This window comes from Xenopus tropicalis, chromosome 6 (genome assembly GCF_000004195.4).
Source record: "Xenopus tropicalis strain Nigerian chromosome 6, UCB_Xtro_10.0, whole genome shotgun sequence".
In the NCBI taxonomy this organism is placed as follows: domain Eukaryota; kingdom Metazoa; phylum Chordata; class Amphibia; order Anura; family Pipidae; genus Xenopus; species Xenopus tropicalis.
Genome location: NC_030682.2, coordinates 963,913 through 1,083,696, shown reverse-complemented (window position 1 = coordinate 1,083,696; position 119,784 = coordinate 963,913). Strand labels below are relative to the sequence as shown.

Sequence of the window (119,784 nt, the reverse complement as noted above, 5' to 3'; positions counted from 1 at the left end):
TCCCCCAATGGGCATCTCTCTCCCATGTTGTGTATCTATCCCCCCCATGGGCCCATGCTTCTCTCCCATGTTTTATCTACTCCCCCCATGGGCCATCTCTCTCCGCTCATGTTGTATCTGCTCCCCCATGGGCCCATCTCTCTCCCCATGTTGTATCTACTCCCCCCATGGGCCCATCTCTCTCCCCAATGTTGTATCTAAGCTCCCCCCCATGGTGCACCATCTCTCTCCCATGTTGTATCTACTCCCCCATGGGCCCATCTCTCTCCCATGTTGTATCTCTCCCCCATGGGCCATCTCTCTCCCATAGCTTGTAATCTACTCCAGCCCCCCATGGGCCCATCTTCTCCCCCATGGTTGTATCTACTCCCCCTGGGCCCATCTTCTCCCCATGTTGTATTACTCCCCCATGGGCCATCTCTCTCCCATTGTTGTATCTACTCCCCCCCATGGGCCCATCTTTCCCATTGTTGTATCTGCTACCGGGCCCATCTCTCTCCCCATGTTGTATCTACTCCCCCCATGCCCATCTCTCTCCCCATGTTGTATCTAGCTCCCACCACTGGGCCATCTTCTCCCATGTTGTATCTATTCCCCCCCACATGGGCCCATCTCTCTCCCATGTTGTATCTGACTCCCCCCATGGGACTCGGAATGTATTTCCATGTGCTACCTATCTTTCCCATTGGAAGTCCCCTCCTTGGCCATTCTCTCTAATGTTGTATCTGACCCCACCTCCCTGGCCCATCTCTCTCCCCATGATTTGTATCTGACTCCCCCCCCATGGGACATTCTCTCCCCATGTTTATGGCCCCCCTTGGATCTCTCTCCCATTTGTATCTACTCCCCCCCCCATGGGCCATCTCTCTCCCCATGTTGTATCTACTCCCCCATGGGCCCATCTCTCCCCATGTTGTATCTGTCCGCCTCCATGGGCCCATTCTCTCCCATGTTTGTATTACTCCCCCCAGGGCCATCTTCTCCCTGTTGTATCTACTGCCCCCCCCATGGGCCCATCTCTCTCCCCATGTTGTATCTACTCCCCCCATGGGCCCATCTCTCTCCCATGTGTATTGCTGCCCCCCATGGCCCATCTTCTCCATGTTGTATCTACTGCCCCCCATGGGCCCATCTCTCTCCCCATGTTGTATCTCCCCCGCCCATGGCATCTTCTCCCCATGTTGTATTACTCCCCCCATGGGCCCATCTCTCTCCCCATGTTGTATCTGCTCCCCCCATGGGCCATATCTCTCCCCATGTTGTTACCCCCTCATGGGCATCTCCAGTTCGTATCTACTCCCCCCATGGGCCATCTCTTCTCCATGTTGTATCTGCTCCCCCCACCCCATGGGCCATCTCTCTCCCCATGTTGTATCTAATCCCCCATGGGCCAATCTTCTCAATGTTTGTATGGCTCCCCCCATGGGCCCATCTCTCTCCCCATGTGTTTCTACTCCCCCCCACTGGGCCCATCTCTCTCCCATGGTATCTCTCCCCCCATGGGCCATCTCTCTCCCATGTTGTATTTGCTCCCCCCCCATGGGCCCATCTCTCTCCCATGTTGTATCTCTGTCCCCCCTTGGCCATCTCTCTCCCCATGTTGTATCTACTCCCCTGGCCCACTCTCTCTCCCCATGTTGTATCTTCCCCCCTTGGCCCACTCTCTCTCCCCATGTTGTATCTACTCCCCTGGCCCATCCTTCTCCCATGTTGTATCTACTCCCCGCTTGGCCATCTCTCTCCCCATTGTTGTATCTACTCCCCCCCATGGGCCATACTCTCTCTCCCATGTTGTAATCTGCTCCCCCCCCATGGGCCCATCTCTCTCCCCATGTTGTATCTACTCCCCCATGGGCCATTCTTCTCCCATGTTGGTATCTGCTCCCCCCCCATGGGCCATTCTCTCCCATGTTGTGTATCTACTCCCCCCACCCATGGGCCCATCTCTCTCCCCATGTTGTCTCTCTCCCCCCATGGGCCCATCTTCTCCCCATGTTGTATCTGCTCCCCCCCCATGGCCCATCTCTCTCCCATGTTGTATCTGCTCCCCCCTGGCCATCTCTCTCCCCATGTTGTATCTACTCCCCCCCACCATGGGCCCATCTCTCTCCCCATGTTGTATTACTCTCCCCCATGGGCCCATCTCTCTCCCCATGTTGTATCTACTCCCCCCCCATGGGCCATCTCTGTCCACAATGTTGTACTTTCCCCCTGGGCCCTTCATCCCCATGTTGTATCTCTCCCCCATGGGCCCATCTCTCTCCCATGTTTGTATCTACTCCCCCCCCATGGGCCCATCTCTCTCCCCATGTTGTTATCTATCCCCCCACCCCATGGGCCCATCTCTCTCCCCATGTTGTATCTATTCCTCCCCCATGGGCCATCTCTCTCCATGTTGTATCTGCTCCCCTGGGAGAGTAATGTTCCATGTTTCTTAACTTGTGCCCATATGGGTCCCTCTTGCATTTCTCCTATGTGTACTGCCCCTGGCCCATCTCTCTGCCCATGTTGTATATACTCCCCCCCATGGGCACTCTCTCTCCCATGTTGTATCTGGCCCCCCCATGGGCTCCATCTCTCTCCCCATGTTGTATTCTATCCCCCCCATGGCCATGCCCCATTTGGTATTACTCTCCCCATGGGCCCATCTCTCTCCCATGTTGTATCTACTCCCCCCCATGGGTCCCATCTCTTCTCCCCATGTTTGTATCTCTCCCCCCTTGGCCCATCTCTCTCCCCATGTTGTAAATTGTGCTCCCCCCCATGGGCCATCTCTCTCCCATGTTGTATCTACTCCCCCCCATGGGGCCCATCTCTCTCCCCATGTTGTATCTATCCCCCCACCATGGGCTCATCTTCTCTCCATGTTGTATCTGTCTCCCCCCATGGGCCCATTCTCTCCCCATTGTTGTCTATCTACCCCCCCCCATGGGCCCATGTCTTTTCCCATGTTTGTATCTACTCCCCCATGGCCCATCTCTCTCCCCATGTGTATCTACTCCCCCCCATGGCGCCATCTCTCTCCCCTGTTGTATCTACTCCCCCATGGGCCCATCTCTCTCCCATGTTGTATCTGCTCCCCCCATGGGCCATATCTCTCCCACCATGTTGTAATCTGCTCCCCCCCCATGGGCCCATCTTCTCCCGATGTTGTTACTCTTCCCCCCCATGGGCCCAGCTCTCTCCCCATGTTGTATACTTCCCCATGGGCCATCTCCTCCATGTTGTATCTACTCCCCATGGCCCATCTCTCTCCCCATGTTGTATCTACTCCCCCATGGGCCCATCTCTCTCTCAGTGTTGTATCTGCTCCCCCCCCATGAGCCCATCTCTCTCCCCATGTTGTATCTGCTCCCCCCCCATGGGCCCATCTCTCTCCCCATGATGTATCTGCTCCCCCCATGGGCCCATCTCTCTCTCCATGTTTGTATTGCTCCCCCCACATTGGCCCATCTCTCTCCCCATGTTGTATCTATCTCGCCCCCACCTGGGCCCATCTCTCTCCCATGTTGTATCTGCTCCCCCCATGGGCCATTCTCTCTCCCCATGTTGGTATTACTGCCCCCATTGGGCCATCTCTTCTCCCATGTTGTATCTGCTCCCCGCCCATGGGGTCCCCCATCTCTCTCTCCCATGTTGGTATCTGCTCCCCCCATGGGCCCATCTCTCTCCCCATGTTGTATCTGCTCCCCCCATGGGCCATTCTCTCCCCATGTTGTATCTGCTCCCCCCATGGGCCCATCTCTCTCCCATGTTGTATCTACTCCCCCCCCTGGGCCATCTCTTCCTCCATGTTGTATCTACTCCCCCTTGGCCCATCTCTCTCCCATGTTGTATCTACTCCCCCCCATGGGTCCATCCTCCCCATGTTGTATACTACTTCCCATGGGCCATCTCTCTCCCATGTTGTATCTAGTCCCCCCATGGCCCATCTCTCTCCCCAGTTGTATCTGCTCCCATTGGGCCCATCTCCTCCCCATGTTGTATCTAGCTCCCCATGGGAATTCTCTCCCCATGTGTAACTGTACTCCCCCTGAAGGCCCATTCCTTCCATTGTTGTATCTACTCCCCCCATGGGCCCATCTCTCTCCCATGTTGTATCTACCCCCCATGGGCCCATCTCTCTCCCCATGTTGTATCTACTCCCCCATGGGCCCCATCTCTCTCCATAGTTGTATCTGCTCCCCCATGGGGCCCATCTCTCTCCCCATGTTGTATCTACTGACCGCTTCCATGGGCCCATCTCTCTCTCACCATGGGCCCATCTCTTCCCCATGATGTATCTGCTCCCCATGGCGATCTTTCCATGAATTTATTGCTCCCCACATTGGCATCTCTCTCCATGTTTGTATCTACTCCCCCATGGGCCCATCTTCTCCCCCATGTTGTATCTGTCCCCCCATGGGCCCATACTCTCCTCCATGTTGTATCTACTCCCCCCATTGGGCCATCTTCTCTCTCCATGTTGTATTCTGCTCCCCCACATTGGCCCATCTCTCTCCCCATGTTGTATTCTGCTCCCCCCCATGGGCCCATCTCTCTCCCCATGTTGTATCTGCTCCCCCACCCATGGGCTACCCCCCATGATGTCACTTCCCCATGTTGTATCTACTCCCCCCCTGGGCGATCTTCTCCCCATGTTTGTATCTACTCCCCATGGGCCCATCTGTCTCTCCATGTGTTATTGGGGCCCCCCACCCCCTTGGCCATGGGTTCTCTCCCATGTTGTATTGCTCCCCCCCCTGGGCCATCTTCTCATGTTGTATTCTGCTCCCCCCCCATAGGCCCATTCTCTCTCTCCATGTTTGTATTACTCCCCCCATGGGCCATCTCTCTCCATGTTGTATCTACTCCCCCCTGGGCCGCATCTTCTCCCCATGTTGTATCTGTTCCCATGGGCACTATCTCTCTCCATGTTGTATCTGCTCCCGCCCATGGGCCCATTCTTCTCCCAATGTTGTATCTGCTCCCCCCCATGGGCCCATCTTCTCTATAGTTTGTATCTGCTCCCCCCCATGGCCCATCTCTCTCGCCCATGTTGTATTACTCCGCCCCATGGGCCCATCTCTCTCCGCATGTTTGTATCTACTCCCCCCATGGGCCCATCTTCTCATCCTGTTGTATCTGCTCCCCCCCCCCATGGGCCCATCTCTCTCTCCTGATGGTTGTATCTGCTCCCCATGGGCCATCTTCTCCCATGTTTGTATCTATCCCTGGGGCCATCTCTCTCGCCCATGTTGTATCTGCTCCCATGGGCCATCTCTCTCCCATGTTGTATCTGCTCCCCCATGGGCCCATTCTCTCCCCATGTTGTATCTGCTCCCCCCATGGGCCCATCTCTCTCCCCATTTTGTATCTGCTCCCCCCATGGGCCCATCTCTCTCCCATGTTGTATCTACTCCCCCCTTGCCATCCTCTTCTCCCCATGTTGTATCTACTCCGCCTCCATGGGTCCATCCTCATGTTGTATCTGACTCCCCCTGGGCCCATCTCTCTCCCCATGTTGTATCTACTCCCCCCCATGGGCCTCTCTCTCCATGTTGTAATCGCTCCACCCATGGGCCCATCTCCTCCCCATGTTGTATCTACTCCCCATGGGCCCTCTCTCTCCCCATGTTGTATCTAGCCCCCATGGGCCATCTCTCTCCCCATGTTGTATCTATCTCCCCCAGGGCCATTTCTCTCTCCATGTTGTATCTGCTCCCCCCCCCATGGGCCCATCTCTCTCCCATGTTGTATATCTACTCCCATGGGCCATCTTCTCCCATGGGCCCATCTCTCTCCCCGAATGTTATCTGCTCCCCCCCATGGGCCCATCTCTCTCCCCATGATGTATCTGCTCCCCCATTGGCATCTTCTCTCCCATGTTGTATCTACTCCCCCCATGGGCCCATCTCTCTCCCCATGTTGTATTATCCCCATGGGCCCATTCTCTCTCCATGTTGTTCTACTCCCCCCCCCCATGGGCCCAATTCTCTTCTCATGTTGTTCTAGCTCCCATGGGCCCATTTTCTCTTCATGTTGTATCTGCTCCCCACATGGGCCATCTCTCTCCATGTTGTATTACTCCGCCCCATGGGGCCTCTTCTACTCCCCATGGGCCATCTCTCTCCCATGGGCCCACTTCTCCCTATGATGTATTGCCTCCCCCCGCATGTGGCCATCTCATCTCCCATGATTATCTGCTCCCCCCACATTGGCCCATCTCTCTCCCCATGTTGTATCTACTCCCCCCATATGGGCCAAATCTGCTTGATCCCCATGTTGTATACTGCTCCCCATGGGCCTCCTCCTCTTCCATGTTTGTAATCTACTCCCCCCCCCATGGGCGATCTCTCTCATCCATGTTGTTCTGCTCCCCCAGGCATTTTCCAAGTATGGCCCATGGGCATCTCTTCACCATGTTGTATCATGCTCACCCCCATGGGCCATCTCTCTCCCGATGTTGTAATCTCTCCCCCACCCAATGGGCCATCTTCTCCGCCATGTTGTATTTGCTCCCCCCCCATGGGCCCATCTCTTTCCATGTCGTGTTATTGCTCCCCCATGGGCCCATCTCTTCTCCCATGTTTGATAATTACTCTCCCCACCATTGGGCCCATGCCTCTCTACCACATGTTGTATTCTCTCCCCCCTGGGCCCATCTTCTCAATGTTGTAATCTGCTCCCCCGTGGGCCCATCTCTCGTCCCCAGTTGTTTGCTCCCGGCATCTCAGTACTACTCCCCCCCCCCATGGGCCCATCTCTCTCTCCCATGTTTATTGCTCCCCCCATGGGCATCTTCTACCCCATGTTTGTATCTATCCCCCCCATGGGCCATCTCTTTCCATGTTGTATGCTACTCGCCCCCCCCATGGCGCCAACTCCCTCTCCTCCATTGTTGTATCTGATCCCCCGGGCCCATCTCCTCTCCCCATGTTTGTATCTACTTCCCGCCCCCCCATGGCCCATCTTCTCTCACCCATGTTTGTATTACTTCCCTCCCTTCCCATGGGCGCCATCTTCCCCCAATGTTGTAATTGCTCACCCCGTGGGCCATTCTCTTCCCCATGTTGTATCTCTCCCCCATAGGCTCATCTCTCTCCCTGTTGTAATCTGCTCCCCCCATGGGCCCATCTCTCTCCCTGTTGTATCTACTCCCCCCCATGGCCACATCTCCTCTCCCCCATGTTGTATATCCCCCCACACGATGAGGCATCTTCTCTCGTATCTGCTCCCCCCCCATGGGCCCATCTCTCTCCCCATGTTGTATCTACTCCCCCCCCCATGGGCCCATCTCTCTCCCATGTTGTATCTACTCCCCCCCCCCCCATGGGCCCATCTCTCTCCCCATGTTGTATCTGCTCCCCCCGTGGGCCCATCTCTCTCCCCATGTTGTAATCTGCTCCCCCCGTGGGCCCATCTCTCTCCCCATGTTGTATCTACTCCCCCCCCCCATGGGCCCATCTCTCTCCCCATGTTTTATCTGCTCCCCCCATGGGCCCATCTCTCTCCCATGTTGTTCTCTACCCCCCCCCCCATGGGCCCAATCTCTCTCCCCATGTTGTATCTACTCCCCCCCCCCATGGGCCCATCTCTCTCCCCATGTTGTATCTACTCCCCCCCCCCCCATGGGCCCATCTCTCTCCCATGTTGTATCTGCTCCCCCACATTGGCCCATCTCTCTCCCCATGTTGTATATGCCCCCCCATGGGCCCCATCTCTCTCCCCATGTTGTATCTGCTCCCCCATGGGCCCATCTCTCTCCCCATGTTGTATCATACTCCCCCCATGGGCCCATCTCTCTCCCCATGTTGTATCTACTCCCCCCCCCATGGGCCCATCTCTCTCCCCATGTTGTATCTACTCCCCCCCCCCCCCATGGGCCCATCTCTCTTCCCATGTTGTATCTACCCCCCACCCCCCATGGGCCCATCTCTCTCCCCATGTTGTATCTACTCCCCCCCCCCTGGGCCATCTCTCTCCCATGTTGTATCTACTCCCCCCCCCCCATGGGCCCATCTCAGTGCCAATCACAGTCTCTTCTGCACTGAAAGAGGGGAACTATGGGAAAAAGATGGAAACACATTCCAACAGCCAATCATCTTGCCCTTTTCTAGCTCCATTAGCATCACAGGGTGCATAATGCTCGGGGGTAACAAGGGCTGATCCAATGGCAACAATAATCTGATTAGTATTGGTTCCCCAAAGAACCAATAGCCTGATGGGCATGAACAGTCTCCACAGGGGAATCTGACCTGTTATTTTACCCCTTCTTGTTGCCTCAAGCTGGTGAATTGATTGGACCCTGTTGACCATGTTGAAAGCTTGCAGCTCACAGGCTGGGCATCCTGATTGGCCAAGGGCAGCGCATCTCAAACACCCCAGTATAAACATGTGACGTCTGGTTCTTCTGCCCCATGTAGGGTTCCTTAAGTGGAATGACAGTAACTGCAAGGCAGCCAAACAATATGTGTGCAAGTTCAAGCCTTAGAGGTCCAGAAGGCTCCCAAGACCAGAACTCCTGGAGGCCCCGGAGGCCCCGACCGACACTCCTTTACCCGGGAGTCCGGGGGGGCAGCAGCGCATGAATATTATATGTACCAAAGGCTCCAATAAAGTCTCAGTATCCAATGTGTCTCCATTGTGTCTCTGTGGTGTCACCAGAACCGGCCCATAAGATTCAGAACTGAACCCACACGCAATTTACATTTGTTACTCAAAGGGTGAGGGTATTCCGGTCCCATCCTGGGTTTATTAATTACCCCACATTGCCCCAGCCTTTCAAGGGGGGGGGGGCAGCAGTGCATGCAGATTTGGGGTGCACAATCTGTGGCCCTTCCACTATTGTTAATCTTTGTAGTTGGGGGGGCAGTATGATTGCAGGGTGTTATTGTTTGGAAATGTGCATTGGGGGGGCAATAATATTGTGGGCAGTACAAACCCCAGAATGACCCCTTTTGATTGGGCATGGGGGGTAGTTTGCAGGGGCAGTTAGTGGTGTAATCCAGCTGTTATGTGATTGGCTGTGCCAGCCAGCTGGGCCCATACTGCCCAGACCCGCCCGAGGCGGTGTGGGCAGTATGGGCAGCACCGGGTCAAGAACCCAATCGAGGACTTTACTCTCTATTCTGCCTCCATCATCCCTGCAAGGGAGTGCACTCCCCCAGAATGTGAGAGACAGCGCTGGCCGGACTCTACATACAGTGTAACGGAGTGGCTGTGCCACCTGGTGGCTCCTGAGGGAATTACAGGCCTGCGCTCTATATGTAATCCCCTGTACTGTTTACACATTTTAATCCTGCATTGTTCACACCTCAGGATCAGTGCCAGCATTTTGTCACTGTATGTACTGCCTGTGTGTGCCATACTCTGCCTGCCCTATGCTGCCTGTGTGTGCCATACTCTGCCTTCCCTACCCTGCCTGTGTGTGCCATACTCTGCCTTCCCTATGCTGCCTGTGTGTGCCATACTCTGCCTGCCATACCCTGCCTGTGTGTGCCATACTCTGCCTGCCCTATGCTGCCTGTGTGTGCCATACTCTGCCTGCCCTATGCTGCCTGTGTGTGCCATACTCTGCCTGCCCTATGCTGCCTGTGTGTGCCATACTCTGCCTGTCCTATGCTGCCTGTGTGTGCCATACTCTGCCTGGCCTATGCTGCCTGTGTGTGCCATACTCTGCCTGCCCTATGCTGCCTGTGTGTGCCATACTCTGCCTGCCCTATGCTGCCTGTGTGTGCCATACTCTGCCTGGCCTATGCTGCCTGTGTGTGCCATACTCTGCCTGCCCTACGCTGCCTGTGTGTGCCATACTCTGCCTGCCCTATGCTGCCTGTGTGTGCCATACTCTGCCTGCCCTATGCTGCCTGTGGGAGGTTAACCTGGCAGGGGTGTGTTATGGGAGTTTGTTAGCATTTGGAAACAGTTATTATATGGTCCCTAAGGTGTGTAATTATGTGCTGGGCATGGTCTTAAAATCTCTTGCAATAACATGGGTGTGATTTGAAGTGGATGTGGTTTAAAAAGGGGAGTGGGCAAAACTGGCTTCCAGTATCGGCCCTCCACCACATAGGCCAGAAAAATTCCAGCCCTCGGCACCACGGTAGTTGGGCAGTACTGATGTAGAGAGTAATATTCTGTGACAGTTTGCAATTGGTCTTCATTTGTTATTATTTGTAGTTTTTTTTTATTATTTCCGTGTCAGTTCAGCAGCTATCTGGTTGCTAGGGTCCAAATTGATTTAGCAACCAGGGAATGGTTTGAATGAGCGACTGGAATATAAATAGGGGAGGGGCTTAATAGAGAGATACATTAGAAAAAGTAACAATAAAGCTGGAGCCTCACAGAGCAATAGGGTTTGGCTGCCGGGGTCAGTGACCCCCATTAGAAAGCTGCACGGAGTCAGAAGAGGAAGGGAATTAATCCAAAAACTATAAAAAAGAGAATTAATGAAGACCAATTGAAACGTCTGAGCGATAAACCCAGACTGGCGATTATACGGAGATAAAGGCAGAAACTGAACCCCAATGTAGGGAAATGGGCAAGACGACTCCATATAGAGGGGCAATATCAACACATGTGGAATCTGTTACTTCCAGACTCAGTGGATAATGGATCCCTGGATCTGATCAGTGCAGACTATGGAACAGTGGATTTACTGGACCTTATTTCAGCAAAGAATGGACCCCGGATCTCATTAGTACAAGACAGAGAACCATTGATTCCTTGTTACAGCAATGTATAAAGTAATATTCCAGAGGGATTCCTTGGATCCCATAAGAGCAAGTCATGGAACCGTGGATTCCTTGGATCCCATTAGAGCAAGTCATGGAACAATGGATTCCTTGGATTCCATAGGAGCAAGTCATGGAACAATGGATTCCTTGGGTCCCATTAGAGCAAGTCATGGAACAATGGATTCCTTGGGTCCCATTAGAGCAAGTCATGGAACCATGGATTCCTTGGGTCCCATTAGAGCAAGTCATGGAACCATGGATTCCTTGGGTCCCATTAGAGCAAGTCATGGAACCATGGATTCCTTGGGTCCCATTAGAGCAAGTCATGGAACCATGGATTCCTTGGATCCCATAAGAGCAACTCATGGAACCATGGATTCCTTGGATCCCATTACAGCAAGTCATGGAACCATGGATTCCTTGGATCCCATAAGAGCAAGTCATGGAACCATGGATTCCTTGGGTCCCATTAGAGCAAGTCATGGAACCATGGATTCCTTGGATCCCATTAGAGCAAGTCATGGAACCATGGATTCCTTGTGTCCCATAAGAGCAAGTCATGGAACAATGGATTCCTTGGATCCAATTAGAGCAAGTCATGGAACTATGGATTCCTTGGATCCCATTAGAGCAAGTCATGGAACAATGGATTCCTTGGATACCATTAGAGCAAGTCATGGAACCATGGATTCCTTGGATCGCAAAAGAGCAAGTCATGGAACCATGGATTTCTTGGATACCATTAGAGCAAGTCATGGAACAATGGATTCCTTGGATCCCATAAGAGCAAGTCATGGAACATTGGATTCATTGGATCCCATAAGAGCAAGTCGTGGAACCATGGATTTCTTGGATCCCATAAGAGCAAGTCATGGAACCATGGATTCCTTGGGTCCCATTAGAGCAAGTCATAGAACAATGGATTCCTTGGATCCCATAAGAGCAAGTCATGGAACCATGGGTTCCTTGGGTCCCATTAGAGCAAGTCATGGAACCATGGATTCCTTGGATCGCAAAAGAGCAAGTCATGGAACCATGGATTTCTTGGATACCATTAGAGCAAGTCATGGAACAATGGATTCCTTGGATCCCATAAGAGCAAGTCATGGAACATTGGATTCATTGGATCCCATAAGAGCAAGTCGTGGAACCATGGATTTCTTGGATCCCATAAGAGCAAGTCATGGAACCATGGATTCCTTGGGTCCCATTAGAGCAAGTCATAGAACAATGGATTCCTTGGATCCCATAAGAGCAAGTCATGGAACCATGGGTTCCTTGGGTCCCATTAGAGCAAGTCATGGAACCATGGATTCCTTGGGTCCCATTAGAGCAAGTCATGGAACCATGGATTCCTTGGATACCATTAGAGCAAGTCATGGAACAATGGATTCCTTGGGTCCCATTAGAGCAAGTCATGGAACAATGGATTCCTTGGATCCCATAAGAGCAAGTCATGGAACCATGGGTTCCTTGGGTCCCATTAGAGCAAGTCATGGAACCATGGATTCCTTGGATACCATTAGAGCAAGTCATGGAACAATGGATTCCTTGGATCCCATAAGAGCAAGTCATGGAACAATGGATTCCTTGGATCCCATAAGAGCAAGTCATGGAACAATGGATTCCTTGGATCCCATAAGAGCAAGTCATGGAACCATGGGTTCCTTGGATACCATTAGAGAAAGTCATGGAACAATGGATTCCTTGGATCCCATAAGAGCAAGTCATGGAACATTGGATTCCTTGGATCCCATAAGAGCAAGTCATGGAACCATGGATTCCTTGGATACCATTAGAGCAAGTCATGGAACAATGGATTCCTTGGATCCCATAAGAGCAAGTCATGGAACCATGGATTCCTTGGATCCCCTTAGAGCAAGTCATGGAACAATGGATTCCTTGGATCCTATTAGAGCAAGTCAGGGAACCATGGATTCCTTGGATCCCATAAGGATCCCATAAGAGCAAGTCATGGAACAATGGATTCCTTGGATCCCATTAGAGCAAGTCATGGAACAATGGATTCCTTGGATCCCATTAGAGCAAGTCATGGAACAATGGATTCCTTGGATCCCATAAGAGCAAGTCATGGAACAATGGATTCCTTGGATCCCATTAGAGCAAGTCATGGAACAATGGATTCCTTGGATCCCATTAGAGCAAGTCATGGAACCATGGATTCATTGGATCCCATTAGAGCAAGTCATGGAACAATGGATTCCTTGGATCCCATAAGAGCAAGTCATGGAACAATGGATTCCTTGGATCCCATTAGAGCAAGTCATGGAACAATGGATTCCTTGGATCCCATTAGAGCAAGTCATGGAACCATGGATTCATTGGATCCCATTAGAGCAAGTCATGGAACCATGGATTCCTTGGATCCCCTTAGAGCAAGTCATGGAACAATGGATTCCTTGGATCCCATTAGAGCAAGTCATGGAACAATGGATTCCTTGGATCCCATTAGAGCAAGTCATGGAACCATGGATTCATTGGATCCCATTAGAGCAAGTCATGGAACAATGGATTCCTTGGGTCCCATTAGAGCAAGTCATGGAACAATGGATTCCTTGGGTCCCATTAGACAAGTCCTGGAGCAAGAGATTCCCTGGTTGGTCCATATGTGCAAGATGGAGGTTGGCGCTTTTGGTTGCTAGGGACAGACTGCGGGAACGGTGTCTGTAGTCGGAAGTGACAGAGTAAAGGGAATGGGGTTTGAGACAAACCATAAGTAGCCGGGTCAGGTGTTAATATGTTTATACATATTTATTCTTTGGTAAATAAAATACTGCAATTTACATTAATACTAAGTACCCAAGTCATAAATAAATGCTCTGAGCCCATTGTTGCGGAGGGGTAACAAGCCTTCTCTGGAGCAGCATTAACTGTGTTGCTAGGGAAAGTCTTCCCGGGGGGGGAATGAATACACAGCGCTTACTACAGGGGGGAGTAACAGACCGCTACTATTGCTCAGGGGGCGGGGCTTACAGGAGAGAGTATCAGACACAGACATTACCTTAACCAAAAGGAGTCTAGTACTTATCATGGGGGACACGAGTCCTACGGTCTATTGAGGGGGCAGTAACATTACTCTGTCTCTCTTTGGGAAACCAACGGACCTGCACATTCTCTTCTGTCATTTCTTCCCCTGAGGAGAGGTAAAAACCCTTTGCTTTTCCTTTGTTACTGGAGTATCAGTGGCCATTACCTTCCCAGAAGCAGTAACAAACCCTCCCTTCCCATACTGGAGTATCAGTGGCCATTACCTTCCCAGAAGCAGTAACAAACCCTCCCTTCCCATACTGGAGTATCAGTGGCCATTACATTCCCAGAAGCAGTAACAAACCCTACCTTCCCATACTGGAGTATCAGTGGCCATTACATTCCCAGAAGCAGTAACAAACCCTCCCTTCCCATACTGGAGTATCAGTGGCCATTACATTCCCAGAAGCAGTAACAAACCCTACCTTCCCATACTGGAGTATCAGTGGCCATTACCTTCCCAGAAGCAGTAACAAACCCTACCTTCCCATACTGGAGTATCAGTGGCCATTACCTTCCCAGAAGCAGTAACAAACCCTACCTTCCCATACTGGAGTATCAGTGGCCATTACCCTCCCATACTGGAGTATCAGAGGGATTAACATTCCCAGAAGCAGTAACAAACCCTACCTTCCCATACTGGAGTATCAGTGGCCATTACCCTCCCATACTGGAGTATCAGAGGGATTAACATTCCCAGAAGCAGTAACAAACCCTACCTTCCCATACTGGAGTATCAGTGGCCATTACATTCCCAGAAGCAGTAACAAACCCTACCTTCCCATACTGGAGTATCAGTGGCCATTACCTTCCCAGAAGCAGTAACAAACCCTACCTTCCCATACTGGAGTATCAGTGGCCATTACCTTCCCAGAAGCAGTAACAAACCCTCCCTTCCCATACTGGAGTATCAGTGGCCATTACCTTCCCAGAAGCAGTAACAAACCCTCCCTTCCCATACTGGAGTATCAGTGGCCATTACCTTCCCAGAAGCAGTAACAAACCCTCCCTTCCCATACTGGAGTATCAGTGGCCATTACCCTCCCAGAAGCAGTAACAAACCCTACCTTCCCATACTGGAGTATCAGTGGCCATTTCCCTCCCAGAAGCAGTAACAAACCCTCCCTTCCCATACTGGAGTATCAGTGGCCATTTCCCTCCCAGAAGCAGTAACAAACCCTCCCTTCCCATACTGGAGTATCAGTGGCCATTACATTCCCAGAAGCAGTAACAAACCCTCCCTTCCCATACTGGAGTATCAGTGGCCATTTCCCTCCCAGAAGCAGTAACAAACCCTACCTTCCCATACTGGAGTATCAGTGGCCATTACCTTCCCAGAAGCAGTAACAAACCCTACCTTCCCATACTGGAGTATCAGTGGCCATTTCCCTCCCAGAAGCAGTAACAAACCCTACCTTCCCATACTGGAGTATCAGTGGCCATTTCCCTCCCAGAAGCAGTAATAAACCCTCCCTTCCCATACTGGAGTATCAGAGGCCATTACCTTCCCAGAAGCAGTAACAAACCCTCCCTTCCCATACTGGAGTATCAGTGGCCATTTCCCTCCCAGAAGCAGTAATAAACCCTCCCTTCCCATACTGGAGTATCAATGACCATTACGTTCCCTTCAGAACCAGTAGCAAACTTCTACCTTGCCTTGCTGAAGTTACAATGACCATTACCTTTTGGAGGTAGTACCAGACTGTTACCATGTCTTGCTAAGAGTCAATACTAATACTAATTAATTAATACTAATAGTCAGTATTATTCACTATAGCGGAGTAACAGATCCCCACTTTGTTTACCCAAGTACAATAGACCATAAACGTTTGGGGTGTAACAGACCTTTACTTGATGCTATCAATGCAAATGAGACCAGTACTGCCCAGCACTGAGGAGCAGCTCCATGTTACCTCTTGCAGTAACAGACCTCTGCCTCTACTTGCTAAGGATTAAAGACCTAAGACTCATCAACCTTCTTCTGTTGAGGGATAATCCTATACTTTCACCTGAGGACCCATAGCAGACGTCTAGCTTGGCCTAGTAGGTGGGGTATGAAACCCTTCCTCGTCTTTTCAGGAGCAAAGTAGCAGAAAGTGCCTTCCCTTTGCCCTGAGGTACCAGAGGAGCCTGGCAGTAATCCCTACCCCGAGCAAGGGATGAGCTTCCACCTTCTTTACATACACAAATCATCATTTCACATCCTGCTTGAGGTGTATCTTCTCCTCTGTCCAATTGGATAGGTTAGAATTCTGGTCACTCATGATTAGCAAAGCACTGGCACCTGGAATAGCAGTCATGGTTCCCTCTCTTGTTAGAGCAACAGTCGGACATTACTCAATATGGCCCCTAGCAGACAGTGTGAGTGCCCTTTGTCCCAAACCATGTGTCAAGAGGTTCTAGGGGCCTAAGATCTGGTGTTACTATAGTCCAAGCCCCCAGTTTGGACCCCCAGTCAGTTTGTACAAGCATCTAAGTCACCTGACTCCCAATTACAGGAGCATTTTATACAAGTTCAGGGCAGCAACCCCCTCCCCATCCCTTGAAATGTCATTCTGAAGATCTGCCCCCCAAAAGGATCTTCTCCAGCACAAGTTCTATATAGGACAAGAGGAATATCGGTATTAGGGCAGTTTCCATGTCCCCCAGATCTGTGTGGTCTTATCCCAAGTGGCAAAATTGGCTTTATACTGGCATTGGCATTTCATTGTACTCATCCACACCCTCCTGTTCATCAAATATTGGTTGTACCTCATCGGCATCAAGCTGCAAAGAGAGGGACACCAACACAGGTGAGCAAAGGAGAACAGAATAGAGAGGGGTTACAGTAGGAGAGAGGCTACAGATGGAGAATAGAGGGGTTACAGTAGGAGAGAGGCTACAGATGGAGAATAGAGAGGGGTTACAGTAGGAGAAAGGCTACAGATGGAGAATAGAGAGGGGTTACAGTAGGAGAGATCCTACAGATGGAGAATAGAGAGGGGTTACAGTAGGAGAGATCCTACAGATGGAGAATAGAGAGGGGTTACAGTAGGAGAGAGGCTACAGATGGAGAATAGAGAGGGGTTACAGTAGGAGAGATTCTACAGATGGAGAATAGAGAGGGGTTACAGTAGGAGAGAAGATACAGATGGAGAATAGAGAGGGGTTACAGTAGGAGAGATCCTACAGATGGAGAATAGAGAGGGGTTACAGTAGGAGAGATCCTACAGATGGAGAATAGAGAGGGGTTACAGTAGGAAAGAGGCTACAGATGGAGAATAGAGAGGGGTTACAGTAGGAGAGATTCTAAAGATGGAGAATAGAGAGGGGTTACAGTAGGAGAGATCCTACAGATGGAGAATAGAGAGGGGTTACAGTAGGAGAGAGGCTACAGATGGAGAATAGAGAGGGGTTACAGTAGGAGAGATCCTACAGATGGAGAATAGAGAGGGGTTACAGTAGGAGAGAGGCTACAGGTGGAGAATAGAGAGGAGGTTACAGTAGGAGAGATCCTACAGATGGAGAATAGAGAGGGGTTACAGTAGGAAAGAGGCTACAGATGGAGAATAGAGAGGGGTTACAGTAGGAGAGATTCTAAAGATGGAGAATAGAGAGGGGTTACAGTAGGAGAGATCCTACAGATGGAGAATAGAGAGGGGTTACAGTAGGAGAGATCCTACAGATGGAGAATAGAGAGGGGTTACAGTAGGAGAGATTGTACAGATGGAGAATAGAGAGGGGTTACAGTAGGAGAGAGGCTACAGATGGAGAATAGAGAGGAGTTACAGTAGGAGAGATTCTAAAGATGGAGAATAGAGAGAGGTTACAGTAGGAGAGATCCTACAGATGGAGAATAGAGAGGGGGTTACAGTAGGAGAGATCCTACAGATGGAGAATAGAGAGGGGTTACAGTAGGAGAGATCCTACAGATGGAGAATAGAGAGGGGTTACAGTAGGAGAGATTGTACAGATGGAGAATAGAGAGGGGTTACAGTAGGAGAGAGGCTACAGATGGAGAATAGAGAGGGGTTACAGTAGGAGAGATCCTACAGATGGAGAATAGAGAGGGGTTACAGTAGGAGAGATCCTACAGATGGAGAATAGAGAGGGGTTACAGTAGGAGAGATCCTACAGATGGAGAATAGAGAGGGGTTACAGTAGGAGAGATTGTACAGATGGAGAATAGAGAGGGGTTACAGTAGGAGAGAGGCTACAGATGGAGAATAGAGAGGGGTTACAGTAGGAGAAGAGGCTACAGATGGAGAATAGAGAGGGGTTACAGTAGGAGAGGGGCTACAGATGGAGAACAGAGAGGGGTTACAGTAGGAGAGGGGCTACAGATGGAGAATAGAGAGGGGTTACAGTAGGAGAAAAGATACAAATGGAGAATAGAGAGGGGTTTACAGTAGGAGAGATTCTACAGATGGAGAATAGAGAGGGGTTACAGTAGGAGAGATCCTACAGATGGAGAATAGAGAGGGGTTACAGTAGGAAAGAGGCTACAGATGGAGAATAGAGAGGGGTTACAGTAGGAGAGAGGCTACAGGTGGAGAATAGAGAGGAGGTTACAGTAGGAGAGATCCTACAGATGGAGAATAGAGAGGGGTTACAGTAGGAAAGAGGCTACAGATGGAGAATAGAGAGGGGTTACAGTAGGAGAGATTCTAAAGATGGAGAATAGAGAGGGGTTACAGTAGGAGAGATCCTACAGATGGAGAATAGAGAGGGGTTACAGTAGGAGAGAGGCTACAGATGGAGAATAGAGAGGGGTTACAGTAGGAGAGATCCTACAGATGGAGAATAGAGAGGGGTTACAGTAGGAGAGAGGCTACAGGTGAGAATAGAGAGGAGGTTACAGTAGGAGAGATCCTACAGATGGAGAATAGAGAGGGGTTACAGTAGGAAAGAGGCTACAGATGGAGAATAGAGAGGGGTTACAGTAGGAGAGATTCTAAAGATGGAGAATAGAGAGGGGTTACAGTAGGAGAGATCCTACAGATGGAGAATAGAGAGGGGTTACAGTAGGAGAGAGGCTACAGATGGAGAATAGAGAGGAGTTACAGTAGGAGAGATTCTAAAGATGGAGAATAGAGAGAGGTTACAGTAGGAGAGATCCTACAGATGGAGAATAGAGAGGGGTTACAGTAGGAGAGATCCTACAGATGGAGAATAGAGAGGGGTTACAGTAGGAGAGATCCTACAGATGGAGAATAGAGAGGGGTTACAGTAGGAGAGATTGTACAGATGGAGAATAGAGAGGGGTTACAGTAGGAGAGAGGCTACAGATGGAGAATAGAGAGGGGTTACAGTAGGAGAGAGGCTACAGATGGAGAATAGAGAGGGGTTACAGTAGGAGAGGGGCTACAGATGGAGAACAGAGAGGGGTTACAGTAGGAGAGGGGCTACAGATGGAGAATAGAGAGGGGTTACAGTAGGAGAAAAGATACAAATGGAGAATAGAGAGGGGTTACAGTAGGAGAGATTCTACAGATGGAGAATAGAGAGGGGTTACAGTAGGAGAGATCCTACAGATGGAGAATAGAGAGGGGTTACAGTAGGAAAGAGACTACAGATGGAGAATAGAGAGGGGTTACAGTAGGAGAGAGGCTACAGGTGGAGAATAGAGAGGAGGTTACAGTAGGAGAGATCCTACAGATGGAGAATAGAGAGGGGTTACAGTAGGAAAGAGGCTACAGATGGAGAATAGAGAGGGGTTACAGTAGGAGAGATTCTAAAGATGGAGAATAGAGAGGGGTTACAGTAGGAGAGATCCTACAGATGGAGAATAGAGAGGGGTTACAGTAGGAGAGAGGCTACAGATGGAGAATAGAGAGGGGTTACAGTAGGAGAGATCCTACAGATGGAGAATAGAGAGGGGTTACAGTAGGAGAGAGGCTACAGGTGGAGAATAGAGAGGAGGTTACAGTAGGAGAGATCCTACAGATGGAGAATAGAGAGGGGTTACAGTAGGAAAGAGGCTACAGATGGAGAATAGAGAGGGGTTACAGTAGGAGAGATTCTAAAGATGGAGAATAGAGAGGGGTTACAGTAGGAGAGATCCTACAGATGGAGAATAGAGAGGGGTTACAGTAGGAGAGAGGCTACAGATGGAGAATAGAGAGGAGTTACAGTAGGAGAGATTCTAAGATGGAGAATAGAGAGAGGTTACAGTAGGAGAGATCCTACAGATGGAGAATAGAGAGGGGTTACAGTAGGAGAGATCCTACAGATGGAGAATAGAGAGGGGTTACAGTAGGAGAGATCCTACAGATGGAGAATAGAGAGGGGTTACAGTAGGAGAGATTGTACAGATGGAGAATAGAGAGGGGTTACAGTAGGAGAGAGGCTACAGATGGAGAATAGAGAGGGGTTACAGTAGGAGAGAGGCTACAGATGGAGAATAGAGAGGGGTTACAGTAGGAGAGGGGCTACAGATGGAGAACAGAGAGGGGTTACAGTAGGAGAGGGGCTACAGATGGAGAATAGAGAGGGGTTACAGTAGGAGAAAAGATACAAATGGAGAATAGAGAGGGGTTACAGTAGGAGAGATTCTACAGATGGAGAATAGAGAGGGGTTACAGTAGGAGAGATCCTACAGATGGAGAATAGAGAGGGGTTACAGTAGGAAAGAGGCTACAGATGGAGAATAGAGAGGGGTTACAGTAGGAGAGATCCTACAGATGGAGAATAGAGAGGGGTTGCAGTAGGAGAGAGGCTAGAGATGGAGAATAGAGAGGGGTTACAGTAGGAGAGATTCTAAAGATGGAGAATAGAGAGGGGTTACAGCAGGAGAGATTCTAAAGATGGAGAATAGAGAGGGGTTACAGTAGGAGAGATCCTACAGATGGAGAATAGAGAGGGGTTACAGTAGGAGAGAGGCTACAGATGGAGAATAGAGAGGGGTTACAGTAGGAGAGATCCTACAGATGGAGAATAGAGAGGGGTTACAGTAGAAGAGATCCTACAGATGGAGAATAGAGAGGGGTTACAGTAGGAGAGATCCTACAGATGGAGAACAGAGAGGGGTTACAGTAGGAGAGATCCTACAGATGGAGAACAGAGAGGGGTTACTGTAGGAGAGATCCTACAGATGGAGAACAGAGAGGGGTTACAGTAGGAGAGAAGATACAGATGGAGAATAGAGAGGGTTACAGTAGGAGAGAAGATACAGATGGAGAATAGAGAGGGTTACAGTAGGAGAGAGGCTACAGATGGAGAATAGAGAGGGGTTACAGTAGGAGAGAAGATACAGATGGAGAATAGAGAGTGGTTACAGTAGGAGAGATCCTACAGATGGAGAATAGAGAGGGGTTACAGTAGGAGAGATTCTACAGATGGAGAATAGAGAGGGGTTACAGTAGGAGAGATTCTACAGATGGAGAATAGAGAGGGGTTACAGTAGGAGAGACGCTACAGATGGAGAATAGAGAGGGGTTACAGTAGGAGAGATTCTACAGATGGAGAATAGAGAGGGGTTACAGTAAGAGAGAGGCTACAGATGGAGAATAGAGAGGGGTTACAGTAGGAGAGACGATACAGATGGAGAATAGAGAGGGGTTACAGTAGGAGAGAGGCTACAGATGGAGAATAGAGAGGGGTTACAGTAGGAGAGATTCTACAGATGGAGAATAGAGAGGGGTTACAGTAGGAGATAGGCTACAGATGGAGAATAGAGAGGGGTTACAGTAGGAGAGAGGCTACAGATGGAGAATAGAGAGGGGTTACAGTAGGAGATAGGCTACAGATGGAGAATAGAGAGGGGTTACAGTAGGAGAGATTCTACAGATGAAGAATAGAGAGGGTTTACAGTAGGAGAGATCCTACAGATGGAGAATAGAGAGGGGTTACAGTAGGAGAGATCCTACAGATGGAGAATAGAGAGGGCTTACAGTACTAGAGATCCTACAGAAGGAGAATAGAGAGGGGTTACAGTAGGAGAGATCCTACAGATGGAGAATAGAGACGGGTTACAGTAGGAGAGATCCTACAGATGGAGAATAGAGAGGGGTTACTGTAGGAGAGATCCTACAGATGGAGAATAGAGAGGGGTTACAGTAGGAGAGATCCTACAGGTGGAGAATAGAGAGGGGTTACAGTAGGAGAGATCCTACAGATGGAGAATAGAGAGGGGTTACAGTAGGAGAGAGGCTACAGATGGAGAATAGAGAGGGGTTACAGTAGGAGAGATCCTACATATGGAGAATAGAAAGGGGTTACAGTAGGAGAGATTCTACAGATGGAGAATAGAGAGGGGTTACAGTAGGAGAGAGGCTACAGATGGAGAATAGAGAGGGGTTACAGTAGGAGAGAGGCTACAGATGGAGAATAGAGAGGGGTTACAGAAAGAGAGAGGCTACAGATGGAGAATAGAGAGGGGTTACAGTAGGAGAGATTCTACAGATGGAGAATAGAGAGGGGTTACAGTAGGAGAAAAGATACAAATGGAGAATAGAGAGGGGTTACAGTAGGAGAGATTCTACAGATGGAGAAGAGAGAGGGGTTACAGTAGGAGAGATCCTACAGATGGAGAATAGAGAGTGGTTACAGTAAGAGAGACGATACAGATGGAGAATAGAGAGGGGTTACAGAAAGAGAGAGGCTACAGATGGAGAATAGAGAGAGGTTACAGTAGGAGAGATTCTACAGATGGAGAATAGAGAGGGGTTACAGTAGGAGAGAAGATACAGATGGAGAATAGAGAGGGGGTTACAGTAGGAGAGAGGCTACAGATGGAGAATAGAGAGGGGTTACAGTAGGAGAGAAGATACCGATGGAGAATAGAGAGGGTTACAGTAGGAGAGAGGCTACAGAAGAGAATAGAGAGGGGTTAAAGTAGGAGAGATTCTACAGATGGAGAATAGAGAGGGGTTACAGTAGGAGAGAAGATACAGATGGAGAATAGAGAGGGGTTACAGTAGGAGAGAGGCTACAGATGGAGAATAGAGAGGGGTTACAGTAGGAGAGAAGATACAGATGGAGAATAGAGAGTGGTTACAGTAGGAGAGATCCTACAGATGGAGAATAGAGAGGGGTTACAGTAGGAGAGAAGATACAGATGGAGAATAGAGAGGGGTTACAGTAGGAGAGATCCTACAGATGGAGAATAGAGAGGGGTTACAGTAGGAGAGATTCTACAGATGGAGAATAGAGAGGGGTTACAGTAGGAGAGATTCTACAGATGGAGAATAGAGAGGGGTTACAGTAGGAGAGAGGCTACAGATGGAGAATAGAGAGGGGTTACAGTAGGAGAGATTCTACAGATGGAGAATAGAGAGGGGTTACAGTAGGAGAGATTCTACAGATGGAGAATAGAGAGGGGTTACAGTAGGAGAGATTCTACAGATGGAGAATAGAGAGGGGTTACAGTAGGAGAGATTCTACAGATGGAGAATAGAGAGGGGTTACAGTAGGAGAGAGGCTACAGATGGAGAATAGAGAGGGGTTACAGTAGGAGAGATCCTACAGATGGAGAATAGAGAGGGGTTACAGTAGGAGAGAGGCTACAGATGGAGAATAGAGAGGGGTTACAGTAGGAGAGATCCTACAGATGGAGAATAGAGAGGGGTTACAGTAGGAGAGAGGCTACAGATGGAGAATAGAGAGGGGTTACAGTAGGAGAGATCCTACAGATGGAGAATAGAGAGGGGTTACAGTAGGAGAGATTCTACAGATGGAGAATAGAGAGGGGTTACAGTAGGAGAGATTCTACAGATGGAGAATAGAGAGGGGTTACAGTAGGAGAGACGCTACAGATGGAGAATAGAGAGGGGTTACAGTAGGAGAGATTCTACAGATGGAGAATAGAGAGGGGTTACAGTAAGAGAGAGGCTACAGATGGAGAATAGAGAGGGGTTACAGTAGGAGAGACGATACAGATGGAGAATAGAGAGGGGTTACAGTAGGAGATAGGCTACAGATGGAGAATAGAGAGGGGTTACAGTAGGAGAGAGGCTACAGATGGAGAATAGAGAGGGGTTACAGTAGGAGAGATCCTACAGATGAAGAATAGAGAGGGTTTACAGTAGGAGAGATCCTACAGATGGAGAATAGAGAGGGGTTACAGTAGGAGAGATCCTACAGATGGAGAATAGAGAGGGGTTACAGTAGGAGAGATCCTACAGAAGGAGAATAGAGAGGGGTTACAGTAGGAGAGATCCTACAGATGGAGAATAGAGACGGGTTACAGTAGGAGAGATCCTACAGATGGAGAATAGAGAGGGGTTACTGTAGGAGAGATCCTACAGATGGAGAATAGAGAGGGGTTACAGTAGGAGAGATCCTACAGGTGGAGAATAGAGAGGGGTTACAGTAGGAGAGATCCTACAGATGGAGAATAGAGAGGGGTTACAGTAGGAGAGAGGCTACAGATGGAGAATAGAGAGGGGTTACAGTAGGAGAGATCCTACATATGGAGAATAGAAAGGGGTTACAGTAGGAGAGATTCTACAGATGGAGAATAGAGAGGGGTTACAGTAGGAGAGATTCTACAGATGGAGAATAGAAAGGGGTTACAGTAGGAGAGATTCTACAGATGGAGAATAGAAAGGGGTTACAGTAGGAGAGATTCTACAGATGGTGAATAGAGAGGGGTTACAGTAGGAGAGAGGCTACAGATGGAGAATAGAGAGGGGTTACAGTAAGAGAGAAGATACAGATGGAGAATAGAGAGGGGTTACAGTAGGAGAGAAGATACAGATGGAGAATAGAGAGGGGTTACAGTAGGAGAGAGGCTACAGATGGAGAATAGAGAGGGGTTACAGTAGGAGAGGGGCTACAGATGGAGAATAGAGAGGGGTTACAGTAGGAGAAAAGATACAGATGGAGAATAGAGAGGGGTTACAGTAGGAGAGAGGCTACAGATGGAGAATAGAGAGGGGTTACAGTAGGAGAGAGGCTACAGATGGAGAATAGAGAGGGGTTACAGAAAGAGAGAGGCTACAGATGGAGAATAGAGAGGGGTTACAGTAGGAGAGATTCTACAGATGGAGAATAGAGAGGGGTTACAGTAGGAGAAAAGATACAAATGGAGAATAGAGAGGGGTTACAGTAGGAGAGATTCTACAGATGGAGAAGAGAGAGGGGTTACAGTAGGAGAGATCCTACAGATGGAGAATAGAGAGTGGTTACAGTAAGAGAGACGATACAGATGGAGAATAGAGAGGGGTTACAGAAAGAGAGAGGCTACAGATGGAGAATAGAGAGAGGTTACAGTAGGAGAGATTCTACAGATGGAGAATAGAGAGGGGTTACAGTAGGAGAGAAGATACAGATGGAGAATAGAGAGGGGGTTACAGTAGGAGAGAGGCTACAGATGGAGAATAGAGAGGGGTTACAGTAGGAGAGAAGATACCGATGGAGAATAGAGAGGGGTTACAGTAGGAGAGAGGCTACAGAAGAGAATAGAGAGGGGTTAAAGTAGGAGAGATTCTACAGATGGAGAATAGAGAGGGGTTACAGTAGGAGAGAAGATACAGATGGAGAATAGAGAGGGGTTACAGTAGGAGAGAGGCTACAGATGGAGAATAGAGAGGGGTTACAGTAGGAGAGAAGATACAGATGGAGAATAGAGAGTGGTTACAGTAGGAGAGATCCTACAGATGGAGAATAGAGAGGGGTTACAGTAGGAGAGAAGATACAGATGGAGAATAGAGAGGGGTTACAGTAGGAGAGATCCTACAGATGGAGAATAGAGAGGGGTTACAGTAGGAGAGATTCTACAGATGGAGAATAGAGAGGGGTTACAGTAGGAGAGATTCTACAGATGGAGAATAGAGAGGGGTTACAGTAGGAGAGAGGCTACAGATGGAGAATAGAGAGGGGTTACAGTAGGAGAGATTCTACAGATGGAGAATAGAGAGGGGTTACAGTAGGAGAGATTCTACAGATGGAGAATAGAGAGGGGTTACAGTAGGAGAGATTCTACAGATGGAGAATAGAGAGGGGTTACAGTAGGAGAGATTCTACAGATGGAGAATAGAGAGGGGTTACAGTAGGAGAGAGGCTACAGATGGAGAATAGAGAGGGGTTACAGTAGGAGAGATCCTACAGATGGAGAATAGAGAGGGGTTACAGTAGGAGAGATCCTACAGATGGAGAATAGAGAGGGGTTACAGTAGGAGAGATCCTACAGATGGAGAATAGAGAGGGGTTACAGTAGGAGAGATCCTACAGATGGAGAATAGAGAGGGGTTACAGTAGGAGAGATCCTACAGATGGAGAATAGAGAGGGGTTACAGTAGGAGAGAAGATACAGATGGAGAATAGAGAGGGGTTACAGTAGGAGAGAGGCTACAGATGGAGAATAGAGAGGGGTTACAGTAGGAGAGATCCTACAGATGGAGAATACAGAGGGGTTACAGTAGGAGAGAGGCTACAGATGGAGAATAGAGAGGGGTTACAGTAGGAGAGATCCTACAGATGGAGAATAGAGAGGGGTTACAGTAGGAGAGATCCTACAGATGGAGAATAGAGAGGGGTTACAGTAGGAGAGAGGCTACAGATGGAGAATAGAGAGGGGTTACAGTAAGAGAGATCCTACAGATGGAGAATAGAGAGGGGTTACAGTAGGAGAGATTCTACAGATGGAGAATAGAGAGGGGTTACAGTAAAAGAGATTCTACAGATGGAGGAAGAAGATAATGGGAGGGGCTACAGACGGAGGAAGAAGGCAATGGGAGGGGTTAGAGGAGGAGGAAGAAGGCAATGGGAGGGGTTTGAGGAGGAGGAAGGCAATGGGAGGGGTTACAGGAGGAGGAAAAAGGCAATGGGAGGGGCTACAGGAGGAGGAAGGCGGCAATGGGAGGGGTTAGAGGAGAAGGAAGAAGGCAATGGAAGGGGTTAGAGGAGGAGGAAGGAGGCAATGGGAGGGGCTACAGGAGGAGGAAGAAGGCAATGGGAGGGGCTACAGGAGGAGGAAGGAGGCAATGGGAGGGGCTACAGGAGGAGGAAGGAGGCAATGGGAGGGGTTAGAGGAGGAAGAAGGCAATGGGAGGGGCTACAGGAGGAGGAAGGAGGCAATGGGAGGGGCTACAGGAGGAGGAAGGAGGTAATGGGAGGGGTTAGAGGAGGAGGAAGAAGGCAATGGGAGGGGCTACAGGAGGAGGAAGGAGGCAATGGGAGGGGCTACAGGAGGAGGAAGGAGGCAATGGGAGGGGCTACAGGAGGAGGAAGGAGGCAATGGGAGGGGCTAGAGGAGGATGAAGAAGGCAATGGGAGGGGCTACAGCAGGAGGAAGGAGGTAATGGGAGGGGTTAGAGGAGGAGGAAGAAGGCAATGGGAGGGGCTACAGGAGGAGGAAGGAGGCAATGGGAGGGGCTACAGGAGGAGGAAGGAGGCAATGGGAGGGGCTACAGGAGGAGGAAGGAGGCAATGGGAGGGGCTAGAGGAGGAGGAAGAAGGCAATGGGAGGGGCTAGAGGAGGAGGAAGATGATAATGGGAGGGGCTACAGGAGGAGGAAGGAGGCAATGGGAGGGGTTAGAGGAGGAGGAAGAAGGCAATGGGAGGGGCTACAGGAAGAGGAAGGAGGCAATGGGAGGGGCTACAGGAGGAGGAAGGAGGCAATGGGAGGGGCTACAGGAGGAGGAAAGAGGCAATGGGAGGGGCTAGAGGAGGATGAAGAAGGCAATGGGAGGGGCTAGAGGAGGAGGAAGATGATAATGGGAGGGGCTACAGGAGGAGGAAGGAGGCAATGGGAGGGGCTACAGCAGGAGGAAGGAGGCAATGGGAGGGGCTACAGCAGGAGGAAGGAGGCAATGGGAGGGGCTACAGCAGGAGGAAGGAGGCAGTGGGAGGGGCTACAGGAGGAGGAAGGAGGCAGTGGGAGGGGCTACAGGAGGAGGAAGGAGGCAGTGGGAGGGGCTACAGGAGGAGGAAGGAGGCAATGGGAGGGGCTACAGCAGGAGGAAGGAGGCAATGGGAGGGGCTACAGCAGGAGGAAGGAGGCAATGGGAGGGGCTACAGCAGGAGGAAGGAGGCAGTGGGAGGGGCTACAGGAGGAGGAAGGAGGCAGTGGGAGGGGCTACAGGAGGAGGAAGGAGGCAATATGGAGGACTCACGCATTTCAGTTCCCGCTCAGTGAATATCCGGCTGAGGAGGAAGAGGCGCAGGGGGACGGTGAGGATGAGGATGAAGGGGAAGGCCAGGGACGCGGCCGTAGACATGACGACCCACAGAACTGCCAGACAGACAAGTTGCAGAGCAGTGTAGAGATGCATCCGAAGGGTCCGCACCTGGGGCAAATAGGGCAATATTACTGAGTTACACCCATGTTGGACATTGCTGCACTTTGTGGCACTGCTGGGAAGATACCCCCGAGACTCCCAGGAACAGACCAGCAAGGACCTACCTTCTTCACATACATGACGTCCGGGTGGTGCTTGGGGGGTTTCAGGAGCAGTTGGAATCTCTCATAGAACTGGATCCCATTCAACGACGTGACTCCCATATACAGAAAGATTCCAAAGAGAACAGCCAATGGGATCTGTCGCAGGACGTCCCCAATCACTATGGACAGACCTGCAGGAGAATAGGGAAAATCCTTATATTGTTATTGTGGGGAAACAACATCACCAGAGAGAGACTGAGGGATGGGTACAGAGTCTGAGGGATGGGCACAGAGGTTATGGAATGGGCACAGAGGCTGAGGGTTGGGCACAGAGTCTGAGGGATGGGCACAGAGTCTGAGGGTTGGGCACAGAGGCTGAGGGTTGGGCACAGAGGTTATGGAATGGGCACAGAGGCTGAGGGTTGGGCACAGAGGCTGAGGGATGGGCACAGAGTCTGAGGGTTGGGCACAGAGGCTGAGGGTTGGGCACAGAGGTTATGGAATGGGCACAGAGGCTGAGGGTTGGGCACAGAGTCTGAGGGATGGGTACAGAGTCTGAGGGATGGGCACAGAGGTTATGGAATGGGCACAGAGGCTGAGGGTTGGGCACAGAGGCTGAGGGATGGGCACAGAGGCTGAGGGTTGGGCACAGAGGTTATGGAATGGGCACAGAGGCTGAGGGTTGGGCACAGAGGCTGAGGGATGGGCACAGAGGCTGAGGGATGGGCACAGAGGCTGAGGGTTGGGCACAGAGGCTGAGGGATGGGCATAGAGGCTGAGGGTTGGGCACAGAGGCTGAGGGTTGGGCACAGAGGCTGAGGGATGGGCACAGAGGTTATGGAATGGGCACAGAGGCTGAGGGATGGGCACAGAGGCTGAGGGATGGGCACAGAGGCTGAGGGATGGGCACAGAGGTTATGAAATGGGCACAGAGGCTGAGGGATGGGCACAGAGGCTGAGGGTTGGGCACAGAGGCTGAGGGATGGGCACAGAGGCTGAGGGATGGGCACAGAGGCTGAGGGTTGGGCACAGAGGCTGAGGGATGGGCACAGAGGCTGAGGGATGGGCACAGAGGCTGAGGGATGGGCACAGAGGCTGAGGGATGGGCACAGAGGCTGAGGGTTGGGCACAGAGGTTATGGAATGGGCACAGAGGCTGAGGGTTGGGCACAGAGGCTGAGGGATGGGCACAGAGGCTGAGGGATGGGCACAGAGGCTGAGGGATGGGCACAGAGGCTGAGGGATGGGCACAGAGGCTGAAGGTTGGGCACAGAGGCTGAGGGATGGGCACAGAGGTTATGGAATGGGCACAGAGGCTGAGGGTTGGGCACAGAGGCTGAGGGATGGGCACAGGGGCTGAGGGATGGGGGAGGCCCAGGGAGAAGGTTCTTACCCACAAGGATGGCCACCAGAAGACCAGTCACTCTCTGTTCTTTGACCTCCTGTATTTTTGGTTTGTCCCCGGGGGCCACAGCTTTGCTCATAACAGTGAGAGCGTTGGCGTGGGTCACCGAGCGCACAGTAGTGGCGGCCATCCATGGCAACCCGAAGAGAGCGCTGATCCCCCCCATAGCAACGATCAGCAGCAAATCCAGGTGGAACCCCGATCCCTTCACCAACATCCGCTCCTTCTTACTGATAATCAGCCTGGAACGGAACCAGTATCATTACCCAGTACCAGTATCCTCAGTACCAGTACAAAGACTAGTATTACTCATACGATCTGGGTTGCTATGAAGATGAACACCAGTATAACCAGTATCCTTAGTACCAGTGCAAAGACTACTATAACTCACGTGGTAATCTGGGTTTCCATGAAGATGAGGATGTAGACCAACAAGGCGGGAAGGACACTGGCAAACATCATCCAAACTGGGAATGGCTCCTCGGAGCCCAGTGGGTTTATCACCCAACCTCGTTTCTCTGGTGACGTCACCTTGAAGCCACTGGGGACACTTAACTTCTGCAAAGTGACAGCAACGAGGGAGGGTTTGTAGGTGAGTTGCCTACAGCTGGAAGGCCTAGAGTGGGCCTTGAGTAACACTTACCTGAGTATAGGTGTCAGTGATGCTGAAGTCCACAAGTACCATAATGAGAATGGCAATGGGAACCCCAAAATCTCCAATGGTCCGACGCACCTAAGAAAGGGGAGAGTATGAAGATGGTGAAATGGGGGGTGAAGCTGTATCGTCGCCTGGGAACATGGGGAGAACATGGAGCAACTCCTGTGGGTGCGGCTACTGCCCCCTATGTGCCTCTGTCTGGCAACTCCGCCCCGACAGCCAATAAAAGAGAGCTGATCTCCATTATGTACTGGGGCCCTATCCAGGCAACAGCTTGGGGGTGGCAAAATGCATTGTGGGCAAAACACATGGCACTGAGAACCTGCCTAGGAACCCTAAACCTCCCCAAGTTCTAGGTTTGCCTCTGTGTCACTGTATGTTTGTGTCCAGGTATCACACGTAACGTACAGGCGTGAGTACACGTGGCCAGACATGCTCCTGAGAACCTGCCCAGGAACCCTAAACCTCCCCAAGTTCTAGGTTTGCCTCTGTGTCACTGTATGTTTGTGTCCAGGTATCACACGTAACGTACAGGCGTGAGTACACGTGGCCAGACATGCTCCTGAGAACCTGCCCAGGAACCCTAAACCTCCCCAAGTTCTAGGTTTGCCTCTGTGTCACTGTATGTTTGTGTCCAGGTATCACACGTAACGTACAGGCGTGAGTACACGTGGCCAGACATGCTCCTGAGAACCTGCCCAGGAACCCTAAACCTCCCCAAGTTCTAGGTTTGCCTCTGTGTCACTGTATGTTTGTGTCCAGGTATCACATGTAGCGTACAGGCGTGAGTACACGTGGCCAGACATGGCCCTGAGGACCTGCCCCGGAACCCTAAACCTCCCCAAGTTCTAGGTTTGTCTACTCACTACTAACTACTCACCCTCCCTGGAAAGAAATTACTGTTCTTGAGTTTGCGCAAGAAAAAAGCAATGAAGAAGGTCCCGGCCATGAGCACCAGAGACAGGAGGGCAGTGTTTGGCTGCCCAGTCACACGAATGGGGCCAGTGGATTCCGTTCCATTCTGTAGAGGGGTCTCGGTTACATTTAGGGCCTCGTCGTCGGTGGAGTTCTGGAAGCGGCAGTTGGTCAGAGGGTGCTCCTGGAAGACCTGCAGTGAGATGGAAGCCTCTGAGATAAGGCAAATGAGGCCCCTGGTACAGACACATTGAGAGGGACCCTGGGGGCAGTAAATCCAGGGACATTGCCCCCTAGCAAGGGTATATACACAAGAGGGGTGTGGGGATATTACCTTGAAGAGTTTAAAGAAGGTTTCGTAGATGAAGATGAGGGAGATGAGAATTGAGAAGATTTCTTGGGTGAATCGAGAAACAAAGCGAACCAGGAAGCTTCCCTCACAGGCCACCATACTGACCACAATGGCTATCAGCCAGAACCCAATCCACACTCGGCCCACCAGGTACTCCATGCCATTAGCTGAGCAGAACTGGGGGCGACATTTAGTTAGTCAAGTGTCCCATGCGTATTTGGGTCTCTGCCCTCCTCCCACCCATTCTTACCGTGTAAAAGGCTTCCTCAAATACCAGCAGTGGCCCCGAAAAGCCCACAATGAGCAGCGGCTGGGCCCCCAACAGGCAAAATATGACCCCCTGCAAACAGGTGCTGATTATTAACTCGGACACTCCAATGAGACCTCCCGTCTTCTCACCTGTGGGTCAGAGAGAACATTGTGTGCGTTAGACAATACTGGAGTGTGTGGCAAGGAGGTACCAATCTAATGAGAGCGCTCACTCACCGAGGAGACCACCGAATGTGATTGCCGGAGAGAGAGCAGCAAAGTAAATGAAGATGACGGCAGCCATACACTGCGCATCCAGGGCATCCCGGAAATCACTGACATATTTGGGGTAACGTCGCTGGATATCACGAATAAGCCCCCCAAAAGGTTTGCCTGTCCTGCGCAGGGGGTCGTCGTCTCCTCCACTGTCTGGGGCAGTTTTCTTCAGAAGGGCTAGAAATGGGTGGCAGGGAGAATGAGACATAAGGTCCCAGAACAGGGGGAGGCAGACAAACCATTCAGTCAAGTGGGAGATGACCCCAATTTGTACCTTTGTCCTGGGCATCACTGGGTTCCTCCAAAGCCTTCTTCTCTTGCCCCTGACGTCTCCTCAGCATTTCCCTCTGAAACAGGGCAACGGAGCGCAGCAATTCTTCCCCCATAACCTCAGAAGGAGGCAGGACCACACTGCAGTCCAGGAACTCATTAATAGCACTGAGAAGGTCCTGGCGGTCATCAGCAAGGTAGGCAGCCTCATGGAATGGCTTTGGGGCAAAACACATGCAGAGGGTGGGTAACCAAGCCTCACAGAGAAAAGAATGAGATTATGAGAAGAACTGCTGCAGCAGGATGAGGAGGAGATCACTGAGAGTAGGATGAGGAGAAGGTCACTGACAGTAGGATGAGGAGAAGATCACTGAGAGTAGAATGAGGAGAAGGTCACTGACAGTAGGATGAGGAGAAGATCACTGAGAGTAGAATGAGGAGAAGGTCACTGACAGTAGGATGACAAGAAGATCACTGAGAGTAGAATGAGGAGAAGGTCACTGACAGTAGGATGAGGAGAAGATCACTGAGAGTAGAATGAGGAGAAGGTCACTGACAGTAGGATGACAAGAAGATCACTGAGAGTAGAATGAGGAGAAGGTCACTGACAGTAGGATGAGGAGAAGATCACTGACAGTAGGATGAGGAGGAGATCACTAGGGTAGAATGAGGAGAAGGTTACTGACAGTAGGATGAGAAGAAGATCACTAGGGTAGAATGAGGAGAATGTCACTGACAGTAGGATGAGAAGAAGATCACTAGGGTAGAATGAGGAGAATGTCACTGACAGTAGGATGACAAGAAGATCACTGAGAGTAGAATGAGGAGAAGGTCACTGACAGTAGGATGAGGAGAAGATCACTGAGAGTAGAATGAGGAGAAGGTCACTGACAGTAGGATGACAAGAAGATCACTGAGAGTAGAATGAGGAGAAGGTCACTGACAGTAGGATGAGGAGAAGATCACTGACAGTAGGGTGAGGAGGAGATCACTGACAGTAGGATGAGGAGAAGATCACTGACAGTAGGATGAGGAGGAGATCACTGACAGTAGGATGAGGAGAAGATCACTGACAGAAGGGTGAGGAGGAGATCACTGACAGTAGGATGAGGAGGAGATCACTGACAGTAGGATGAGGAGAAGATCACTGACAGTAGGATGAGGAGGAGATCACTGACAGTAGGATGAGGAGAAGATCACTGACAGTAGGATGAGGAGGAGATCACTGACAGTAGGATGAGGTGAAGATCACTGACAGAAGGGTGAGGAGGAGATCACTGACAGTAGGGTGAGGAGGAGATACCTGACAGTAGGATGAGGAGGAGATACCTGACAGTAGGGTGAGGAGGAGATCACTGACAGTAGGATGAGGAGGAGATCACTGACAGTAGGATGAGAAGAAGATCACTAGGGTAAAATGAGGAGAAGGTCACTAGGGTAGAATGAGGAGAAGGTCACTGACAGTAGGATGAGAAGAAGATCACTAGGGTAGAATGAGGAGAAGGTCACTGACAGTAGGATGAGAAGAAGATCACTAGGGTAGAATGAGGAGAAGGTCACTGACAGTAGGATGAGGAGAAGATCACTGAGAGTAGAATGAGGAGAAGATCACTGACAGTAGGATGAGGAGAAGATCACTAGGGTAGAATGAGGAGAAGGTCACTAGGGTAGAATGAGGAGGAGATCACTGACAGTAGGATGAGGAGAAGATCACTAGGGTAGAATGAGGAGGAGATCACTGACAGTAGGATGAGGAGGAGATCACTGACAGTAGGATGAGGAGGAGATCACCGACAGTAGGATGAGGAGGAGATCACTGAGAGTAGAATGAGGAGAAGGTCACTAGGGTAAAATGAGGAGGAGATCACTGACAGTAGGATGAGGAGAAGATCACTAGGGTAGAATGAGGATGAGATCACTTACAGTAGGATGAGGAGGAGATCACTGACAGTAGGATGAGGAGGAGATCACTGACAGTAGGATGAGGAGGAGATCACTGACAGTAGGATGAGGAGGAGATCACTGACAGTAGGATGAGGAGGAGATCACTGACAGTAGGATGAGGAGGAGATCACTGACAGTAGGATGAGGAGGAGATCACTGACAGTAGGATGAGGAGGAGATCACTGACAGTAGGGTTAGGAGGAGATCACTGACAGTAGGGTGAGGAGGAGATCACTGACAGTAGGATGAGGAGGAGATCACTGACAGTAGGATGAGGAGGAGATCACTGACAGTAGGTTGAGGAGGAGATCACTGACCGTAGGATGAGGAGGAGATACCTGACAGTAGGGTGAGGAGATTACTTACAGAATTATAATGACTACATTAGCAGGATGAGGAGGAGGGCACTGACAAGGAGGATGTAATTGACAGGAGGACAACAAGGAGGTTAAGAAAGAGGTCACTGACATGAGAACAAGGAGGAGGTCACTGATATGAGGACAAGGAGAAGGTCACTGACATGAGGACAAGGAGGAGATCACAGGAGGTTAAGGAGGAGGTCACTGACATAAGGACAAGGAGGAGATCACAAGAGGTTAAGGAGGAGGTCACTGACATGAGCACAAGGAGGAGATCACAGGAGGTTAAGGAGGAGGTCACTGACATAAGGACAAGGAGGAGATCACAGGAGGTTAAGGAGGAGGTCACAGGAGGTTAAGGAGGAGGTCACTGACATAAGGACAAGGAGGAGATCACAGGAGGTTAAGGAGGAGGTCACAGGAGGTTAAGGAGGAGGTCACTGACATAAGGACAAGGAGGAGATCACAGGAGGTTAAGGAGGAGGTCACTGACATAAGGACAAGGAGGAGATCATCCTCTGACAATCCAGGTGATCCTCCACAATTTTCCACAATGAGAAATGTCACAGAGACCAAAATGAGGCACAGAGTGAGAAGATGCGTATTGTCTGATCAGTATTACTCTTAGCCACACATGGGGGTCAGTATCCTTCTCACCTTGTCAGACATCAGGGTTGATATGGATCGGCCAATCTCATGGTAATCCAGATTTGACGTACTCGGCCCCAGCAGCACAAACAGGAATCGCACAGGAATAGGAACCTCCAATACAGAGTCCAGCTCCACAGCCTCCTGCAGCCGAATAAACGCCATTGTGGGTTGTTCCAGGAACTCCACGCAGCCTTGGGGGAAACAAGTGGTACATGCGAGACCCACAATACCAACAGCAAGCTTGCCTTCTATTGGGTGACTATGACCTACCAATCGTGTGGGGAGGAGCAGGGTAGGCCGAGGAGGAATAGGTACATCTACTCATGAACTTCCTTAGTAGGAGGAGATCACAAACACTGCAGTGGGGAAGGATTCCCAACAGTGTGGCCAGAAATGTCTAGCAAAGACCTTAGGGTGAGGAGGAGATCACTGACAGTAGGATGAGGAGGAGATCACTGACAGTAGGATGAGGAGGAGATCACTGACAGTAGGATGAGGAGAAGATCACTGACAGTAGGATGAGGAGGAGATCACTGACAGTAGGGTGAGGAGGAGATCACTGACAGTAGGGTGAGGAGGAGATCACTGACAGTAGGATGAGGAGGAGGTCACTGACAGTAGGATGAGGAGGAGATCACTGACAGTAGGGTGAGGAGGAGATCACTGACAGTAGGGTGAGGAGGAGATCACTGACAGTAGGGTGAGGAGGAGATCACTGACAGTAGGATGAGGAGGAGATCACTGACAGTAGGATGAGGAGGAGATCACTGACAGTAGGATGGGGAGGAGATCACTGACAGTAGGATGAGGAGGAGATCACTGACAGTAGGGTGAGGAGGAGATCACTGACAGTAGGATGAGGAGGAGATCACTGACAGTAGGATGAGGAGGAGATCACTGACAGTAGGGTGAGGAGGAGATCACTGACAGTAGGATGAGGAGGAGATCACTGACAGTAGGATGAGGAGGAGATCACTGACAGTAGGATGAGGAGGAGATCACTGACAGTAGGGTGAGGAGGAGATCACTGACAGTAGGATGAGGAGGAGATCACTGACAGTAGGATGAGGAGGAGATCACTGACAGTAGGGTGAGGAGGAGATCACTGACAGTAGGATGAGGAGGAGATCACTGACAGTAGGATGAGGAGGAGATCACCAACACTGCAGTGGGGAAGGATTCCCAACAGTGTGGCCAGAAATGTCTAGCAAAGACCTTAGGGTGAGGAGGAGATCAATGACAGTAGGATGAGGAGGAGATCACTGACAGTAGGATGAGGAGGAGATCACTGACAGTAGGATGAGGAGGAGATCACTGACAGTAGGATGAGGAGGAGATCACTGACAGTAGGATGAGGAGGAGATCACTGACAGTAGGATGAGGAGGAGATCACTGACAGTAGGATGAGGAGGAGATCACTGACAGTAGGATGAGGAGGAGATCACTGACAATGGGGTGAGGAGGAGATCACTGACAGTAGGATGAGGAGGAGATCACTGACAGTAGGATGAGGAGGAGATCACTGACAGTAGGATGAGGAGGAGATCACTGACAGTAGGATGAGGAGGAGATCACTGACAGTAGGATGAGGAGGGGATCACTGACAGTAGGATGAGGAGGAGATCACTGACAATAGGATGAGGAGGAGATCACTGACAGTAGGGTGAGGAGGAGATCACTGACAGTAGGATGAGGAGGAGATCACTGACAATGGGGTGAGGAGGGGATCACTGACAGTAGGATGAGGAGATCACTGACAGTAGGGTGAGGAGGAGATCACTGACAGTAGGGTGAGGAGGAGATCACTGACAGTAGGGTGAGGAGGAGATCACTGACAGTAGGATGAGGAGGAGATCACTGACAGTAGGATGAGGAGGAGATCACTGACAGTAGGATGAGGAGGAGATCACTGACAGTAGGATGAGGAGAAGATCACTGACAGTAGGATGAGGAGGAGATCACTTACAGTATGATGAGGAGGGGATCACTGACAGTAGTATGAGGAGGAGATCACTGAAAGTAGGATGAGAAGGAGATCACTGACAGCAGGATGAGGAGGGGATCACTGACAGTAGGATGAGGAGATCACTGACAGTAGGGTGAGGAGGAGATCACTGACAGTAGGGTGAGGAGGAGATCACTGACAGTAGGGTGAGGAGGAGATCACTGACAGTAGGATGAGGAGGAGATCACTGACAGTAGGATGAGGAGGAGATCACTGACAATAGGATGAGGAGGAGATCACTGACAGTAGGGTGAGGAGGAGATCACTGACAGTAGGGTGAGGAGGAGATCACAGACAGTAGGATGAGGAGGAGATCACTGACAGTAGGATGAGGAGAAGGTCACTGACAGTAGGATGAGTAGGAGATCACTGACAGTAGGATGAGGAGGAGATCACTGACAGTAGGACGAGGAGGAGATCACTGACAGTAGGACTAGGAGATTACTTACAGAACTATAATGAGTATATTAGTAATATGAGTAAGAAGTAGAATACCAACAGGTGGGTGCCAGGGGCAGTTCTGTGATGAAGTGGGACTCCTGCACCCAATCATGTAAGTAAAAGGCGCTGGGATTGGCTGGATACATGGGAAGGATTCCAGATTCCCCGCTTAGGGGACTTACCTACTAGTACCACACTGGCCTCGGCATTCTCTGGAATCTTCTCCAGAAGCTTCAGCTCATGCTTAGACTTTGATCGCTGGATCGAGGGGAGCGAAGGGATCGACTCTCTCTGTGTAAAACAAATGGGAGAGGCAATTGTGAGAACAGCCTGACTCCGCCCTGATACTAACCCCTCCCCCAATACCAGATGAACTGCAGTCTCATTAGATGGCCCCAAATGCAGATTTCTCACCTCTCGCTCAATGTCTATCTTGGTCTCTTGGTCACAGGGATCTCCCCCCATTAGGGGGTCAGTCAGGTTGGGCTCACTTTGCTGGGAAACGTGATTTGTACTGTGGTGTCCAAGGAGGGAGCCAAGACTGGCCGCCGAGATATTACGGGAAAAAGAAGAGTCCTTCTCATCACTGGGGTGGCTGCAAGACAAACATATGGCCTATAATCACCATAGCCACCATATCCATCATGATAAGGCTACTGAGGGCATCATGATAAGGCTACTGAGGGCATCATGATAAGGCTACTGAGGGCATCATGGTAAGGCTACTGAGGGCATCATGATAAGGCTACTGAGGGCATCATGATAAGGCTACTGAGGGCATCATGATAAGGCTACTGAGGGCATCATGGTAAGGCTACTGAGGGCATCATGATAAGGTTACTGAGGGCATCATGGTAAGGCTACTGAGGGCATCATGATAAGGCTACTGAGGGCATCATGATAAGGTTACTGAGGGCATCATGATAAGGTTACTGAGGGCATCATGATAAGGTTACTGAGGGCATCATGATAAGGCTACTGAGGGCATCATGATAAGGCTACTGAGGGCATCATGATAAGGTTACTGAGGGAATCATGATAAGGTTACTGAGGGCATCATGATAAGGCTACTGAGGGCATCCTGATAAGGCTACTGAGGGCATCATGATAAGGTTACTGAGGGCATCATGATAAGGCTACTGAGGGCATCATGATAAGGCTACTGAGGGCATCATGATAAGGTTACTGAGGGCATCATGATAAGGCTACTGAGGGCATCATGATAAGGCTACTGAGGGCATCATGATAAGGTTACTGAGGGCATCATGATAAGGTTACTGAGGGCATCATGATAAGGCTACTGAGGGCATCATGATAAGGCTACTGAGGGCATCATGATAAGGTTACTGAGGGCATCATGATAAGGCTACTGAGGGAATCATGATAAGGTTACTGAGGGCATCATGATAAGGCTACTGAGGGCATCATGATAAGGTTACTGAGGGCATCATGATAAGGCTACTGAGGGCATTATGATAAGGCTACTGAGGGCATCATGATAAGGTTACTGAGGGCATCATGATAAGGCTATTGAGGGCATCATGATAAGGCTACTGAGGGCATCATGATAAGGCTACTGAGGGCATCATGATAAGGCTACTGAGGGCACCATGATAAGGCTACTGAGGGCACCATGATAAGGGCATGATGTGATTTCCATGTTAATTATGAAATTATTGACTGTATTATGTGGCTGATAAAGGCACTGTTGCTTTATAGAGGGCATAAGGGGTAACTTGGGGCATTTATGTCGTATGACACCGCCATAGTAACCTACATGATTCCTACAGGGTGTTTTACCTGTGTTTAAGGAGAAGAGCTCTCAGTACATTGGCTCGATCCTCAGCTTTGATTTGGTCACTGATGATCATTTGTTCCACCACTTGATGGGCTATTCCTGGGAGGGTCCTCTGATCCAGGTCCAACAATACAGCACCTGAGGACAGAACATTGCTGATTGGAGACCATGTCCAGATACTGTTGGCTCCACTTACACAACCAATCCACACTAGCAACCATCTTCAGAAGGTTCCCCCACACAACCACGCTCAAGAAAACGTAGAACCGAGCAAGAACCTTCTGAAGACATCACCCTCACTAACAGCCTCCTTCTCATGACTCCCCCCAGACTGGCAACAACAACTCAAAATTCCACCAATACAAACACAACTTCTCAAAAATCCACCCACACTATCATCTTCAGGAAGGTCCCGGAGTACAACCACCAGCAACTGCCACCACCAACCACACTTTCTAAGACTCCACAGTCACACGCATCTTCACTATCCTAAGTAGCAACCGCCCAAAATTACACCCATGTAGCAACGATGTTCACTACAAGCACCTTCTTAAGGTTCTATCCACACTAGCAACCCCCTACCTAAAGACACCTCTTAAATCTCAAAACTCCATCAAATGCAACCTCTTCCCCAAGACTCCACCCATACACTACAACGAGCTGAACTGGAGAAGAAGCCACTGAGATGAGTGATAAAACATTAAACAAAATGCTACTGTACACTACAACAATCTACTCAAGACTCCACCCTGCACCCTCAGTAGCCACCTTCACTATAGTCCACCATCATGACAACCTTCTTAATACTCCACCCAGTGTTCCAACCATCTTCACAATTTCTCCTTCTCAAGACTTCACCCTGCACCCACAGTGGCCACCTTCACTAAAGTCCACCTTCACAACAACCTTCTTAATACCCCACCCAGTGTTCCAACCATCTTCACAATGTTGCCTTCTCAAGACTCCACCCTGCACCCCCAGTAGCCTCCTTCACTATAGTCCACCTTCACAACAACCTACTTAATACTCCACCCAGTGTTCCAACCATCTTCACAGTGTTGCCTTCTCAAGACTCCACCCTCACAAACACTTCTCGGTATCCAACTAAACCTTCAACCACGACTTTTCGTGGCATCTAACAGCCCCAGCCTGGTGCAGAGCCCACAATGAATGTTACTTTGTCCTTAACCCTCCCAAACAATCTGTCATCTTCCGCTGATCTCCTCCACTCACCGTGCGCTAAAGTCCGCCTGAGCTCTAACAAGCTACGGAAGCTGAGAGAGGCCACGTGGGGTTTTCCCCATTGGTCAGTTTCTGCCTCAACATCTTCCTCAAACTTGATCCAGCGAGCGGTCTCCTTCCATTGCAGCTCCTGATGTTTGTCCAAGACGAGCTCGTTCAGCTCCACAAACACCTGGGGTGGGAGGAAGGGATCTGGGGATTAGGGGGGTGCAGGATTGGGTGTTATTGGGTGGAGGAACCAGGTTAGAGTTCTACCCGGGGAGGGAGCAGTACCGTTGCCTGACGAGTGATCACATGACACGTGGTTCCTACCTCATGAGGTTGAAGAGAGACACTTTTCCGATGGGGCTGTCTCTCGTGATGCTCCTGATTCATATGGACTACTTGCCCTTTGTTTTTGCGCACAAGGTGCCTGCGGACAGCAGGAAGGTCCTCGAACCGATGACCTAAGGGGGTTGATGGGAATAAAAAGATACTGGTTGGATATAAATATTATAATAATACACCAGGAGTATTGTACTAATTCCCATGTCTCGCTACTCACTCCTCCCTCGTGTTCCCCGCATCTCCCATGTCCCCTGTATTTATATACACTCTATCCTCCCCCTACTTACTCCTACTCCTCTCTTACTCACTGTTATACTCATATATTTACTCACTAACCCTGTTTATTTATATAACTTCTCTCCCAACCTCCCACTATTCCTTTCTTACTTGCCATCTATCCCATAACTTCTCTCTTACTCGCCATCTATCCTATAACTTCTCTCTTACTCGCCATCTATCCCATAACTTCTCTTTTACTCGCCATCTATCCTATAACTTCTCTCTTACTCGCCATCTATCCTATAACTTCTCTCTTACTCGCCATCTATCCCATAACTTCTCTCTTACTCGCCATCTATCCCATAACTTCTCTCTTACTCGCCATCTATCCTATAACTTCTCTCTTACTCGCCATCTATCCTATAACTTCTCTCTTACTCGCCATCTATCCCATAACTTCTCTCTTACTCGCCATCTATCCTATAACTTCTCTCTTACTCGCCATCTATCCTATAACTTCTCTCTTACTCGCCATCTATCCCATAACTTCTCTCTTACTCGCCATCTATCCCATAACTTCTCTCTTACTCGCCATCTATCCTATAACTTCTCTCTTACTCGCCATCTATCCTATAACTTCTCTCTTACTCGCCATCTATCCCATAACTTCTCTCTTACTTGCCATCTATCCTATAACTTCTCTTACTCGCCATCTATCCTATAACTTTTCTCTTACTCGCCATCTACCCCATAACTTTTCTCTTACTCGCCATCTATCATTTAACTTTTCTCTTACTCGCCATCTATCCTATAACTTCTCTCCTACTCGCCATCTATCCCATAACTTCTCTCTTACTCGCCATCTATCCCATAACTTCTCTCTTACTCGCCATCTATCCTATAACTTCTCTTACTCGCCATCTATCCTATAACTTTTCTCTTACTCGCCATCTACCCCATAACTTTTCTCTTACTCGCCATCTATCATATAACTTTTCTCTTACTCGCCATCTATCCTATAACTTTTCTCTTACTCGCCATCTATCCTATAACTTCTCTCCTACTCGCCATCTATCCCATAACTTCTCTCTTACTCGCCATCTATCCCATAACTTCTCTCTTACTCGCTATCTATCCCATAACTTCTCTCCCAACCTCCCACCCTTCCCTCTCTGATGCACTCACTTTCATTTACTCTTACTCATCTTAGTGTTAAACCTATACCCTCTCTTATCTAGTAGAAGTAAATCTAGAGCAACTGGAAGACTCCTTATCTGAGCAGCTTCTTCAGTTCAACTGACTAGTATGGGAAGTCCCCGGCGTATAAACTCTTCCACTCACTAATCCTTCCCCTCACTTACTCATTGTGTAATTACCTACTCTCCCTACTCCTGCTTCCCCTCACTTACTCATTGTGTAATTACATTTCTCCCTACTCCTGCTTCCCCTCACTTACTCATTGTGTAATTACCTTTCTCTCTACAAATCCTTCCCCTCACTTACTCATTGTGTAATTACCTTTCTCTCTACAAATCCTTCCCCTCACTTACTCATTGTGTAATTACCTTTCTCCCTACTCCTGCTTCCCCTCTCTTTCCAGTTGAGTGTACCCTCACTTCTCCCTTCTGCCACTCACTCTTCATGTAGTCCAGGTCGGCGGATGCCAATGTCTCTGCTTCTGTTTCATCGGTTGGCACTTGGTGGTAATGGGCATCCTCAGGGTGGGTCATGCTGCCAATGCGGCGCCGCTCAGTCAGACTGTAGCTCCGGTGGGTGGGGGGCGGGCGGTGGGAGTGGCGGGTAACTCCATCCCCACAAGGGACACTGCCAGATCGCTCCTTTGTTCTACACAAAGAATACTGAGTAGATGGAGCTCGAGCAGAACTACTCTCCCCCCCCCCAGGCTCCCCAAGTCCCCCCATTTACCCAAAAGTCTCTTTCAATCTTACTCATGTTCCTCTTACCCCAACGAGTTCCACTTCCTGCCTCTTACCCAACCTTACCCAGTCCTACCCCCTGCCATTCTCCAACTCCACCCAGTATAACTCCTGTCCCTCATACCCAAACTTCAACCAATCCCTTCCCTTCCACCCATAACCAGTTCCACACCTGTCCCTCTTACCCCAACCCTACCCAGTATAACTCCTGTCCCTCATACCCAAACTTCAACCAATCCCTTCCCTTCCACCCATAACCAGTTCCACACCTGCCCCTCCTACCCCAACCCTACCCAGTATAACTCCTGTCCCTCATACCCAAACTTCAACCAATCCCTTCCCTTCCACCCATAACCAGTTCCACACCTGTCCCTCTTACCCCAACCCTACCCAGTATAACTCCTGTCCCTCATACCCAAACTTCAACCAATCCCTTCCCTTCCACCCATAACCAGTTCCACACCTGCCCCTCCTACCCCAACCCTACCCAGTATAACTCCTGTCCCTCATACCCAAACTTCAACCAATCCCTTCCCTTCCACCCATAACCAGTTCCACACCTGCCCCTCCTACCCCAACCCTACCCAGTATGACTCCAGACCCTCTTACCAAAGCTTTACCCAATCCTGTCCCTTTCTCCCATACCCCGGCTTTTCTCCATCCCATTCCAGTCCATTCTATCCCAAACTTAGTCTTAACCCTATCCCTCTTACCCCAGTCCCTGTCACCCCAATCTTACTCACCCCACTCCCCCAAACCTTACCCAGTCCTGTCCCTGTCAGTTTGCCCAACTTTACTCAGTCCCACCCTTAATCCAACCATACCACATGCCCCTTCTTACCCTGGACCATTTCCATCCTCATTCATTTTGCCCTGAGTAATTGTGGTCGGTGCCAGGGCTGCGTTACTCACAGTCTTACTCTCATCCACCAGGAAGAACTAGAACCCAGAGAGACAGTGAGTTACTGCTAGAGAGAGGCATCATGGGAGTAAAAACTGGTGCCCCCCAATATACCCTACATGCACCGGTGTGAGAACTGGAACCCCCTTGTGTACCCTACATGCACCGGTGTGAGAACTGGAACCCCCTTGTGTACCCTACATGCACCGGTGTGAGAACTGGAACCCCCTTGTGTACCCTACATGCACCGGTGTGAGAACTGGAACCCCCTTGTGTACCCTACATGCACCGGTGTGAGAACTGGAACCCCCTTGTGTACCCTACATGCACCGGTGTGAGAACTGGAACCCCCTTGTGTACCCTACATGCACTGGTGTGAGAACTGGAACCCCCTCATGTACCCTACATGCACTGGTGTGAGAACTGGAACCCCCTCGTGTACCCTACATGCACCGGTGTGAGAACTGGAACCCCCTCATGTACCCTACATGCACCGGTGTGAGAACTGGAACCCCCTCGTGTACCCTACATGCACCAGTGTGAGAACTTGAACCCCCTCATGTAGCCTACATGCACCGGTGTGAGAACTGGAACCCCCTCGTGTACCCTACATGCACCGGTGTGAGAACTGGAACCCCCTCGTGTACCCTACATGCACCAGTGTGAGAATTGGAACCCCCTCATGTACCCTACATGCACCAGTGTGAAAACTGGTACCCCCTTGTGTACCCTACATGCACCGGTGTGAGAACTGGAACCCCCTTGTGTACCCTACATGCACCAGTGTGAGAACTGGAACCCCCTCGTGTACCCTACATGCACCAGTGTGAGAATTGGAACCCCCTCATGTACCCTACATGCACCAGTGTGAAAACTGGTACCCCCTTGTGTACCCTACATGCACCGGTGTGAGAACTGGAACCCCCTTGTGTACCCTACATGCACCAGTGTGAGAACTGGAACCCCCTCATGTACCCTACATGCACCAGTGTGAGAACTGGAACCCCCTCATGTACCCTACATGCACCGGTGTGAGAACTGGAACCCCCTTGTGTACCCTACATGCATCGGTGTGAGAATTGGAACCCCCTCATGTACCCTACATGCACCAGTGTGAAAACTGGTACCCCCTTGTGTACCCTACATGCACCGGTGTGAGAACTGGAACCCCCTTGTGTACCCTACATGCACCAGTGTGAAAACTGGTACCCCCTCATGTACCCTACATGCACCAGTGTGAGAACTGGAACCCCCTCGTGTACCCTACATGCACCGGTGTGAGAACTGGAACCCCCTCGTGTACCCTACATGCACTGGTGTGAGAACTGGAACCCCCTCGTGTACCCTACATGCACCGGTGTGAGAACTGGAACCCCCTCGTGTACCCTACATGCACTGGTGTGAGAACTGGAACCCCCTTGTGTACCCTACATGCACTGGTGTGAGAACTGGAACCCCCTTGTGTACCCTACATGCACTGGTGTGAGAACTGGAACCCCCTTGTGTACCCTACATGCACCAGTGTGAGAACTGGAACCCCCTCATGTACCCTACATGCACCAGTGTGAGAACTGGAACCCCCTCATGTACCCTACATGCACCAGTGTGAGAATTGGAACCCCCTCATGTACCCTACATGCACCAGTGTGAGAACTGGAACCCCCTCGTGTACCCTACATGCACCAGTGTAAAAACTGGTACCCCCTTGTGTACCCTACATGCACCGGTGTGAGAACTGGAACCCCCTTGTGTACCCTACATGCACCAGTGTGAAAACTGGTACCCCCTCATGTACCCTACATGCACCAGTGTGAGAACTGGAACCCCCTCGTGTACCCTACATGCACTGGTGTGAGAACTGGAACCCCCTCGTGTACCCTACATGCACCGGTGTGAGAATTGGAACCCCCTCGTGTACCCTACATGCACTGGTGTGAGAACTGGAACCCCCTTGTGTACCCTACATGCACTGGTGTGAGAACTGGAACCCCCTTGTGTACCCTACATGCACTGGTGTGAGAACTGGAACCCCCTCGTGTACCCTACATGCACCGGTGTGAGAACTGGAACCCCCTCGTGTACCCTACATGCACCGGTGTGAGAACTGGAACCCCCTCGTGTACCCTACATGCACCGGTGTGACAACTGGAACCCCCTCGTGTACCCTACATGCACCGGTGTGAGAACTGGAACCCCCTCGTGTACCCTACATGCACCGGTGTGAGAACTGGAACCCCCTCGTGTACCCTACATGCACTGGTGTGAGAACTGGAACCCCCTTGTGTACCCTACATGCACCCCTGCCAAAAAAATGGCTAATGATACAAAGAAACCCATTTATTTGCCCCCCCCCCAGACGAACTGCCTTTGTTTCATATAAAAAAATTGACTAAAAATTGAAGACTAATTGCAAAAATAGGGGCTCCCCCACGCTCCCACCCCATGTCCCACCCTGGGGCCCCACTTTACCTGTATGTTCCCTGTGTCTGCAGCTTCCTCTGGGGTTTTATCCCCCTCTATGTTCTCCTCATCTTCATCTTCCTCTCCCTCCTGGATGGTTCCGGGGGTCTCTCCGGGGGCAGACGCCTGCCTCTTGCTTCTCGGGCGCTTCTTGTGTTTGCGCCCATCCCGGCCGCAGGGCTCCGAGGGAAGGTGGGAGGACAGTGGGTGGTGAATGTGATGGGATGATTGGCGGTGATCTGGAGTGGAAACTCAGTGAGTGCACTTTCCCAACCCTCACTCACACTCACTATAGTATATACTGTATACTCATATCTGTGTGACCCTCACTCATATGCATGTCTGTGCCTCACTCACACTCACACTCAGTGCTACTCACACTGGAAATCCTCCTCACTGTAGCTTCTGCCCAGCTCTGTGGGGCTCCTGGGGTGGATCTCTTGCAAAATCTCCTCAAATCTTTCAATCTCCAGTGCCTGGATTACATCCCCCTCATCCTCATAATTCTGGGGGGGCAGAGAGGCACCTTCTAATGTTGGCTGGAAGGAGAGAGGGAGGAATGAGCGAAGTCCTCACAAAGTGAGATGCTGGGGGCAGGCACAGATGAGAAGGAGGAGAAGGGGAGAGAAGTGAGAAGCAGTGAGGGACAATGTGTAGGTGATGGAGAGAGACAGAGTAGGAAGAAGTGAGTGTCTCACAGGTTGGAGAGAGAGTGGGGATGAAGAAGAGTTTGGAAAAAAGGTGGGGATGAAGAAGAGGTATAGGACTCAGTAGGACACGATGGGAAGATGCAGAAATGGTGGCCTCAATGTAAGAAGATGGGAAGACAGAGAATGAAGGAAAGGGAGAAGTGAGGAATGGTGGGGGGACTGTATGGGGAGAAGCACTGAGAGACTCAGGACTGACACACAGGAGAGGGTGGAGCAGGAAGAGAGACTCACAGGGTTGGGTGATTGTGAGACAGAGGGGAGAAGCAGTGAGTCCCATGGAGTAAAAAAGAGAGGTAGAAAGAAGTGAGTGAGGGAAGAAGTGAGTGAGGGAAGAAGTGAGTGAGGGAAGAAGTGAGTGAGGGAAGAAGTGAGAAATGATGGAGAAAGGATGGGGGAGTATAATGGAAGGAGGGCACGGGGTGAGGGCAGCCGGCTGTTATAGGGTTAAGTGGCAGTGATTTGTGGGTGTCAGGGAGGCAAGTAAAGGGGAAGGCATGGCTGCGCTGGGGGTTCCGTTACCTGAGTCATTGCACAAAAGAAGAGTGAGTGCCAGTGACGGAGAGAAAAAGGGTATCTGGGTGGCGGCCACAGGGCATTAGGGGCGGGGTTTCAGGTGACATTGGGGCTTATCAGCGAGCTGGGACCCAAGGGCACGGGGACCTTAGTACATATCAGTGTTCCACTCAAATATTGACCAACTCTCACGTGCAAGTTAAACTCATGGGCACTCCTACAGTGTACTGGTACCGGCTCTGGTGGGCCCAAGCTGGGCAGAACCGTGCTGTCTCATGTTGGGAAACCCTAAACAGCCAGAAAGTCCTACTGGTACTGGCTCTGGTGGGCCCAAGCTGGGCAGAACCATGCTGTCTCATGTTGGGAAACCCTAAACAGCCAGAAAGTCCTACTGGTACCGGCTCTGGAGAGCCCAAGCTGGAAAGAACCATGCTGTCTCATGTTGGGAAACCCTAAACAGCCAGAAAGTCCTACTGGTACTGGCTCTGGTGGGCCCAAGCTGGACAGAACAATGCTGTCTCATGTTGGGAAACCCTAAACAGCCAGAAAGTCCTACTGAAACCGGCTCTGGTGGGCCCAAGCTGGACAGAACCATGCTGCCTCATGTTGGGAAACCCTAAACAGCCAGAAAGTCCTACTGGTACCGGCTCTGGTGGGCCCAAGCTGGGCAGAACCATGCTGTCTCATGTTGGGAAACCCTAAACAGCCAGAAAGTATTACTGGTACTGGCTCTGGTGAGCCCAAGCTTGACAGAACCACGCTGTCTCCTGTTGGGAAACCCTAAACAGCCAGAAAGTCCTACTGGTACCGGCTCTGGTGGGCTCAAGCTGGACAGAACCATGCTGTCTCATGTTGGGAAACCCTAAACAGCCAGAAGGTATTACTGGTACCGGCTCTGGTGAGCCCAAGCTTGACAGAACCACGCTGTCTCCTGTTGGGAAACCCTAAACAGCCAGAAAGTCCTACTGGTACCAGCTCTGGTGGGCTCAAGCTGGACAGAACCATGCTGTCTCATGTTGGGAAACCCTGAGCAGCCAGAAAGTCCTACTGGTACCGGCTCTGGTGGGCCCAAGCTGGGCAGAACCGTGCTGTCTCATGTTGGGAAACCCTAAACAGCCAGAAAGTCCTACTGGTACTGGCTCAGGTGGGCCCAAGCTGGGCAGAACCATGCTGTCTCATGTTGGGAAACCCTAAACAGCCAGAAAGTCCTACTGGTACCGGCTCTGGTGGGCCCAAGCTGGAAAGAACCAAGCTGTCTCATGTTGGGAAACCCTAAACAGCCAAAAACTCCCACTGGTACTGGCTCTGGTGGGCCCAAGCTGGACAGAACAATGCTGTCTCATGTTGGGAAACCCTAAACAGCCAGAAAGTCCTACTGAAACCGGCTCTGGTGGGCCCAAGCTGGACAGAACCATGCTGCCTCATGTTGGGAAACCCTAAACAGCCAGAAAGTCCTACTGGTACCGGCTCTGGTGGGCTCAAGCTGGACAGAACCATGCTGTCTCATGTTGGGAAACCCTAAACAGCCAGAAAGTATTACTGGTACCGGCTCTGGTGAGCCCAAGCTTGACAGAACCGCGCTGTCTCATGTTGGGAAACCCTAAACAGCCAGAAAGTCCTACTGGTACCAGCTCTGGTGGGCTCAAGCTGGACAGAACCATGCTGTCTCATGTTGGGAAACCCTGAGCAGCCAGAAAGTCCTACTGGTACCGGCTCTGGTGGGCCCTAGCTGGGCAGAACCATGCTGTCTCATGTTGCGAAACCCTAAACAGCCAGAAAGTCCTACTGGTACCGACTCTGGTGGCCCAAGATGGACAGAACCATGCTGTCTCATGTTGGGAAACCCTAAACAGCCAGGAAGTCCTACTGGTACCGGCTCTGGTGGGCTCAAGCTGGACAGAACCATGCTGTCTCATGTTGGGAAACCCTAAAAAGCAAGAAAGTCCTACTGGTACTGGCTCTGGTGGGCCCAAGCTGGACAGAACCATGCTGTCTCATGTTGGGAAACCCTGAGCAGCCAGAAAGTCCTACTGGTACCGGCTCTCGTGGGCTCAAGCTGGACAGAACCATGCTGTCTCATGTTGGGAAACCCTGAGCAGCCAGAAAGTCCTACTGGTACTGGCTCTGGTGGGCCCAAGCTGGAAAGAACCATGCTGTCTCGTGTTGGGAAACCCTAAAAAGCCAGAAAGTCCTACTGGTACCGGCTCTGGTGGGCCCAAGCTGGGCAGAACCATGCTGTCTCATGTTGGGAAACCCAAAACAGCCAGAAAGTCCTACTGGTACCGGCTCTGGTGGGCCCAAGCTGGGCAGAACCGTGCTGTCTCATGTTGGGAAACCCTAAACAGCCAGAAAGTCCTACTGGTAGCGGCTCTGGTGGGCCCAAGCTGGACAGAACCATGCTGTCTCGTGTTGGGAAACCCTAAAAAGCCAGAAAGTCCTACTGGTACCGGCTCTGGAGGGCCCAAGCTGGACAGAACCATGCTGTCTCGTGTTGGGAAACCCTAAACAGCCAGAAAGTCCTACTGGTACCGGCTCTGGAGGGCTCAAGCTGGACAGAACCATGCTGTCTCGTGTTGGGAAACCCTAAAAAGCCAGAAAGTCCTACTGGTACCGGCTCTGGTGGGCCCAAGCTGGGCAGAACCATGCTGTCTCATGTTGGGAAACCCTAAACAGCCAGAAAGTCCTACTGGTACCGGCTCTGGTGGGCCCAAGCTGAACAGAAACGCGCTGTCTCATGTTAGGAAACCCTAAACAGCCAGAAAGTCCTACTGGTACCGGCTCTGGTGGGCTCAAGCTGGACAGAACCACAGTCTCATGTTGGGAAACCCTAAACAGCCAGAAAGTCCTACTGGTACCGGCTCTGGTGGGCCCAAGCTGGACAGAAATGCGCTGTCTCATGTTGGGAAACCCTAAACAGCCAGAAAGTCCTACTGGTACCGGCTCTGGTGGGCCCAAGCTGGACAGAACCATGCTGTCTCATGTTGGGAAACCCTAAAAAGCCAGAAAGTACTACTGGTACCGGCTCTGGTGGGCCCAAGCTGGACAGAACCATGCTGTCTCATGTTGGGAAACCCTAAACAGCCAGAAAGTCCTACTGGTACTGACTCTAGTGGGCTCAAGCTGGACAGAACCATGCTGTCTCATGTTGGGAAACCCTAAACAGCCAGAAAGTCCTACTGGTACCGGCTCTGGTGGGCTCAAGCTGGACAGAACCATGCTGTCTCATGTTGGGAAACCCTGAGCAGCCAGAAAGTCCTACTGGTACCGGCTCTGGTGGGCCCTACCTGGGCAGAACCGTGCTGTCTCATGTTGCGAAACCCTAAACAGCCAGAAAGTCCTACTGGTACCGACTCTGGTGGGCCCAAGCTGGACAGAACCATGCTGTCTCATGTTGGGAAACCCTAAACAGCAAGAAAGTCCTACTGGTACCGGCTCTGGTGGGCTCAAGCTGGACAGAACCATGCTGTCTAATGTTGGGAAACCCTAAACAGCAAGAAAGTCCTACTGGTACCGACTCTGGTGGGCCCAAGCTGGACAGAACCATGCTGTCTCATGTTGGGAAACCCTAAACAGCAAGAAAGTCCTACTGGTACCGGCTCTGGTGGGCTCAAGCTGGACAGAACCATGCTGTCTAATGTTGGGAAACCCTAAACAGCCAGAAAGTCCTACTGGTACCGACTCTGGCGGGCTCAAGCTGGACAGAACCATGCTGTCTCATGTTGGGAAACCCTAAACAGCAAGAAAGTCCTACTGGTACCGGCTCTGGTGGGCTCAAGCTGGACAGAACCATGCTGTCTAATGTTGGGAAACCCTAAACAGCAAGAAAGTCCTACTGGTACCGACTCTGGTGGCCCAAGCTGGACAGAACAATGCTGTCTAATGTTGGGAAACCCTAAACAGCAAGAAAGTCCTACTGGTACCGGCTCTGGTGGGCTCAAGCTGGACAGAACCATGCTGTCTCATGTTGGGAAACCCTGAGCAGCAAGAAAGTCCTACTGGTACCGGCTCTGGTGGGCCCAAGCTGGACAGAACCATGCTGTCTCGTGTTGGGAAACCCTGAGTAGCCAGAAAGTCCTACTGGTACCGGCTCTGGTGGGCTCAAGCTGGACAGAACCATGCTGTCTCATGTTGGGAAACCCTGAGCAGCCAGAAAGTCCTACTGGTACCGGCTCTGGTGGGCCCTAGCTGGGCAGAACCGTGCTGTCTCATGTTGGGAAACCCTAAACAGCCAGAAAGTCCTACTGGTACCGACTCTGGTGGCCCAAGCTGGACAGAACCGTACTGTCTCATGTTGGGAAACCCTAAACAGCAAGAAAGTCCTCCTGGTACCGGCTCTGGTGGGCCCAAGCTGGACAGAACCATGCTGTCTCATGTTGGGAAACCCTGAGCAGCCAAAAAGTCCTACTGGTACCGGCTCTGGTGGGCCCAAGCTGGGCAGAACCATGCTGTATTATGTTGGGAAACACTAAACAGCCAGAAAGTCCTACTGGTACCGGCTCTGGTGGGCTCAAGCTGGACAGAACCGTGCTGTCTCATGTTGGGAAACCCTAAACAGCCAGAAAGTCCTACTGGTACCGGCTCTGGTGGGCCCAAGCTGAACAGAAACGCGCTGTCTCATGTTAGGAAACCCTAAACAGCCAGAAAGTCCTACTGCTACCGGCTCTGGTGGGCCCAAGCTGGACAGAACCACAGTCTCATGTTGGGAAACCCTAAACAGCCAGAAAGTCCTACTGGTACCGGCTCTGGTGGGCCCAAGCTGGACAGAAATGCGCTGTCTCATGTTGGGAAACCCTAAACAGCCAGAAAGTCCTACTGGTACCGGCTCTGGTGGGCCCAAGCTGGACAGAACCATGCTGTCTCATGTTGGGAAACCCTAAAAAGCCAGAAAGTACTACTGGTACCGGCTCTGGTGGGCCCAAGCTGGACAGAACCATGCTGTCTCATGTTGGGAAACCCTAAACAGCCAGAAAGTCCTACTGGTTCCGGCTCTGGTGGGCTCAAGCTGGACAGAACCATGCTGTCTCATGTTGGGAAACCCTGAGCAGCCAGAAAGTCCTACTGGTACCGGCTCTGGTGGGCCCTACCTGGGCAGAACCGTGCTGTCTCATGTTGCGAAACCCTAAACAGCCAGAAAGTCCTACTGGTACCGACTCTGGTGGGCTCAAGCTGGACAGAACCATGCTGTCTCATGTTGGGAAACCCTAAACAGCAAGAAAGTCCTACTGGTACCGGCTCTGGTGGGCTCAAGCTGGACAGAACCATGCTGTCTAATGTTGGGAAACCCTAAACAGCAAGAAAGTCCTACTGGTACCGACTCTGGTGGCCCAAGCTGGACAGAACAATGCTGTCTAATGTTGGGAAACCCTAAACAGCAAGAAAGTCCTACTGGTACCGGCTCTGGTGGGCTCAAGCTGGACAGAACCATGCTGTCTCATGTTGGGAAACCCTGAGCAGCAAGAAAGTCCTACTGGTACCGGCTCTGGTGGGCCCAAGCTGGACAGAACCATGCTGTCTCGTGTTGGGAAACCCTGAGCAGCCAGAAAGTCCTACTGGTACCGGCTCTGGTGGGCTCAAGCTGGACAGAACCATGCTGTCTCATGTTGGGAAACCCTGAGCAGCCAGAAAGTCCTACTGGTACCGGCTCTGGTGGGCCCTAGCTGGGCAGAACCGTGCTGTCTCATGTTGGGAAACCCTAAACAGCCAGAAAGTCCTACTGGTACCGACTCTGGTGGCCCAAGCTGGACAGAACCGTACTGTCTCATGTTGGGAAACCCTAAACAGCAAGAAAGTCCTCCTGGTACCGGCTCTGGTGGGCCCAAGCTGGACAGAACCATGCTGTCTCATGTTGGGAAACCCTGAGCAGCCAAAAAGTCCTACTGGTACCGGCTCTGGTGGGCCCAAGCTGGGCAGAACCATGCTGTATTATGTTGGGAAACACTAAACAGCCAGAAAGTCCTACTGGTACCGGCTCTGGTGGGCTCAAGCTGGACAGAACCGTGCTGTCTCATGTTGGGAAACCCTAAACAGCCAGAAAGTCCTACTGGTACCGGCTCTGGTGGGCCCAAGCTGGACAGAACCATGCTGTCTCCTGTTGGGAAACCCTAAATAGCCAGAAAGCCCTACTGGTACCGGCTCTGGTGGGCCCAAGCTGGACAGAACAACGATGTCTCATGTTGGGAAACCCTAAACAGCCAGAAAGTCCTACTGGTACCGGCTCTGGTGGGCCCAAGCTGGACAGAACCATGCTGTCTCATGTTGGGAAACCCTGAGCAGCCAGAAAGTCCTACTGGTACTGGCTCTGGTGGGCCCAAGCAAGACAGAACCATGCTGTCTCATGTTGGGAAACCCTAAATAGCCAGAAAGCCCTACTGGTACCGGCTCTGGTGGGCGCAAGCTGGACAGAAAAACGATGTCTCATGTTGGGAAACCCTAAACAGCCAGAAAGTCCTACTGGTACCGGCTCTAGTGGGCCCAAGCTGGACAGAACCATGCTGTCTCATGTTGGGAAACCCTAAACAGCCAGAAAGTCCTACTGGTACCGGCTCTGGTGGGCTCAAGCTGGACAGAACCACAGTCTCATGTTGGGAAACCCTGAGCAGCCAGAAAGTCCTACTGGTACCGGCTCTGGTGGGCCCAAGCTGGACAGAACCACAGTCTCATGTTGGGAAACCCTGAGCAGCCAGAAAGTCCTACTGGTACCGGCTCTGGTGGGCCCAAGCTGGGCAGAACCATGCTGTCTCATGTTGGGAAACCCTAAACAGCCAGAAAGTCCTACTGGTACCGGCTCTGGTGGGCCCAAGCTGGACAGAACCATGCTGTCTCGTGTTGGGAAACCCTAAAAAGCCAGAAAGTCCTACTGGTACCGGCTCTGGTGGGCCCAAGCTGGACAGAACCATGCTGTCTCATGTTGGGAAACCCTAAACAGCCAGAAAGTCCTACTGGTACCGGCTCTGGTGGGCCCAAGCTGGGCAGAACCATGCTGTCTCATGTTGGGAAACCCTAAACAGCCAGAAAGTCCTACTGGTACCGGCTCTGGTGGGCCCAAGCTGGACAGAACCACTCTGTCTCATGTTGGGAAACCCTAAACAGCCAGAAAGTCCTACTGGTACCGGCTCTGGTGGGCCCAAGCTGGACAGAACCATGCTGTCTCGTGTTGGGAAACCCTAAAAAGCCAGAAAGTCCTACTGGTACCGGCTCTGGAGGGCTCAAGCTGGACAGAACCATGCTGTTTCATGTTGGGAAACCCTGAACAGCCAGAAAGTCCTACTGGTACCGGCTCTGGTGGGCCCAAGCTGTACAGAAACGCGCTGTCTCATGTTGGGAAACCCTAAACAGCCAGAAAGTCCTACTGGTACCGGCTCTGGTGGGCCCAAGCTGGACAGAAATGCGCTGTCTCATGTTGGGAAACCCTAAACAGCCAGAAAGTCCTACTGGTACCGGCTCTGGTGGGCTCAAGCTGGACAGAACCATGCTGTCTCATGTTGGGAAACCCTAAACAGCCAGAAAGTCCTACTGGTACCGGCTCTGGTGGGCCCAAGCTGGACAGAACCATGCTGTCTCATGTTGGGAAACCCTAAACAGCCAGAAAGTCCTACTGGTACCGGCTCTGGTGGGCTCAAGCTGGACAGAACCGTGCTGTCTCATGTTGGGAAACCCTGAGCAGCCAGAAAGTCCTACTGGTACCGGCTCTGGTGGGCCCAAGCTGGGCAGAACCATGCTGTCTCATGTTGGGAAACCCTAAACAGCCAGAAAGTCCTACTGGTACCGGCTCTGGTGGGCCCAAGCTGGACAGAACCATGCTGTCTCATGTTGGGAAACCCTAAACAGCCAGAAAGTCCTACTGGTACCGGCTCTGGTGGGCCCAAGCTGGACAGAACCATGCTGTCTCGTGTTGGGAAACCCTAAAAAGCCAGAAAGTCCTACTGGTACCGGCTCTGGAGGGCTCAAGCTGGACAGAACCATGCTGTTTCATGTTGGGAAACCCTAAACAGCCAGAAAGTCCTACTGGTACCGGCTCTGGTGGGCCCAAGCTGTACAGAAACGCGCTGTCTCATGTTGGGAAACCCTAAACAGCCAGAAAGTCCTACTGGTACCGGCTCTGGTGGGCTCAAGCTGGACAGAACCATGCTGTTTCATGTTGGGAAACCCTAAACAGCCAGAAAGTCCTACTGGTACCGGCTCTGGTGGGCCCAAGCTGGACAGAACCATGCTGTCTCATGTTGGGAAACCCTGAGCAGCCAGAAAGTCCTACTGGTACCGGCTCTGGTGGGCTCAAGCTGGACAGAACCATGCTGTCTCATGTTGGGAAACCCTGAGCAGCCAGAAAGTCCTACTGGTACCGGCTCTGGTGGGCTCAAGCTGGACAGAACCATGCTGTCTCATGTTGGGAAACCCTAAAAAGCCAGAAAGTCGTACTGGTACCGGCTCTGGTGGGCCCAAGCTGAGCAGAACCGTGCTGTCTCATGTTGGGAAACCCTAAACAGCAAGAAAGTCCTACTGGTACCGGCTCTGGTGGGCCCAAGCTGGACAGAACAATGCTGTCTCATGTTGGGAAACCCTAAAAAGCCAGAAAGTCGTACTGGTACCGGCTCTGGAGGGCCCAAGCTGGACAGAACCATGCTGTCTCGTGTTGGGAAACCCTAAAAAGCCAGAAAGTCCTACTGGTACCGGCTCTGGTGGGCCCAAGCTGGACAGAACCATGCTGTCTCGTGTTGGGAAACCCTAAACAGCCAGAAAGTCCTACTGGTACCGGCTCTGGAGGGCTCAAGCTGGACAGAACCATGCTGTCTCATGTTGGGAAACCCTAAACAGCCAGAAAGTCCTACTGGTACCGGCTCTGGTGGGCCCAAGCTGAACAGAAACGCGCTGTCTCATGTTGGGAAACCCTAAACAGCCAGAAAGTCCTACTGGTACCGGCTCTGGCGGGCCCAAGCTGGACAGAAATGCGCTGTCTCATGTTGGGAAACCCTAAACAGCCAGAAAGTCCTACTGCTACCGGCTCTGGTGGGCGCAAGCTGGACAGAACCATGCTGTCTCATGTTGGGAAACCCTAAACAGCCAGAAAGTCCTACTGGTACCGGCTCTGGTGGGCCCAAGCTGAACAGAAACGCGCTGTCTCATGTTGGGAAACCCTAAACAGCCAGAAAGTCCTACTGGTACCGGCTCTGGTGGGCCCAAGCTGGACAGAACAACGATGCCTCGTGTTGGGAAACCCCTAGCAGCCAGAAAGACTTACTGGTACCAATAACCAACATCACCTGATCCCCATCTACTGAATCTCTTCCTGCCAATATCCAACATCACCTGATCCCCATCTACTAAATCTCTTCCTGCCAATATCCAACATCACCTGATCCCCATCTACTGAATCTCTTCCTGCCAATATCCAACATCACCTGATCCCCATCTACTAAATCTCTTCCTGCCAATATCCAACATCACCTGATCCCCATCTACTGAATCTCTTCCTGCCAATATCCAACATCACCTGATCCCCATCTACTGAATCTCTTCCTGCCAATATCCAACATCACCTGATCCCCATCTACTGAATCTCTTCCTGCCAATATCCAACATCACCTGATCCCCATCTACTGAATCTCTTCCTGCCAATATCCAACATCACCTGATCCCCATCTACTGAATCTCTTCCTGCCAATAACCAACATCACCTGATCCCCATCTACTGAATCTCTTCCTGCCAATATCCAACATCACCTGATCCCCATCTACTGAATCTCTACCTGCCAATATCCAAAATCACGTGATCCCCATCTACTGAATCTCTTCCTGCCAATAACCAACATCACCTGATCCCCATCTACTGAATCTCTTCCTGCCAATATCCAACATCACCTGATCCCCATCTACTGAATCTCTTCCTGCCAATATCCAACATCACCTGATCCCCATCTACTAAATCTCTTCCTGCCAATAACCAACATCACCCGATCCCCATCTACTGAATCTCTTCCTGCCAATATCCAACATCACCTGATCCCCATCTACTAAATCTCTTCCTGCCAATAACCAACATCACCCGATCCCCATCTACTGAATCTCTTCCTGCCAATATCCAACATCACCTGATCCCCATCTACTAAATCTCTTCCTGCCAATAACCAACATCACCCGATCCCCATCTACTAAATCTCTTCCTGCCAATATCCAACATGACCTAATCCCCATCTACTGAATCTCTTCCTGCCAATATCCAACATCAACTGATCCCCATCTACTGAATCTCTTCCTGCCAATAACCAACATCACCTGATCCCCATCTACTGAATCTCTTCCTGCCAATAACCAACATCACCTGATCCCCATCTACTGAATCTCTTCCTGCCAATATCCAACATCACCTGATCCCCATCTACTGAATCTCTTCCTGCCAATATCCAACATCACCTGATCCCCATCTACTGAATCTCTTCCTGCCAATAACCAACATCACCTGATCCCCATCTACTGAATCTCTTCCTGCCAATATCCAAAATCACCTGATCCCCATCTACTGAATCTCTTCCTGCCAATAACCAACATCACCTGATCCCCATCTACTGAATCTCTTCCTGCTAATAACCAACATCAACTGATCCCCATCTACTGAATCTCTTCCTGCCAATATCCAAAATCACCTGATCCCCATCTACTGAATCTCTTCCTGCCAATAACCAACATCACCCGATCCCCATCTACTAAATCTCTTCCTGCCAATATCCAACATCACCTGATCCCCATCTACTAAATCTCTTCCTGCCAATATCCAACATCACCTGATCCCCATCTACTGAATCTCTTCCTGCCAATAACCAACATCACCTGATCCCCATCTACTGAATCTCTTCCTGCCAATATCCAACATCACCTGATCCCCATCTACTGAATCTCTTCCTGCCAATATCCAACATCACCTGATCCCCATCTACTGAATCTCTTCCTGCCAATATCCAACATCACCTGATCCCCATCTACTGAATCTCTTCCTGCCAATATCCAACATCACCTGATCCCCATCTACTGAATCTCTTCCTGCCAATAACCAACATCACCTGATCCCCATCTACTGAATCTCTTCCTGCCAATATCCAACATCACCTGATCCCCATCTACTGAATCTCTTCCTGCCAATATCCAACATCACCTGATCCCTATCTACTAAATCTCTTCCTGCCAATATCCAACATCACCTGATCCCCATCTACTGAATCTCTTCCTGCCAATAACCAACATCACCTGATCCCCATCTACTGAATCTCTTCCTGCCAATAACCAACATCACCTGATCCCCATCTACTGAATCTCTTCCTGCCAATATCCAACATCACCTGATCCCCATCTACTAAATCTCTTCCTGCCAATATCCAACATCACCTGATCCCCATCTACTGAATCTCTTCCTGCCAATATCCAACATCACCTGATCCCCATCTACTAAATCTCTTCCTGCCAATATCCAACATCACCTGATCCCCATCTACTGAATCTCTTCCTGCCAATATCCAACATCACCTGATCCCCATCTACTGAATCTCTTCCTGCCAATATCCAACATCACCTGATCCCCATCTACTGAATCTCTTCCTGCCAATATCCAACATCACCTGATCCCCATCTACTGAATCTCTTCCTGCCAATATCCAACATCACCTGATCCCCATCTACTGAATCTCTTCCTGCCAATAACCAACATCACCTGATCCCCATCTACTGAATCTCTTCCTGCCAATATCCAACATCACCTGATCCCCATCTACTGAATCTCTACCTGCCAATATCCAAAATCACGTGATCCCCATCTACTGAATCTCTTCCTGCCAATAACCAACATCACCTGATCCCCATCTACTGAATCTCTTCCTGCCAATATCCAACATCACCTGATCCCCATCTACTGAATCTCTTCCTGCCAATATCCAACATCACCTGATCCCCATCTACTAAATCTCTTCCTGCCAATAACCAACATCACCCGATCCCCATCTACTGAATCTCTTCCTGCCAATATCCAACATCACCTGATCCCCATCTACTAAATCTCTTCCTGCCAATAACCAACATCACCCGATCCCCATCTACTGAATCTCTTCCTGCCAATATCCAACATCACCTGATCCCCATCTACTAAATCTCTTCCTGCCAATAACCAACATCACCCGATCCCCATCTACTAAATCTCTTCCTGCCAATATCCAACATGACCTAATCCCCATCTACTGAATCTCTTCCTGCCAATATCCAACATCAACTGATCCCCATCTACTGAATCTCTTCCTGCCAATAACCAACATCACCTGATCCCCATCTACTGAATCTCTTCCTGCCAATAACCAACATCACCTGATCCCCATCTACTGAATCTCTTCCTGCCAATATCCAACATCACCTGATCCCCATCTACTGAATCTCTTCCTGCCAATATCCAACATCACCTGATCCCCATCTACTGAATCTCTTCCTGCCAATAACCAACATCACCTGATCCCCATCTACTGAATCTCTTCCTGCCAATATCCAAAATCACCTGATCCCCATCTACTGAATCTCTTCCTGCCAATAACCAACATCACCTGATCCCCATCTACTGAATCTCTTCCTGCTAATAACCAACATCAACTGATCCCCATCTACTGAATCTCTTCCTGCCAATATCCAAAATCACCTGATCCCCATCTACTGAATCTCTTCCTGCCAATAACCAACATCACCCGATCCCCATCTACTAAATCTCTTCCTGCCAATATCCAACATCACCTGATCCCCATCTACTAAATCTCTTCCTGCCAATATCCAACATCACCTGATCCCCATCTACTGAATCTCTTCCTGCCAATAACCAACATCACCTGATCCCCATCTACTGAATCTCTTCCTGCCAATATCCAACATCACCTGATCCCCATCTACTGAATCTCTTCCTGCCAATATCCAACATCACCTGATCCCCATCTACTGAATCTCTTCCTGCCAATATCCAACATCACCTGATCCCCATCTACTGAATCTCTTCCTGCCAATATCCAACATCACCTGATCCCCATCTACTGAATCTCTTCCTGCCAATAACCAACATCACCTGATCCCCATCTACTGAATCTCTTCCTGCCAATATCCAACATCACCTGATCCCCATCTACTGAATCTCTTCCTGCCAATATCCAACATCACCTGATCCCTATCTACTAAATCTCTTCCTGCCAATATCCAACATCACCTGATCCCCATCTACTGAATCTCTTCCTGCCAATAACCAACATCACCTGATCCCCATCTACTGAATCTCTTCCTGCCAATATCCAACATCACCTGATCCCCATCTACTGAATCTCTTCCTGCCAATATCCAACATCACCTGATCCCCATCTACTGAATCTCTTCCTGCCAATATCCAACATCACCTGATCCCCATCTACTGAATCTCTTCCTGCCAATAACCAACATCACCTGATCCCCATCTACTGAATCTCTTCCTGCCAATATCCAACATCACCTGATCCCCATCTACTGAATCTCTTCCTGCCAATAACCAACATCACCTGATCCCCATCTACTAAATCTCTTCCTGCCAATATCCAACATCAACTGATCCCCATCTACTGAATCTCTTCCTGCCAATATCCAACATCACCTGATCCCCATCTACTGAATCTCTTCCTGCCAATAACCAACATCACCTGATCCCCATCTACTAAATCTCTTCCTGCCAATAACCAACATCACCTGATCCCCATCTACTGAATCTCTTCCTGCCAATATCCAACATCACCTGATCCCCATCTACTAAATCTCTTCCTGCCAATATCCAACATCACCTGATCCCCATCTACTGAATCTCTTCCCGCCAATATCCAACATCACCTGATCCCCATCTACTGAATCTCTTCCTGCCAATATCCAACATCACCTGATCCCCATCTACTGAATCTCTTCCTGCCAATATCCAACATCACCTGATCCCCATCTACTAAATCTCTTCCTGCCAATATCCAACATCACCTGATCCCCATCTACTAAATCTCTTCCTGCCAATATCCAACATCACCTGATCCCCATCTACTAAATCTCTTCCTGCCAATATCCAACATCACCTGATCCCCATCTACTAAATCTCTTCCTGCCAATATCCAACATCACCTGATCCCCATCTACTAAATCTCTTCCTGCCAATATCCAACATCACCTGATCCCCATCTACTGAATCTCTTCCTGCCAATATCCATCATCACCTGATCCCCATCTACTGAATCTCTTCCTGCCAATATCCATCATCACCTGATCCCCATCTACTGAATCTCTTCCTGCCAATATCCAACATCACCTGATCCCCATCTACTGAATCTCTTCCTGCCAATATCCAACATCACCTGATCCCTATCTACTGAATCTCTTCCCGCCAATAACCAACATCACCTGATCCCCATCTACTGAATCTCTTCCTGCCAATATCCATCATCACCTGATCCCCACTGAGTAATCATTCTTTAGCTCATTTCAAGGTATGACACCATTAATCAGCCAATTAACAAACAAACCCAGATGACCTCTCTGTTTTACACACAGGATCCGCCTGTTCCACCCCCATCGGCCAATGAGACGAGGTCCAGCTAGAATCCAATGCATCACAAGATTCTTTCAAGCAAAAAATGAAACTATTTTCATAAGAATTCTTTTTGTGGGGAGAATGAAACGTCAGGAAACCCAGGAGCAAATCTAATTGGAACCTTCTTTCTTCCAGAAATGAATACATTTGCATAAATTAATTCTACTACATTCCTGAAGTAAATGCAACCAATCGGCTTTGAGCCAATAATACGTGGGCGAGTCGATTACATCGGAGCCAGAATATCGGGTGAATAGTAAAAACACTGGAATTAACATGAAAGCAATTTGTTTATCACTAATAGGGGCCGGCCCCCCGTACACCAATCAGTGGTGGTCTCCCAGGATTCCTCATCCATTTGCCATTTTGACAGTAAATTCCTAGTAGCCAATGCCTGAAATTCAATCAATGATTTAAACAAACTGGAATCTAATTGGATTATGTCCTTGGACTGAGCCTATGGGACGCATGCCTCTATATCCCAGCCAAACTGGGGGCAGGGAACCCCCTATATGGGCACTCACTCAGGTCCTCCCATGACCCAACCAACCGAGCCTGAATCCGCCTCAGGGGTTCATCTATTGGAGGATTAAAGCAGGATCTAAATTCATCTCCACAGACCAAGAAGAAATGTTTGACCCACTGCAGGGGTTTTATTCTGTACACTGCTCCACTGTGGGGTCCATTGCACTGTGGGGTCCATTGCCCCCAGTTCACTATATGCATTACCCCCTGGGGTGATTTTCCTGGATCCCCTAAAAATAACAATAATCTATCCACATGAATCAAGATTTTCTCCTGAAATGACCACAAACATAACCTATTTATACCAGCGGCTTCTCGTATTTTATGTGCCAAAGGCTCCATTGCCATTACTAATAATAGTGGGGAAAGGGGACAGCCTTGCCTGGTACCAAAACCCAAAGCTTTGAGATCACCAGAACCCCTGCAACTGGAGTTTTGTACAGTAATTAATCCCAAGACATAAAACTGAAAGCCAAGCGGAATGCTAAAGCATTAGTGCCCATAGGTGGGGCTGTTCCATAGCATTATATATATAACGTATAACGAGGCAATAACAACCATCACTGTTATCATGTTTGATTTGTATATTCACATACAGTATTAATCATTTATCCAGCATAAAGCCGGTCTGATCCAGACCAATCATTGGATTATTACTTTGGCAAGCCTTATGGCCCATACGTTGGCTAATAATTTAGTGTTTCCATTGAGTAGAGCTATTGGTCAATAAGAGTCACATGCTCCCCCCTGGCCCGGGGCTTCTATAAACATAATGCTTCTGAGACTCCTTCCATTGTGATTGGTCGAGTTCTTTAACCCCTTCCCGGCACAGCCATGTTCTTTACAAGCTCATCTATTTGAGAACGGGACTTTTCAACACGAGACGAATATAATGATAAATAATAAGAGACAAATTCACCCAAAATCTTCTCCAACAAATTCAACATTTTTCCTTCTCTATTTACAATTCTACTAATCAGTACTGACCCCTCGGGGGTTAAAATCGTTATCGCTGCTACAGGAACCCTACTCGCACCCCAAATTCTAAATATTTCCCTAAAACCAAATTCTGCATTTCTTTCAGTCTCAGTCCCGACAACAAATAGGGTCCCCCATATATATCAATGTTCTATTCCCAGCCTAGAGACACCCCAAAACCTCTCTCCCTTACATGGAAGTGGGGGACAAAGACCTGGGCTCCCCTCTATCACCAAGGACTGACCCCTGCGGTACCCCCTAACCACACCGGCCCAATGACTGACCCCTGCGGTACCCCCCTAACAACACTGGCCCAATGACTGACCCCTGCGGTACCCCCCTAACAACACCGGCCCAATGACTGACCCCTGCGGTACCCCCCTAACAACACCGGCCCAATGACTGACCCCTGCGGTACCCCCCTAACAACACTGGCCCAATGACTGACCCCTGCGGTACCCCCCTATCCACAATGGCCCAATGACTGACCCCTGCGGTACCCCCCTAACAACACTGGCCCAATGACTGACCCCTGCAGTACCCCCCTAACAACACTGGCCCAATGACTGACCCCTGCAGTACCCCCCTAACAACACCGGCCCAATGACTGACCCCTGCAGTACCCCCCTAACAACACTGGCCCAATGACTGACCCCTGCAGTACCCCCCTAACAACACTGGCCCAATGACTGACCCCTGCGGTACCCCCTAACAACACCGGCCCAATGACTGACCCCTGCAGTACCCCCCTAACAACACTGGCCCAATGACTGACCCCTGCAGTACCCCCCTAACAACACTGGCCCAATGACTGACCCCTGCGGTACCCCCTTAACAACACTGGGCCAATGACTGACCCCTGCGGTACCCCTTAACAACACTGGCCCAATGACTGACCCCTGCGGTACCCCCTTAACAACACTGGCCCAATGACTGACCCCTGCGGTACCCCCTTAACAACACTGTCCCAATGACTGACCCCTGCGGTACCCCCCTAACAACACTGGCCCAATGACTGACCCTGCGGTACCCCCTAACAACACTGTCCCAATGACTGACCCCTACGGTACCCCCTTAACAACACTGGGCCAATGACTGACTCCTGCGGTACCCCCCTAACAACACCGGCCCAATGACTGACCCCTGCGGTACCCCCCTAACAACACTGGCCCAATGACTGACCCCTGCGGTACCCCCCTAACCACACCGGCCCAATGACTGACCCCTGCGGTACCCCCCCTAACAACACTGGCCCAATGACTGACCCCTGCGGTACCCCCCTAACCACACCGGCCCAATGACTGACCCCTGCGGTACCCCCCTAACAACACTGGTCCAATTAGAAAATGTTCCATTTACCCCCACTCTTTGTACTCTATCCTTCAGCCAGTTCTCTATCCAATTACAAATATTATGTTCTAGGCCAATATTCCTCAATTTGATCATTAACCCTCTGTGAGGTACTGTATCAAACGCTTTAGCAAAGTCCAAGTAGATCCCATCCACTGCCATTCCAGCATCAAGGTTCCTGCTCACCTCCTCATAAAAGGCAACTAAATTAGTCTGGCAAGATCTGTTACCCATAAACCCATGCGGCACAAACTAATAGTATTGTGAACTGCAATGTATTCAACTATCCTATCCCTTATTACCCCTTCCAGAAGCTTTCCTACTACTGATGTCAGACTAACAGGCCTATAGTTTTCAGGCTGAGAACGGGAACCCTGTTTAAATAACGGCACCACATTAGCAATCCGCCAGTCTCTCGGCACCATGCCAGGCCCCAATGAATCCTGGGAAATTAAGGTTTGGCAATCACAGCGCTCAGCTCATTTAATACCCTGGGATGAATCCCATCCGGCCCTGGACCTTTGTTTACCTTTACATGTTCAAGTCTCTTTTGAATTCCCCCCCGAGTGACCCATGCGTCAGTAGCTAAATTACTAGCACTGGGCATATTACAAGGGAAGCCTCATTATCTGGCTCCTCAGATGTATAGACAGATGGGAAATACGCTCAACATTCCTGCTTTTTCCGTTCTAATCAACCAATTGACCCGCCCCTGTGATAAGGGTCCCGCCCCTGTGATAATAAGGGTCCCGCCCCCGTGATAATAAGGGTCCCGCCCCCGTGATAATAAGGGTCCCGCCCCTGTGATAATATGGGTTCCGCCCATTCTTGCTTCATTTTCTTACTATTTATATATATACTGTTAAAAATAATTATGAGTGTACGTGTGTATATGTGTGTGTGTATATGTGAGTGTGTGTATGAGTATGAGTATATGTGAGTGTGTGTGTGTGTATGTGAGTATGTGTGTGTAAGTGAGTGTGAGTGTGTGTGAGTGTATGTGAGTGTGTGTGTGTGAGTGTGTGTATGTGAGTGTGTGTATGTGAGTGTGTGTGAGTGAGTGTGTGTGTGTGTGTATGTGAGTGTGTGTGAGTGTGTGAGTGTGTGTATGTGAGTGTGAGTATGTGAGTGTGTGTATGAGTATGAGTATATGTGAGTGTGTGTGTGTGTATGTGAGTATGTGTGTGTAAGTGAGTGTGAGTGTGTGTGAGTGTATGTGAGTGTGTGTATGTGAGTGTGTGTATGTGAGTGTGTGTGAGTGAGTGTGTGTGTGTGTGTATGTGAGTGTGTGTGAGTGTGTGAGTGTGTGTATGTGAGTGTGAGTATGTGAGTGTGTGTGAGTGTGTGTGTATGTGAGTGTGAGTATGTGAGTGTGAGTATGTGTATGTGAGTGTGTATACAGTGGTGTGAAAAACTATTTGCCCCCTTCCTGATTTCTTATTCTTTTGCATGTTTGTCACACTTAAATGTTTCTGCTCATCAAACACATGTAACTATTAGTCAAAGATAACACAAGTAAACACAAAATGCAGTTTTTAAATGAAGGTTTATGTTATTAAGGGAGAAAAAAAACTCCAAATCTACATGGCCCTGTGTGAAAAAGTAATTGCCCCCCTTGTTAAAAAATAACTTAACTGTGGTTTATCAATTTCAATTTTCAATTTCAATATCAATTTGTGCAGTCACCCCCAGGCCTGATTACTGCCACACCTGTTTCAATCAAGAAATCACTTAAATAGGAGCTACCTGACACAGAGAAGTAGCCCAAAAGCACCTCAAAAGCTACACATCATGCCAAGATCCAAAGAAATTCAGGAACAAATGAGAACAAAAGTAATTGAGATCTATCAGTCTGGTAAAGGTTATAAAGCCATTTCTAAAGCTTTGGGACTCCAGCGAACCGCAGTGAGAGCCATTATCCACAAATGGCAAAAACATGGAACAGTGGTGAACCTTCCCAGGAGTGGCCGGCCGACCAAAATTACCCCAAGAGCGCAGAGACAACTCATCCGAGAGGCCACAAAAGACCCCAGGACAACATCTAAAGAACTGCAGGCCTCACTTGCCTCAATTAAGGTCAGTGTTCACGACTCCACCATAAGAAAGAGACTGGGCAAAAACGGCCTGCATGGCAGATTTCCAAGGCGCAAACCACTTTTAAGCAAAAAGAACATTAAGGCTCGTCTCAATTTTGCTAAAAAACATCTCAATGATTGCCAAGACTTTTGGGAAAATACCTTGTGGACCGACGAGACAAAAGTTGAACTTTTTGGAAGGTGCGTGTCCCGTTACATCTGGCGTAAAAGTAACACAGCATTTCAGAAAAGAACATCATACCAACAGTAAAATATGGTGGTGGTAGTGTGATGGTCTGGGGTTGTTTTGCTGCTTCAGGACCTGGAAGGCTTGCTGTGATAGATGGAACCATGAATTCTACTGTCTACCAAAAAATCCTGAAGGAGAATGTCCGGCCATCTGTTCGACAACTCAAGCTGAAGCGATCTTGGGTGCTGCAGCAGGACAATGACCCAAAACACACCAGCAAATCCACCTCTGAATGGCTGAAGAAAAACAAAATGAAGACTTTGGAGTGGCCTAGTCAAAGTCCTGACCTGAATCCTATTGAGATGTTGTGGCATGACCATAAAAAGGCGGTTCATGCTAGAAAACCCTCAAATAAAGCTGAATTACAACAATTCTGCAAAGATGAGTGGGCCAAAATTCCTCCAGAGCGCTGTAAAAGACTCGTTGCAAGTTATCGCAAACGCTTGATTGCAGTTATTGCTGCTAAGGGTGGCCCAACCAGTTATTAGGTTCAGGGGGCAATTACTTTTTCACACAGGGCCATGTAGGTTTGGAGTTTTTTTCTCCCTAAATAATAAAAACCCTCATTTAAAAACTGCATTTTGTGTTTACTTGTGTTATCTTTGACTAATAGTTACATGTGTTTGATGATCAGAAACATTTTGTGTGACAAACATGCAAAAGAATAAGAAATCAGGAAGGGGGCAAATAGTTTTTCATACCACTGTATGTGTGTGTGTGAGTGTGTGAGTGTGTGTGTGAGAGTGTGTGTGTGAGTGTGTATATGTGAGTGTGTGTGTGTATATGTGAGTGTGTATATGTGAGTGTGTGTGAGTGTGTGTGTATGTGAGTGTGAGTATGTGAGTGTGAGTATGTGTATGTGAGTGTGTATATGTGAGTGTGTGTGTGAGAGTGTGTGTGTGAGTGTGTGTGAGAGTGTGTGTGTGTGAGTGTGTATATGTGTGTGTGTGTGTGTGTGGGAGTGTGTGTGTGAGAGTGTGTGTATATGTGAGTGTGTGAGTGTGAGTGTGTGTGTGAGAGTGTGTGTGTGTATATGTGAGTGTGTGAGTGTGTGTGTGTGTGAGTGTGTGTGAGTGTGTGTGAGAGTGTGTGTGAGTGTGTGTGTGAGTGTGTGTGTGAGTGTGTGTGTGAGTGTGAGTGTGTGTGTGAGAGTGTGTGTGTGTGTGAGTGTGTGTATATGTGAGTGTGTGAGTGTGAGTGTGTGTGTGAGAGTGTGTGTGTGTATATGTGAGTGTGTGAGTGTGTGTGTGTGTGTGTGTGTGAGTGTGTGTGAGTGTGTGTGAGAGTGTGTGTGAGTGTGTGTGTGAGTGTGTGTGTGAGTGTGGAGTGTGTGTGTGAGAGTGTGTGTGAGTGTGTGTGAGTGTGTAAGTGTGTATATGTGAGTGTGTGTGAGTGAGTGTGTGAGTGTGTGTGTGTAAGTGTGTATATGTGTGTGTGTGTGTGTGTGTGTATATGTGTGTGTGTGTGTGTGTGTGAGTGTGAGTGTGTATGTGAGTGTGTATGTGAGTGTGAGTGTGTGTGAGTGAGTGTGTATGTGAGTGTGTGTGTGAGTGTGTGTGAGTGTGTATGTGAGTGTGTATGTGAGTGTGTATGTGAGTGTGAGTGTGTATGTGAGTGTGTATATGTGAGTGTGTGTGTGAGAGTGTGTGTGTGAGTGTGTGTGTGTGAGAGTGTGTGTGTGTGTGGGAGTGTGTGTGTGAGAGTGTGTGTGAGTGTGTGTATATGTGAGTGTGTGAGTGTGAGTGTGTGTGTGAGAGTGTGTGTGAGTGTGTGTATATGTGAGTGTGTGAGTGTGTGTGTGTGTGAGTGTGTGTGTGAGTGTGTGTGAGAGTGTGTGTGAGTGTGTGTGTGTGAGTGTGTGTGAGTGTGTAAGTGTGTATATGTGAGTGTGTGTGAGTGTGTGAGTGTGTGTGTGTAAGTGTGTATATGTGTGTGTGTGTGTGTGTGTATATGTGTGTGTGTGTGTGTGAGTGTGTATGTGAGTGTGTATGTGAGTGTGAGTGTGTGTGAGTGAGTGTGTATGTGAGTGTGTATGTGAGTGTGAGTGAGTGTGTATGTGAGTGTGTATGTGAGTGTGAGTGTGAGTGTGTGTGAGTGTGTATGTGAGTGTGTATGTGAGTGTGTATGTGAGTGTGAGTGTGTATGTGAGTGTGTGTGAGTGTGAGTGTGTATGTGAGTGTGAGTGTGCCTCAGTAGAACCAATACAAAGCTGGAGGCTGTGGGTTACAGTGTAACAAGGAGACTGAGAGTATCAGTAATATCTACCCCCCCCCCCCGGGGGCAGGAAGAACCTCACACTCACAGCCCTTACCCCCCCCCATTAACCCTTCCCTCCCTGGCCCCATCTCACCTGCAGGAGAAGGAAATCCATAGAGAGGGAGAGAGTGGAACAGACTGGTGCCGGTACCGGCCGGTGTGATATTAGGAACCAGCACAGCCAATCAGGGCACACCCCTTCCCTGCCAGGCCCAGATTCCCCAGTACTAGAACGGAGCTTAACTGTTTGCTGCCCAGCGGCCCCGCCCTGTATCCCGGGGAGCTGGTTACTGAGACTCAACTGGTTACTGATTAACCACTCAGCAAACAGCCCCGGCTGCTACTCACATGGGGGGGGGGGGGGGGGGTATCAGGCTGAGAGATCTGCCCTACAGCATCCCGATTGGCTCACACATCCCTGTATCAGGAACCACTCAGCAAACAGCCCCGGCTGCTACTCACATGGGGGGGGGGGTATCAGGCTGAGAGATCTGCCCTACAGCATCCCGATTGGCTCACACATCCCTGTATCAGGAACCACTTCAGCAAAACAGCCCCGGCTGCTACTGCACATGGGGGGGGGGGGGTATCAGCCTGAGAGATCTGCCCTACAGCATCCCGATTGGCTCACACATCCCTGTATCAGGAAACCACTCAGCAAACAGCCCCGGCTTGCTACTCACATGGGGGGGGGGGGGGGTATCAGGCTGAGAGATCTGCCCTACAGCATCCCGATTGGCTCACACATCCCTGTATATACAGTGGAGGAAATAATGATTTGACCCCTCACTGATTTTGTAAGTTTGTCCAATGACAAAGAAATGAAAAGTCTCAGAACAGTATCATTTCAATGGTAGGTGTAACAGTGGCAGATAGCACATCAAAAGGAAAATGGAAAAAATAACTTGAAATAAAAGATAGCAACTGATTTGCATTTCATTGAGTGAAATAAGTTTTTGAACCCCTACCAACCATTAAGAGTTCTGGCTCCCACAGAGTGGTTAGACACTTCTACTCAATTAGTCAACCTCATTAAGGACACCTGTCTTAACTAGTCACCTGTATAAAAGACACCTGTCCACAGAATCAATCAATCAAGCAGACTCCAAACTCTCCAACATGGGAAAGACCAAAGAGCTGCCCAAGGATGTCAGAGACAAAATTGTAGCCCTGCACAAGGCTGGAATGGGCTACAAAACCATTAGCAAGAAGCTGGGAGAGAAGGTGACAACTGTTGGTGCGATTGTTGGAAAATGGAAGGAGCACAAAATGACCATCAATCGACCTCGCTCTGGGGCTCCACGCAAGATCTCACCTCGTGGGGTGTCAATGATTCTGAGAAAGGTGAAAAAGCACCCTAGAACTACACGGGAGGAGTTAGTTACTGACCTCAAATTAGCAGGGACCACAGTCACCAAGAAAACCATTGGAAACACATTACACCGCAATGGATTAAAATCCTGCAGGGCTCGCAAGGTCCCCCTGCTCAAGAAGGCACATGTGCAGGCCTGAAGTTTGCCAATGAACACCTGAATGATTCTGTGAGTGACTGGGAGAAGGTGCTGTGGTCTGATGAGACCAAAATAGAGCTCTTTGGCATTAACTCAACTCGCTGTGTTTGGAGGAAGAAAAAATGCTGCCTATGACCCCCAAAACACCGTCCCCACCGTCAAGCATGGGGGTGGAAACATTTTGCTTTGGGGGTGTTTTTTCTGCTAAGGGCACAGGACAACTTATTCGCATTAACGGGAAAATGGACGGAGCCATGTATCGTGAAATCCTGAACGACAACCTCCTTCCCTCTGCCAGGAAACTGAAAATGGGTGGTGGATGGGTGTTCCAGCACGACAATGACCCAAAACATACAGCAAAGGCAACAAAGGAGTGGCTCAAGAAGAAGCACATTAAGGTCATGGAGTGGCCTAGTCAGTCTCCGGACCTTAATCCAATAGAAAACCTATGGAGGGAGCTCAAGCTCAGAGTTGCACAGAGACAGAAACCTTAGGGATTTAGAGATGATCTGCAAAGAGGAGTGGGACCAACATTCCTCCTAAAATGGGCGCAAACTTGCTCATCAATTACAAGAAACGTTTGGCCTCTGTGCTTGCAAACAAGGGCTTTTCCACTAAGTATTAAGTCTTTTTTTGTTAGAGGGTTCAAAAACTTATTTCACTCAATGAAATGCAAATCAGTTGCTATCTTTTATTTCAAGTTCTTTTTTCCATTTTCCTTTTGATGTGCTATCTGCCACTGTTACACCTACCATTGAAATGATACTGTTCTGAGACTTTTCATTTCTTTGTCATTGGGCAAACTTACAAAATCAGTGAGGGGTCAAATCATTATTTCCTCCACTGTATATACCCCATTACCCACCCCCCCAGTGCCCCCTATACACCCCATTACCCACCCCCAGTGCCCCCTATACACCCCATTACCCACCCCCAGTGCCCCCTATACACCCTATTACCCACCCCCAGTGCCCCTATACACCCTATTACCCACCCCCAGTGCCCCCTATACATCCATTACCACCCCCAGTGCCCCCTATACACCCTATTACCCACCCCCAGTGCCCCTATACACCCTATTACCCACCCCCAGTGCCCCCTATACACCCTATTACCCACCCCCAGTGCCCCCTATACATCCCATTACCCACCCCAGTGCCCCCTATACACCCTATTACCCACCCCCAGTGCCCCCTATACACCCTATTACCCACCCCCAGTGCCCCCTATACACCCTATTACCCACACCCCCAGTGCCCCCTATACATCCTATTACCCACCCCCCCCAGTGCCCCTATACATCCCATTACCCACCCCCAGTGCCCCTATACACCCTATTACCACCCCCCCCAGTGCCCCCTATACATCCCATTACCCACCCCCAGTGCCCCTTATACACCCTATTACCACCCCCAGTGCCCCCTTTATTACACCCCATTACCCCCCCCCTCAGTGCCCCCCAGAGTACAGCTTTTCCCACTAAAGAAGAGACATATTTGGCTTATTATACAAAGTTACACTATTTTGTTGTGTTTCAGCTTGACCTTTACACCACCATCTTGTTGCTAGGGTCAGCTGACATAGCAACCAGGCAGTGTTCTTTTAAACTGAATGATGAGTAGAAAGAGACCCCAGGAGAGGCAAAAAGAGACTCCCAGTTGTACAGAATGAGCGGCACGGGGGATACAGACAGAGGGGGTCTTGTATCAACCTCAGCTACGCTGTAACTCTCCCACAATGCCTCTGTCAGGGCCTCCTCCCTCCCAGCACTCGTCCCCGGGCCCCTCCTCCCTCCCAGCACTCGTCCCCGGGCCCCTCCTCCCTCCCAGCACTCGTCCCCGGCCCTCCTCCCTCCCAGCACTCGTCCCCGGCCCCTCCTCCCTCCCAGCACTCGTCCCCGGGCCCCTCCTCCCTCCCAGCACTCGTCCCCGGGCCCCTCCTCCCTCCCAGCACTCGTCCCCGGGCCCCTCCTCCCCTCCCAGCACTCGTCCCCGGCCCCTCCTCCCTCCCAGCACTCGTCCCCGGGCCCCTCCTCCCTCCAGCACTCGTCCCCGGGCCCCTCCTCCCTCCCAGCACTCGTCCCCGGGCCCCTCCTCCCTCCCAGCACTCGTCCCCGGCCCCTCCTCCCTCCCAGCACTCGTCCCGGGCCCTCCTCCCTCCCAGCACTCGTCCCCGGGCCCCTCCTCCCTCCCAGCACTCGTCCCCGGGCCCCTCCTCCCTCCCAGCACTCGTCCCCGGGCCCCTCCTCCCTCCCAGCACTCGTCCCCGGGCCCCTCCTCCCTCCCAGCACTCGTCCCCGGGCCCCGGGCTCCGAATCCCCCCTGAAAGAATCTGCCCAGCCCTGAATATCTCACATACGTGGCACATAGTTACCCCCAGCCGCCCACGTCTCAGGGAGTACATGTAACCTACCCCGGGGTCACTACATTCTGCCCCATAGCAACCAATCAGCAGTTAGCTGTTACTCACCTAGTGCAGTTAGACTAACGGGAACAGTATCCCATAGCAACCAATCAGCAGTTAGTGGCTGGGAGCAGTGAGGTTAATGAGGGCAGTAATTGGCTGAGGGTAGGGACAGCAATGAAAGCAGGAGTATGAAAGGTTGCTGAGAGTGATGATGATGTTGCTAAGTAACCCCCCAGTGTCTGGGTATCACTATGCCAGGGGGCGGGGCGGGGGCGGAGCACATACTCACACTCTGAATGGCTGATGACACAATGTCGTGTATCTCAGACGACACCTCGGACCGGTTCATTGCAAATGGAGGACAGGGCATCACCGGGCAGGAAGAGTCTCAGGGGGTCCCCAGGAGGCGGAGCCTGATATCAGCCATTCTCCTTATCAGGATGGCGCAGTGGGTGGAGCTGGAACAACATAACCTGTATATAAGGGAAAATGTATAAAATAACTAAATGGTCTCTCTCTGGGCAAATTCTATTACCCCTGGGAGGGCAAGTGAGCCCTGGGGTCTAATAACATTCGCTGATTGGTGGAGCTCTGAGCCTATCAGATCTCAGCTGGGCAGGACTTTACCTACAGATATTGACTATAAGTGTGTGCCACCCTGGTAATACCAACTCTTCTGTACCCCTAATATTCCCACGTACCCCGAATATTCCCTGTACCCTGAATATACTCTGTACCCCGAATATACTCTGTACCCCTAATATACTCTGTACCCCGAATATACTCTGTACCCTGAATATACTCTGTACCCCGAATATACTCTGTACCCCTAATATACTCTGTACCCCGAATATACTCTGTACCCCGAATATACTCTGTACCCCTAATATACTCTGTACCCTGAATATACTCTGTACCCTGAATATACTCTGTACCCCAAATATGCCCTGTACCCTGAATATACCCTGTACCCCGAATATTCCCACGTACCCCGAATATTCCCTGTACCCTGAATATACTCTGTACCCCGAATATACTCTGAACCCCGAATATACTCTGTACCCCAAATATGCCCTGTACCCTGAATATACCCTGTACCCCGAATATTCCCTGTACCCCTAATATTCCCTGTACCCCAAATATTCCCTGTACCCTGAATATACTCTGTACCCCGAATATACTCTGTACCCCGAATATGCCCTGTACCCCGAATATGCCCTGTACCCCGAATATACCCTGTACCCCGAATATTCCCTGTACCCTGAATATACTCTGTACCCCGAATATGCCCTGTACCCCGAATATGCCCTGTACCCTGAATATACCCTGTACCCCGAATATTCCCTGTACCCCTAATATTCCCTGTACCCCTAATATTCCCTGTACCCTGAATATACTCTGTACCCCGAATATTCCCTGTACCCCAAATATGCCCTGTACCCTGAATATACTCTGTACCCCGAATATTCCCTGTACCCCTAATATTCCCTGTACCCCTAATATTCCCTGTACCCTGAATATACTCTGTACCCCGAATATTCCCTGTACCCCAAAAGTACTCAGTACCCCAAATATGCCCTGTACCCCGAATATGCCCCGTACCCTGAATATGCTCTGTACCCCAAAAATACTCAGTACCCCGAATATACTCTGTACCCCCAAAATACTATTTACCCCAAAAATGCCCTGTACCCCGAATATACCCTGTACCTGCAATATACTCTGTACCCCAAATATGCTCTGTACCCCAAAAGTAGTACCCCAAATATGCCATGTACCCCGAATAAGCCCTGTACCCTGAATATGCCCTGTACCCCAAAAATACTATGTACCCCAAAAATGCCCTGTACCCCGAATATACCCTAAACCTGCAATATACTCTGTACCCCAAATATACTCTGTACCCCAAACATACTGAATATACCCTGTACCCAAAATATGCCCTATCCCCCGAAAATGCCCTGTACCCTGAATATGCCCTGTACCCCAAAAATACTCTGTACCCAGAATATACTCTGTACCCCAAAAATGCCCTGTACCCCGAATATACCCTATACCTGCAATATACTCTGTACCCCAAATATACTCTGTACCCCAAACATACTGAATATACCCTGTACCCCAAATATGCCCTTTCCCCCGAATATGCCCTGTACCCTGAATATGCCCTGTACCCAGAATATACTCTGTACCCCAAAAATGCCCTGTACCCCGAATATACCCTGTACCTGCAATATACTCTGTACCCCAAATATACTCTGTACCCCAAACATACTGAACATACCCTGTACCCCGAATATACCCTGTACCCCAAATATTTCCCTGTGCCCCAAATATTCCCTGTACCCTGAATAAGCCCTGTACCCCAAAAATACTCTGTACCCCGAATATAGTCTGTAACCCAAAAATGCCCTGTACCCGAATATACCCTGTACCCCAAATATAAGCTGTACCCCGAATATGTTCTGTACCCTGAATATGCCCTGTACCCCAAAAAATACTCTGTACCCCGAATATGCCCTGTAACCAAATATACCCTGTACCCACAACATATGCTGTACCCTGAATATACCCTGTACCTGCAATATACTCTGTACCCCAAATATACTCTGTACCCCAAATATACTCTGTACCCTGAATATACTCTGTACCCCAAATATACTCTGTACCCTGAATATACTCTGTACCCCAAATATACTCTGTACCCCAAATATGCCCTGTACCCCGAATATGCCCTGTACCCCGAATATGCCCGGTACCCCGAATATGTTCTGTACCCTGAATATGCCCTGTACCCAGAATATGCCCTGTACCCCGAATATGCCCTGTAACCGAATATACCCTGTACCAACAACATATGCTGTAATCCAAATATACTCTGTACCTGCAATATACTCTGTACCCCAAATATACCCTGTACCCCGAATATACTCTGTACCCCGAATATGCCATGTACCCCGTATATACTCTGTACCCCAAATGTACTCTGTACCCCAAATATACTCTGTACCCCAAATATACTCTGTACCCCAAATATACCCTGTACCCCGAATATACTCTGTACCCCGAATATGCCCTGTACCTCGAATATGTTCTGTACCCTGAATATGCCCTGTACCCCGAATATGCCCTGTAACCGAATATACTCTGTACCCCGAATATGCCATGTACCCCGTATATACTCTGTACCCCAAATGTACTCTGTACCCCAAATATACTCTGTACCCCGAATATGCCCTGTACCCCGAATATGCCCTGTACCCCGAATATGGGCAGGGGAGGGGCTAATGAAGGCAGGGCTGTGAGGGAGGGGCTAAGGTAGGGGACTAATTAATATGGGCAGGGGAGGGGCTAATGAAGGCAGGGCTGTGAGGGAGGGGCTAATAGAAGAGGTACAGGTAGGGAACTAATTAATATGGGCAGGGGAGGGGCTAATGAAGGCAGGGCTGTGAGGGAGGGGCTAATAGAAGAGGCACAGGTAGGGGACTAATTAATATGGGCAGGGGAGGGGCTAATGAAGGCAGGGCTGTGAGGGAGGGGCTAATAGAAGAGGTAACAAGGTAGGGAACTAATTAATATGGGCAGGGGAGGGGCTAATGAAGGCAGGGCTGTGAGGGAGGGGCTAATAGAAGAGGCACAGGTAGGGGAACTAATTAAATATGGGCGAGGGGAGGGGCTAATGAATGGAAGGGCTGTGAGGGAGGGGCTAATAGAAGAGGTACAGGTAGGGGACTAATTAAAATGGGCAGGGGAGGGGCTAATGAAGGCAGGGCTGTGAGGGAGGGGCTAATAGAAGAGGTACAGGTAGGGGACTAATTAATATGGGCAGGGGAGGGGCTAGAAGGCAGAACTGTGAGGGAGGGGCTAATAGAAGAGGTACAGGTAGGGGAAGGAAGGGCTGTGAGGGAGGGGCTAATGTAGGGGACTAATTAATATGGGCAGGGGAGGGGCTAATGAAGGAAGGGCTGTGAGGGAGGGGCTAAGGTAGGGGACTAATTAATATGGGCAGGGGAGGGGCTAATGAAGGAAGGGCTTGTGAGGGAGGGGCTAAGGTAGGGGACTAATTAATATGGGCAGGGGAGGGGCTAATGAGGAAGGGCTGTGAGGGAGGGGCTAAGGTAGGGGACTAATTAATATGGGCAGGGGAGGGGCTAATGAAGGAAGGGCTGTGAGGGAGGGGCTAAGGTTAGGGGACTAATTAATATGGGCAGGGGAGGGGCTAATAAAGGAAGGGCTGTGAGGGAGGGGCTATGGTAGAAGACTAATTAATATGGGCAGGGGAGGGGCTAATGAAGGTAGGGCTGTGAGGGAGGGGCTAAGGTAGGGGACTAATTAATATGGGCAGGGGAGGGGCTAATGAAGGAAGGGCTGTGAGGGAGGGGCTAATGTAGGGGACTAATTAATATGGGCATGGGAGGGGCTAATGAAGGAAGGGCTGTGAGGAAGGGGCTAAGGTAGGGGACTAATTAATATGGGCAGGGGAGGGGCTAATGAAGGCAGGGCTGTGAGGGAGGGGCTAATGGAGGGGACTAATTAATATGGGCAAAACTGGGGACACGGTGACGCGGGCAAGGATCGTGGGGGAGGGGCTAAAGAGGCCATAGAGGTACAGGTAGGGGCGGGGTTAATAAGGGCGGGGCTAGCGCAGGGCGCAGCGTCTCACCTCCCATCCCGGCAGCGAGTCCGGCAGAACAGTCACTCACACACGTGATTCTGCCGGCTGGTCACATGACTGGGAGACCCATGTGACTACTCTTTCCATGAGGTTCCTCCCAAGCCCCGCCCCTACCCAGAATGCACCGCTCTCTGGTATTCTACAGTCCCCGCCCCAGGGAGGGAGTCATTGCCTGTGGGGGAGGGGGGGTATTGGCCCCCGGGTCCTACTGTCCCCCCCCCCCCCCCCCCCCCCCGGGCAACTGGGGCCCAAGCAATGTCTCCGGGAGCCGCGCCCCCTACTGGCTCCGCCCCTATCCCTCCCCCCCTGCCCCACTGAGCTTACACTCTAATATCCCATTCCCTCCCCCCTGCCCCACTGAGCTTACACTCTAATATCCCATTCCATCAGCCCCTGCCCCACTGAGCTTACACTCTAATATCCCATTCCCTCCCCCTGCCCCACTGAGCTTACACTCTAATATCCCATTCCCTCCCCCCTGCCCCACTGAGCTTACACTCTAATATCCCATTCCCTCCGCCCCTGCCCCACTGAGCTTACACTCTAATATCCCATTCCCTCCGCCCTGCCCCACTGAGCTTACACTCTAATATCCCATTCCCATCAGCCCCTGCCCCACTGAGCTTACACTCTAATATCCCATTCCCTCCCCCCTGCCCCACTGAGCTTACACTCTAATATCCCATTCCCTCCGCCCCTGCCCCACTGAGCTTACACTCTAATATCCCATTCCCTCCGCCCTGCCCCACTGAGCTTACACTCTAATATCCATTCCCTCCCCCTGCCCCACTGAGCTTACACTCTAATATCCCATTCCCATCAGCCCTGCCCCACTGAGCTTACACTCTAATATCCCATTCCCATCAGCCCCTGCCCCACTGAGCTTACACTCTAATATCCCATTCCCTCCCCCTGCCCCACTGAGCTTACACTCTAATATCCCATTCCCTCCGCCCCTGCCCCACTGAGCTTACACTCTAATATCCCATTCCCTCCCCCCTGCCCCACTGAGCTTACACTCTAATATCCCATTCCCATCAGTCCTGCCCCACTGAGCTTACACTCTAATATCCCATTCCCATCAGCCCCTGCCCCACTGAGCTTACACTCTAATATCCCATTCCCCTCGCCCCCTGCCCCCCACTGAGCTTACACTCTAATATCCATTCCCTCCCCCCTGCCCCACTGAGCTTACACTCTAATATCCATTCCTCCCCCCTGCCCCACTGAGCTACACAACTCTAATATCCATCCCCATCAGTCCTGCCCCACTGAGCTTACACTCTAATATCCCATTCCCCCCCCTGCCCCACTGAGCTTACACTCTAATATCCCATTCCCATCAGCCCCTGCCCCACTGAGCTTACACTCTAATATCCCATTCCCTCCCCCCTGCCCCACTGAGCTTACACTCTAATATCCCATTCCATCAGCCCCTGCCCCACTGAGCTTACACTCTAATATCCCATTCCATCAGCCCCTGCCCCACTGAGCTTACACTCTAATATCCCCATTCCCATCAGCCCCTGCCCCACTGAGCTTACACTCTAATATCCCATTCCCCATCAGCCCCTGCCCCACTGAGCTTAACCTCTAATACCCATTCCCATCAGCCCCTGCCCACTGAGCTTACACTCTAATATCCCATTCCCATCAGTCCCTGCCCCAGTGAGCTTACACTCTAATATCCCATTCCCATCAGTCCCTGCCCCAGTGAGCTTACACTCTAATATCCCATTCCCTCCCCCTGCCCACTGAGCTTACACTCTAATATCCGCATTCCCATCAAGCCCCTGCCCACTGAGCTTACACTCTAATATCCCATTCCCTCCCCCCTGCCCCACTGAGCTTTACACTCTAATATCCCATTCCCTCCCCCCTGGCCCACTGAGCTTACAACTCTAATATCCCATTCCCTCCCCCCTGCCCCACTGAGCTTACACTCTAATATCCCATTCCTCCCCCCTGCCCCACTGAGCTTACACTCTAATATTCCCATTCCCATCAGCCCCTGCCCCACTGAGCTTACACTCTAATATCCCATTCGCTCCCCCCTGCCCCACTGAAGCTTACACTCTAATATCCCATTTCCTCCCCCTGCCCCACTGAGCTTACACTCTAATATCCATTCCCATCAGTCCCTGCCCCACTGAGCTTACACTCTAATATCCATTCCCATCAGCCCCTGCCCCACTGAGCTTACACTCTAATATCCCATTCCCTCCCCTGTCCCACTGAGCTTACACTCTAATATCCCATTCCCATCAGTCCCTGCCCCCACTGAGCTTACACTCTAATATCCATTCCCATCAGCCCCTGCCCCACTGAGCTACACTCTAATATCCCATTCCCTCCCCCTGCCCCCACTGAGCTTACACTCTAATATCCCATTTCCCTCCCCCCTGCCCCACTGAGCTTACACTCTAATATCCCCATTCCCTCCCCCCTGCCCCACTGAGCTTACACTCTAAATATCCCATTCCCATCAGCCCCAGCCCCCCTGCCTGCCACTGAGCTTACACTCTAATATCCCATTCCCCATCAGCCCCTGCCGCACTGAGCTTACACTCTAATATCCGCATTCCCATCAGCCCCTGCCCCACTGAGCTTACACTCTAATTATCCCATTCCCATCAGCCCCTGCCCCAGTGAGCTTACACTCTAATATCCCATTCCCTCCCCCCTGCCCCACTGAGCTTACACTCTAATATCCCATTCCCATCCAGCCCCTGCCCCACTGAGCTTACACTCTAATATCCCATTCCCTCCCCCCTGCCCCACTGAGCTTAACACTGTAATATCCCATTCCCTCCCCCTGCCCCACTGAGCTTACACTCTAATATCCCATTCCCATCAGCCCCTGCCCCCCACTGAGCTTACACTCTAATATCCCATTCCCTCCCCCCTGCCCCACTGAGCTTACACTCTAATATCCCATTCCCTCCCCCCTGCCCACTGAGCTTACACTCTAATATCCCATTCCCATCAAGCCCCTGCCCCACTGAGCTTACACTCTAATATCCCATTCCCATCAGCCCCTGCCCCACTGAGCTTACACTCTAATATCCCATTCCCATCAGCCCCTGCCCCACTGAGCTTACACTCTAATATCCCATTCCCATCAGCCCTGCCCCACTGAGCTTACACTCTAATATCCCATTCCATCAGCCCCTGCCCCACTGAGCTTACACTCTAATATCCCATTCCCATCAGTCCTGCCCCAGTGAGCTTACACTCTAATATCCCATTCCCATCAGTCCCTGCCCCAGTGAGCTTACACTCTAATATCCCATTCCCTCCCCCCTGCCCCACTGAGCTTACACTCTAATATCCCATTCCCATCAGCCCTGCCCCACTGAGCTTACACTCTAATATCCCATTCCCTCCCCCCTGCCCCACTGAGCTTACACTCTAATATCCCATTCCCTCCCCCCTGCCCCACTGAGCTTACACTCTAATATCCCATTCCCTCCCCTGCCCCACTGAGCTTACACTCTAATATCCCATTCCCTCCCCCCTGCCCCACTGAGCTTACACTCTAATATTCCCATTCCCATCAGCCCTGCCCCACTGAGCTTACACTCTAATATCCCATTCCCTCCCCCTGCCCCACTGAGCTTACACTCTAATATCCCATTCCCTCCCCCCTGCCCACTGAGCTTACACTCTAATATCCCATTCCATCAGTCCTGCCCCACTGAGCTTACACTCTAATATCCCATTCCATCAGCCCCTGCCCACTGAGCTTACACTCTAATATCCCATTCCCCCCCCCTGTCCCACTGAGCTTACACTCTAATATCCCATTCCCATCAGCCCTGCCCCACTGAGCTTACACTCTAATATCCCATTCCCATCAGCCCCTGCCCCACTGAGCTTACACTCTAATATCCCATTCCCTCCCCCTGCCCCACTGAGCTTACACTCTAATATCCCATTCCCTCCCCCTGCCCACTGAGCTTACACTCTAATATCCCATTCCTCCCCCCTGCCCCACTGAGCTTACACTCTAATATCCCATTCCCATCAGCCCCTGCCCCACTGAGCTTACACTCTAATATCCCATTCCCATCAGCCCCTGCCCCACTGAGCTTACACTCTAATATCCCATTCCCATCAGCCCCTGCCCCACTGAGCTTACACTCTAATATCCCATTCCCATCAGCCCTGCCCCACTGAGCTTACACTCTAATATCCCATTCCATCAGCCCCTGCCCCAGTGAGCTTACACTCTAATATCCCATTCCCTCCCCCTGCCCCACTGAGCTTACACTCTAATATCCCATTCCCATCAGCCCCTGCCCCACTGAGCTTACACTCTAATATCCCATTCCCTCCCCCCTGCCCCACTGAGCTTACACTGTAATATCCCATTCCCTCCCCCTGCCCCACTGAGCTTACACTCTAATATCCCATTCCCATCAGCCCCTGCCCCACTGAGCTTACACTCTAATATCCCATTCCCTCCCCCCTGCCCCACTGAGCTTACACTCTAATATCCCATTCCCTCCCCCTGCCCCACTGAGCTTACACTCTAATATCCCATTCCCATCAGCCCCTGCCCCACTGAGCTTACACTCTAATATCCCATTCCATCAGCCCTGCCCCACTGAGCTTACACTCTAATATCCCATTCCCATCAGCCCTGCCCCACTGAGCTTACACTCTAATATCCCATTCCCATCAGCCCTGCCCCACTGAGCTTACACTCTAATATCCCATTCCCATCAGCCCCTGCCCCACTGAGCTTACACTCTAATATCCCATTCCCATCAGTCCCTGCCCCAGTGAGCTTACACTCTAATATCCCATTCCCATCAGTCCCTGCCCCACTGAGCTTACACTCTAATATCCCATTCCCTCCCCCCTGCCCCACTGAGCTTACACTCTAATATCCCATTCCCATCAGCCCCTGCCCCACTGAGCTTACACTCTAATATCCCATTCCCTCCCCCCTGCCCCACTGAGCTTACACTCTAATATCCCATTCCCTCCCCCTGCCCCACTGAGCTTACACTCTAATATCCCATTCCCTCCCCCCTGCCCCACTGAGCTTACACTCTAATATCCCATTCCCCCCCCCTGCCCCACTGAGCTTACACTCTAATATCCCATTCCCATCAGCCCTGCCCCACTGAGCTTACACTCTAATATCCCATTCCCTCCCCCCTGCCCCACTGAGCTTACACTCTAATATCCCATTCCCTCCCCCTGCCCCACTGAGCTTACACTCTAATATCCCATTCCCATCAGTCCCTGCCCCACTGAGCTTACACTCTAATATCCCATTCCCATCAGCCCCTGCCCCACTGAGCTTACACTCTAATATCCCATTCCCTCCCCCCTGCCCACTGAGCTTACACTCTAATATCCCATTCCATCAGTCCCTGCCCCACTGAGCTTACACTCTAATATCCCATTCCCATCAGCCCCTGCCCCACTGAGCTTACACTCTAATATCCCATTCCCTCCCCCTGCCCCACTGAGCTTACACTCTAATATCCCATTCCCTCCCCCTGCCCCACTGAGCTTACACTCTAATATCCCATTCCCTCCCCTGCCCCACTGAGCTTACACTCTAATATCCCATTCCCATCAGCCCCTGCCCCACTGAGCTTACACTCTAATATCCCATTCCCATCAGCCCCTGCCCCACTGAGCTTACACTCTAATATCCCATTCCCATCAGCCCCTGCCCCACTGAGCTTACACTCTAATATCCCATTCCATCAGCCCCTGCCCCACTGAGCTTACACTCTAATATCCCATTCCCATCAGCCCTGCCCCACTGAGCTTACACTCTAATATCCCATTCCCTCCCCCCTGCCCCACTGAGCTTACACTCTAATATCCCATTCCCTCCGCCCCTGCCCCACTGAGCTTACACTCTAATATCCCATTCCCTCCCCCTGCCCCACTGAGCTTACACTCTAATATCCCATTCCCTCCCCTGCCCCACTGAGCTTACACTCTAATATCCCATTCCATCAGCCCCTGCCCCACTGAGCTTACACTCTAATATCCCATTCCCTCCCCCTGCCCCACTGAGCTTACACTCTAATATCCCATTCCCTCCCCCTGCCCCACTGAGCTTACACTCTAATATCCCATTCCCTCCGCCCTGCCCCACTGAGCTTACACTCTAATATCCCATTCCCATCAGCCCCTGCCCCACTGAGCTTACACTCTAATATCCCATTCCCTCCCCCCTGCCCACTGAGCTTACACTCTAATATCCCATTCCCTCCGCCTGCCCCACTGAGCTTACACTCTAATATCCCATTCCCTCCCGCCCTGCCCCACTGAGCTTACACTCTAATATCCCCATTCCTCCCCCTGCCCCACTGAGCTTACACTCTAATATCCCATTCCCTCCCCCCTGCCCCACTGAGCTTACACTCTAATATCCCATTCCCTCCCCCCTGCCCCACTGAGCTTACACTCTAATATCCCATTCCCTCCCCCCTGCCCCACTGAGCTTACACTCTAATATCCCATTCCCATCAGCCCCTGCCCACTGAGCTTACACTCTAATATCCCATTCCCTCCCCCCTGCCCCACTGAGCTTACACTCTAATATCCCATTCCCTCCCCCTGCCCCACTGAGCTTACACTCTAATATCCCATTCCCATCAGCCCCTGCCCCACTGAGCTTACACTCTAATATCCCATTCCCTCCCCCTGCCCCACTGAGCTTACACTCTAATATCCCATTCCCTCCGCCCTGCCCCACTGAGCTTACACTCTAATATCCCATTCCTCCGCCCCTGCCCCACTGAGCTTACACTCTAATATCCCATTCCCATCAGCCCCTGCCCCACTGAGCTTACACTCTAATATCCCATTCCCTCCCCCCTGCCCCACTGAGCTTACACTCTAATATCCCATTCCCTCAGCCCTGCCCCACTGAGCTTACACTCTAATATCCCATTCCTCCGCCCTGCCCCACTGAGCTTACACTCTAATATCCCATTCCCTCCCCCCTGCCCCACTGAGCTTACACTCTAATATCCCATTCCCTCCCCCTGCCCCACTGAGCTTACACTCTAATATCCCATTCCCCCCCCCTGCCCACTGAGCTTACACTCTAATATCCCATTCCCTCCCCCCTGCCCCACTGAGCTTACACTCTAATATCCCATTCCCCCCCCTGCCCCACTGAGCTTACACTCTAATATCCCATTCCCTCCCCCCTGCCCCACTGAGCTTACACTCTAATATCCCATTCCCTCCCCCTGCCCCACTGAGCTTACACTCTAATATCCCATTCCCTCCCCCCTGCCCCACTGAGCTTACACTCTAATATCCCATTCCCTCCCCCCTGCCCCACTGAGCTTACACTCTAATATCCCATTCCTCCCCCCTGCCCCACTGAGCTTACACTCTAATATCCCATTCCCATCAGCCCCTGCCCCACTGAGCTTACACTCTAATATCCCATTCCCCCCCCTGCCCCACTGAGCTTACACTCTAATATCCCATTCCCTCCCCCTGCCCCACTGAGCTTACACTCTAATATCCCATTCCCTCCCCCCTGCCCCACTGAGCTTACACTCTAATATCCCATTCCCTCCCCCCTGCCCCACTGAGCTTACACTCTAATATCCCATTCCCATCAGCCCCTGCCCCACTGAGCTTACACTCTAATATCCCATTCCCATCAGCCCCTGCCCCACTGAGCTTACACTCTAATATCCCATTCCCTCCCCCTGCCCCACTGAGCTTACACTCTAATATCCCATTCCCTCCCCCCTGCCCACTGAGCTTACACTCTAATATCCCATTCCCATCAGCCCTGCCCCACTGAGCTTACACTCTAATATCCCATTCCCATCAGCCCCTGCCCCACTGAGCTTACACTCTAATATCCCATTCCCATCAGCCCTGCCCACTGAGCTTACACTCTAATATCCCATTCCCATCAGCCCCTGCCCCACTGAGCTTACACTCTAATATCCCATTCCCATCAGCCCTGCCCCACTGAGCTTACACTCTAATATCCCATTCCCTCCCCCCTGCCCCACTGAGCTTACACTCTAATATCCCATTCCCATCAGCCCCTGCCCCACTGAGCTTACACTCTAATATCCCATTCCCATCAGCCCCTGCCCCACTGAGCTTACACTCTAATATCCCATTCCCTCCCCCCTGCCCCACTGAGCTTACACTCTAATATCCCATTCCCTCCCCCCTGCCCCACTGAGCTTACACTCTAATATCCCATTCCCATCAGTCCCTGCCCCACTGAGCTTACACTCTAATATCCCATTCCCTCCCCCTGCCCCACTGAGCTTACACTCTAATATCCCATTCCCATCAGCCCCTGCCCCACTGAGCTTACACTCTAATATCCCATTCCCTCCCCCCTGCCCCACTGAGCTTACACTCTAATATCCCATTCCCTCCCCCCTGCCCCACTGAGCTTACACTCTAATATCCCATTTCCCATCAGCCCCTGCCCCACTGAGCTTACACTCTAATATCCCATTCCCTCCCCCCTGCCCCACTGAGCTTACACTCTAATATCCCATTCCCTATCAGCCCCTGCCCCACTGAGCTTACACTCTAATATCCCATTCCCTCCCCCCTGCCCCACTGAGCTTACACTCTAATATCCCATTCCCATCAGCGCCCTGCCCCACTGAGCTTACACTCTAATATCCATTCCCATCAGCCCTGCCCCACTGAGCTTACACTCTAATATCCCATTCCCTCAGCCCTGCCCCCACTGAGCTTACACTCTAATATCCCATTCCCATCAGCCCCTGCCCCACTGAGCTTACACTCTAATATCCCATTCCCTCAGCCCCTGCCCCACTGAGCTTACACTCTAATATCCCATTCCATCAGCCCCTGCCCCACTGAGCTTACACTCTAATATCCCATTCCCTCCCCCCTGCCCCACTGAGCTTACACTCTAATATCCCATTCCCATCAGCCCCTGCCCCACTGAGCTTACACTCTAATATCCCATTCCCTCCCCCCTGCCCCACTGAGCTTACACTCTAATATCCCATTCCCTCCCCCCTGCCCCACTGAGCTTACACTCTAATATCCCATTCCCATCAGCCCTGCCCCACTGAGCTTACACTCTAATATCCCATTCCCTCCCCCCTGCCCCACTGAGCTTACACTCTAATATCCCATTCCCTCCGCCCCTGCCCACTGAGCTTACACTCTAATATCCCATTCCCTCCGCCTCTGCCCCACTGAGCTTACACTCTAATATCCCATTCCCTCAGCCCCTGCCCCACTGAGCTTACACTCTAATATCCCATTCCCTCCCCCTGCCCCACTGAGCTTACACTCTAATATCCCATTCCCCCAGCCCTGCCCCACTGAGCTTACACTCTAATATCCCATTCCCTCCCCCCTGCCCCACTGAGCTTACACTCTAATATCCCATTCCCTCCCCCCTGCCCCACTGAGCTTACACTCTAATATCCCATTCCCTCCCCCCTGCCCCACTGAGCTTACACTCTAATATCCCATTCCCTCCCCCCTGCCCCACTGAGCTTACACTCTAATATCCCATTCCCTCCCCCCTGCCCCACTGAGCTTACACTCTAATATCCCATTCCCATCAGCCCCTGCCCCACTGAGCTTACACTCTAATATCCCATTCCCTCAGCCCTGCCCCACTGAGCTTACACTCTAATATCCCATTCCCTCCCCCTGCCCCACTGAGCTTACACTCTAATATCCCATTCCCTCCCCCCTGCCCCACTGAGCTTACACTCTAATATCCCATTCCCTCCCCCCTGCCCACTGAGCTTACACTCTAATATCCCATTCCCATCAGCCCCTGCCCCACTGAGCTTACACTCTAATATCCCATTCCCATCAGCCCCTGCCCCACTGAGCTTACACTCTAATATCCCATTCCCCCCCCCTGCCCCACTGAGCTTACACTCTAATATCCCATTCCCATCAGCCCCTGCCCCACTGAGCTTACACTCTAATATCCCATTCCCATCAGCCCCGTGCCCCACTGAGCTTACACTCTAATATCCCATCCATCAGCCCCTGCCCCACTGAGCTTACACTCTAATATCCCATTCCCTCCCCCCCTGCCCCACTGAGCTTACACTCTAATATCCCATTCCCTCCAGCCCCTGCCCCACTGAGCTTACACTCTAATATCCCATTCCCTTCCCCCCTGCCCCACTGAGCTTACACTCTAATATCCCATTCCTCAGCCCCTGCCCCACTGAGCTTACACTCTAATATCCCATTACCCATACAGCCCCTGCCCCACTGAGCTTACACTCTAATATCCCATTCCCATCAGACCACACTGCCCCACTGAGCTTACACTCTAATATCCCATTCCCTCCCCCCCTGCCCCACTGAGCTTACACTCTAATATCCCATTCCATCAGCCCCTGCCCCACTGAGCTTACACTCTAATATCCATTACCATCAGCCCCTGCCCCACTGAGCTTACACTCTAATATCCCATTCCCTCCCCCGATGCCCCACTGAGCTTACACTCTAATATCCCATTCCCATCAGCCCCTGCCCCACTGAGCTTACACTCTAATATCCCATTCCCTCTCCCCCTGCGCCACTGAGCTTACACTCTAATATCCCATTCCCTCCCCCCTGCCCACACATGAGCTTACACTTCTAATATCCCATTCCCTCCGCCCCTGCCCCACTGAGCTTACACTCTAATATCCCATTCCCATCAGCCCCTGCCCCACTGAGCTTACACTCTAATATCCCATTACCATCAGCCCCCTGCCCCACTGAGCTTACACTCTAATATACCCATTCCCTCCCCCCTGCCCCACTGAGCTTACACTCTAATATCCCATTCCCTCCCCCCTGCCCCACTGAGCTTACACTCTAATATCCCATTCCCATCAGCCCCTGCCCCACTGAGCTTACACTCTAATATCCCATTCCCTCCCCCCTCGCCCACTGAGCTTACACTCTAATATCCCATGTCCATCAGTTCCCTGCCCCACTGAGCTTACACTCTAATATCCCATTCCTCCCCCCTGCCCCACTGAGCTTACACTCTAATATCCCATTCCATCAGCCCCTCATGCCCCCACTGAGCTTACACTCTAATATCCCATTCCCTCCCCCCTGCCCCACTGAGCTTACACTCTAATATCCCATTCCCTCCCCCCTGCCCCACTGCAGCTTACACTCTAATATCCCATTCTCCCCACTGCCCCACTGAGCTTACACTCTAATATCCATTATCCATCAGCCCCTGCCCCACTGAGCTTACACTCTAATATCCCATTCCCTCCCCCTGCCCCACTGAGCTTACACTCTAATATCCCATTCCAATCAGCCCTGCCCCACTGAGCTTACACTCTAATATCCCATTCCCGATCAGCCCCTGCCCCACTGAGCTTACACTCTAATATCCCATTCCCTCCCCCTGCCCCCACTGAGCTTACACTCTAATATCCCATTCCCTCCCCCCCCTGCCCCACTGAGCTTACACTCTAATATCCCATCCCATCAGCCCTAGCCCCACTGAGCTTACACTCTAATATCCCATTCCCATCAGCCCTGCCCCCACTGAGCTTACACTCTAATACCCATTTCCCTCCCCCCCTGTGCCCCACTGAGCTTACACTCTAATATCCCATTCCCTCCCCCCTGCCCCACTGAGCTTACACTCTAATATCCATATCCCATCAGTTCCCTGCCCACTGAGCTTACACTCTAATATCCCATTCCAATCAGCCCCTGCCCCACTGAGCTTACACTCTAATATCCCATTCCCTCCCCCATGCCCCACTTGAGCTTACACTCTAATATCCCATTACCCTCCCCCCTGCCCCACTGAGCTTACACTCTAATATCCCATTCCCGCCCCCTGCCCCACTGAGCTTACACTCTAATATCCCATTCCCTCCCCCCTGCCCCACTGAGCTTACACTCTAATATCATTCCCTCCGCCCTGCCCCACTGAGCTTACACTCTAATATCCCATTCCCTCCTCCCCTGCCCCACTGAGCTTACACTCTAATATCCCATTCCCATCACCCCTGCCCCACTGAGCTTACACTCTAATATCCCATTCCCTCCCCCCTGCCCCACTGAGCTTACACTCTAATATCCCATTCCCTAACCCCCCTGCCCCACTGAGCTTACACTCTAATATCCCATTCCCTCCCCCCGTGCCCCACTAGAGCTTACACTCTAATATCCCATTCCCTCCCCCTCTGTTCCCACTGAGCTTACACTCTAATATCCCATTCCCTCCCCCATCCTGCCCCACTGAGCTTACACTCTAATATCCCATTCCCATCAGTCCCTGCCCCACTGAGCTTACACTCTAATATCCCATTTCCCATCAGCCCCATGCCCACTGAGCTTACACTCTAATATCCCATTCCCATCAGCCCCTGCCCCACTGAGCTTACACTCTAATATCCCATTCCCATCAAGACCCCGTAAAGCCCCACTGAGCTTACACTCTAATATCCCATTCCCATCAGCTCCCTGCCCCACTGAGCTTACACTCTAATATCCCATTTCCCTCAGCCCCTGCCCCACTGAGCTTACACTCTAATATCCCTTTCCCATCAGCCCCTGCCCACTGAGCTTACACTCTAATATCCCATTACCATCAGCCCCTGCCCCACTGAGCTTACACTCTAATATCCCATTCCCTCCCCCTAGCCCCACTGAGCTTACACTCTAATATCCCATTCCCATCAGCCCCTGCCCCACTGAGCTTACACTCTAATATCCCATTCCATCAGCCCCTGCCCCACTGAGCTTACACTTCCTAATATCCCATTCCCCTCCCCCTGCCCCACTGAGCTTACACTCTAATATCCCATTCCCTCCCCCCTGCCCCACTGAGCTTACACTCTAATATCCCATTCCCTACCCCCCTGCCCCACTGAGCTTACACTCTAATATCCCATTCCCTCCGCCCCTGCCCCACTGAGCTTACACTCTAATATCCCATCACCTCCCCCCTGCCCCACTGAGCTTACACTCTAATATCCCATTCCTCCGCCCCCCGCCCCACTGAGCTTACACTCTAATATCCCATTCCCTAACCCCTGCCTAGCCACCCCACTGAGCTTACACTCTAATATCCCATTCCCTCCGCCCCCTAAGCCCACATGAGCTTACACTCTAATATCCCATTCCCTCCCCCCTGCCCCACTGAGCTTACACTCTAATATCCCATTTCCCATCAGCCCCTGCCCACTGAGCTTACACTCTAATATCCCATTCCCATCAGCCCCCTGCCCCACTGAGCTTACACTCTAATATCCCATTACCCTACCCCCCCTGCCCACTGAGCTTACACTCTAATATCCCATTCCCTCCACCCTCTGCCCCACTGAGCTTACACTCTAATATCCCATTCATCAGCCCCCTTGCACCCTGAGCTTACACTCTAATATCCCATTCCCTCCCCCCTGCCCCACTGAGCTTACACTCTAATATCCCATTCCATCAGCCCTGCCCCCACTGAGCTTACACTCTAATATCCCATTCCCCCCCCCTGCCCCACTGAGCTTACACTCTAATATCCCATTCCCTACCCCCTGCCCCACTGAGCTTACACTCTAATATCGCCATCCCATAGCAGCCCCTTGACCCCACTGAGCTTACACTCTAAGTATCCCATTCGGCGCGTAGGGACCGCCCTGCCCCACTGAGCTTACACTCTAATATCCCGGGATTTCCTACTCGCCGCTGCCCCACTGAGCTTACACTCTAATATCCCATTCCCCTCCCCCCTGCCCCACTGAGCTTACACTCTAATATCCCATTCCCTCCGCCCTGCCCCACTGAGCTTACACTCTAATATCCCATTATGCCATCAGCCCCCTGCCCCACTGAGCTTACACTCTAATATCCCATTCCCTCCGCCCCTGCCCACTGAGCTTACACTCTAATATCCCATTCCCCCCCCGACACTGCCCCACTGAGCTTACACTCTAATATCCCATTCCCATCAGCCCCTGCCCCACTGAGCTTACACTCTAATATCCCATTCCTCCGCCCCCCTGCCCCACTGAGCTTACACTCTAATATTCCCATTCCCATCAGCCCTAGCCCCACTGTGAGCTATACACGTCTAATATCCCATTCCCTCCGCCCCTAGCCCCACTGAGCTACACTATCTAATATCCCATTACCCTCCCCCCTAGCCCCACTTGAGCCCTTACACATACTAATAATCCCATTCCCAATCAGCCCCCTGCCCACTGAGCTTACACTCTAATATCCCATCCCATCAGCCCCTGCCCCACTGAGCTTACACTCTTAATATCCCTTCCTCTCCCCCCTAGCCCCACTGAGGCCTTACACTCTAATATCACATTACCCCTCCGCCCCCCTAGCCCCACTGAGCCTTACACGTCTAATACCCATTATCCCTCCCCACCTGCCCCACCATGAGCTACACTCTAATATTCGCCATTTCCCATCAGCCCACTGCCCCACTTAGAGCCTTACACTCTAATATCCCGCATTCCTCCGCCCGTCCCACTGAGCTATACACTCTAATATCCCATTACCTACCGCCCACTTGCCCACCTGAGCCCTTTAACACTCTAATATCCCATTCCCATTCAGTTCCTGCCCCACTGAGCTTACACTCTAATTATCCCATTCCTCCGCCCTGCCCCTGAGCTTACACTCTAATATTCCCATTCCATCAGCCCACTGCCCCCACTGAGCTTAACACTCTAATATCCCATTCCCTCCTCCCTGCCCACTGAGCTTACACTCTAATTATCCAATTCCCATCAGTCCCTGCCCCCCAACTAAGCTACAGCTCTAATATCCCATATCCCTCCGCCCCCTAGCCCCACTGCAGCTACACTCGAATATCCCATTATCGCCATCAGCCCCCTGCCCACTGAGGGCTTACACTCTAATATCCATTCCATCAGCCCCTGCCCCACTGAGCTTACACTCTAATATTCCCATTCCCTCCCCCTGCCCCACGAGCTTACACTCTATATATCCTATTTCCCATCAGTCGCCTAGCCCCCACTGAGCTTTACCTCTAATATCCCATTCCTTCCCCCCTCTGCCCCCACTGAGCCTGACAACTTCTAATAATCGCCACCCTCCCACCTGCCCCACGAGCTTAACATCAATATCCCATTCCATACAGCCCCTAGCCCCAACTGCAGCTTACACTTCTAATATCCCATTCCCTCCCCCCTGCCCCACTGCAGCTATAACACTCTAAGATTCCATTACCCATCAGTCCCTGCCCACTGCAAGCTACACTCTAAATATTCTCCCATTCTTACACTCCCCCCTGCCCCACTGAGCTTCACACTCTAATGTATCCCATTTACCCTCCCCGCTGCCCCACTGAGCTTAACACTACTAATTAGTACCCATATACCCTCCCACCTGCCCCACCTGCCAGCCTTAACACTCTAATATGCCATTCCCATCAGCCCCTGCCCACTGAGCCTACACTCTAATATACCATTACCCATCAGCGCTGCCCCCACTGAGCTACACTCTAATCATCCCATTCCCATCCAGTCCCTGCCCCGCACTGCCAGCGTTACACTCTAATATCCCGATTCCCGTCCCCCCCCTTGCCCCACTGCAGCTTAACACTCTAATATCCATTCCCATCCCCCTGTCCCACTGAGCTTACACTCTAATATCCCATTACCATCAGTCCCTGCCCACTGAACTTAACACTCTAATATACCCATCCCTCCCCCCTGCCCCACATGAAGCTTACACTCTAAATACCCATTCCCTCACCCCTGTCCCACTGAAAAGCTTACACTCTAATATCCCATATTCCATCAGTCCCCTATGCCCCCACTCGAGCTCTACACTCTAATAAATCCGCATTCCATCAGCCCCTGCCCCACTGACAGCCTTACACTCTAATATCCCATTCCATCCAGCCCCTGCACCACTGAGCTTACCACTCTAATATCACATTATCCATCAGCCCCTGCCGCCCACTGAGCTTAACACTCTAATATCCCATCCAATCAGCCCCTTGCCCCACTGAGCCTACACTCTAAATATCCCATTCCCTCCCACCCTGCCCCACTGAGCTTACACTCTAAATATTCCATTCCCATCAAGCCCCTGCCCCCACTGAGCTTTACACTCTAATATCCCATTCCATCAGCCCTGCCCCAGTTGAGCTTACACTCTATATCCCATTACCATCAGCCCATGCCCCAACTGAGCCTTACACTCTAATAATCCCATTCCCTCTCCCCTGCCCCACTGAAGCTTACACTCTAAATCCATTCCACGCCCCCCTCCCCACTAGAGCTTACACTCTAATATCACCCATTCCTCCCCCTGCCCCTGAGCTACACTCTAATATCCATTCCCCTCCCCCCCTGCCCCACTGAGCTTACACTCTAATATCCCATTCCCATCCCAGTCCCTGCCCCACTGCAGCTTACACCTCTTAATACCCATTTCCCTCCGCCCCACCGATGCCCCCACTGAGCTTACACTCTAATATCCATTCCTCCGACCCTGCCCCACTGAGCTTATACATCTAAGTATCCCAATTCCTATCAGCCCCTGCCCCACTGAGCTTACACATCTAATATCCCATTCCCTCCCCCTGCCCCACTGAGCTATAACACCTAATATCCAATTCCCATCAGCCCTGACCCCCACTGAGCTTTACACCTAATATACCCATTCCCTCCGCCCCTGCCCCAACTGAAGCTTACACATCTTAATATCCCATTCCCTCCGCCCTGCCCCACTGAGCCTTACACTCTAATATCCCATTCACCATCAGCCCTGCCCCACTGAAGCTTAACACTCTAATATCCCATTGCCCCATCAGTCACCCATGGCCCACTGAGCTTACACTCTAATATCCCATTCCCTCCCCCCTGCCCCACTGAGCTTACCGACTCAATAATCCCATCCCATCAGCTCCCTGCCCCACTGAGCCTTACACTCTAATATCACCATTAACCATCAGTCCCTGCCCCAACTGAGCTTAACACTCTAATATCCATTCCCATCAGCCCCTGCCCCCCCAACTGAGCCTTACACTGTAATATCCCATTCCCATAGCCCTGCCCCCCACTCAGCTTACCACTTCTAAAATATCTCCATTCCTCCGCTCCCTGCCACCACTGAGCTTACACTCTAAATCCCATTCCCATCAGCCCCTTTGCCCCACTTGAAGCTTACACTCTAATATCCCATTCCCTCCGCCCCTAGCCCACTAGAGGCTTACACTCTAATATCCCATATCCCTCCCCCACTAAGCCCACTGCAGCTTAACACTCTATAATCATCCCAATCATCCATCAGCCCCTGCAACCCACTGCAGCTTACACTCGAAATATCCATTCCCATCAGCCCCTGCCCACTGAGTTACACTCTAATATCCCATTGCCCTCTCCCCTGCCCCACATTGAGCTTTACACTCTAATACCCAATTCCCTCCGCCCTGCCCCACTGAGCTTACACTCTAATATCCCATTCCCTCCCCCTATGCCCCACTGAAGCTTAACACTCTAATATCCCATCCACAGCTTCCCTGCCCCCACTGAGCTTACACTCTAATATCCCATTCCCTACCGCCCTGTACCCACTGAGCTTACCACTACTATAATATCCCATTACCTCCGCCCCTGCCCCCCACTGCAGCTTACACTTCTAATATCCCATTAACCCAATCAGTCGCCTGCCCCACGGAGCTTACACTCATAATATCCATTCCCTACCGCCTTAGCCCCACTGAGCCTTACACTCTAAATACCCATTCATCAGCCCCCTAGGCCCCACTGATGCTTACACTCTAATATCCCATTCCCTCCCCCCTGCCCACTGAGTACCACTCTAATATCCCAATTCCATCAGCTTCCCATGCCCACTGGTAGCTTACACTCTAGATAATCCCATTCCTCCGCCCCCCTGCCCCACTGAGCTTTACACTCTAATATCCATTTCCCATCAGCCCCTGCCCCACTGAGGCTTACACGCAATATCCTTTCCCATCAGCCCCTGCCCCCACTGAGCCTCTACAACCTCTGAATAATCCCATTCCCTCCCCCCATAAGCCCCACTGAGCTTACACTCAAATACTCCATTCCATCAGTTCCCTGCCCCACTGAGCCTTACACTCTAATATAACCCATTTCCCTACCCCCTGCCCCACTGAGCCTTGACACCCTCAATAATCCCATTATCTCTCCCCCCCTGCCCCACGCAGCTTACACTCTAATAATAACCCAGTTCCCATCAGCCCTGGCCCCACTGAGCTTACCACTCTAATATCCCATCCCTCCCCCCTGCGCCCACTGAGACTGACACCATCTATATCCCATTCCATCACAGTCCCTGCCCCACAGCTTACACTCTAATATCCCCGATTCGCCTCACCCCTGCCCCACATGAGCTTACACTCTAATATTCCATTCCCTCCCCTGCCCCACTGAGCTTACACTCTATAATACCCATTCCCTCCCCGTAGCCCCACTGCAGCCTTACACTCTAATATCCCATTCCCATCAGCCCCTGCCCACTGAGCTTACACTCTAATATCCCATTACCCATCAGCCCCTGCCCCCACTGCCAGCTTACACTCTAATAATCCATTCCATACAAGATCCCCATAAGCCCCCACTGCAGCACACTCTAATATCCCATATCCCCTCCCCCCTCGACCGCCACTGAGCTTACACTCTTAATATCCCACTTCCCTCCCCCCCCTGATCCCACTGAGCTTACACTCTAAATATCCCATTCCGCATCAGTCCTGACCCCCACTGAACTTACACCTCTAATATCCCACATTCCCTACCCCCCTGCCCCACTGAGCTTACACTCATTCCCATTCCCTCCCCCTGTCCCACTGGAGCCCTTACACTCTAAATATACACCATTCATCAGCTTCCCTGCCCCAACTGAGCCTTACACTCTAAATATCCCATCCCGATCAGCCCCAGCCCACACTGAGCCTATACACTCTAATATCCCATTCCCATCAGCCCCATAGCCCCCACTGAGCTTACACTCTATATCACATTACCCATCAGCCCCTCTAGCCCACTGCAGCTTACACTCTAATATCCCAAATTCCCATCAGCCCCTGCCCCAACTGAGCTTACACTCATAATATCCCATTCCCTCCCCCCTAGCCCCACTGAGCTTACACTCTATAATATCCCATTCCCAGGCAGCCCTGCCGATCCCACTGAGCTTACACTCTCAATATCCATTCCCATCAGCCCCTGCCCAGTGAAGCTTACACTCTAATATCCCATTACATCAAGCCCCTGATTTCACACCCACTGAGCTTACACTGTATTAATCCATTCCCTCCCCCCTATGCCCACTGAGCTTACACTCTAAATATTCCATTCGCCTCCCCCCTAGCCCCACTGAGCCGGGAACACTCTAATTAATCCCATTCCCTACCCCCCTTGCCCCACTGCAGCTACACTCTAATAACCAATTCCCTCCCCTGCCCCACGGAGCTTACCACTCTAAATATCCCATTCCATCAGCCCTGCCCCACTGAGCTTACACATTCTTAAATATCCCATCCCTCCGCCCCCTAGCCCCACTGAGCTTACACTCTAATATCCCATTCCCTCCGCCCTGCCCCACTGAGCTTATACACTCTAATATTGCCCATTCCCACCAGCCCCTGTTCCCCACTGAGCTTACACTCTAATATCCCAGTCCTCGCCCTGCCCCACTGCAGCTTACACTCCTAATATCCCCTTACCATCAGTCACCTGCCCCCACTGAGCCTTACCACGCTAATATCCCATTCCCCTCCGCCCCTGACCCCAACTGAGCTACACTCACTAATCATTCCCATTTCCCTACCGCCCTGCCGCCCACTGAGCTTACACTCTAATATCCCATTCCCATCAGGCCCTGCCCCACATGAAGCTTAACACTACTAATATCCCATTCCCATCAGTCCTAGCCCCCCACTATGAGCTTACACTCTAATATCCATTCCCTCACCCCCATGCCCCACTGAAGCTTTACACTCTATATCACACCCATTCCCATCAGTCGCCTGCCCCACTGAGCTTACACTTAACTAATAATCCATTCCCAGCAGTCCCTGGGCCCCACTGCAGCTTACAACTCTAATATCCCTGTCCCACAGCCCCTGCCCCCACTGACTACACTTGTAATAATACCATTAACCCATCAGCCCTGCCCCCACTGAGCTTACTACGTCTAATATCCCATTCCCTCCCCCCTGCCCCCACTATGGCAGCTTACACTCTAATATCCCATTCCCATCAGTCCCTGCAGCCACTGACAAGGCTTACTAACTCTAATATCCATCCCCAATCACTCCCATGCACCCACTGAGCTACACTTAATATCCATTCCCTCCCCCCTGCTACCCACTGAGCTTACACTCTAATATACCATTCCCATCGTACCTAGCCCCACTGAGCTACACTACTAATATCCCATTCCCCTCCACCCAGCTGCCCACTGCAGCTTTACACTCTAATATCCCATTCCTCCCCCCTGTACCCACTTGAGCTTTACACTTCTAAGATCCCTCCAATCAGACCCCTGCCCCACTGAGCTTACACGTACTAATTCCCATTCCCATTCAGCCCCTTGCCCCACTGAGCTTTACACTTTCTACATAATCCATCTCCCATCAGCCCCTCTATGCCCCCACTGAGCTTACACTCTAAATATCCCTTCCCATCAGCCCCTGCCCCAGTGCCTTACACTCTAATATCCAGTACCATCAGCCCCTGCCCCACTGAGCCTACACTCTAATACTTCCCCATTTCCCTCCCCCATGCCCCCACTGAGCTTACACTACTAATATCCCATCTACCCTCCCCCCTGCCCCACTGAGCTTAACACTCTAATATCCCATTAACCCTCCCCCCTTCCCCACTGCAAGCTTACACTGCTTAATACCCATTCCCTCCCCCCTCGCCCCACTGAGCTTACACGTCAATATTCCATTCCCTCCCCCCTTGCCCCCACTGCAAGCTTACACTATCTAATATCCATTCCATCAGTCCCTGGCCCCACTGAGCTTACACTCTAATAACCATGCCCTCCCCCCTGCCCCCACTGATCTTACACCTACTAAGTATCCATTCCCTCCCCCTCAGCCCCACGAGCTTACACTCTATCATCCCATTCCCTACCCCCTGCCCCCACTAGAGCTTACACTCTAAATATTCCATCCCATCAGTCCCTAGCCCACTGAGCTTTACACTCTAATATATCCATATCCCTCCCCCTGCGCCCCACTGAGCTTACACTCTAATTATCCCATTCCCATCAGTTCCCTAGCCCCACTGAGCTTACACTCAATATCATTGCCCTCCCCCCCTGCCCCCACTGCAGCTTACACTCTAAGTATACCCATTCCCTATTACAGCCCCCCCCACTGGAGCTTACACTCAATAATCCTATTCCCTCCGCCCTCCCCACTGAGGCTTACACTCTAAGATCCCATCCCTCCGCCCCCATAGCCCAGTGAGCTTACCACTCTAATATCGCCATTCCATCAGCCCCTAGCCCACTGAAGCTTACACTTCTAATATCCCATTCCTCCGCCCTGCCCCAGCTGAGCTTACACTCTAATATTCCCATTCATCTCCGCCCCTTGCCCAGTGAGCTTACACTACTAAATCCCCAATTCCCTCCGCCCCTCCCCATTGAGCTTAACACTGTAAATCCCATTTCCTCCGCCCCCTGCCCCCACTGAGCCTTAACACTACTAATATCCCAGTACCCATCAGACCCTGACCCACTGAAGCTTACACATTCTAAATCCCATTCCTCCGCCCCTGCCCCAGTGATCTTACACTCTAAGGTCCTATCCCATTCCAATCAGCCCCTGCCCCAGTGCAGCTTACCAGCTCTAAGGCCCCTATTCCCCATTCCCATCAGCCCCTGCCCCAGTGAGCTTACCACTTCTAACGTTCCCTATCCCATTCCCATCAGCCCCTGCTCCCAGTGAGCTTACACTCTAAGGCCCCTATCCATTCCCATTCAGGGCCCCTGCCCCAAGTGAGCTTACACCTCTAAGGTCCCTATCCCATTCCCATCAGCCCCGTGCCCCAGGTTGAGCCTTACAATCAAGATCCTAGCCCCATTCCCATCAGCCCCTGTCCCAGTGAGCTTACCAAATCTAAGATCCCTAGCCCATTCCATCAGCCCCTGCGCCCAGTGAGCTTTACAATCTCTAAGATCCCTAGCCCATTCCCACAGCCCCTAGTCCCAGTGAGCTTACAATCTAAGATCCCTTAGCCCATTCCGCATCCAGTCCCTGCCCCAGTGAGCTACAATCTAAGGTCCCTATCACATTCCCATTCAGCCCCTGTTCCCAGTTGAGCTTACAATACTAAGTCCCTATCCATTCCCATCAGCCCCTGCCCCAGTGAGCTTACAGTCTAAACGCCCCTATCCCATTCACCATTAGTCCCTTGCCCCAGTGAGCTTACAATCTAAGGTCCCTATCCCATTTTCCCATCAGGCCCCTGCCCCCCAGTGAGGCTTACACTCTAACGCCCCTATCCCATTCCCATCAGTCCCTGCCCCAGTGAGTTACTAATCTTAAGGTTCCCTATCCCTTCCCATCAGCCCTGCCCAGTGAGCTTACAATCTAAGATCCTTATCCCATTCCCATCAGCCCCTTTCGCCCCAGTGAGCTTACCACTCTAAACGCCCCTATCCCAATTTCCCATCAGGCCCCTGCCCCAGTTGAGCTTACACTCTAAGTCCCTATCCCATTTCCATTCAGCCCCTGCCCAGTTGAGCTTTTACACTCTAACGCCCCTATCCCATTCCCATCAGCCCCTGCCCCAGTGCAGCTTACAATCTGAAGGTCCCTATCCCGATTCCCATCGATGGTCCCTGCCCCAGTGAGGCTTTACAAATCTAAGGTCCCTATTCCCATTTTCCCAATTCAGCCCCTGCCCCAGAGCTTTACAAATCTAAAGATCCCTATTCCATTCCCATCAGCCCTTGCCCCAGTGAGGACTTACAATTCCTAAGATTTCCCTATCCCATTCCCATTCAGCCCCTGCCCCCAGTGAGCTTACACTCTAAGGTTTCCCTAATGCCCATTTCCCATCAGCCCCTGCCCAGTGAGCTTACACTCTAAGGTTCCCTATTCCCATTGTCCCATCAGCTCCTGCCCAGTAGCTTACACTCTAACGGTCCTATCCCATCCCATCAGCCCCTTGCCCCCAGTGAGCTTTACACTCTAACGTCCCTATAATCCCCATTCCCATTCACCCCTGCCCAGTTGAGCTACAATCTAAGGATCCCTTAGCCCATTCCCATTCAGCCCCTGTCCCAGTGAGCTTACAATCTTAAGATCCCTAGCCCATTCCATCAGCCCCGTCCCAGTGAGCTTTACAATCTAAAGATACCCTAGCACCATTCCCATCTTCCCCTGTCCCAGTGAGCTTAACAATCAAGATCCCTAGGCCATTCCCATCAGCCCCTTGTCCCAGTGAGCTTACAATCTAAGGTCCCTATTTCCCATTCCCATCGTCCCTGCCCCAGTGAGCTTAACAATCTAAGATCCATTATCCCATTCCCATCAGGCCCCTGCCCCAGTGAGCTTACGAGGTCTAACGCCCCTAATCCCATTCCCATCAGTCCCTGCCCGTGAGCTTTACAATCTAAGGTCCCATATCCCATTCCCATCAGCCCCTTGCCCCAGTGAGCTTATCACTCTAACGCCCCAATCCCATCCCATTCAGTTCCCTCCCCCCAGTGAGCTTACCAATCTAAGGTCCCTATCCCATTTCCCATCAAGTCCCTGCCCCAGTGAGCTTACACTCAAACGCCCCTATGTCCATTACCATCAGCCCCTGCCCCATGTGAGCTTACAATCTAAGGTCCCTATCCCATTTCCCATCAGTCCCTGCCCCAGTGAGCTTTACAAATCTAAGGCTCCCTATCCCATTTCCAATCAGTCCCTGCCCCAGTGAGCCTTCACAATCTAAAGGTCCCTATCCCATCCCATCAGTCCCCTGCCCCAGTGAGGCTTACACTCTAACGCCCCTATTCCCATCCCATCAGCCCCTGCCCCCATAGCTTAACACCTCGGAAGTCCCTATCCCATTCCCCATTTCAGCCCCTGCCCAGGTGAGCTTACACTCTTAACGCCCCTATCCCATTCCCATCAGTGCCCTGCCCCAGTGAGCTTACAATCTTAAGGTCACCATATCCATTCCCATCAGCCCCGGCCCCCAGTGAGGCTTTACAATCTAAGATCCCTATCCCATTCCCATCAGCCCCTGCCCCAGTGAGCTTACACTCTAACGCCCCTATCCCATTCCCATCAGTCCCTGCCCCAGTGAGCTTACAATCTAAGGCCCCTATCACATTCCCATCAGCCCCTGCCCCAGTGAGCTTACAATCTAAGATCCCTATCCCATTCACAGGTTTATCAGGAGTCAGTTAAAATGCCTGCATGTTTTTGGGGTGTGGGGGAAAGCGGGGTACCCAGAAGAAACCCACACAAACATAAAGATATAGCCTTTGCATTACTTGCCGTTTTTGTCATTGGACCCAAATGAAACCTGAGAAGCAGCTTCAGGGGGCAAAATGGTTTCTAATGACCCCCAGGGGAACATGGGAGCCCAAAGGGTTACTTTCACAATTCCCGTGCCCCCCTCCCCCCTTACCAAATCCCACCGTCGGTACTGAAAGATGTAATTCAGCTGCAGTTATAACACAGCAGGGTGCCCATGGGTAAATGCCAACCTCCAGTCTGAGCGGTGTGACCTAAAGGAAGAAAAGCACCCACAGGTTACCCACCTATATCCCCCCTGTAGTATAAGAACCCCTCAGTGACTGCTAATAACCTTATCATTTACAGTAGGGGGTACATTATCCCTTATAATACATGAGTGATACTCAGAGTTCCCTGTATAACTCAGCCTGTAGCCTTATGCCTTTATATGGGGGGCACAGAACCCCTCAGTGACTGCTAATATCCTTATCATTTACAGTAGGGGGTACATTATCCCTTATAATACATGAGTGATACTCAGAGTTCCCTGTATAACTCAGCCTGCAGCCTTGTGCTCTTATATGGGGGGCACAGAACCCCTCAGTGACTGCTAATATCCTTATCATTTACAGTAGGGGGTACATTATCCCTTATAATTACATGAGTGATACTCAGAGTTCCCTTGTATAACTCAGCCTGCAGCCTTGTGCCTTTATATGGGGGGCACAGAACCCCTCAGTGACTGCTAATATCCTTATCATTTACAGTAGGGGTAACATTATCCCTTATAATACATGAGTGATACTCAGAGTTCCCTGTATAACTCAGCCTGCAGCCTTGTGCCTTTATATGGGGCACAGAACCCCTCAGTGACTGCTAATATCCTTATCATTTACAGTTCGGGGGTACATTATCCCTTATAATACATGGATGATACTCAGAGTTCCCTGTATAACTCAGCCTGCAGCCTTGTGCCTTTATATGGGGGGCACAGAACCCCTCAGTGACTTGCTAATATCCTTATCATTTACAGTAGGGGTACATTATCCCTTATAATACATGAGTGATACTCAGAGTTCCCTGTATAACTCAGCCTGCAGCCTTGTGGCCTTATATGGGGGGCACAGAACCCCTCAGTGACTGCTAATATCCTTACCATTTACAGTAGGGGTACAGTATCCCTTATAATACATGAGTGATACTCAGAGTTCCTGTATAACTCAGCCTGCAGCCTTGTGCCTTTATATGGGGGGCACAGAACCCCTCAGTGACTGCTAATATCCTTATCATTTACAGTAGGGGGTACATTATCCCTTATAATACATGAGTGATACTCAGAGTTCCCTGTATAACTCAGCCTGCAGCCTTGTGCCTTTATATGGGGGGCACAGAACCCCTCAGTGACTGCTGACAGACAGGGGTGGGTAGGTGGGCACAGGAATACAGACAGGGGTGGGTAGGTGGGCACAGGAATACAGATGGGGTGGGTAGGTGGGCACAGGAATTCAGACAGGTGTGGGAGGTGGGCACAGGAATACAGACAGGGGTGGGTAGGTGGGCACAGGAATTCAGACAGGGGTGGGTAGGTGGGCACAGGAATACAGACAGGGGTGGTAGGGGGCACAGGAATACAGACAGGGGTGGGTAGGTGGGCACAGGAATTCAGACAGGGGTGGGTAGGTGGGCACAGGAATACAGGCAGTAGGTACCTACCCTGGGTGCAGGTCTCTCTCTGTGCAGTTGGGGAATGCTGAAGTTGCTAATCTGCTGCCAGTTACTGGCCCCTCCCCCTGCCACGCCCCCACCCCTCTCATTCCCCCTCTCCATCCTGGCCTGACCTGCCCCTACCCCTTGTGCCCCCTCTCCATCCTGGCCTGACCTGCCCTACCCTTACTGCCCCTACCCCTTACTGCCCCCTCTCCATCCTGGCCTGACCTGCCCCTACCCCTTGTGCCCCCTCTCCATCCTGGCCTGACCTGCCCCTACCCCTTACTGCCCCCTCTCCATCCTGGCCTGACCTGCCCCTACCCTTACTGCCCCCTCTCCATCCTGGCCTGACCTGCCCCTACCCTTACTGCCCCCTCTCCATCCTGCCTGACCTGCCCCTACCCCTTGTGCCCCCTCTCCTCCTGGCCTGACCTGCCCCTACCCCTTACTGCCCCCTCTCCCTCCTGGCCTGACCTGCCCCTACCCCTTACTGCCCCTCTCCATCCTTGCCTGACCTGCCCCTACCCCTTACTGCCCCTACCCCTAACTGCCCCCTCTCCATCCTGGCCTATGACCTGCCCCTACCCCTTACTGCCCTACCCCTTACTGCCCCCTCTCCATCCTGGCCTGACCTGCCCCTACCCCTTACTGCCCTACCCTTACTGCCCCCTCTCCATCCTGGCCTGACCTGCCCCTACCCCTTACTGCCCCTCTCCATCTGGCCTGACCTGCCCCTACCCCTTACTGCCCCCTCTCCATCCTGACCTGACCTGCCCCTACCCCTTGTCCCCCTCTCCATCCTGGCCTGACCTGCCCCTACCCCTTACTGCCCCCTCTCCATCCTGGCCTGACCTGCCCCTACCCCTTACTGCCCCCTCTCCATCCTTGCCTGACCTGCCCCTGACCCCCTTACTGCCCTACCCCTAACTGCCCCCTCTCCATCCTGGCCTGACCTGCCCCTACCCCTTACTGCCCCCTCTCCATCCTGGCCTGACCTGCCCCTACCCTTACTGCCCCTACCCCTTACTGCCCCCCTCCATCCTGGCCTGACCTGCCCCTACCCCTTACTGCCCCCTCTCCATCCTGGCCTGACCTGCCCATACCCCTTACTGCCCCCTCTCCATCCTGGCCTGACCTGCCCATACCCCTTACTGCCCCCTCTCCATCCTGGCCTGACCTGCCCTACCCCTTACTGCCCCTACCCCTTACTGCCCCCTCTCATTCCTGGCCTGACCTGCCCCTACCCCTTACTGCCCCCTCTCATTCCTGGCCTGACCTGCCCCTACCCCTTACTGCCCCCTCTCAGGATTCACTGTGCCCCCTGTGCCGCTTCCTTGGGCTCCGTGCCAGGCGTATGATTGCAAGCTCTTGTGTCCTTGAGTGGCTGCTGAGGAATATTCCATGTCCTCTGTCCCAGTGAGATAGAAGGGAGGGTACGGCAACCCCCCGGCCTTTCCCTGTAACTCCCGGCGAGCCAGTCTGTGCCCCCCGGCCTTTCCCTGTAACTCCCGGCGAGCCAGTCTGTGCCCCCCGGGCCTTTCCCTGTAACTCCCGGCGAGCCAGTCTGTGCCCCCCGGCCTTTCCCTGTAACCCCGGCGAGCCAGTCTGTCCCCCGCCTTTCCCTGTAACTCCCGGCGAGCCAGTCTGTGCCCCCCGGCCTTTCCCTGTAAACTCCCGGCGAGTCAGTCTGTGCCCCCGCACTTTCCCTGTAACTCCCGGCGAGTCAGTCTGATGCCCCCCGGCCTTTCCCTGTAACTCCCGGCGAGTCAGTCTGTGCCCCCGGCCTTTCCCTGTAACTCCCAGTCTGTGCCCCCCGGCCTTTCCCTGTAACTCCCGGTGAGTCAGTCTGTGCCCCCCGGCCTTTCCCTGTAACTCCCGGCGAGTCAGTCTGTGCCCCCGGCCTTTCCCTGTAACTCCCGGCGAGCCAGTCTGTGCCCCCCGGCCTTTCCCTGTAACTCCCGGCGAGTCAGTCTGTGCCCCCCGGCCTTTCCTGTAACTCCCGGCGAGCCAGTCTGTGCCCCCCCGGCCTTTCCCTGTAACTCCCGGCGAGTCAGTCTGTGCCCCCCGGCCTTTCCCTGTAACTCCCGGCGAGCTAGTCTGTTTCCCCCCGGCCTTTCCCTGTAACTCCCGGCGAGTCAGTCTGTGCCCCCCGGCCTTTCCCTGTAACTCCCGGCGAGTCAGTCTGTGCCCCCGGCCTTTCCCTGTAACTCCCGGCGAGTCAGTCTGTGCCCCCCGGCCTTTCCCTGTAACTCCCGGCGAGCCAGTCTGTGCCCCCCGGCCTTTCCCTGTAACTCCCGGTGAGTCAGTCTGTGCCCCCCGGCCTTTCCCTGTAACTCCCGGCGAGTCAGTCTGTGCCCCCCGGCCTTTCCCTGTAACTCCGGCGAGTCAGTCTGTGCCCCCGGCCTTTCCCTGTAACTCCCGGCGAGTCAGTCTGTGCCCCCCGGCTTTCCCTGTAACTCCGGCGAGTCAGTCTGTGCCCCCCGCCTTTTCCCTGTAACTCCCGGCGAGTCAGTCTGTGCCCCCGGCCTTTCCCTGTAACTCCCGGCGAGTCAGTCTGTGCCCCCCGCGCCTTTCCCTGTAACTCCCGGCGAGTCAGTCTGTGCCCCCGGCCTTTCCCTGTAGACTCCCGGCGAGTCAGTCGTGGCCCCCCGGCTTTCCCTGTAACTCCCGGCGAGCCAGTCTGTGCCCCCGGCCTTTCCCTGTAACTCCCGGCGAGCCAGTCTGTTGCCCCCGGCCTTTCCCTGTAACTCCCGGCGAGCCAGTCTGTGCCCCCCGGCCTTTCCCTGTAACTCCCGGCGAGTCAGTCTGTGCCCCCCGGCCTTTCCCTGTAACTCCCGGCGAGTCAGTCTGTGCCCAGCCGGCCTTCCCTGTAACTCCCGGCGAGCCAGTTCTGTGCCCCCCGGCCTTTCCCTGTAACTCCCGGCGAGTCAGTCTGTGCCCTGGGCTTTCCCTGTAACTCCCGGCGAGTCAGTCTGTGCCCCCCGCCTTTCCCTGTAACTCCCGGCGAGTCAGTCTGTGCCCCCGGCTTCCTGTAACTCCCGGCGAGTCAGTCTGTGCCCCCGGCCTTTCCCTGTAACTCCCGGCGAGTCAGTCTGTGCCCCCGGCCTTTCCCTGTAACTCCCGGCGAGCCAGTCTGTGCCCCCCGGCCTTTCCCTGTAACTCCCGGCGAGTCAGTCTGTGCCCCCGGCTTTCCCTGTAACTCCCGGCGAGTCAGTCTGTGCCCCCCGGCCCTCCCTGTAACTCCGGCGAGTCAGTCTGTGCCCCCCGGCCTTTCCCTGTAACTCCGGCGAGCCAGTCTGTGCCCCCCGGCCTTTCCCTGTAACTCCCGGCGAGTCAGTCTGTGCCCCCCGGCCTTTCCCTGTAACTCCCGGCGCAGTCAGTCTGTGCCCCCCGGCCTTTCCCTGTAACTCCGGCGAGTCAGTCTGTGCCCCCCGGCCTTTCCCTGTAACTCCCGGCGAGCCAGTCTGTGCCCCCCGGCCTTTCCCTGTAACTCCCGGCGAGTCAGTCTGTGCCCCCCGGCCTTTCCCTGTAACTCCCGGCGAGCCAGTCTGTGCCCCCCGGCCTTTCCCTGTAACTCCCGGCGAGCCAGTCTGTTGCCCCCCGGCCTTTCCCTGTAACTCCCGGCGAGTCAGTCTGTGCCCCCCGGCCTTTCCCTGTAACTCCGGCGAGTCAGTCTGTGCCCCCCGGCCTTTCCCTGTAACTCCCGGCGTCAGTCTGTGCCCCCCGGCCTTTCCCTGTAACTCCCGGCGAGCCAGTCTGTTGCCCCCGGCCTTTCCCTGTAACTCCCGGCGAGTCAGTCTGTGCCCCCCGGCCTTTCCCTGTAACTCCCGGCGAGTCAGTCTGTGCCCTCGGCCTTTCCCTGTAACTCCCGGCGAGTCAGTCTGTGCCCCCCGGCCTTTCCCTGTAAACTCCCGGTGAGTCAGTCTGTGCCCCGCCTTTCCCTGTAACTCCCGGCGAGCCAGTCTGTGCCCCCCGGCCTTTCCCTGTAACTCCCGGCGAGCCAGTCTGGCCCCCCGGCCCCATTTCCCTGTAACTCCGGCGAGTCAGTCTGTGCCCCCCGCCTTTCCCTGTAACTCCCGGCGAGTCAGTCTGTGCCCCCCGGCCTTTCCCTGTAAACTCCCGGCGAGTCAGTCTGTGCCCCCCGGCCTTTCCCTGTAACTCCCGGCGGAGCCAGTCTGTGCCCCCCGGCCTTTCCCTGTAACTCCCGGCGAGTCAGTCTGTGCCCCCCCGGGCCTTTCCCTGTAACTCCCGGCGAGCCTAGTCTGTGCCCCCGGCCTTTCCCTGTAACTCCCGGCGAGTCAGTCTGTGCCCCCGCCTTTCCCTGTAACTCCCGGCGAGCCAGTCTGTGCCCCCCGGCCTTCCTCCTGTAACTCCCGGCGAGTCAGTCTGTGCCCCCCCGGCCTTTCCCTGTAACTCCCGGCGAGTCAGTCTGTGCCCCCCGGCCTTTCCCTGTAACTCCCGGCGAGCCAGTCTGTGCCCCCCGGCCTTCCCTGTAACTCCCAATCTGTGCCCCCGGCCTTTCCCTGTAACTCCCAGTCTGTGCCCCCCGGCCTTTCCCTGTAACTCCGGCGAGCCAGTCTGTGCCCCCCCGGCCTTCCCTGTAACCCCGGCGAGCCAGTCTGTGCCCCCCGGCCTTTCCCTGTAACTCCCGGCGAGCCAGTCTGTGCCCCCCGGCCTTTCCCTGTAACTCCGGCGAGTCAGTCTGTGCCCCGGGCCTTTCCCTGTAACTCCCAGTCTGTGCCCCCCGGCCTTTCCCTGTAACTCCCGGCGAGTCAGTCTGTGCCCCCCGGCCTTTCCCTGTAACTCCCGGCGAGTCAGTTCTGCCCCCCGGCCTTTCCCTGTAACTCCCGGACGTTCAGTCTGTGCCCCCCGGGCCCTTTCCCTGTAACTCCAGGCGAGTCAGTCTGTGCCCCCCGGCCTTTCCCTGTAACTCCCGGCGAGCCAGTCTGTGCCCCCCGGCCTTTCCCTGTAACTCCCGGCGAGTCAGTCTGTGCCCCCCGGCCTTTCCCTGTAACTCCCGGCGAGTCAGTCTGTGCCCCCCCGGCCTTTCCCTGTAACTCCCGGCGAGCCAGTCTGTGCCCCCCGGCCTTTCCCTGTAACTCCCGGCGAGTCAGTCTGTGCCCCCCGGCCTTTCCCTGTAACTCCCGGCGAGCCAGTCTGTGCCCCCGGACCTTCCCTGTAACTCCCGGCGAGTCAGTCTGTGCCCCCCGGCCTTTCCCTGTAACTCCCGGCGAGTCAGTCTGTGCCCCCCGGCCTTTCCCTGTAACTCCCGGCGAGTCAGTCTGTGCCCCCCGGCCTTTCCCTGTAACTCCCGGCGAGTCAGTCTGTTCCCCCGGGCCTTTCCTGTAACTCCGGCGAGTCAGTCTGTGCCCCCGGCCTTTCCCTGTAACTCCCGGCGAGTCAGTCTGTGCCCCCCGGCCTTTCCCTGTAACTCCCGGCGAGCCAGTCTGTGCCCCCCGGCCTTTCCCTGTAACTCCCGGCGAGTCAGTCTTTGTGCCCCCCGCCTTTCCCTGTAACTCCCGGCGAGCCAGTCTGTGCCCCCCGGCCTTTCCCTGTAACTCCCGGCGAGTCAGTCTGTGCCCCCCGGCCTTTCCCTGTAACTCCCGGCGAGCCAGTCTGTGCCCCCCGGCCTTTCCCTGTAACTCCCGGCGAGTCAGTCTGTGCCCCGGCCTTCCCTGTAACTCCCAGTCTGTGCCCCCCGGCCTTTCCCTGTAACTCCCGGCGAGCCAGTCTGTGCCCCCGGCTTCCCGTGTAACTCCCGGCGAGTCAGTCTGTGCCCCCCGGCCTTTCCCTGTAACTCCCGGCGAGTCAGTCTGTGCCCCCCGGCCTTTCCCTGTAACTCCCGGCGAGTCAGTCTGTGCCCCCCGGCCTTTCCCTGTAACTCCCGGCGAGTCAGTCTGTGCCCCCCGGCCTTTCCCTGTAACTCCCGGCGAGTCAGTCTGTGCCCCCCGGCCTTTCCCTGTAACTCCCGGCGAGTCAGTCTGGCCCCCCGGCCTTTCCTGTTAACTCCGGCGAGTCAGTCTGTGCCCCCCGCCTTTCCCTGTAACTCCCGGCGAGTCAGTCTGGGGGGGGGGGGGGAGGGGACACTGGGTTCCTGCAATCCCTGAACTCTCTGCCAATAATACCAAACACAACAGATTAGAGATTCCGCACATACTGGGACCCCCCCCCCCTCGCTCCACTCTCACCCCCGCCCCGTTCCCTGTTCCACCCAATGTAAGGTGGGCCCCACGCATGGTCCAATCAGCTGCCAACTCCTTCTGGAGTCTGAGGGCCCCTGTCAGCATAACCCCCCTATCTATGAGCTGTGGCCCCCGGGCCTGTCAGTATAACCCCCCTATCTATGAGCTGTGGCCCCGGGCCTGTCAGTATAACCCCCCTATCTATGAGCTGTGCCCCGGGCCTGTCAGTATAACCCCCATCTATGAGCTGTGCCCCGGCCTGTCAGTATAACCCCCCTATCTATGAGCTGTGGCCCCGGGCCTGTCAGTATAACCCCATCTATGAGCTGTGCCCCGGGCCTGTCAGTATAACCCCCCTATCTATGAGCTGTGGCCCCCGGGCCTGTCAGTATAACCCCCTATCTATGAGCTGTGGCCCCCGGGCCTGTCAGTATAACCCCCCTATCTATGAGCTGTGGCCCCGGGCCTGTCAGTATAACCCCCCTATCTATGAGCTGTGGCCCCGGGCCTGTCAGTATAACCCCCCTATCTATGAGCTGTGGCCCCTGGGGGGGGGGGGGCGGTGCTGCTACAGTACAGATAAAGTGCAGGGGGAGGAAAGTGGCCTTGAAAAACTTAATTCATTTGGTCTCAGCCCCAGAATCACCCCCCCCCCCCCTTCTTATAATAGAACAGCCCATCCCCAGTCTCATGGCTCCTGGGGGGGGGGGGGGGGAATGTGGTTCCTCCTTAACCAGCAGCTGAGAATTAATCACTCAGATTCAATAAGTTCCCCTTAACCCTCTCCCTGCTGGGGGCAGTCACCCCCCCCCCCCTTGTGTAACACCCCCCCACCCACACCCAGTTAAGGGGAGTAGGATCACTGTATATAAATATATAAGGGGGGGTAGGATCACTGTATATAAATATATAAGGGGGGGTAGGATCTCTATATATAAATATATAAGGGGGGTAGGATCACTATATATAAATTTATAAGGGGGGGTAGGATCCCTATATATAAATATATAAGGGGGTAGGATCACTATATATTAAATATATAAGGGGGGGTAGGGTCACTATATATAAATATATAAGGGGGTAGGATCACTATATATAAATATATAAGGGGGGAGATCACTATATATAAATATATAAGGGGGGTAGGATCTCTATATATAAATATATAAGGGGGTAGATAGGATCACTATATATAAATATATTGAAGGGGGAGATCACTATATATAAATATATAAGGTGAGAGTCGACGGGTAGGATCACTATATATAAATATATAAGGGGGGTAGGATCTCTATATATAAATATATAAGGTGGGGTAGGATCACTATATATAAATATATAAGGGGGGTGGATCACTATATATAAATATATAAGGGGGGGTAGGATCACTATATATAAATATATAAGGGGGGTAGGATCACTATATATAAATATATAAGGGGGGGTAGGATCACTATATATAAATATATAAGGGGGTTGTGTTGGTAGGATCTCTATATATAAATATATAAGGGGGGGTAGGATCACTATATATAAATATATAAGGGGGGGTTAGGATCACTATATATAAATATATAAGGGGGGTAGGATCACTATATATAAATATATAAGGGGGGGCAGTAATGAAATAGAGAAAGTACAGGGAAGAGCGACTAAGCTGATAAAGGGAATGGGCTCAGTTATGGGGAAAGGCTGGCCCAGTTGGGATTGGTTACACTGGGGAAGGGGCAGTTAAGGGGGGTCACTATATATAAATATATAAGGGGGGGGCAGTAATGAAATAGAGAAAGTACAGGGAAGAGCGACTAAGCTGATAAAGGGAATGGGCTCAGTTATGGGGAAAGGCTGGCCCAGTTGGATGGTTACACTGGGGGGGGCAGTTAAGGGGGGGTCACTATATATAAATATATAAGGGGGGCAGTAATGAAATAGAGAAAGTACAGGGAAGAGCGACTAAGCTGATAAAGGGATGGGGCTCAGTTATGGGGAAAGGCTGGCCCAGTTGGGATTGGTTACACTGGGGGGGCAGTTAAGGGGGCACTATATATAAATATATAAGGGGGGCAGTAATGAAATAGAGAAAGTACAGGGAAGAGCGACTAAGCTGATAAAGGGAATGGGCTCAAGTTATGGGAAAGGCTGGCCCAGTTGGGATTGGTTACACTTGGGGGGGCAGTTAAGGGGGGGTCGACTATATATAAATATATAAGGGGGGGGCAGTACAAGCATGAAAAAGTTTGCCCAATAAGGGTTCTGATTGGCTATTTGGTTGCCTCTATATGGACTGGCAGCCTCCCTATTACTGGTCAGCTAAGGGGCCCTCACCCCAAATCTTACTCTAAGGGGTCTTTAGGCTGTTACCTAAGAGGGCCCAGCCTGAAGGCCAGTTAGGGGGGATTTGGGGTGCTTATTTTCTGGGTACCCCTGGAACTATAGCGGGGTGACTTTTACCCATAGTTTCTATATATCTGTACCTTGTTATGGGCTAAGGGGCCCAGCCTGAAGGCCAGTTAGGGGGGATTTGGGGTGAGTGCTTGTCCCTGGGTACCCCTGGAACTATAGCGGGGTGACTGTTACCCCAATGTTTCTATATATCTGTAACCTTGTTATGGGCTAAGGGGGCCCAGCCTGAAGGCCAGTTAGGGGGGGATTGGGGTGAGTGCTTATTTGTGCCCTGGGTACCCTGGAACTATAGCGGGGTGACTGTTACCCCAATGTTTCTATATATCTGTAACCTTGTTATGGCTAAGGGGGCCCAGCCTGAAGGCCAGTTAGGGGGGGATTTGGGTGAGTGTTATTTGTGCCCTGGGTACCCCTGGAACTATAGCGGGGTGACTGTTACACAATGTTTCTATATATCTGTAACCTTGTTATGGGCTGAAGGGCCCAGCCTGAAGGCCACTTAGGGGGGATTTGGGGTGAGTGCTTTATTGTGCCCTGGGTACCCCTGGAACTATAGCGGGGTGACTGTTACCCCAATGTTTCTATATATCTGTAACCTTGTTATGGGCTAAGGGCCCAGCCTGAAGGCCAGTTAGGGGATTTGGGGTGAGGCTTATTTGTGCCCTGGGTACCCCTGGAACTATAGCGGGGTGACTGTTACCCAATGTTTCTATATATCTGTAACCTTGTTATGGGCTAAGGGGGCCCAGCCTGAAGGCCAGTTAGGGGGGGATTTGGGGTGAGTGCTTATTTGTGCCCTGGGTATCCCTGGAACTATAGCGGGGTGACTGTTACCCCAAGAATGTATATAGGTGCAGAACAGTGTGCACTTGGGGGTGGCTAAGGGGATTTGGGGTGATTATATGCCCGGGCCCTGCCTCCCTTCTGTGCAATAATCAGATTGTTCCTTAATCCGCAGGGTGTGAGCGCTCAGTGCACTGGGATTGTGTTAACTCTCTCACACACAGACACATCCCTGGAGCTGATTGGATGGAGTAGTAGGAGGGGCCACACTATGTGCCAATGGTTTGGGTGGGCAGCGACGGCTCCTCATCTCTCAGTGGTGCCCACAGTACATGGATATGGGTCTGGATCTGTACACTGGGAATGCCAGGGGGGCTGTAAGGTGCCACAGACAGTCACTATTTATTGGGCTGGGGGGGCTGTTTGTGCCTCTGGGTACTGGGAATGCCAGGGGGCTGTAAGGTGCCACAGACAGTCACTATTTTTTGGCTGGGGGGGCATGTTTGTGCCTCTGGGTACTGGGAATGCCCAGGGGGGCTGTAAGGTGCCACAGACAGTCACTATTTATTGGGCTGGGGGGGTCTGTTTGTGCCTCTGTGTACTGGGAATGCCAGGGGGCTGTAAGGTGCACAGACAGTCACTATTTATTGGGCTGGGGGGCTGTTTGTGCCTCTGGGTACTGGAATGCCAGGGGGGCTGTAAGGTGCCACAGACAGTCACTATTTATTGGGCTGGGGGGGGGGCTGTTTGTGCCTCTGGGTATGGAATGCCAGGGGGCTGTAAGGTGCCACAGACAGTCACTATTTATTGGGCTGAGGGGCTGTTTGTGCCTCTGGGTACTGGGAATGCCAGGGGGGCTGTAAGGTGCCACAGACAGTCACTATTTATTGGGCTGGGGGGGGGGCTGTTTGTGCCTCTGGGTACTGGGAATGCCAGGGGGCTGTAAGGTGCCACAGACAGTCACTATTTATTGGGCTGGGGGGGGGGCTGTTTGTGCCTCTGGGTACTGGGAATGCCAGGGGGTGTAAAGGTGCCACAGACAGTCACTATTATTGGCGGGGGGGGCTGTTTGTGCCCTCTGGGTACCGAGGAATGCCAGGGGCGCTGTAAGGTGCCACAGACAGTCACTATTTATTGGGCTGGGGGGGGGCTGTTTGTGCCTCTGGGTACTGGGAATGCCGGGGGGGCTGTAAGGTGCCACAGACAGTCACTATTTATAGGCTGGGGGGGGCTGTTTGTGCCTCTGGGTACTGGAATGCCGGGCGGGGGCTGTAAGGTGCCACAGACAGTCACTATTTATTGGGCTGGGGGGGGCTGTTTGTGCCTCTGGGTACTGGGAATGCCAGGGGGGCTGTAAGGTGCCACAGACAGTCACTATTTATTGGGCTGGGGGGGCTGTTTTGTGCCTCTGGGTACTGGGAATGCCGGGGGGGCTGTAAGGTGCCACAGACAGTCACTATTTATTGGGCTGGGGGGGGGGGCTGTTTGTGCCTCTGGGTACTGGGAATGCCAGGGGGAGCTGTAAGGTGCCACAGACAGTCACTATTTATTGGCTGGGGGGGCTGTTTGTGCCTCTGGGTACTGGGAATGCCAGGGGGGCTGTAAGTGCCACAGACAGTCACTATTTTATTTGGGCTGGGGGCTGTTTGTGCCTCTGGGTACTGGAATGCCGGGGGGCTGTAAGGTGCCACAGACAGTCACTATTATATGTCGCTGGGGGGGGGCGCGCTGTTTGTGCCTCTGGGTACTGGGAATGCCGGGGGCTGTAAGGTGCCACAGACAGTCACTATTTATTGGGCTGGGGGGGCTGTTTGTGCCTCTGGGTACTGGGAATGCCAGGGGGGCTGTAAGGTGCCACAGTCACTATTTATTGGGCTGGGGGGGCTGTTTGTGCCTCTGGGTACTGGGAATGCCAGGGGGGCTGTAAGGTGCCACAGACAGTCACTATTTATCGGGCTGGGGGGGCTGTTTGTGCCTGGGGGGGTACAGCCCCATAAGGGAGAGTGGAAGGAGCGGTTGCTATGGTTACTGCAGGTATGTTAGTAAATACAGGGGTATGTGGGCTCGGGGCCGGTGCAGCCGGACACAGCCAGTAGCAGCTCGGACACGGCACCCACTGAGCCTTAATTAATGTTATTAGGGGGATTACTGAGCGGCGGGGGGGGGGCAGGGGAGAAATTCCACAGACCGGCCCAAACACGCTCTCTGGCCCTGGGATATGTTCTGCTTGGGGCCCAATCAGTGTAGAGGGGCCACTAAGCATGCTGGGATACAGGGAGATGTATATGTAATATATTGATTCTTCTTGAAAAACATCCTGCGGGTGCTGCCAACCCTGTGTATCTACGCATTCAGCACTGGCACCCAGGTATTAGCTTGCCCTTATGGTGTGCAGCTTTCCAGTAACTCGTTATATATATACACACACAGGGGGGGCATGAGTGGGGGGGGGGCAGGCGCCAGTAGCAGGCAGGGGGCAGCACCTCTGTTTATATATCTGAGCCCCACGCAGTGCCCGCCCTTTCATGTTCCGCAGGGGGGCAAGCAGCAGCCTTGGCAGAGCCCTGTATCCCACAGCAACTTGTAACAGGCAGGGGGGGCACAGGCGGGGGGTTACAGGCAGAGAAGGGGGGGGGACAGGCAGAGCAAGGGAGGCACAGGCAGAGAAGGGGGGGCCTCATACAGAGGGGGACACAGGCAGAGAAGGGGGGGCCTCAGGCAACAGGGATGTGCAGAGCAGTGTGTGTTGGGTGGCAGCATGCCCATGTACAGGAATCCTTCTGCCCCCAATGTACCACCATATGCCCATCACTCACAGTCTCCTCCAGCCTGGGCACCAACACTCACAGGCTCCTCCAGCCTGGGCACCAACACTCACAGGCTCCTCCAGCCTGGGCACCAACACTCACAGGCTCCTCCAGCCTGGGCACCAACACTCACAGGCTCCTCCAGCCTGGGCACCAAACAACTCACAGGCTCCTCCAGCCTGCCAGGGCACCAACACTCACAGTCTCCTCCAGCTGTGGCACCACACTCACAGGCTCCTCCAGCCTGGGCACCAACACTCACAGGCTCCTCCAGCCTGGGCACCAACACTCACAGGCTCCTCCAGCCTGCGGCACCAACACTCACAGGCTCCTCCAGCCTGGGCACCAACACTCACAGGCTCCTCCAGCCTGGCCACCAACACTCACAGTCTCCTCCAGCCTGGGCACCAACACTCACCAGGCCTCCTCCAGCCTGGGCACCAACACTCACAGGCTCCTCCAGCCTGGGCACCAACACTCACAGGCTCCTCCAGCCTGGGCACCAACACTCACAGGCTCCTCCAGCCTGGGCACCAACACTCACAGGCTCCTCCAGCCTGGGCACCAACACTCACAGGCTCCTCCAGCCTGGGCACCAACACTCACAGGCTCCTCCAGCCTGGGCACCAACACTCACAGGCTCCTCCAGCCTGGGCACCAACACTCACAGGCTCCTCCAGCCTGGGCACCAACACTCACAGGCTCCTCCAGCCTGGGCACCAACACTCACAGTCTCCCCAAGCCTGGCACCAACACTCTCTCCAGCCTGGGCACAACACTCACAGGCTCCTCCAGCCTGGGCACAACACTCACAGGCTCCTCCAGCCTGGGCACCAACACTCACAGGCTCCTCCAGCCTGGGCACCAACACTCACAGGCTCGCGTCCAGCCTGGGCACCATCACTCACAGGCTCCTCCAGCCTGGGCACCATCACTCACAGGCTCCTCCAGCCTGGGCACCAACACTCACAGGCTCCTCCAGCCTGGGCACCAACACTCACAGGCTCCTCCAGCCTGGGCACCAACACTCACAGGCTCCTCCAGCCTGGGCACCAACACTCACAGGCTCCTCCAGCCTGGGCATCCCTTATACACTCACAGGCTCCTCCAGCCTGGGCACCACACACTCACAGGCTCCTCCAGCCTGGGCACCAACACTCACAGGCTCCTCCAGCCTGGGCACCAACACTCACAGGCTCCTCCAGCCTGGGCACCAACACTCACAGTCTCCTCCAGCCTGGGCACCAACACTCACAGTCTCCTCCAGCCTGGGCACCAACACTCACAGTCTCCTCCAGCCTGGGCACCCACACTCACAGTCTCCTCCAGCCTGGGCACCAACACTCACAGGCTCCTCCAGCCTGGGCACCAACACTCACAGGCTCCTCCAGCCTGGGCACCAACACTCACAGGCTCCTCCAGCCTGGGCACCAACACTCACAGGCTCCTCCAGCCTGGGCACCAACACTCACAGGCTCCTCAGCCCTGGGCACCAACACTCACAGGCTCCTCCAGCCTGGGCACCAACACTCACAGCCTCCAGCCTGGGCACCAACACTCACAGGCTCCTACCGCGCCACGGGCCACACCAAACCTCACAGGCTCCTCCAGCCTGGGCACCAACACTCACAGGCTCCTCCAGCCTGGGCACCAACACTCACAGGCATCTCCAGCCTGGGCACCAACACTCACAGTCTCCTCCAGCCTGGGCACCAACACTCACAGGCTCCTCCAGCCTGGGCACCAACACTCACAGTCTCCTCCAGCCTGGGCACCAACACTCACAGGCTCCTCCAGCCTGGGCACCAATACTCACAGGCTCCTCCAGCCTGGGCACCAACACTCACAGGCTCCTCCAGCCTGGGCACCAACACTCACAGTGGTGACAGTAGGGAAATTCCACCTTTTAAAGCTCATGGAATCGCGATGCCCACGTGGCACAAACTCGCCAAGGCTGCGCGTTTTATACCCAACAACTTTCATTGGCTTTGTTTTGGGGTCGGCACCAACAGCAGGAAACACTATCATGGATAAAGTCACTTGTGCAACTACCCCATGGCACCATTCTATGCCCAGTCCAGGCAGCAAGTAGACCCCCCATTGTTTCTCACTCTTTCCTATGGGGCAAGCCACACAGGGGCAGAAGAAAGTGCAATGGGGAGGTTAAACACAGGTGCATCTTTGCCCCAGGCATGAGCGGATTTTGGGTAATTAAAGAACAACACAAAGAAGATAATTGAAAGAGAATCCGATCCAGTGGGGGGGCCAACCCTACTCATCCTACACAGACAATGGGCCCCTGTGAGGGATTAGTTCCGCGGGACCCCATGCCTGGGACATTCCTGCCGCTAAAGCCGAGGGACACAAACCCACTGTCAGGGATTAGGGACGTCAGGTAACAAAATGGGACAAGGAATTCTGAATATGTTAGTAAGCTGGTCACATGATCGGGGGGGGCAGGACTGTATACGTTTATTATTATCCTTTATTTTTACTCCATAGCATTAATATACACATGACTCTCAGCTCAATGCAGAGGCCCTGAGTGCAACTATACGACTCCCAGCGTATAAGCATATTCCCCCTGTACCTTACATGTACCCAGTCCCATACAGATCTATTGGGCAGGTTTCCCCTGTACCTTACATGTACCCAGTCCCATACAGATCTATTGGGCAGGTTCCCCCGTACCTTACATGTACCCAAGTCCCATACAGATCTATTGGGCAGGTTCCCCTAGACCTTACATGTACCCAGTCCCATACAGATCTATTGGGCAGGTTCCCCTGTACCTTACATGTACCCAGTCCCATACAGATCTATTGGGCAGGTTCCCCTGTACCTTACATGTACCCAGTCCCATACAGCTCTATTGGGCAGGTTCCCCTGTACCTTACATGTACCCAATCCCATACAGATCTATTGGGCAGGTTCCCCCTGTACCTTACATGTACCCAGTCCCATACAGCTCTATTGGGCAGGTTCCCCTGTACCTTACATGTACCCAATCCCATACAGATCTATTGGGCAAGGTTACACCCTGCTACCATTAATTACCAGTCCCTACAGATCTATTGCGGCAGGTTCCCCTCGTACCTTTACATGTACCCAGTC

At 51.9% G+C, this 119,784-nt stretch overlaps 2 protein-coding genes and 1 long non-coding RNA gene across 7 annotated transcripts in view; 1 reads left to right on the top strand and 2 right to left on the bottom strand.

Moving 5' to 3' along the window:
* Positions 1–8,617, top strand: part of MGC64513 (hypothetical protein) — a 28,626-nt gene extending 20,009 nt beyond the window's left edge. For 2 of the 3 annotated variants that reach the window (XM_031903253.1, XM_031903252.1), the window contains exon 6: positions 8,406–8,617. In XM_031903253.1, coding sequence (XP_031759113.1) covers positions 8,406–8,473 — 68 coding nt within the window. In that variant the 3' untranslated portion in view covers positions 8,474–8,617. 3 annotated transcript variants of the gene reach the window in all.
* A 4,846-nt stretch (positions 8,618–13,463) lies between these two features.
* Positions 13,464–15,258, bottom strand: LOC116411487. Its single transcript, XR_004223129.1, has 2 exons — positions 14,425–15,258; positions 13,464–14,277 (listed from the first exon to the last, which is right to left on the bottom strand). It is a non-coding gene; the product is annotated as an uncharacterized LOC116411487 (long non-coding RNA).
* A 333-nt stretch (positions 15,259–15,591) lies between these two features.
* On the bottom strand, positions 15,592–104,565 carry slc4a2 (solute carrier family 4 member 2). 3 transcript variants are annotated; one of them, XM_031903618.1, is made up of 24 exons: positions 104,502–104,565; positions 102,961–103,060; positions 73,940–74,123; positions 46,857–47,016; positions 46,487–46,716; positions 43,958–44,055; positions 42,816–43,024; positions 40,946–41,079; positions 40,625–40,805; positions 39,394–39,529; positions 38,008–38,188; positions 37,776–37,884; positions 35,154–35,338; positions 32,198–32,411; positions 31,885–32,100; positions 31,649–31,797; positions 31,381–31,575; positions 31,012–31,239; positions 30,117–30,206; positions 29,865–30,031; positions 29,462–29,715; positions 28,091–28,260; positions 27,801–27,974; positions 15,592–16,529 (listed from the first exon to the last, which is right to left on the bottom strand). In XM_031903618.1, exons 3-24 carry the CDS (start codon positions 74,018–74,020, stop codon positions 16,449–16,451), a joined length of 3,642 nt encoding a protein of 1,213 aa, XP_031759478.1. In that variant the 5' UTR covers positions 74,021–74,123; positions 102,961–103,060; positions 104,502–104,565; the 3' UTR covers positions 15,592–16,448. The 3 variants fall into 3 exon arrangements, with proteins under 3 accessions (XP_031759478.1, XP_031759477.1, XP_031759479.1); XM_031903617.1 differs by lacking the exons at positions 102,961–103,060; positions 104,502–104,565 and adding an exon at positions 78,314–78,417; XM_031903619.1 differs by lacking the exons at positions 73,940–74,123; positions 102,961–103,060; positions 104,502–104,565 and adding an exon at positions 69,828–69,967.
* Positions 104,566–119,784: the final 15,219 nt, after the last annotated feature.

Coding starts and splice junctions, on each gene's coding strand:
- slc4a2 (XM_031903618.1), bottom strand. CDS start 74,020: ATGCCCTGTCCTCCATTTGCAATGAACCGGTCCGAGGTGTCGTCTGAG. Junction 47,017..73,939: donor TGTCATCAGCCATTCAGAGT/GTGAGTATGTGC, acceptor CTCTCCTTCCAG/CCAACATTAGAAGGTGCCTC. Junction 46,717..46,856: donor CAGTGAGGAGGATTTCCAGT/GTGAGTAGCACT, acceptor TTTCCACTCCAG/ATCACCGCCAATCATCCCAT.